Source organism: Diceros bicornis, unplaced genomic scaffold (assembly GCF_020826845.1).
Source record: "Diceros bicornis minor isolate mBicDic1 unplaced genomic scaffold, mDicBic1.mat.cur scaffold_117_ctg1, whole genome shotgun sequence".
NCBI classification, from domain to species: domain Eukaryota; kingdom Metazoa; phylum Chordata; class Mammalia; order Perissodactyla; family Rhinocerotidae; genus Diceros; species Diceros bicornis.
Genome location: NW_026691040.1, coordinates 1,146,349 through 1,284,764, shown reverse-complemented (window position 1 = coordinate 1,284,764; position 138,416 = coordinate 1,146,349). Strand labels below are relative to the sequence as shown.

Sequence of the window (138,416 nt, the reverse complement as noted above, 5' to 3'; positions counted from 1 at the left end):
ACATAAGCATTATAAAATTGGAACTATTTCCTCAAAGGAAGATCTTATACCATTATAAAAATAATACATAAGTATTACACACAACAACTATTTTTAATTATATTTAGAGAAAAACAACTTTTTACCATTATATCTTTGTGTTCTCATTGCTTATGACATCATAGGTTTCAATCACTATTTGATAATGATAATGATCATACCAATGGTATAAACCAAATAACCCATATTACTTTGATCACACAGTTATTTCTCTGTCATTATCTTGCTATTATAGTAATTACTATTCATTGAGCACTTAACATGGGATATACTCTGTTCTAAATGTCAATCCTGTGTTATCTCAACTAATAGTTTCAACCATTGTACTCTTGAGGTAACTGTGGTTAAATATTCAGTTAAAGGGGGTACAAGCAAGTGGTACAGCTGGTTTTAAACTGAAGTCTTTTTAAACTTGTGGTCTTAATCACTATGCTAAAATGAGCTAATTCAGAATATACTTAACCAATCCATCTATTTGTTAAAAAAAAGTCATACTTTCACATCCAATCTAAGATGGAAGGCTGGAAACATGTATTTGCCTTTTATCCACCCCTACAACTACTCTTGGAAGATTTTGAAATACAAAATAAATAATTTCCTACCAAAGAAAAGAATGAGAGGTGCATCAGAGAATACAAGAGATTAGAACAAACTTTTCAAAGATGAAGGTATATGTGAGCAGATTGACAGATGAAACAGAGGTGAAAAAACTACAGGCCAGAATATACCATAAAAATACTGCTGAGTAGTTGTGAAAATATTCACTTGAAAGCAACCTGGGGAGGATTTGGGCTCAAAGTCAACTGATGCAACAAAGAACCAAAGTGAGAAATAACACTGAAAACAGGAAAATTCATTAAAAATATTATATAAAATAAATTTACCAGTCAGCAACCTAATTTCTCTTCCAGAGCCTCTGCATAGACAGCCAGGCTTTCCCCCAGGCATGACACTTGATAACATACTCTAAAAAAAATTGAAATCATCTGTTTAGAGAAAGTCGAAGTATGACTCTGAAGTAAGTACCCTCCAAAAATTCTTATTCTTACATTTTGGCCCACAGTTGATCAGATAGCTCTCTACCTGTGCTCCTCAAGGTCTATCAGTAAAATGCCCCATCTAGTCCCATACCTTGCCCCAAGTTGAAATTCTCAACCACCTAAAGAAACAGACCTATTTAAAAAGAGTCAAAGGAAACCCACTACACTCTCTCAATAACACTGTCCTCAATATGAACATATAACGAAGAATCACTATATATAATTCCAGAAACATAAAAGCTAAAATTCAAAATAAACATAGTAAAAGTGACCACCAGAGAAAACAGGTAATTCAGAACACAGAAACCAACTTTTAAAAATCTTTAATTATGTAATAGTGAGTTCAAGAATATATTACACCATAAAACAATATCAGAATACCATTGCTTAAAAAATAAACAAGAAAAACCTCTTAGAAAAAAAAATTAAATTTCTCCAAAAGAGAATGAAATTGAAAAGAAAACAAAATCTCCTAAAATATAGAAGAAAAAGACAAAAAGATGGGAAATATGAAAGAAAACATAAACAGTACGGAAGAGCATTCTACAAAATCCAACATGCGACAGTGGAAGGGAACAGAGAAAAATGAAGGGAGAGTGGACATGGTAACCCCAGAATTCCAAATTTGACCCCGAAAATGGTAAATACGACAAGATATAATGAGATGTCACACCTGTGACTATGTTACGTTCCATGGCAAAAGGGATTTTACAGACGTAAGTAAGGTTGTCAATCAGGAGAGTTTAAGTTAATCTGGGTGGGCGTAATCTAACCATATGAGCCTTTTAAAAGCATAGGATTTTCTCTGGCTGGTAGCAGAAGAAAAAGTCGAGATTTGAAGCATAAAGGGAATTCAACATGTCATTGCTGGCTTTTAAGATGGAGTGGGGCCATGTGCCGAGGAATACGGGCTACTTTTAGGAGCTGAGAGTGGTCCCCGGATGAGAGTCAGCAAGGTAACAGGAGACTCAGTTCTACAGTCACACGACAATGAATTCTGCCGTCAACCAGAATGAGCAAGGAAACAGATTCTCCCCTCCAGCCTAAAAGGAACATAGCCCTACTAACGCCTTGATTTCAGCTGTGTGAGACCCTAATCCAAGAACCCAGCTGAACCCACCTGAACTTCTGACGTAAAGAACTGAGAAATTGTAAATAGGCATTAGTCTGTCGTAATTTGTTACATAGCAACAGAAAACTAATGAGGAGGGAATGATGATAATGATGAGTGCTGATGATGACTATGAAAGGGAATTCCACAGATTTGAACCGGCCATGGTTTTTAGATTGAAATGGCCTTTCTGGTGTTCAACAAAAAAGAACCACAACTGGATAAAATAGTGCAAAACTTCAGAATGCCAATTACAAAGAGAAGATACTAAAGTCTTCCAGTGGGAGAAGTAAACGCTACTTAACAGAAATATTAAAAATGAACTGGTATCAGAGGCAGTCGACCAATGTCTCTGGTTTTTAATCTAGACATTCGAATTTGAATCCTGACATGGCCACTTACTAGCTTGTGATCTTGAGAATGTCACTTGTCAGTCCCCAAGTTTGCTACCTGTAGAATGGGTATAATAATATTATCTCACAGGGCTGCTGTAAGGATTCAATGAATATATCCGTATAGATATGATATATAGCTATAGACAGACATAGACACAGACAGAGCTAGGGTGCTAAGAATAGTTTCTGCACAAATAAAACACTTTTTCCATCTTTCCTGGATCATTTCCGTTGACTTACAAACATGTAAGCTCTCTAGTCCCAATGAAACAAATGAAAACAAAAACCTTTCGTGACTGCACATCTCTCTCCAACTATAGACCCATTTTCCAATCCCCTTTAGAGCAAAACTCCACAGAATTGACAATTTTTGTTGTCTCTGACTCCTTTATGCCCGTTCTGTCTCAACCGATCTAATTTTTGCCCCAATCTCAAATTTATACTCTCAAAATAATGTCTGAAAAATGACAGGTAAAATGAAAACGACTCTTTATAGTAAACAATCAATAGATATTTTATTAAGTTGGTAAAGCAGAAAATAGAGGCATGATCACATTATCTAGTTAAGAATATCATAAACAGAACAACAATTTTAAAAGACTTCCTCTGGGCCGTGGGTCAGGGGGTAGGAGAGAAGAGGGTAGTGATTTTTACTTTGCATCACAAGCCCTTCTGATCTGCTTGATTGGTTACTACGTATATATATGATTTGAGAAAATAATTTAAATTTGTAACAGCATAAGTCACTCATTTTCTGCTATTTATTAGCTACAGAACTTTCCACACGGGAACCTATGAGCTATCTTTTAAAAAACAATCATTGGTCTTTTTAATTTCTAAAAGTATAGACTTCTGTTATAGTTGAATACTTTTATTCAGGAAAACACTATTTCTGAATATTTGGGGATCTGATTTTTGCCATAGAGGCCCTACACAAAATGACAACCACGGCATTCTAAATGTAAGCAATTCTCAGTGACATAATCAGAACATTTCACTATCCTAATAATACAAAAACACATGATAACTTTGTAATAACAATAACAACCAATATTAGCCAATGAATGTCATATGGTAGGACCTGGATCAGAAAATGGCCTGAATGAGATATTGCACAGGCTCTCTGCTGGGGGTGGAGAGCAAGTGAGGCCCCACACCCCCAGATATATCAGCTGAAGCACAAGGAAGGATCGCTTAACTCACACACATGACCTAGGAACAGAGACAGTCCCTTTAGCCTGAATCAAATGCACGCTTGTGTGCTCACACACACACACACACACACCCCTCCTATAGACTTCTGACCTGGGAAGATCTCATGTCTTTTCAAGATGAATCATAATGAAAAAGGATCCAGCATAGGACCTATGTCAAAAACCACTAGTACATAGAAGGAAAGGAACAGAAATAAAAAAGCAAATGACAAAAGTTTTGCTATAGAGCAGGTGAAAATGGAGACAAAGGATTTTCCCAATCACTCAAAAAAAATAAATTTGTAAGTGTCTTTATTTAAAAAGAGCTCTAAGCAGAAGGGGCCCAGCAAGGAATATGATGACAAAAAAAATAGACGAAATATGAGCTGGAGGAAAGAGTGAGCCTGGACACTACAGTTAAAATTGAGCATGTATAGAATTTTTTTTTTCTACCCTCATCCTGGACATTGAGGACTCTACGGAGCAAGGCTCCTGCCCCATGGAACAGAGTCCACAAAATGGCTTTCACTCCCTCATTTTCCTTGCTGTAAAATATATAAGAAATAAAATCAGAGTTCTCCTTTTGTAATCATATCCCAGAAGGGTTGAGCCAGCAATTTATGCAAACCTGTGTTTTTCCTGTCTGCAAAACTGCGCATGAGAACATTTCACCGTGTCTAGACAGCATTAGATGATATGACGATCAGCACCGGGTTATTTTAACCTTGACTCCAATTTGGGAGACAGGAATCCATGGGGAGGGAGATAAGTTTCCAATGCTCTTTCCAACGAATTATGTTACTTTTGAGTTGTGTGTGCTCTGAGAGCAAGCGGGACGATAAACAAATAAAAATGAAAATAAAAATAATTTTCAAAAAAGAAATAACTCACGATGTGACATAACTTTCACCTACTGGTTTTCTCTTGTCTGTCTGCTGGAGCGCTCACTTTGAGAAGGGGGGAGCCCCAAGTTGTCGTCCACACCAAGAGAAAAAGCAGAAGACCCTGCTTCTAGATTTTGTGGTCTAGAAAGAGAGAAGGAAATAAGCATTCATCCATTACTTTCACCCCGCTGCCTCAGCCTCCTCACTCGGACAGTGCTCAAGTGGATCCGTAATATTTTGAGATTTAAGTTTCTGGCGTACCGTATTTCTGAATCCTAAGGGAAATTGAAAATGGACGGCAGCAATTTCCTTCTGCTTTTTACGCGGAAAAGGTGCTAAAACCAAAACATGAATATTGAAAAGGAAAGAACTCTTAAATGTAGACACATTAACCTAAATATGTAAAGGAAAAGACTCCTAAGTAAAACACTAGTTTTAAGCAACTTTAAAGGTAGAAATTATCTTCTCTCCATAGCAGTGTTTCTATATCCTCCCAAAATTCTAGAAATTCACATGGAAATGTGACTCGTCAATGGCTGATGTAATAGCGGTGGCCCTAACCCGGAATTCCACTACACTCATAATGCCCCATCATCATCTGTCCCTGTGCTGCTCCGGTCAGCAACAAATAGGAAAAAAGACATATAAAATTAAGTGCAAAGTATAGAAAATTGTTTAGATATTTAGTAATAGCAAAAACAACAAGATGTACATCAAGATACATGAATTCCACTGGAGATAAGCACATACTGACGCCAATAAAAACATTAGGCTTTTGGGGTCCGCCTGGTGGCACAAGCTGTTAAGTGCGCGCGCTCTGCTGCGGCGGCCTGGGGTTCGCAGGTTCGGATCCCCGGCGTGCACCGACGTATTGCTCGTTAAGCCATGCTGTGGCGGAGTCCCATATAAAGTGGAGGAAGATGGCCACGGTTGTTAGCTCAGGACCCATCTTCCTCAAGAAAAAAGGGGAGGATTGGCATCAGATGTTAGCTCAGGGTTAGTCCTCCTCACAAAAAAAAATAAAATAAAATACTAGGCTTTTTTTCTTTTATGTTCTTTCTTATTTGTGTTAAACAGTGAAATAATAATTATGGTACATTTTAATGAAGATGAGAAATAAATAAAAATATTTTCAAAATATAATACAGATAGTGATATCTTAAGGAAGTTTAAATTTTAAAGGATCAAGATGGATATGATAGATATTTGTCCAATGTCCAAATCATTATGTTACTTTTTCCAAATGAATACCCATTTTTTGGTCATCTCTACATAAGGAATAAAAATTAACTAAACGAGTAATCAGAGATATCATGGTATAGCGCAAAGAGCATGGCCTTTGGAATGAGACAGTGTAAGTTTCCGCCCCTTACTTAGCCATGTAAACTTAGGCAAGGTATTTAACTCCTCTGAACCATAATTTCCTAGTATGTACCAGAGATTATGATCCCATTTTTTTAGGATCAAAGGAAAGATTCAGATTAGGAAAAAAGCTCCTAGCACAGAGCCTAGCACACAGTGAGTGACGGCTGCCTAGCTATTTATAAATGTGTATGTGTGCATATATGTAACAAGCAATAAAAAGATTCTCTCTACCTTCCTTTCTCTTTCTCCTCCTCACTTCATCTCTTCCTCACTTCCTTTTTTTCTGCAACAAGTGAAACTATCTGACGCATAAAGAGAAAGTATCGTGGGAAAGTACCTCCTTTTTCTCTTAAACTATACACGAGCTGTGGTTTGAAAAGCAACAGCCTCCCCAACTCTCTTTTTATCCTCTAGGAATGTAAACATATTTTTTGTTGCTAACATCTGGTCTTTCTCAATGTCTCACTAAGTCCTGTTGTGGAAAAAATAGGAGAAATTGAGCTTTGGCTCAGATGGGGTTAAGAAAGGGAAGTTAAAAGGATACCAGGATTCAAACCCCTGGAGTGTCACTCCCAAAACAGTTTCCAGAGTATAATCTTTGGAAAATTTCGCGGTGAAAGATTCTGGAGGAAGACTTTTTTAAGAGACACATTCAAATGCCTCGGACCCATAGGGGTGCCAGGGAACTGACGCAGCTGGTCATTTCATGAACCATTTAAGTGAGAACACTTGGTAGCTACATACAGATATTTCTGCCAACTCAATTCACCAACAGAAATATTTTCCTGACTTTATGCAGAAGCCTCTTCTGCCCATTAACCATAGGACGGATATGAGACTTCCCCTTCTATATCATTCAGCTGCTCAGTGCGACATCTCCCAGCAACACTCGAGACTTTTTAACACCAACAGAGATCACAAGACTGCCAACTGAATTCAGAGGAGAAACTCCTGAATCTGTATTTTGGGATAGGATTGGGGACACTAGGCTACTCTAGAGTGGACAACCATTTTTAATATATATTTTATATAATAGCTAACATCTATTTAGCACCATGTGCCAGGCACTGAGCTAAGTACTTTACAGGTACTGATTTTTCACAGTAACTCCATGGGGTAGGCACTACAATCTTCTCCATTTAACAGATGGCAAAATAGAAGCCTAAGAAGTTCAGTAAACTGCAAGAACCTCTCATGTATCAGTAAGCAATAGAGTCAAAATTCTACTCCAGGTGTGTCCAACCCCAACATCCATTCTGTTAACCATTAGAAATGGATTAAGAGAGACCGTTACTCCAGAAAGCCAAGAGTGAAGAAAGGATTGAGGTGGCGCGGTAGAGAGGTGGGGTAGTGATGCTTCCTTATCCTGAACTCAAACCAGTTATATAGTTGCTAATTGGGAAGCTAAATCTTTTATATTAAATGTATATGGTACAGATGAATGTAACCCCATCTTGTTGAAAGAGTACGACTGGACATATACACCTTTGACAGTAACTGGTGTGAGTGTACTTACTTCCGAAATGCATCCTTCTTTTTATTTAGTTGTTTGGTAGGCAGCTCCTGCCTCAGCTTCTGTATTATCCAAATCACAGATACACATAGATGGGTCTCCATGAGGTTTTCATGCAGTGCCTCTAAATAGATTTGAGATGAGAAGAAAACAATCCACCACCCCAACACACGCACACACTTCTCTACCTTGGGGAGGGAGAAGAACACTGAGCATACCAATTCTGAAGAAATCTTCAATCTCATACTGCTTAGCCTCTCTGACTGTAATCACTTTATTGCTTTGGATGGGTGAGGGAATAAGTTTCGAGCACCAGATTCAGGCCATCTCCTTTGTAAGTCATGTCTCAGTTGTCTTTCCTACCTTGTTGTGTGTGTGGGAGTAAATAGGATCTGTCTTCTTGGAGATTTGGCCAAACCTGAGATCACAAGAGTTCTATGTGAACATCAGTTGCTCCCCAAAAAAGAAAAGAAAACTTGAACTCTTTTATTCAACAATAAATCCATCTTCTTATCTCTACCATTTCATAAACTTCACTTTTTCCTTGCTGGTTATACAACAGTAGATCTGTGATGGGAGTAATGACTTCCATTGTAAACCTATGCAAATGAATTCCAAGTGTGCTGTCAGATGATGAAAGGAAAAATGATGACAATTTTATTCTACTTGTTCTAGAGTAAACAGTGGTAAACTAATTACACGATACACCTCAACTGAATATCTATGAATGGAGGAAAAGTCTCTGATTACTGGTTTTGTCTTTATTTCTATTTGATAAATTACATTTAATTATGGTGTAATTAGACAACACCTTTAGCATTAAAAATATAAGCCATGTAATAAGGTATAATTTCTGAGAACAGCATAAATTCTAATGACTGTAAATAAAGAGACCACATGATAACTCCGTGAATTCATCAGAACAGTTCGGTTTATATATTTTTTAAAAAGATTGCTTTGCATAATATGGAACTTTATTCAAAGTGTCAATTCTAGAATTCTTTATGAAAAAGCAATTGAAGAAATCAGTCTTACATGCAAATGCATTTTATAATAGATAGAATCTACCCACTAAATGAAGCCTTGGAAATTAAAAAAATTACCCACCAAATTCTCCTCTAATTGAAGCAACTAGTAATTAAATCAAGTGCTTAACTAGTTAATTACAATTAAACAGTAAATTTCAAAGCCTCTCGAAGTTGACATTGAGCCAGGAATTGCCTATGTCTCTTCAGTCCCCTCACAACCCCCCACTGCTTTCCTGCATTTCACGTCCAAGTCAGCAGGGTGAGATATCTGGAAACCACTTCCAGCAAGGTCCATTAGTCCAAGGATATTTCTATAAATCTTTTTGATCAAAATACAAGAAAATGACACTGACTGCTATTCATAACTCACTTTCATATTCTGTTATGTAAATATGTGCAGACTTGGCTGTTGGCAGTAACAATGGTGACTCCAAATCTTGCTACCTTACCAGATTAGAGGCAAAGGGGCAGAGGAGAGAAGGGCACCTTGGTACCTTTCATCCAACTGCTCATCTATACTTTTCCTACCTCTTATCTATTTGGAAGTGAAGAAAACATTTACTCCATGCCATGTAACATTTGGGGACCAAAGACAAAACTTCCAGAATACATCAGAAATTATATCTTCTTTTGCAAGTCTTGGCATGAAAGTTCTAACATTGCTCTCTTTGGTCACTTTATAGTTATAAATTTCCTGTTGAATGCTAGCTCTAAAAAGCCTCTATACTATACTCTCTCCTTTCAATTTATTATTCTACGGTGATCAGAAAGTCTCTACTGAAAATGATATTTAAAATTCATGCCACTGCCATCTGGAATGCATGCCTCATTAACTGAAGATTCTGGATCATGGTCTCAATCTCCATTCCAACTCTTACGTTTGTCTTAGATGATTCTAAGGCAATGTTGCTGACCCAAATTACACAGCAGTCTTGCATCACCACCTTGTTGTCTCCAAGATCTCCACTTTACCTCATCTGTTGACTCCTCTGGGCGCCCTCTGGACACTGTCATCTACAAAACTTTCCCAGCTTTGCAATACTAAATTCAAATATCATCCTCCCTGAACACATCTGCCTCTCCTTCTGTCTTGTTTCCTGAACCATTTCTGCTACATCTGTTCTCCTAACACACTGGGACTATTAATCCACCAACCCCTCTCTTTCTTCCTGTATATCAGTTCCCTGTTTCATAATATTGTTCCTGAATAAAGAAGGTAATGTGATATGGCAATAGTTCCTATTCAGACAAGACACTGAGGTAAGCATCTCCAGCTATTGAGAGAAGTAACCAAGGAGAGAGAGAGAATGAGAAGAATAAAGACAAAAGGTGGATTTAACTGTCCTTTTCCCCCAACCAATTGGTATTGAACTCCTCTATCAACAAGCCATCTGAGAAAGATGAAGACAAGACTCCTTGAGATGAAGAGAAACATTCACAAAAAGAATTTTGAACTTTGAATTCATGGGATATGTGTTCCCAAAGAGACTATTTTAAAATACAAGATTCAGTTATCTTTAATCAGCAAATTTACTTTACTATCCTTAGTGGAAATGGGAGGTCCAGCTCAAGATGAGTTCAGGACTGAAAAATTCAGATACACTTTTTTACTTTGAAGTCATTGTGTGTAATTCCAGCCTACCAATTACAGTCTGTTGTTATTAGTTTAGTCATTCTTTTACTAATACTCTGAACACAATTTTCCCGTTGTCCTTTAGTTACACCTCTCCCAACACCCTAATCCAGGACGTAGCCAACCATCTGTCTCTCCTGTGCAAGCTGTGAGGCTGATGGGAAAGTTCACACATCTGAGATTAAAACCATTGCAAACTGACTGGGACTTCAATCCTGCCCAGGAATCCTGCTAGGTTTCTCTTGTCGACTCTCTCTCACCTCCTGTCATTTCTCTCTCTCCCAAGAGATTATCTCACTGCCTACATTTATCTATATATTTCACAGAGACTATAGAAGCCTTCAGAAGATAACCCAACTTTGCACCACCATACCCATAAGCCTACCTGAAATTGCTCTCTTCTTTTCCACTTTCTCTCCCATTACAAGAGATGAGGTATCGTGGGAGGAGGTCATCAAGCGGATGTGAACAACTGGTTGACCCATCAGCTGGACCAGCAATCGGAGGCTCCTTACCCCCTCCTCTGCCCTTGGGATGTGTGTTCTGCCCACCGTTCCCACACTAGGAGTCATTTCAAGGACACAGCCTTGAGAGAGTAATATGTTGCTGAGACCATCTGGACGGTATACATGACTGAACCCTGTGAAGGCCTCTATATAAACTTTTAAGATTCTGGTGGGCAGTTGCAGGTATCTACTTGTCTTGGGGCCTCCCAAGACAAGCCTCACATGTAAGATTCCTTGCTTATTAAAACTGCCACCTACCAATCTGGAGTAGTCTGCCTCTTTCTTCAGGCTCTCCCTGCCCTCTGCATATGGGGGCCAGTTTTGAGTTGCATCTGGGGATCTCCTGAGGTTGTGGACCAACAGGTATCTCCATTCTCCAAGAAAAGAAATATTTCGATTTCAAAGAAAACTCCCGAATACTAACCTAGCTTCTCCTTCTCTTCGTAGGCAATCCCCTTTAAGGAGTTTTTTATTCTTAATAGTCTTCAGTGCTCTCCTTTCCTTTCTCTCCTATCTTCTCTAATCTGAAAATCTGTCCCATCACACAACTGACAACCTCCCTGTGCTCTAGAACTTCAGGGACCAGGTATAAGGCAACTGAGAAAAGTATCAACTTCTGTTTTGTTCTCATACAGCTGCCATAACCATCCACGGGAAACCTTACAAGTTGAAGAGCACAGCAAGAATGCCGAGTGTACACACATCTTGTACAATGACAGCTGCTTCTCTCCCCACACCTCCCCTCTCCATGCCTCCAACTTCTCCTCATTCCCCAACTCCTGCAAAATTTCCTTTGTGCTGATACAAGAACTTTCTTACTTGACTGTTGTCTTCATTGTGTTGTGGTTCTTCTCATCCACATATCCTTACCGTGATGGAAGAATACGTCTTCACACTTGGCAGAGTTCCAACATCAGACTTTGTGGGCCAAGCTATAATTTTGACTAGGTCTTTAACTATCCAAAAATGGGAATATTACCTGAAAAACATGTTAACTTGTGAATTTTACCTAGTCATAGATTAAATACAATTCGTTTAAGTCACACGTTTACAACGCTTACACATTGCACCACAGAGATCACCTCTCACTAGGGTCACCACCAACAAGCGTGTTCTAAATCCAGAAGGAACTTTTATTATTATTACTTGACTTGACTTTACAGAGGTATTTGACACAGTCCATTACGCGTTCTTATGTACTCGTCATTTTACAAGCAAACAAAACACCTCAATTCTGTGACCATGTGACCACACCCTCCCCTGACATTCTCCTCTGTCCTAAGCCACTCTTTTCAGGCTCCTTTCTCAGCTCTTCCTCCTCAATTTGACTATTAATATTTGATTTGTACACGGCTCTAAAGTAAACCTCGTTTTCTTCTCACTCTGTGTTCTGTGCCCAGATTGTCTCACTCCGTCCACAGGCTTTAATTTTTATCTATGCATTGATTATTCCCAAATGTTTTATCTATAGCCCAAATTATTTTTCTGAGCTCAGATCCACACACAGACATCTAAAATTCACGATATGCAAAATCAAACTCATCATTCCCCCCTTCCCCCTCCAAAAACAGACTTCTCCATTATTCTTTATTTCAGTTATAGCACTAGCCTTTACCTAACTGTTAAGCCAGAAATCTGAGGTACTGTTTTATGAATACATGTGTGTATCTGAGAACATAAAATAGATTTCTTAACTTGAGTTGCATTCAGAAAAATGTTTGAAGGCCAAATTTACCATATAAAGTGCTTAGGAAAGTGTCTGACACACAGTAACTATTGTAAAATGTTAGTAATTATTTTAACTATTGTCATTAAACCCTCATTCTTCTTCACTGTCCCTTCACAGCCAATGCATCACCAAATCTTCTTGTTTTATTTCATAAACATACCTTTATCTCATCTACTTTCCTCCAAGGCTTCTGCACTGGCCTACTCTAAACTGCTATGTCTCTCACCCAGCCCACTATAACAGCCCCCTAACTGCTCTTCTGATGACCACTCTTGCCCCTCCTCAGATTCTTCCCCATCCGGCCTCCAGGTTGACCTGTTCGTGAAACCAATGTGATCCAGTCCACACCTCTCCCTCCTCCATTAGCATCTTTCAAAAAATTCATTATTAATATGGTCTATATAGCTTTGGTTTATATGCATATCGATTCACTCATCACTCTCCCACTCTGCCAATATATTCCAGCTATACCGTCCCTTCTCTCGGTTTCCTGATCTCACCAAATTCCTTTCCAATTCTGGGCTTCTGCACCTCTGTTTTCTCTGCCTAGAATACAACCGTACACTGCCACCCATCCCCTACTTTTTGCCTAACTACGTTCTACTTATTTTCTTAGTCTAAGTTTATAGTTTAAAGTTTACATTCTCCAGGAAGCTTTACCTGATATCTTTCAATTAGTAAATTCCAAACCATACATCATGGCCCACAGTGTGTTATGGAATCAACTCAGTGTATCTATAACCAGTATTTTTCAAAAAGTGTTATGTTATGGTGTGAATTGGGAGGGGTGGGATGGATAGGATGGATACATAACGCATTACATGCAGTTAAGGTAAAGTACTATTTTAGAAATTTGTGTGTGTGTGTTGGTGATGAAAGAGAGTACATTTTTCTCACTGATTCACATTCAAAAATAAGTTTAAAAGCACAAGTTTGAAAACCACTCTTCTAAGTGATATTCATCATTTATTTCTTTTTATAACACCAGCGTTTGCCTTTTAGTAAAATGAACACACTCAGGCTGTTATCTGTACATATCTGCAGCAGAAGTGTTTGTCTTACATAAAATTTAGGAAGTAAAGTATGCTAAGACTTAACCTCCATTAAATAATGTGTCAAAACATAACCTCCATTAAATAATAGATTATTTTCTAAAGTTGGGCCCTCATCACTGAGGGTTTCTTTTTTCAGCACCTATCATAAAGCCATAAAATGAGGAACATAAGGATGGATCTTTTGCTACAGGTGCTGCTACCCCTGCTAATTTCAGGTTCAGCAACCACATAAACCCGGGCCGGCAGGCAGACATGCCAGAGTTCCAATGCCTTCTCTGTTGGCTGCCAGTTTAAAACTTTTTGCAAGTTACATAACTCTTTGAAGTTTTTTGTTTCCTCATCTATTTTTTGGAGATGACACTCTGCCTTATTGAGTTATAAATGTTAAATGGGACAACATGCGCTTAGAATAGTGTCTTTCAAGTGTCAGGCCTTTAATAAATGTTGGTTCCATTCCTCTTCTCTATTTCTTTTCCTTCTCCAATCCCTAGATGTTGTTCCTTTTCTAAGTACAGTCAGCATCCTGAGACGACTGGCTTGGTCTCCTGACAATGGCTTTTCTAACATATAATATGTGATCCTATTTCACACTTATTTGCTAATGTAATTGTAATGTAATCAAATTAATTTCAATTACAATATAAGCCAAACTAATGACATCATGAAGTTTTTAATTTTTTTCGTCTTATTCATATTCTCTTCTATTCTCCTATTTATAGCTGAGCAGGCCACCCGTTTGGACAATCTCTCTCAGTGATTCTACGATTCACATTCAAATATTCCAAGTCAGGTGTGGAAATGTGGAATCTCTTCTGTATAAATCGGACTGTTTGCTATACAATGTAGGTGTGCTGTCACTTTCTAGCAGATTATGCCCATGGGTTGAGGGAAAATAAAGTATGTCTCAAAAGGAAGATCTTATTATGGCTCCACCAAAATGTGCTGTATGAAATAACTGAAATGGACATCATGATTTGATTGACCTAACAAAAGTTACTATTTTACTCATCCTCAGTTCAGGACTAAAGAATCTATCATCATTTCTTAGAGTGTCCATGAAATTCTATACAGATAACCTATTAAAGAAATAAGATGAGGAAAAAAAGATAGATATTTAACAACTCAATGGAAGTTGTAAGACAAGAAGCATTTCAAATACTAATAAAAGTCTCATTAAAATAACGATAACTGTAGTTAGTAATTTAAGGAAAGTGGGATTGAAAAAGCTTGATTCTCTTCTGTACACCTGGTTGCATTGATTTCACATGTCCCTCAACGTGGAAGACATACAGAAGAAATGAACAAAAGTGAATTAACCACAACTAATTCCCAAAATATCCCCAGAAATTCATATTAAAGCCTCAAGCATCAATACTAATTCTTTAAAGTTTGTTTCTTGCCTTTTAAATAAAACTCTTTTCATCCAGACATGCCTCTGTGTCTGGATGTCAAAAAGAAAAAGAAAATTGAACATAATAGTTTTAAGAGACATAACTTTGAAAGCAGCATCATCTTTTGAGCAATCTACTCCTCAATTTGTAACAACTCGGATTTTCTAAATGTGCTTATTTCATAAGATGTTGAAACATTTCTAAAGCCTGGTAACAATATTTATTCAAGTCTACATAGTCTTTATTTTAGAAAGTGTTAGGCAGTTTGCTCTTGAACAAGGTCATGCATTTTAAAAGCTGCTGTATAGAGAATAGGTAATAAGCATAACCACAATTTCTCTTTATGTTAGACATATTCATAAATAAAATAATGCTTCATAATTTAAAGTATCTCCATTTTATTATTATTATTTGTTATATGTTATCAGCAACAAATTCATGTGGGGTCCGGAATCCTCACTTTTTATAAGAAAAATATAAAGAGATATTCCTTGAGTGATTTTCCTAAGAGAGAAAACAAATCCTGGTCTCAATTTTTTAAGTCTGTAGTAACTAAGTAGGTGTCTGCTCTGTGAACTGAATACAGAATTCAGGTTTCTATAAACAAAAAGTTCTGTTAGAATTAGAAAAAAAAATTATGGTATTATTTCTAAGTTGACTTGCTAAATCGTTGTCATTATACACCTCCATCTGACTCATCTATCTTACGTACTTTATTTCAGTTTTCTCCTAGGTTCTGTTATCTAACTCCAGAAATCAGAAAGAGGCACCAGAATCATAATTCTAGATAGAAATTTGACAAAATTCTCTTTTGTAAAAATATTGAATTTGAATATATATATATATTCTATGTCTTTTATCTAATCCCAGGAACTGGAAAATCTCTTAATTTGTGAAAGACTGCATCCAGTTACACAAAACGAAAACATTGGTTTTGCTAAGTTTTGAATTAAATTTTCCCAGTGAAAAACTAAACAAATCAAGAGTGAATTTTTTAAATGATTTTTGCCACAATTCCTCATTTGGGGAATAAAAATCAGGTCTCTGAAATTTATACTTTAAAAACTATAATATGTCTGGGGCCAGCCCGGTGGCGCAAGCAGTTAAGTGCATGCACTCCGCTGTGGCGACCCGGGGTTCGCTGGTTTGGATCATGGGCGCTCACCAACGCACAGCTTGGCAGGCCATGCTGTGGTGGCGTCCCATATAAAGTGGAGGAAGATGGGCATAGATGTTAGCCCAGGGTCAGTCTTCCTCAGCAGGAAAAAAAAGGGGAGGATTGGCAGATGTTAGCATAGGGCTGATCTGCCTCACACACACACACACACACAAAAATATATATATATAATGTTTGAAAATTAATGATCAAACAATGTTTTTGTTTCCCAGATGGCTAACAGATAATTTTGGTTATTTTCTCTTGGGTCTGAACTGAACCATCTTTAACCACTATCAAAATTCTCACCTACTCCTTATACATCAATTATTAATATGGAAAGTAAAAAGGGGGAGAGAAAAACTAACATCATTGAAGTTTATAACTAGGAAGTTGTCATTATGCTGAACATTTTATATTTCTTATTATATTTATTATATATTACAGAAAATAAAAATTAATCAAGTAATATGTAATAATAGTAGTTTTAAGTCATTTGCAAAGAATTAGAGTTTCACCTTAGATTTCTAAAACGTGATCTCTCTCTCAACATCACTTCCATCACCAGTGAAATATTTTGACGTTGTACTAGAATCATGTAACATAAGTCATTTTCACTTCTTGTTCTCAGTAGCATTGAAATATGTATATTTTAAATTAATTATATTTCAATTAATTTTGACTTGCAGCTTCTTTTCTATCATAATGAATTCAGAAAGTTAATTAACTTGATGACAAGATATAAAAACAGCATTAGGCAAAAGGCCCTTATCTAAAACCATAAAAGAAATAAAATGTCATCCGTCATTTCAATTCATTGTACCTTATCACTTAACTATCAAATGATATAGTTCTGACATTTAGAAGAAAGATGATGTGCATAATAAATGTCAGGGCTTTTTTCCCCTCCAAATACAACTTTATTTTCAAAAAGCATAACAACAAAATGCAGGTGTCATGTAATTTGTTCTTCTTTTCACATGGTAAGCTTTGCCTAGAAACAAGCATCAGCCAAACCTGATATCTGTTGCCTAGCAACCATCTGACAATTGTATGACTTAGATGACCTGGATATATTTCTGACTGTTAACGCTTACACAACTGAGTTACTTAAACACTTAAAAACTCTTAGGGTTCCCTGGTCAAGAATATTGAAATGAAATTTAATTTTAACCTGCAATTATTTAATTAGGTTGATTTTTCTTATTGAAGGAATTAAAGAATTAGAATAAACACGGTAAAGAGTTCTAAAAACAGCAATAAATTATTTAAAAAAACATTGAATAATGGCTTGAATTTTCTCATCTAGTAGGCTTAAGAATAAAAAGTACACTGAGTATCTCTTGTAATTAAAGCCTCGGTTTCTACCTTTATCATCTAATTTATATGCATATATGTTTTCCCAAAATTTAAATGTCACAAAAAATTCTGAAAAATAAGATCATTGACATTAGTTCAGCTTTGTCAATAACAAACTTCTCCAGTGCTTAAAGCAAAAATTATAAAGCTAAACAAAGAGAAGTTAATCTGCCTGGCATTCAGGCAAACATATTAATCTCTAATATAAATATGAAGCAATAAAATTAAGGATTGCATCTGTTAAAAATAGTTAGACTTCCAAAAAATACATTTACTGCATATATTGTGTAAGCACTAGCAAATGAGGGATAAAGAGACAAAGAAGAAAAAGACTCAAAGTTTTTGCAAAACAGTGACATTTAAATAAGTACAATTTTCCCACTTCTTGAGGCTAAAAAGTACTCAAATGCTTTGCTGAACTCTCTGACAACACTGTGTCTTTAAAATGTTAATTTCCACTTGTAGGAACCAAGTGTTTAAAGTTCTTCCAACAAATTGAAGTAATTATAAACAAAATAATTTTTATCACATTAGTCAAACTACTATTAAATTTTATATGGATTGCAGTAGGCAAAAAAAAGTGTGTGTCTGTCTATATACAGTAATTAAGAACAAAACTAACTGGGTACTTGTATATTTAAATTTTAAAATTATTAATGCATAGGATATCTTCCTATTATAATTGAATAAATTCACTATAAAAATCAATTTATTAAACCCTGAAATAAAAAGCAGACTCATTTGTAAATGGGCCAAATGTTTGCAATATTGGAAGATGGCCCCTACTCATTGCAGAGAAACACTGATTCTCCAGGGATAATTTATAATACAGTTGATTGGAAATGCTTCTATGAATATATGAAGTATCACTTTAAAAACAATGAAATCAATTTGTATCATTCAGGCAATTTATAAAGTCGTAAATGTAATTCAATTGATGGTTTTTAACTCAATGATATATTTAACTCAATGAAATAGCTTAAATTGTAGAACTTGGAAGGTAATGGGAGAAAAATTAAGATAACCATATGTCCCAAGAGTTTTGCATCAAATGGAAAAAGAAAGGATGGTAATTAAAAGAAAAATCAGAATCAAATCAGGATATTTGTTGTTATTTTTATAGAGAGAAAAAAGAATATTCTCAAAGATAGAGATGAAGAATAAGGGCAATAATAACAATGAAGAAAAAGGCACCATTTATAGAATGAGAGGATGATTTTTGTGGAAGTAAATCTGAGAAAAGTAAGGAAAGGAAAGGTTCCCTAGAGACGGAAGAACATCACCTGGTGTTGGGATTAAGGAGTGAAAGTTAGGGACTCCATTTATATACCGAGGTGAACATTGGGAAGGGAGGAGTATAGAGATGTAAGGTAAGTTTCATCTTTGCATTTCTCTTTACCCGGACATAGCGAGCTGGGTCTTTTCTGACCTTCTTAAAGATGAAGGAAAGACAAACAACCCTCCCATTACAAATGCTCCAGTGCCGTCTGACCAGTCTGTCCAGGAAAGACCTCTTCTGCAGCAGTCATGGCCGTGTTCCAGCTCTGCCCTGGGTATGAAAGCCCACCTGTGGGAGGGCAAGGAGGCCAATGCAACTGGGAAGGAGCCAAGAGCAGTTGGAGTGTCTTCACACAATCTGGTGGAAATGCCATTAAATTGTCCCTGCCTTGTTGCCGCAAACATCATACACTCTGTGCTTGTGCAAATCCAAAGGACATAGAACAGGAGGACGCTGATCCTGTAGGACAAGAAGGGAAAAGAAATTAACTTTAATGGATATAGACTTTATTCCAGCTGTTTGAAAATTGAACAGTTATGACCATTGAATTTTGGTATCAGATAAACCCAGATGCCAGTGTAGGCTTTGCAACCTGTGTGAACTTGGGCAAGTTATGGAATCTTTATGAGACAAGATATTCATTGCCAATTAAAAAGACCAATACCTTATTAAAATAAAATGAAATGATGTATGTAAAGCACTCAGGATACTGCCTGGCACATATTAAGTGCTTGAAAATAAAGGGGAAAAAATGTGTAATTGGGGGCTACAGGATCGAACAGATATTTTGCACTTATAAACACGTTCACAGATATTCCCATGATATGTAAATAAGAAATACAAGACTTTCATTTCACATCCACTCTGTACTCAATTTGAGTATATTAACTCATTTATAGTCTCAAAACTCTTTGTGAAGTAAACACAATTACTGTCACTTACTAAATGAGAAGCCTGTGATTAAAATATTTTTTGTAACTTATCAAAGTTGGCTCATCTAGCAATTTTTAGAATCTGTTTTGTGCCAAGTACTTCTCTAGATGTTCAGTATACAGAAGTCAATAACTAAGGCAAAATGAAGGCTGCCAGCACTAGTCTTCTAACCTGGGTCTTGTTATTCCAAATCCTCTGTTCCTTTCATATGCTGCTTTCTAATTTGAAACAGCTAAATTGAATGCCCTTTTCCCTGGTGGTGAGCAACCAAGAGAATTCTAAGGTAGCCACAGTTTTAATCAGCATGAAATATCTAAACCACAGATCAAGTGGGTTTAGTGTATAAATCCCAGAGGAAAGTTAATGAAACCAGAATGTTGAATATTGTTACACATATATAGTCAGCCATAATTGGCCAACAGTAAATGTTGGTTTTATATAAGCAATCAAGCTAAAATAAGTATATAGTTTTAATGTTAGTAAGGATTCAGCTTAAAGGTTAATAGAATAGCTCATGCATTCAACGAATATTTATTGAACCAAAGTGTAATTCCTAACTCCTAAATTAGGAATTACAGAGGTAAAGATGAGCAAGACTTAGAGTCCTGTATGGGATGTAAGCAAGCAGGGAATGACCATGTAGTGTGGTATGGGCTACGATGGAGGAAAGCAGGGTGTTATGGAAGCAGATAAGAGAGTAAGAATGCAATCTCATCAGGACTTGGGGGCCACGGAAATTTTTCTTGAGAAAAGAGTATCCAGAATGAGACTAGAAGGGTGTGACAGCTAATTTTGTTTGTCGACTTGACTGTGCCACAGCGTGCCCAGATTTTTGGTTAGACATTATTCTGGGTGTGTCTATGAGGGTATTTGTGGATGAGATTAATGTTTGAATTGGTCGACTGAATAAAGCAGCTTGCTCTTCCCAGTGTCAGTGGGCCTCATCCAGTCCATTGAAGGCCTGAATAGAACAAAAGGGCAGAGTACAGGAGAATTCACTCTCTCTGTCTGTCTTTGGTCTAGGACATTGGACTTCTGCCTTTGGACCCTGACTCCAGCTAGAACTTACATCATCAGCTCTCCTGGGTCTCCAGCTTACTGACTACAGATCTTGGAACTTCTCAGCATCCAAAATCATGTGAGCAAATTCCTTATAACAAATCGTGTGTGTGTGTGCGTGTGTGTGTGTGCGCGCGCGCACGTCTGTGTGTGTCTGTGTGTGTATCCTATTCGTTCTCTTTCTCTGGAGAACCCTAACTAAGATAAAAAGTGAATCATAAAGATGGAGTAGAGAGAGAAGTGTCTCAGGGAGAGAAAACGGTAGGGCAGAATCGCTGAAGCAGGATAGTGAATGAGCTACTCCAGGAACCCGAAGAGGTTCAGTGGAGCTGTAGCAGGGAATGCTGGGAGGAAGAACACAGAGATGAGGCTGGAGAAGACAGCTGGAACAGGATCATAAAGGAAACTGTAACCCACGTTAAGGAGTTTTAACCTTAATTTTAGGGCAGGGAAATCCATCCACGTGTTTTAGGCATGGGAGTGAGGTGATATAAATAATTCTGTGCCTGCATTTTTATCTACACAAGAAACAGGCTAACCAAATAGCATGCTGTTGCAGTAAAATGGGTAAATGATGCTGATGGCCCAAAAAGTGGCAGGACTGTGGGGATGGAGAGAAGGAAATAGATTAAGGAGGCAGAATTCAGAAAATGCAGTGATTGACTGGACATGGAGGTTGTTTATGGAGAAGGAGGCATTTGGATGACACTGTTTTCTCAAAAAATAAGCAACTATATGAGTGGTGGTAACTTTCTTTAAGATTTGTGAAGGAAACAGTGAGTTCAGCTCTTCATAACTGTAGTTTAAATGCCTGTAGCAATGAACAGTAGGCAGTTGAGAATGCAGGCATGGAGTTCAGGAGAAAGTCTTGGGTTGACTGCATAGACCCAGAAGTCTTTGGGACATTGCAATTGAAGCCCTTGGGGGAATGAGATCCTCCCAGAGAAAGCACCCCCATAGCATTCTTGTGTTGTAAATTGACTGACTATTAAAAATATGTAGAAGAGTCAATAACTTCATATATGTGCTTTCCATTATTAATACAGCATTGCTAGTAAGGAGAGGATTTTACAGTAGACTGGAATCAAATGCTAAAAGTCATTGTGTGACAACAGCTCATATAGAAAGAAACAATTAGAGAAGGGAAGAGCCAGCATTGATAAGAAGATATAAGAAATTATTATAACTAGTGTTACTTAGAGCAGGAGAATGTTGATATCAAATAAGATATATTTTCAAAGAAAGCGCCAACCTGTTAACCTCATATAATTTAATGAACACACAAGCGGCCATGGTTTGTTTCATTTTCTTCATAATGCGTTTGAACAAGGTATCTAGCCACCTGTATCGAAACATGACTACAAATTTTATCTCAAGGTGAAATCTGAAATTCCCATTTCAAAAAACTTCATATCATTCATGAAACAAAATTGCATCTTGATGGTAATCACACAGCAGATTTCATGCATCATGTTACATTCAATTACTGTTAAATTGGTCAAACACCAGTATGCACTATTAATACAATGAATCACTCAAAGGCCAAGTAGTGAATCTAAAAATATCAATATCATAACAATTCATTTCTGAATGCACTTTGCTCTTCAAAAATTTTCTTTCTTAAATACTATCCAAATAAGACAAATATAGTTTCTTTTTTTTTTTCCTTTCCAACTTTTCCTTATTATTTAATGATGTAGTTTTTCTTCCACTTTACCCTTTTTTCACTTTTTACCTTTAGGAACTCATCCTCCTGAGAAGGACATCAAAAAAAGCCAGTTCCTAGATAAGAGCATTCTCAGCATACATTTAGAGGAGAACAATATATATATGAGCAATTGGAAGCATAAAGAACTTTATTGGAGGGGCCGGCCCGGTGGTGCAAGAGGTTAAGTGCGTGCGCTCTGCTGCGGTGGCCCGGGGTTCGCCAGTTCGGATCCCGGGCGTGCACCCACGCACTGCTTGGCAAGCCATGCTGTGGCGGCGTCCCATATAAAGTGGAGGAAGATGTGCACGGATGTTAACCCAGGGCCAGTCTTCCTCGGCGAAAAAAGAGGAGGATTGGCAGATGTTAGCTCAGGGCTGATCTCCTCACAAAAAAAAAAAAAGAACTTTATTGGAAATGGAGGCAGGAAATGTTGGGGTGGAAATATAAGGGTAATAACTTTAATAATGAATAATATTTGTTGAGTGATGTTATATGACAGACACTCTGCCAAATACTTTAAAATGCTACAAATGCTAATTAAAACCAAAAATGTAAATAATAAAGCACGTGGTACAAAAGAAATGGTGGCCAGAAATAAAGAGAAAGGATATAATGTTTGTTGAACACCAACACTGTGCCAGAATCTTTGCACATATTACTAAATTTACTCTTCTCAGCAACCTTATTGGATGAAACTGAGATTCAAGATGGATCTGTTTGGCCACCGAATCCTCATGCTTTCCTCTGACTACGCTGCCTCTATCTGTGTCCTGTAGCCTCATGGAGGAGGGAGAGACCCCGGTCCTAGGGTCGCTCAAATTCATGCTGCTGGGGAAATTATCAAGAGAAAAAAAAAAGGCTATGGAATTAAAAAGGAAGTTTGACTTTAAAAAATACAACAAACATGTCAGAACTGATGGTGTTTCTAAATAAAGGAAAACAAAAGAGGGCCTTGTCAATGGTACAGTCATTGGACACGCAAACTAAGAGCCAATGAGGCGTTTTCAGTAGTGAGAAATGAGGGGCTGCTGTTTTGAACAGAAAAGTAAATCTATTCACATAACTTGGGACATGGAAGTTCATCTTTTTTGACAAACAAGGGTCTTCAGAAGGAAAGCACCTAGAAGACACATTCTTAGTTAGCTACTTTCTAAAAGAGTAAAATTGTTAATGTTATGAAATACTGGACCTTTCAACACAATCTTTTTAAATGATATATTTTTTAAATGATCTGGGGGTAGTTTGAAATATGATATGTAACCATGGTTATTTTTAGTTGCATTTAAAGAGTAAATTATTGGAGAACTTGTCCTAAAATAAGAAAAAAATATCAGAGAAAGGCCAGATTTTACCTTGCATACATGCAGAAATAAACCACATAGCTATAATTCCAGGATTCCAGGGAAACAGGCCAAATCAGAGGGTCACAAACAGCCAATTTCTATTCCACAGATCAAGAAAAACTCAATCCTGAGATCTACTAAGTTGTGGAAGAATCTTTTAAGAGAAGACATGATTCTAACTCTATTTATTGTCACTGGATTTTTTAAAGATGCCCCATGGAATAAAAGTAGAGGCCAAGAACTCTCCTACAATAGATGTATACAGAAAAATGGCATTGAACATCGGGGCTAGGAAAAGAGATAATCAGTATTTCCTGTTAACGTCAGATATACAAGTCTGGAATTTTTGTCCGGGTATATTATTGAAAGGATATCTGGGAAAATACAGGCACTTTAATGAGTCATTATTCTTTCATTTGGGGGGGAAATAAAATTGTAACCCTAAACAGCATGTCTCTCATTCTAGTTAAAACAAGGTTGCCACTGGGACTTCATTTTAAACGACTATAAATTGACAAGTCAGAGGAGGAGATGAGAAACTGCTTGACTCTGATAGTGCAATGAGCTGGAGCACAATGTGACAGAAGCCCCGAAAGACAGGAGCGTTTGGAGTTGGTTCTCTCCGTTGACTTGTTAGCAAACATAAAAATCACGTCTGCACCACTGTCTGCTACCCCAGATACATCTGGTTGAAGAGAAGGAGGTCATTAATGGAGATACCATTAAATTGCAACATACTCTTTCATTATTCTATTAATTTCCCTTAAATTTGCAGGAATGTAATTCAGCTATCTTTAAACTTACAATCTCAATAAATATTAAAGACTTTTCAAAATGCAAACATAAAACTTGCCGTTTTTGTCAAAGTTGCCCTAGTTTGTTTTTCTTTAAATAAACACAAAGGAGAAAGTTACTTAAAATAGAGAACAGAATTTAAATAGCCATACCTCTCTACATCTGCAAATATCTAGACCTGCATATATTTTATATAATGAATTGATATTCACCCTAGCTTTTCCTTGTTTGAATATATTCCATGTTCCTTCCCCAGCAGTTAATTCAAATGTCTAGAGTTTTACCGTTTTTGTAGAAAAGATCTCTTGACATTGTGCCTCTGACAGAATAACATGCAGAGCACACGTCCACGCACTCACACACAATGGATGTCAAAGAACAGGACGTGACAAAACCAAACAAAGCTTAATATCCTTCCGATAATTGCAAAATTTCAAACTCCATGGAATTTGCTGTGCTTCTGAGAGTTTAACCTTGTGAACTACAGCATGTTCTTTTTCTAATTATGTAAATTTTCAAATATATACAAATGTGAGAAAATAGTATAATGAATACACATTTTATCTACTATTTATCTTAACAAGTATTAACATTTACCAATCTCAGCATCTTTTAAAGTTATATGCTCTTATAAAAGAAAATAAACTTTGAACGACAAAGCAATAAAACTACTACTATATTTTACATTATTCATTATAATTTGGGTTTAACTGGATCCCATAAACCCAAGAGTTTAATATACTTCCCTTTCATTAAACTATTGGGTTTATAAGATCCAGTTTAAATCTAAATTTTATATGTATATAAAATTTATATATATATATATATCTCCTCTACCCTCTTTCTTAAGAAAGAAACACCTAGTGGATGCTAACTTCAACTGGAAAACATAATATCAGAATTCTAGTTCTGGGTCTGTCGCAACAGATAAGATAAACATGTGCAGTCAGTTAGGTATTACATTTTCTGGTATCAGTTTCCTCCTTTTCAGACATAAGAGGTTAAAATCACTTCTAGCTCTAAGATCTTGTGATTTCAAGAGAGTACACTTCAGTTGCATGCATACTGAAATTATCATTATCATTTCAGGTCTTGCTCTAATTTACATGGCTTTACTACAAAATGTTGATTTTTCTTTTGTTAAAAGATGCCGATTTAAATCATTCAAGTGTGCAGGATGTATGTTCGACTAAAGGCAAACTTAAGTGATAAGCAGGAAATATGTTGTATACCCCATTAGAAATTAAATATTTTTTATTATTCTTATTTTTTCAGTATGTTATAAGGAGAATTTCACAAATGTCATAATTTTTGCAAATTCTTCCATCAGTAGTATGAGACTGCAAAAGAATATGTAAAAGAGTAAGATTGAAATTCATGACATGAAACAAACATGGAGTAAATGTTCACAAATCTAAGGACAGTAAAGAGCATTCTCCCCAGATTAAAAGGAAAGACTTTAACTCTGAAGACCCCATTGCAGCTCAGAACTGGATAGGAGTTTGTAGTAGTTTTCTATATTGCGGTAACCACAAATTTAGTGGCTTAAAACAACATGTATTTATTATCTTATAGTTCTCTAAGTCAAAAGACTGACATGGATCTCACAGTGCTAAAATCAAGGTGTCCACAGGCCTGCCTTCCTTTCTGTAGGCTCTAGGGGAGAATCCATTTCCTGCTCATTTTGGTGTTGGCAGAATTCAGTTCCATGCGGTTGTAGGACTGAAGACTTCAAGTCCTTCTGGCTGTCGACATCTGGGGCCATCATTAGCCCCTGGAGGCCTCTCTCCAGTATTTGCATATAAGCCACTACATCTCAGAACCAGCAATGGGGTGTCAAGTCCTTCTCACACAGCCATCTCGTTCTTAATCAACCACAGAAGGTTCTCTGATTTTTAAGAACTCATATGCTAAGATTGGGCACACCTGGATAATCTCGCTATCTCAAGGTCCATAACCTTGATCTGCAATGTAGAATAATACATTCAGAGTTTACGGGGATTACGGCATGGACATGTCTGAGGAGCCATTATTCCACATACCACAGAATTACATCTTCAAAAACAACAGTAATTGGCCTGCTCTGCAAATTCCAAACTCAGGAAGAGCACCCTGCATTGCACACAAAACTTAAAATAGCCTCCCATAATGCTGAGCCTCCAAAGATTATAAAGAACAAATTAGGAAAAATTCTCTTTTCATGGAGAGATTTCCATTCATTCATTTGTCTGTTTATTTGTTCATTTATTCATCCATCTAGTAAATGTTTATTATGTGCCAGGCACTATACCAGGTGGTAAGGAAATACCTATAAATGAAACAGACATCATTCATCTGCCTTGGAACTTAAGTCTAGTGGTTGGTACACGCATGAGACAAATAACCATATAAATTCAAGTCCTGCGAGTAGGTGCTGTGAAGAAAACCACACTGTGGTTTCATTAGGGCCTGCTGCAGAGAGCTGACATAGCACGTGCTGGCGAGGAGAGCATCCCTGGGGAGGCAACCTTACGCTAAGAAATGAAAGATAAGTAGGAGTTTGCATGAAAGGTTGCTGGCCAGAGGAGTAGAGAAGCCGAGGATAAGAAGGCATGCAAGACAGAGAGAACAGCGTGTGAACAGGCTCTGAGGGGTGAAGAAGCATTGCCTATTTCAGGAATAAGTAAAGGACAAGAGAGAGAATACAAAGACCAGGCCTCCCTTAATATCTGCAGAGTCCAGGGAAGAGCAGCAGTGCAGGCTCCTGACTATCACCTCCCTCCACCCCGGACCCATCATGCCCTTTGCAGGCTTCACACACATATATATGGACAGCCCAGGCTACATGTCCAAATTTTTTCCACTGTCCTCCAAACAGCTACCTCTTGACCGATTATTGGGCAGAGGGGTGCACACACTGGTGACTTGACCAGTCATTGAAAAAACATACTTGGGAAAGAAGCCCCTAAAGACCTTAGAAGTGAGCTGGGTCCATTAGCTCAGAGAATTCTGGGGTCCTGGGAGGAGTGCAGCGTTCGACGTGGGAGCGTCTCTTGACCCTGCAGATTCCTCGCCCCATGAGGAGGGGAAAGGCTGAAGCAAAGCCATCATATATAATGAACATCAAAACTCTTGCAAATGCCAAGGTTAAATTTGGAACGCTATTAGCATTTTTCTGTTTTCATAAAGGGTAACTTCAATAAGGAAAACTTTCACTGTCAATACTGAACGTGAAATGCTAATTTGCTAAATCGAAGTTTTACTTTATCAGTTAATGATAAGGATTTTTTCTTTTCTGGAGTAGATGCTTATTAAATGGCTATTGATTGATTTGTTGATTAATGAAAATAAAAGAGACATGTGAGGCTGCATGAAGATAGTAGACTAAGCACTATGCACTGCTAAGGGGTATGTATCATGACCCGGTAACCTCTGTATTGCCATAGTAGCTATTCGAGTCCCCAGCAGGTAATACACAAGTAATAAATGTATGTCAAATACAATTGACTTAAACTATCCAACCAAAGGCAATTTTTCCCATTTCAATGCACTGTATTCAGAGGAAATTGCCTAGATACTAAGTATAGAATCATATAATCTTAAGTTTAGAGTCATCTACTTTCAGCATAGGAATCTCTTCTGCAGCTTCCTCTGGTTCTAAGGTCTTGCCTGTATCATCCCTTCACTTTGTCCCCCAAAGCTTCATTGTCTCCAGCTGATTTTAGCCTCCAAATCCCATAACTTTTTCTGTTTAAATGAATTCACACTAATTTCATATTGATAATTCTAAAAATTATTTAACCTTATAGAAAACAGAAAGATATATGTGAACACTGTCAAATTAGAGATCCTGATTTAATTACTCACACAATTCTCTACTATCATTCACCTTGTGTGCTCTCTCCCATAGTTTGAATATATACCCCAGAGTCGTCTTCATACCATTGTCAGGACAGTTAAGAATTATAAAAATCTTAATGTATTAACGAGGATTCTACACTTCTTTAATCATGTTAAGTGTCGTTTTTCTTATTTCAATCATTTCTCATGGAAATCAATCTATGATACATATCTTTATACTTCAATTATAAAGAATAATATATGCTTTTTGAAAAAAATTGTAAAATGGATAATTGCAAATAGTGAATACTTCTCATAATCACATCATCAAAGGAAAAATAAAACAACCTTTGTTTAAACTTTTATTAAATATTCTTTCAGAACTTTTCTATGTGTTTAGAAATAAAGGGTTTTATTTTGTTTGAATCAAAATAAGATTACATTAAACATATTCTCGAGGAAGAAGTCAAGATGGCAGCGTAGGCGGACTCTGAACCCACCTCCTCCCCCTGACACGGCCAATTTACAACTACTGGTGGAAAAATTACCCCTGAGACGGAACTGCAAACTGGATAAGAGGAACTCCTGCAACAAATGACAATCCTAATTGAGGTGGAAGAGGCAGAAACTCCCTTCTGGAGAGAGAAAACGCCGCCTTCACAAGCCGCAGCACCTCACGGCTGCGGGGAGCAGCCCACAGGTACACAGGCTCCCTGGAGGCGTGGGGCCCCCAGCCGGGGAGCGCCCCTGCCATGGGCATTTTGTCGACCCAGCACAATCAAGACGAGTGGCAGAATATCTGACTTTGCCTGCTACTAAAACATTGCGGAGAACCCCCAGAAAAGCTGGTTCACAAAGATATTAAAACCGGCTCTTAAAGGGCCCACACACAAACTCACCCATTTCAAAGAGCAACCTAAAATCACTAGAAAGAAAGGTGCACAACCCTTTGGGGAAAAGAGACTCATATGATAGGTCCTGAGCGCATCTGGGTGAGAGGTGAGACCTCTCCAGGGACTGGGACATTGGTGGCAGTCATTATTGTGATCTGGTGGGGGCATGCTGACATAGACACCAGCATATGCCATTGGAGTTCTCCCTGGGGCCTGTTAGCCCAGGGTCTGCCCCACTCACTAGAGCACCGATTTAATCCAGCTCAACCAGGGCAGGCAGCCCACCCTAGAGACTGGCCCCACCCAACAACAAGCCCTCAGGGAACTTGTGGGCCTGCATAGATTAGTGACTGGATTCTTTGCAGCCTGGTGACTGGGTCCACCTCTGTAGGGCAGGGTGTGTGCAAGGAGGGGGTGGAGAGTGTGGGGCAGTGGTAGAGAGTGTGGGGCTCCTGTCTTGGAGAGACAAGGTCCACCTCAAGAGGTCAGGGTGCACGCACGGGGCAGGACTGTGTTGACTGTATGTGTGGGCCTGTGGGCGGCAGGGCTTGTCAGCTGCAGAAGACTTGTGCTTCTCAAAGACCCACGTAGGAGGTTGGCCCCACCTTCCAAAGCCTGAAACAATTGGGAGCTCCCATGCCTGAGGCCAGCCCCACCCAGCTGCAATCCTCAGAGAGCTGACAAGAGACCTGAAGGATAGAGGCTTATAGCAATTGTAAGCTGCTGAGCCTAACAACCTGCCATGCTGGGGGCCTACTCACTTAATAGAAATACAGCAACAGGATTGTGCTATTAGACCTTGCAGCCAACTCTGCTGGGACACCCCACACTCGATAAAGAGACTGAAGGGCCCACAACAACTACACGCAGCTGAGTATTACAACAGCTGGCCAGGGGCATAGCTCAGCCTCCCTGGGCACCTATGGGAAGAACAACCCTGCCACAACAGAAGGACACACGTAGCCCACACAGGGGTCACTCCTGGAACATTTGCAACTGGAGAGGAGAGGGAAGCACACTGCCACTCCTCCTAAGGCATCACTTATATAGGGTCACCTCTTCGAGAGCAGGAGATGTGGCCAACCTACCTAATACATAGACACAAGCACAGGAAAAGAGGCAAAATGAGGAGGGAAAGTAATACATTCCAAGCAAGGGAACAGGACAAAACCCCAGAAAAGGAACTAAGCACAACAGAAATGAGCAAGCTACCCGACAGAAAGTTCAAACAAAGAGTGTTAAGGATGCTCACTGATCTGGGGAGAAGAATAGATGAACTCAGTGAGAATGTCAACAAAGAAAGGGAAGATATAAAAAAGAACCAACCAGAAATGAAGAATACAATACTGGAAATGAAAAATTCACTAGAAGAACTCAAAAGCAGAGTAGAGGATACAGAAGAATGGATCTGCAAGCTGGATGAAAGACTAGAAGAAATCACCCAAACTGAGCAGATAAAAGAAAAAAGAATTAAAAAGACTGAAGACAGTCTGAGACCTCCGGGACAACATCAAGTGCACTAACATCCATGTTATAGGTGTCCCAGAAAGAGAAGAGCGAGACAAAGGGGCAGAAAATATGTTTGAAGAAATAATAACTCAAAACTTCCCTAACCTAAGGAAGGAAACAGCCATCCAGGTACCGGAAGCACAGAGAGCACCAAACAAGATAAACCCAAAGAGGCCCACACCAAGACACATCATAATTAAAATGTCCATAATTAAAGATAAAGAGAGAACCTTAAAAGCCACAAGAGAAAGACAAGTTACATACAAAGGAAACTCCATAAGGCTATCAGCTGACTTCTCAGCAGAAACCTTACAGGCTAGAAGAGAGTTGCATGATATATTTAAAGTGCTAAAAGGAAAAAACCTACAGCCAAGAATACTCTACCTAGCAAGATTATCAGTCAAAATGGAAAGAGAGATAAAAAATTTCCCAGACAAGCAAAAATTAAAGGAGTTTGTCACCGAGAAACCAGTACTACAAGAAATGCTAAGGGGACTTATTTAAGGAGAAAAGAGAAGACCACAAATAGAAAAAATTATCTATTTCCATGATGAGGGGGTAATGGATACAAATGCACAAAAATTAGGTTAGATATTATATCAAAAACATAAAATGTGGGAGGAGGGAAGTTAAAGAGTAGACCTTTCAGCAGAAGTCAAATTAAAGAGACTATCAAGTTAATATAGATTGCTATATACGTATGTTACTATATATGACCCCCATGGTAATCACAAACGAGAAGGCTATAATAAATACACAAAAAACTAAGAGGAAGGAACCCAAACATAATACTAAAGAAAGCCATCAAACCACAAGGGAAGAGAGCAAGAGAAGAAGAAAGAAAGGAACAGAGAGAACTACTAAAACACCAAGAAAAAAAGTTTAAAAATGGCAGTAAGTACATACTTATCAATAGCTACTTTAAATGTTAATGGACTAAATGTTCCAATAAAAAGGCATAGGGTGGCTGACTGGATAAAAAAAAAAGACCCATATATATGCTGCACACAAGAGACACACTTCAGACCTAAAGACACTCACAAACTGAAAGTGAAGGGATGGGAAAAGATACTCCATGCTAATGGCAATAAAAAGAAAGCTGGGATAGCAATATTCATATCAGACAAAATAGACTTTAAAACAAAAACTGTAAAAAGAGACAAAGAAGCGCACTACATAATGATCAAGGAAACAAACCAACAAGAGGACATAACACTTGTAAATATCTATGCACCCAACACAGGAGCACCTAAATATATAAAGCAATTATTAACAGACATAAAAAGAGAAATAGACAGTAACACAATAATAGTCGGGGACTTCAACACTCCACTTACACCAACGGATAGATCATCCAAACAGAAGATCAATAAGGAAACATTGGCCTTAAATGACACTAGAAGAGATGGACCTAGTAGATATATACAGAACATTCCATCCAAAAACTGAAGAATACACATTCTTTTCAAATGCACATGAAACATTCTCCAGGACTGATCACATATTAGGCCACAAAAAAGTCTCCATAAATTTAAGAAGATTGAAATAACACCAAGCATCTTTTCTGACCGCAACGGTATGAAACTAGAATCAACTATAGGAAGAAAATCAGGAAAGCCACAAATATGTGGAGATTAAACAAAATGCTACTGAGAAATGATTGGGTCAATGAAGAAATCAATGGATAAATCAAAAAATACTTGGAGACAAACGAAAATGAAAATACGACATGCCAGAATTTATGGGATACAGCAAAAGCGGTTCTAAGAGGGAAGTTTATAGCAATACAGGCCTATCTCAACAAACAAGAAAAATCTCAAATAAACAATTTAACAATGCACCTAAAGGAACTGGAAAAAGAAGAACAAACAAAGCCAAAATCAGTAGAAGAAGGGAAATAATAAAAATCAGAGCAGAAATAAATGAAATAGAGACAAAAAAAAATAGAAAAAATTAATAAGACCAAGAGCTGGTTCTTTGAAAAGATCAAAAAAATTGACAAACCTTTAGCTAGATTCAGCAAGAAAAAAAGAGAGAAGGCACAAATGAGTAAAATCAGACATGAAAGAAGATAAATTACAATGGACACCTCAGAAATACAAAAGAATATAACAGAATACTATGAAAAGCTATACGCCAACAGATTTGACAATGTGGAAGAAATGGATAAATTCTTAGAATCATACAATCTTCCAAAACTGGATCAAGAAGAAATAGAGAATTTGAATAGACCAATCACCAGTAAGGAGATCGAGAGTGTAATCAAAAACCTCCCCAAAAATAAAAGTCCAGGACCAGATGGCTTCCCAGTGAATTCTACCAAACATACAAAGAAGACTTAATACCTATCCTTCTCAAACTCTTCCAAAAAATTGAGGAGGCAGGGAAGATCCCTAACTCATTCTACGAAGCTGACATTACCCTGATACCAAAACCAGACAAGGACAACACAAAAAAAAAAAGAAAATTACAGGCCAATATCACTGATGAACATCGATGCAAAAATCCTCAACAAAATACTAGCAAATCACATACAACAATATTTTTAAAAGATTATACACCATGATCAGGTGGGATTTATTCCAGGGATGCGGGGAAGCTTCAACATTTGCAAATCAATCAACGTGATACACCACATTAATAAAATGAAGAATAAAAATCACATGATCATCTCAATAGATGCAGAGAAAGCATTTGACAAGATACAGCATCCATTTATGATAAAAACTCTGAATAAAATGGGTATAGAAGGAAAGTACTTCAACATAATAAAGGCCATATATGACAAACCCACAGCTAATATTATCCTCAATGGTGAAAAACTGAAAGCAATCCCTCTAAGCACAGGAATAACCAAAGAGGTGAAAGATCTGTACACTGAAATCTATAAAACATTGCTGAAAGAAATTGAAGAAGACACAAAGAAATGGAAAGATATTCCGTGCTCTTGGATTGGAAGAATTAACATAATTAAGATGTCCATACTTCCTAAAGCCATCTATAGATTCAATGCAATCCCTATCAAAGTTCCAACAACATTTTTCACAGAAATGGAACAAAGAATCCTAAAATTTATATGAACAACAAAAGACCCCGAATAGCTAAAAGAATCCTGAGAAAAAAGAACAAAGCTGGAGGTATCACACTCCCTGATTTCAAAACATACTACAAAGCTATAGTAACCAAAACAGCATGGTACTGGCACAAAAACAGACACACAGATCAATGGAATAGAATTGAAAGCCCAGAAATAAACCCACACATCTATGGACAGCTAATCTTCGACAAAGGAGCCAGGAACGTACAATGGAGAAAGGAAAGTCTCTTCAACAAATGGTGTTGGAAAAACTGGACAGCCACATGTAAAAATATGAAAATAGACCATTACCTTATACCATACACAAAAATTAACTCAAAATGGATTAAAGACTTGAATGTAAGACCTAAAACAATGAAACTTCTAGAAGAAAACATAGGCAATACGCTCTTCGACATTGGTCTTAGCAACATATTTTCAAGCACCATGTCTGACTGGGCAAGAGAAATGATAGAAAAAATAAACAAATGGGACTACATCAAACTAAAAAGCTTCTGCACAGCAAAGGAAACCATCAACAAAATGAAAAGACAACATAACAATTGGGAGAAGATATTTGCAAACCATTCATCTGATAAGGGATTAATCTCCAAAATATATAAAGAACTCATGCATCTCAACAACAACAAAACTAACAGCCCAATTAAAAAATGGGCAAAATACCTGAACAGACATTTCTCCAAAGAAGATATACAGATGGCCATCAAGCACATGAAAAGATGTTCAGCATCATTAATTATCAGGGAAATGCAAATCAAAACTACAATGAGATATCACCTCACGCCCGTCAGAATGGCTATAATTAACAAGAGAGGAAACAACAACAAGTGTTGGAGAGGATGTGGAGAGAAGGGAACTCTCATACACTGCTGGTGGGAGTGCAAACTGGTGCACCCACAATGGAAAACAGTACGGATATTCCTCAAAAAATTAAGGATAGAACTGCCATATGATCCAGCTATTCCACTGCTGAGTATTTATCCAAAGAACTTGAAAACACCAATGCGTAAAAATACATGCACCTCTCTGTTCATTGCAGCGTTATTCACAATAGCCGACATGTGGAAGCAACCTAAGCGCCCATCAAGGGAAGAATGGATAAAGAAGATGTGGTATATATACACACTGGAATACTACTCAGCCATAAGAAACGATGAAATCCAGCCATTTGTGACAACATGGATGGACATTGAGGGTATTATGCAAAGTGAAATAAGTCAGAGGGAGAAGATCAAATACCGTATGATCTCACTCAGTAAGTAGTAGATAATAACAACAAACAAACACATAGAGACAGAGCTTGGATTGGTGGTTACCAGAGGGGAAGGAGGGAGGGAGGAGGATGAAAGGGATGATTAGGTACATGTGTGTGGTGATGGATTGTAATTAGTATTTGGGTGGTGAACATGGGAACATGATGTAATACATGCAGAAATAGAAGTACAATGATGTACACCTGAAATTTATACAATGTTATAAAGCAATGTTACCACAATAAGCCAAAAAAAATTTTTTTAAACAAAAATAAATTAAAAAAAAACATATTCTCTAGTAAGTTGCTTTGTTTCCCTCATCACTTGTATTAACATATATAACACGCAATTTTGCAGGTGCCTGTGCATTTGTGCATGCATAGAGGTAATGTATTTCCGTGTCTATATACGTAATGTTATCAGACTCAATTTAATAGCTATGATTCACTATTACAAACAGTGCTGTTACAAATCATTTTGTACAGTATAGTAAATGGTTGAGAGCATGAACTCTAAGGTCAAACTGCTTGGATTTAAACCCTGGTCTGGTCAAGTACTGGCTGTGTGTCCTTGGGCGTATTACTCAACATCTCTCTTCTTCAATTTCCTCTTATGTAAAAGGTAGATTATTATAGTACTTATATCAAAGGGCTGAAGAGAGGGTTATTTATATAAAAAGTATATAAACGGTGCATGGCATATGGTAACAATTTGCTACAATAGAGAATGAAAAAACAGAGGATGTCAATGAAGCCAAAACTTTGTTCTTTGAAAAGATTAACAAAAGGGACAAAACTTTAGGTAAACTGACCAAGAGAAAAAGATAGAAGGCTCAAATTACAAATCAGTAATGAAAGAGGGAGCGACCCTAACGACCTCACATGACTAAAAAAGAGTCTAAATGAATACTATTAACAACTGTATGCCAACAAACTAGATACCTTGCACGAAACGGACAAATTGTGGGGCCAGCCCAGTGGCATAGTGATTAGGTTTGTGTGCTCCACTTTGGCAGCCAGGGTTTGTGGGTTTGAATCTCAGGAGCGGACCAACACACTGATCAACAAGCCATGCTGTGGTGGCATCTCACATACAAGGTAGAGGAAGATGGACACAGAGGTTAGCTCAGAGCCAATCTTCATCAGCAAAAAGAGGAAGACTGGCAACAGATGTTAACTCAGGGACCAATCTTCCTCACAAAAATTAAAATAAAAAAATAAAGAAAAGGAAAAATTGCTAGAAAAACATACTACCAAACCTGACTCAAGAAAAACTAGAAAATCAGAATATACTATAACAAGTAAAGAAATAAAATAATCAAAAACATCTGAAAAAGTAAAGCTCATGCCCCACTGGCTTTACTGGTGAATTCTGCCAAATATTCAAAGAAGAATTAACTGCAATTCTTCATAAACTTTTCTAAAAAAAATAGAATAGGAGGTAACAGTTCCCAATTCATTGTATGAAGCCAGTATTATTCTGATACCAAAAAACAGACAAAGATATTACAAGAAAAGAAAACTATACAACAATATTTCTCATGAATACACACACAAACATCTCCAAGTTACTAGCAAACTGAATCCAGTTTATGAAAACTGTATATGAAAAAGATTATACATCATTACTAAGTGAGATTTCTCCCAGAAATCCAAAATTTATTCAACATCTGAAAATCAGTTAGTGTCACACATCATATCAATGGAAAACATGACAAAACCACACGATCTCAATAGACAGAAAAAAGCATTTCACAAAATCCAACACTCATTCATGATAAAAAACATTCAACAAACTAAGAAGAGAAGGAAATCTCCGCAACCTGATAAAGGATATCTACAAAAATCCCTACAGTTAACATTATATTTAATGGGCAAAGACTGAATGCCTTCCTCCTATGACTGGAGACAAGACAAAGATCTGCTTTCACCAATTCTGTTTAACACTGTACTGGAGGTTCTAACCAAGGCAATTGGGGAAGAAAAAGAAATTTGAAAATATCCAGATTGGAAAGGAAGAGGTAAAACTATCTCTATTCTCAGATGGCATAATCTTATGTATAGAAAATCCTAAGGAATCCACTAAAAAATTATTAGAACTAACAAATGGATTCATCAAGGTTACAGGACACAGATCAAAGTAAAAAAACCAATGGTATTTATATACAGTTGCAATGTACGATTAGAAAATAAAATTACGAAAACATTTTCATTAATAACATCCAAAGAATAAATGACAGGGATAAATTTAAGAAAAGATGCAAAACATACTCTAAAAACTATGAAACATTGTAGAAAGTAAATGCAATCTAAACAAATGGAAAGACATTCATGTGTAAGGATCAGAAGACTTAACATTGTCGAATGGCAATGCTCCCTAAATTGATTTTCAGATTCAACACAATTACCATCAAAATGCCAGCTAGTGGTTTTTGCAGAAATTGACAAGTTGATCTTAAAGTTCATATGGAAACACAAGGGACCCAGAGTAGCCAAAAAACTTAGAAAAAATAACAGAGTTAGAGGACTCACACTAGCAGATTTCACAATTTCCTACAAAACTACAGTTGTTAAGACACTGTGGTATTGCCATAAGTAGACATATAGCTCAATGGAAAAGATTTTAGGTCCAGAAATAAACCCTCGCATTTATGGCCAGATGATTTCGAGTACCAAGACAAATCAATGGGGAAAGAATCATCTTTTTAACAAATGATGCTGAGACAACTAGATATCCACACACAAAAAAATGAATTTGGACACCTTTCTCACATCATACACAAAAGTTAACTCAAAATGGATCAGAGAGCTAAATGTGAGAGCTAAAATGCTAAAACTTTTAGAAGAAAATATAGGAATAAATCTTCATGACTTTGGATTAGGTAATGGATTCTTAGATATGACACAAAAACACAAGCAACGAAAGAAAAAGTAGATAAATAGGACTTTATCAAAATTAAAAACTTTTGTTCTTTAAGGAACACAATTAAGAAAGTGAAAATACAACCCACAGGATAAGACAATATTTGCAAATCATATATCTGATAAGGGACTTGCATTCAGAACATACAAAGAGCTCTCACAAGTCAACAATAAAAAGATAAATAACCCAATTAAAGATAGGCAAAGGATTTGAATAGACATTTCTCATAAATAATATACAAATAGCTAACAACCACATGAAAACATGTGCCATCACCACTAGCCATCAGAGACACACAAACCAAAACCACGAGACACGCTTCACACCCAGCAGATTGGCAATAATCAGAAAGACAGATAAAAACAAGCGTTTGGTGAGCATGTAAAGAAACTGAAAACCTCATATACTGCTGGTGGGTAGAGAAAACAGTCTGTCAGTTCCTCAAACGGTTAGACGTAGAGTTGTCATATGACCCAGCAATCCCTCCTAGCCAAGAGAAATAGAACACACATCCACACAAAAACTTGTACGTGAATGTTTACAGCAGCATAATTTATAACAGCCACAATGTGGAAGCAACCCAAATGTCTATTAAATGATGAATGGATTTATCTATTTATCAATAGATAATAATATTTGACTTATCTATATAGTGGAATATTATTTGGCAATAAAGAATAAAACGTAATTAAGTGTTGATCTATACTACAACATGGATGAAGCTCCAAAACATCATCCTTAATGAAAGAAGTCAGTCACAACAGACCACATGTTGTAAGATTCCATTCATATGAAACGTCTGGAATAGACAAATTTTGTGTGGGACGAGGGTATGGGGTTTCTTTTTTTATTAACGGTACAGGGTTTCTTTTTTGATTGATGAAAATGTTCTAAAATTACATTATGATGATAGCTGTACAACTGTGAGTATACTAAAATTAATATAAAAATTCAATTGTATACTTTAAATAAAGGGTGAATTGCATAGTATGTGAATTATATCTCATTAAAGCTTTTTCAGAAAGCATCTGCTATAGATTTGTGCCCAGCAACTTGGCTGTTTTGTATATTGCTTTCAAATTCTCATTCTTTCATTGCTTTTTGTTATCTTAATATGTTTACTAGGATCACTAGCCTAATGTTAAATAGAAACAATCATCAATGGTCTTTCTTCAGTCCTCATTTTAAAGGAAAATTTCTAACCCTTCACTGTTAACTACTATGTTTGCCGTAGATTTTAGGAGATACCCAACTCATATCTTACATCCTCCATAAAGAATTTTCAGCGCATTCCAGCCTTGAATCATGTCTTCCTCTTTGTGTGCCTTTGGTATTTATTGTCTGCCTCATGGATGTAAAGATAAAAATCTTTTGTGTTCTAATATTGCTTAACATGAAACAACCTTCGAAGAGTAAACCAAATGCTTGTAAAACTTCTCAGATCATAACAGCATAGAATGAGCTACTTCCCTTTAAATGCCCACACCAGTCACTTAGGATATAGCACTGCACAGATTTAAAACAGCTTTTGCATGATTATCAATTATATTTTATGTATCTTTTATGACTGGATCTTATTTCTCTGATCAAGCTCCTAGTGGGCATGGACTATATTTGTTTGTATTTCCATGAAGTTTTACAATAAGTCCTCAATAAATATTGGTCAAGTTGATGTAATATAGTCCTTTGAAGGCTGGTATTACCATTACCACCCCAGTGTTTTCTATCATATCCAGCACTTCCTCCATGTCTCTACAGGACACACATTATTTTCGAAGGTGAGGGAATATGGATTGAAAGCATTGGATGAATCAGTGTGAGCCTGGGAAGGGAGACTCTGCTGTACTTAACAATTCGTACAACTTCAAAGTCAGCAGCAAAACAGTCTTGGAGACAAGGGCCTGTAGAACGCCCATTTGGAAATGGGACACATCTTTGTTTTCCTTTTGTGGTTCTTTTTTAAATTTGACCGTTCTGTTTTAATGGTCAACAGCTTCAGCTCCAATTTTGTGCAGCAACAGAATCAAAGCAATGTTAAGAAGCTATTCTTGAGGTGATTCAGGCCTATACTTCTCATTTTGAAGGTGAACAAAGGAAAGAATAAATCATCCACCGAGCTCTTGTAGTGAACTACTGCAGCTAAACCACCCCAATTGTGCTCTACTGAATGAGCGACAAAACTACTACCCACCCGCTTTACTTTCCCTCTCCCACTCAAGACGTTTCACTTAATGAACTGGTTGAGGAGATTTGAATTGTTGCCATTCCCTGGGCTGCTGAGTTAAAAATACCCAGGCTTTATGAATAAGAATTATACAGCTAGATTTTCTCAAGTCTGCCAGTATCACCATAAAAATGTGAATAACATCTTCAGATCAAATAGTACATAAAGGAAACTTTAGCAATAAAAATTAATAGTGTATCCACTCACTGCTTTATGGTCTGCTGCTTACTGAATTAGTCCAGTTGCCGAGGATAAAATCATAAAGCTTACTAAAGAAAAATAACATAAAAACGTATTTGTTTATGATCTTTCAATACCAAGAGAGGAATCAAATCTGTGATTTGAAAACCATTTTTCAGAAATATAGTGGAATATGGAATAAAAGGCAATTTACCCTTCCTCAGTAGGGTATAAGGTATTAAGACTGCAGGAATAAGGCCAAGAAACTCTCCACCATGTGCAGTTTTTCAAGGTGAAAGAAAATCCTTGTCAAACTCCAGCAGTGAAAAGAAATGAGGAAGGATGATTAATAACACTGTTGGCAGGGCAAAATAAACCTTGAAATCTAAACAATCTTCCATCATACCGAAAGAGCATGCATCTATTGTCTCTCTGCATTTTAATTGTTGGTTTGTTATTCCTAAAGTACTGTGGCATCCTGTTTAAATGTGTGCAAATATTTCTCAGCGTGAAAGCAGAAACATGGAAATTGTTAGTGAGCCATATAAATATCCGATAGTTCATATTGCTCTCAAGTACATATAAATCCTTTAGCTTCTCCAGCGTCATTTAGCAATTCCTAAAATCTACATTGCTCACCCACTGTCTCACATAGTTATAGGTGTGAGTAAAGTTTCTAGCTACATAAACTAAATATCATGGCTGTGTGGAATGCTCTCCTCTGCAGCATTACTTGGATTACTATGCCTATCCTTAAACAAACAAACACAATCACAAACATCCTCCCCTGAAATAGTTCACTGATTAACAAACTCTTAAAAATTATTTTTCTTTTTTATTTTTGATTTATAGATTTTGAGGGATGATAAATTGTGTCTTCTCTGAAATAGGATACTTCTGTTCCATTTGAGATTGCTCAAATTTGAACATTTATTTTTCCTAGTAAGAAAATTATAAATAGCCAAAACTTGGAAGCAACCCAAGTGCTCATCAACAGATGAATGGATAAAGAAGATGTTTTATATATATGCAGTGGAATACTACTCAGCCATAAAAAAGATGAAATTGTGACATTTGTGACAACATGGATGGACCTTGAGGGTATTTTGCTAAGCAAAATAATTCAGATGGAGAAAGCCAAATACCATATGATTTCACTCATATGTGGAAGATAAAAAACGATCAAACACACACACACATAGATAAGGAGAGTAGATGGGTGGTTACCAGAGGGGAAGTGGATGGGGGGAGGGCAAAAGGGGTAAAGGGGCACATATGTATAGTGATGGATGGAAACTAGACATTTGGTGGTGAACACAATGCAGTCTATACAGAAGTTGAAATATAATAACATACATCTGAAATTTATACAATGTTATAAACCAGTGTAACCTCAATAAAATAATTTTAAAAAAAGAAAATTATAGTAATAGTAGGAGAGAACCCTCACCCTCTCTAATTGTACAAGTTAGGGTAACACTAGCTGTTGTTAACAAGTGTATCCCCAAATGATCTAAACGCATTAGATTATTGTGTTTTTCACACCACATTACCGGACAGGGGAATGTGTTGGCGGGGCAACTTTCATCCACACAATAATTCAGGGACTCATGTTCTCAGCAGCTCAGCAGTCTTCAAGGTCACCATTGATTGTCTCCAACCCAGCCAGCCTGAAGAGGAACAAAACAAGGAGGACTGCATGGAAGAGGCCTTTAGGAACCAGCACTAGAAGAGGCATGCAATTCTCCTCTCGCATTGTACTGGCTAGAATTCAGTCACATAGCCACAAATACCTCCAAGGAAGGCTGAGAAATAGCCTTCCTATGTACCCAGAGAGCAAAGGGAATGCATATTTTGATGAACAACTAACTAGTTTCTTCTTTCACAGTTAAATAACTTAAACCCTTGATACTTTTTAACTTGATGAAAAATGAATGTTTATATTCCATTAAAACCCAACCAATTAGGTCATTTATAAATTAGGCATAAATTCAGAATACTTTATCTGATGTAACACATTTTATGATGCATTATATCTATTTTTTAGGTAAGAAAACTTGGGCTCAAATGAGTCTCATGACTAAATCTAAGGTTACAAGTTGCCTCATCTTTAGGTCTAGCTCTTTGGCTGGAAGATTTCAGCATCTTCAGTGAAAAATCAAGAATACTAACAAAGTAGTGTCTACTTTGCATCAAACCTACTTATTCATTTTTCTTTCCATCGATACCTTGTGCTAACTTAAGCCAAAACTCACTGTAGAGGTAATAAATGTATTATAGAAATTGAGAATATATGTGAGAAAGTGACCAATATTTCAGATACATAATATGCGCTCAATTACATGTTTTAAACATTATTCTGACATTTTAACAAGGGAAAATCCAGACTCAGATTATTTCAATGGTGAATTCTTCAAAACACTTAAGGAAGAAACAATATCAATTACACATAATATCTTTCCAAAAATATAAGAGGATAGAACACTTTCCTCTTATACTTTTGTGGGGCCAGCATAACGTCAATATCAAAAGCAGACAAAGATATCACAAGAAAAGAAAACTACAGACTACTATCCCTCTTGAACACAGACACAAAAATTATTAACAAACTATAACAAATTAAATACAGTAATGTATATAAAAAGGATAATATGTCATAATCGAGTGGGTGTATGGGTATATCTTGGAAATGCAAGGCTGATTCAACATATAATCACTCAATATAGTTCATCACATAAACACACTAGAGAATAAAAACCATAAGATCTTTTCAAATAATGCAGAAAAAGCATTTTATAAAATTCCACATCCATTCATAGTAAAAACAAACAAACAAAACCCTCTCAGCAAACTAGAAATGTACAGGAACTTCCATTAACCTAAGTAGCATTTAAAAAAATTTACAGCAAACATCATATATAATGGTAAAAGACTGAATGTTTCCCCCCAAACTTGGGGAAGGCAAAGATCTTCACCTACTCCTATTCAACATCAAACCACTAAGACAAGGAAAAGAAATAGGCATACACAATAGAAGGGAAGAAATAAAACTATCACTATTCATAAACTACCTGATTATCTACTTAGAAAATCCTTATAGAATCTACAAAAAAAAAAAAAAAAAAGAGAGAGGGGACTCTTGAAACTCTCAGTGAGTTTACAAAGTCAAAATTATAGAGTCAATACACAAAGTTCAATTTTTTTATATACTAGCAATAAACAATTGGAAATTAAAATTTAAAAAGTAACAAAATGAAATACATAGTTATAAATTTAACAAAATATGTGCAGCACTTGTATGCTGAAAACACAAAATATTGATCAAAAAAATCAAAGGGAACCTAAATAAGAGAAATAATGTGTTCATGGATTAAGAGATTTTATATAATAAAGATGAAGATTCACCTCAAATAGATAGACAGATTCAATACAATCTCAGTCAAAATCCCAGCAGGATTTTTTGTTTTTTTGTCAGCAAGCTAACTCTAAAATTTATATGGAAAGACAAAGTAATTAGAATTTCCAAAACAATTTTGAAAAAAAGAACAAAGTTGGAGGACTCACGATACCTAATCTCAAGGCTTAATATAAAGCTACACTAATCAGTGTGGTATTAGAGAAAAGAATGACACACAGATCAATGAAACAGAATCAAGTCCATAAGTAGATCCACACCTATATGGTTAATTTATATTTTACAAAGATGCAAGAGCAATTCAATGAAGAAATGATAGTCTTTCAACAAATGATTCTGAAACAACTGGACATTTTATTTATTTATCTGTACTTCAATTTATATCTCACACCTTGTACAAAAACTAATTCAAAATGCATCATGGACCTAAATGTAAAATATAAAACTATAAAATTTCTAGAAAAAAAGTAAGAGAAAATCTGTATTACTTGATGTTATACAAAAAGATTTTAGATCTAACACTAAAAGCATGACTCATAAAAGAAAAAATTAATAAATTAGACTTTGTCAAAATTTAAAATATTTGCTATGCCAAAGATATTCTTAAGAGAATGAAGAGACAAGCCATACCCTAGGAGGAAACATTTGCAAATCACATATCTGACAAAGGATTTACATCCAGAATACTATAGAAAGAACTCTTGAAACACAGCCATAAGAAGTCAAACAACACAATTTTTAATAAATGAGCAAAATATTTGAACAGAAATATCTTCACCAAAGAAGATATAAGGATGAAATATAAGTAGACGAAAAGATGTTCAGTGTAATTAGCCATTAAGGAAATGTTAATTATAACCACAATGAGATTCCACTACATATCTATCAGAATAGCTAAAATCAGAAAAGCTGACAATACTAATTACTGTGAGGGAGTGGGCAGCTGGAACTCTCACTCATTGCTGGTGAGAATGCAAAATGGTACAGTGACTCTGGAAAACAGTTTGGCATTTTCTTATAAAGCTAAACATACACTCACCGTATGGTACAATAATACAATCAATTCTCCTTATTCACAGATTCCACATTTGTGAATTTGCCCACTTGCTGAAATTCATTTGTAACTCCCAAATCGATACTTATGAGGCTTTTGTGGTCATTCCTTGGCGTGTACAGAGCAGTAAAAAATTTGAGTCACTCAACATGCACATTCCCAGGTGAGATTGAACAAGGCAATGCTCTGGCTTCTTGTTTTAACTCTCATATTGTAAATGTGTCCTTTTCTCAGTCTATTTAGTTTTCTATGGTTTTTTTTTTTTTGCATTTTTGTTCTTTTTGTTGGTGACTTTGCTGTTTAAAATGGCCCCTAGGTGTGTAGTGCTGAAGTGCTGTCTAGTGTTTTTAAACTCAAGAAGGCTGTAAAGTGCCTTATGGAAAAAATGTGTGTTAGATGAGTTTTGTTGAGCCACAAGTTACAGTGCTGTTAGCCATGAGTTCAGTGTTAATGAAGCAACAATGTGTATTAAATACGGTGTCATTAAACAGAAAACACATGTAAAACAAAGTTACGTATTGATCAGTTGACAAAAACATTGCGGCTAGAGGCTCACAGAAACTTAACCCTGCATTTCTCCTAGGAACAATGTCTCATTACTCGCTAACTCAGTGTTCAAGGTGACTTTATAGAACATAACTACCACAAATAACAAGAATTGATTGTGACACCCCGAGATATTTACCCAAAATAAATGAAAATTTGTGTTTAAAAAAATCTATATTTAAGTTTTATAACAGTTTTTTTCATAATTGTCCCAAACTAGAAACTATCTATATTAATTTTCTGTTACTATCATAACAAATTACCACAAATGTAGCCACTTTCAACAACGCAAATTTTTATTTCACAGTTTCCATAGATCAGAAGTCCAGTCGACTCAGCTTAGAATCTCACAAGGCTGAAATCAAGGTGTTGATAAAGCTAAGTTCCTTTCTGAAAGTTCTCGGTGGCAGTCCATTTCCTTGCTCGTTTTTCCATTTTCTTTCCTGGCTGTTGACCTGAAATTTATCATTACCATTACATCTGGTTAAAGATTAGGGAGATTAGGGCAGTTTAGTCTTTGCATTGGCTAAAGACCCATGGGATCTGATGAATGCAGGATGATCACTACCAAAATGAGGATGGGGCTCTATATGCTGAGTCTGGATGAGATGGTGACCAACGCGAACAGAGTTGAGATGGCACTGAGCTGAGAATTCAATGAAGAGATATGAATGATGCAGATCTCCTTCTGACTCCAGGTATTTCATAGCTGCAGCTCCCAGGTCTGTAGAAAACTACTCGGAGCGCTGAGGTCTCACCTCTCTATTCTTGGGTATGTTCCCCTCCCACTATGGAGAAATTAATGTAAAAATACTCATTTCCCTATCTCTTCCCCTCCAGGTCCTCCCAATCTCTCTAAGAACTTAGTCTCTACCTAGACAATTCCATTTGCTTCACTCGCAAGAAAAGTAAAAGAAGCATTATGGAGCTGCGTTTTTTCTTCTGTTGTGGATCCATTTTTATTAGGCAAGCTTGAGGAGCTCAGAAAGGGGAAGTGCTCAGTCTAAACTCTGGGATGGGCATAAACTTTGCCTCCTAGGTAAGATAAACCTTCGCCTCATACCTGCAATTATATCACTCTTGTCCAGGGATATAAGTAGGTACCAAAATAAATCATAGAAAACTAAGACGAAAGGTTCATCATTGAATCTATGTGGTTATTTGTATATGTACATTTATGTATGTATGAACTACTAAACCTTGATCACCTCACTAAATTCCCAGACATTTACCACAATGTAATAGTAGTTATCACAAAGTAGTTCTTGAATATAGGATATTTAACTCAAAACTCACTTATTTATATCAATCTCAACAACAGGAACTTGAGAGAGAAACTTCAATTTTCCTGCCCTATATCTTTCTCCATCCAACTAGATGATCCCCTGGCCACTACATTAATCTACCCATTCCTCTGCATAGCCCCAAATGCCAATGAACCCCTGCAACTGGAAGTCTCTACCATAACCTTCATATTTTTTAGAATCAAAGCCTTGGTCTTTCTCTACTTATCATCTGCCCCTTTGGATTTATTATTTCTAGCAGTTTCACTGTTTTTCATTTAATGACACAAACTAAAATTCTTGAATCTTATTTCATTTATCTCTTTCTCTTGCCTATACCACCTATATACACTCAGTCAACTTTTTAAAATATTTCTCAATTCATTCCTTTATTTTTATTCCCATTGCCACTGCCTTGGTCTAGCTCCTTTGCAGTCCATTCTTTGGCTATTGAATTACCTCTAAATCAGTCTCCCTGGCTTCAGTTTTATTTCATTCACCCATCAATCATCCCAGGTACCACAGGCAGATTGACCTACCTAATAAATGGAAGAGATTTAGTTTTTAGCTTATTGAAAGCTACCAGTGATTCACAGTATAAAAAACTCAATATATATTTGTGAAATGAAAGAATAAATATTACTCAGATTGTCTATCATGGAACTTTGCATATGAGAGGCACTCAAGAATTGGAATAAATTTCCAATTGATATTAATTTTTAATAGATCTTGAAAGAGAAAGTCTGAATGCATAGAAATCTAAATATTTTCCTCATAAAGAAGATAATCAGAATTGTCTCCTAAAATATGTCTCAACAATATTCCAGCAACACTCCCAGATCTTTAAAATGATCCTTTTAGCAACTTTAGTGCTAACTTCATCGTCTTAGTGAGCTCCTGGTATGCTTAGTTTCACGTAAGGGTCTTCACAAAGTGAAATTTCCCATAGATTCAAACATTTCTCCCAAACTTCTGATTTTTTTCTGTAATATTTCAGGTATGTCACTATCATAGCCTTTGTTAAATACAAACACACACACTTATGCACACACACATGCATTTAATAAATGAATTAATTTTTGAAACATAAAAGTAAAGCTTTATGCCAATTGCAATATTTCATTTCTTAAGTATTCCTTCAAGTTCAAAATTAGAGTAGTTTTATTTATTTTCAGTGTAAATAGAACAACTGAAATCCCTCATTAGAATTCTAAATACCTAAAAGTCAAAACATATATCAATTATACTAAACCATTTAGTCTATCAGGCAGTTTAATAATTCCCAAAGGAAATGAGAAAGCTAATTACTTGGGTAATATAAATCCCCAAAAAGCTAGTCTCAAGCATAAAAATAGAGGAAACAATAACACTATACAGCAAGGATAGAAAGTAATTTTTTCTAGAAAATCCCTTTTCTTCAATTTTCATGGTTCAGGTTATGCCAGTCGTATTCAATAGCTATGTAATTTTCTCTCTCTAACCAGTGACGACTATTTTTACAGTGGAGAATGAGTTCTGTACAAGGTCAAAAACAGTGTGAATGATTCTATAAGGAAAGTTCTTTGAACAAAGTTCATTTAAGACCATTTACTAGCAGAGGCAGAAAACTGTTTCCATTATCCACATGAACCAGCATTACTGCTGTAAGTCGGAAGCACGGTTGCCAAGAGTGATGTGAGTCATTAAGCTTCAAGCAGACGCCAAGACTCAAAGGTCCAGGGTGTTGCACGCTGTTCCAGTATAGTGCAGCCCTTATCATCTAGGCAATCAGAGGTCAAATGAAGAAAGCATGAGTCTACTATTACAGAAGATTATTTGGCATACACTCTCAATTTTTTACTGTCTTCCCTGGTGGTCAATAGCGTTAACCTGAAATGCCAGAAATTTTATACAGAACTTGCCATAAGAAGCATCATTCCTTTAGATAAAACTTGAAAGTGAATTGCCTACATCATGAATAACTTGCTACTGCATGCCAATTTACTGCTTTGGGATGACCACTGATGCTCTATTTTTAGTGAAAAGAAACCTAATAATTTCACTAGTCCCAATCTTCTCATCACCACACTCTGATCTCTGCCCAGTCAGCATTAACACAGAGAATGTTCAGTCGGGAGGAAGCACCTGGTATTGCCTCCTTATGCATACAGCCGGAGGGATGGGATATGGAAGGAAGAACCACAGACTTCTCTTTGTAAGCTGCATCCTAAATATGAGCCAGAAGAATGAATATTTATTACACTGACTTTCAAAAGGAAATATTTAAAATTGAAGACATAATGAGACAGAAACAGAACACCAAACATACTAAAATTCATCAGATAATTTAATGGTTTTCCAGTATTCTCAGTCTCTCCCTCTATGACTTCTCCTTTTCTGCCTTCAAACATGTTCATTACTACTTTATTAAAAATCGATTTTTAACTCATGCTACCCATCGTGCCAACTAATGTTCTTTCTGTTTCTAACACTCAAATTCCCCTTGTTTTATGCCTTCATCCCTCTCTGTTCTCTCTTAGAACTCCATGCTCCAGCCGTACCAGACTAGGGACAATTTCCCAATGGGACCCGATCTTTCGTTCCTGGCCTTTGCCAATGCTGCTCTCCACTTCAAAAGTTTTCCATGCTTACCTTCCTTTCTTAACAAATTCATACTCTAATCACCTCCTCTTCCAGACCTGTTATGACAGTCCAATAGGTTCAACTTCCCTATGCTCCATTTGTATCCAATTTTTATTTCTATTTCATCACTTTTCATGCTGTGTTTTACTTGTCATATTATTTGACTCAAGAGTATATTCTCCTTGAATATAGGAACTGTGTCTTTTATCTCTCTAGTCCCGGCCTAAGCACAGTCCCCAGCACTCAACAAGTACTGAATATTTATTGAATAAATAAATACAAATAAACAAAATGTATTCAAAACAATGATTTCACTGTGCTTTTGATCCACAAATTCAGTCTCTAGGAATTTATCTGAAGTAGTCTATTAGACAACTGTGTAAAGATGTCAACACATACAGGGGACACAACTCTATGGTATTGTCTTAAGTCTTGAGCTTAGTGGTGAGTATATGTACGTCCATTTTATTTTCCTTTATATATTTTTGTTATGTCTGAACTATATCCTAATGAACTTTAAAAATATAAAGATACATATAAAAGCCACACAAGAAAATATTATTTATAATAGTGAATAACTCGGAAAAACTAAAGTATATTTCAATAGGATACTGGTAAAATTAATTATAGTACACGGATATAAGTTGAAGTCTACATAAGCATCGAAAATCTTAGATCATCTTTTTCATGGAAAAATGACCATGATATATTATTCAGTGGGAAAAACAAGCAGATTGCAAAACACAAATTATATTATGACCCTATTTATTTTAAACTGTGTATTAATACAAAAGGTACCTTAAAGGTAAAAGGTTCATTGTGGTTAATTCTGGGTGGTAAGATTTTAGGATATATACATATTCTGCTTTAAGTATGATTTAAATGTTTCTAAAACAATTGATTAATATTCAGAAAAAAATGTTGTTTTCATTTGAAAAACAATTTCCTCAAAATATTAGGTAATTTGTTTTTTATATTTCTTTCAAAATCAAAAGGAATCCAGAGGGTGTTTTGTTGCTGTTTTTGTTTTTATTTTGATTTTTTATTTGTTTGCTTCAAAACAGGTAATGATCTATAGTTAAATAATAAACCAAGGAACACACAACAAAACAAATTTATTTTTTAAGATAATATATAAAACATCTCATTCTTTCCTCTTTATGTTATAATTAGAAAGCACAGTTTTCCTATGTTCCTATTTTCTACCCATATTGTGGAAGGAGAAACAGGGGAGGGACAGGAAAGGGGAAAATGAAGACTTGATGAGACAAAATAAGGCTGACATATAAAGATAGAATAAGAATTCTCAAATTTATTCAGTCCCATTCCTCTTTGAAAATCTCATGAAAAATGTGTATCCTCACCGAAAAAAATGTCTATTCACGCAGCCTTTGCATATAACTTGAGTGGATTCATAGATTCTGTGAAGCAGATGCACACCTCAGGACACAAGACGTGATCTAGAGAGACAGAAAAAGCAGAACACCACACAGAGCTAGACGCAAAAAACTGGAGAAGCAAAGTCTAGATGCAGATTATCTGTACGGCAAACCTTTCTCATCTCCGTTAGTTATAGTTGCTACAAACGCATTTTAAAACCAGAGAGTCTTTATCACTTCAGACAGGAGTAGGCAGTAACATTTCTTATCACTTGTCTTAAAAAGAAGATTTTCTTTTGAAAAGGGTGGATTCCAGCTCTAGATGCAGAAATGCGGAAGTGAACATCTGCACCCATGCTTTAACAACTAGAAAAGATATGAGCATAGTAGGTTCATAACAGGTGACACTCTGAATGGAATTTCATCAAGCCAAGCTTTGTGATCTTGAAAGTCTGGTTTCCCATAATCCAAATCTAGAAACCTTGGAAGGAGAAGATGCATGAGGTAGGGGTTGGGGATTGAGTGTGGGGAAAACATGGAAGAACAAAGGAGGCTTAATCAGAATTTAATTTAAAAAAACAGTTGAATGGGAAATTAGACAATTTTGCAGAATGATATCTGTGGGCTAATTTCAATAATTTACATCTGAGGAGCAGTTGCCAATTTTTATTCATACTGTAACCTAAGGAACTAAAAGTTTGTTATATAACAAACTTTTTAATATAGGATAGAGTTTGTTATTTTGTCTACAACTAATCTATTCTTCCTACTGTGCCCCCCGTTGTTTGTGAAGTAAATACCCAATCTAATCTAAAGTTTAGTCTGATAGCAAAAAAGAGCCCCTCAGGACAAGTTCAGTCTCTTAGATAAAAACGCTCAGTCTTGCAGACAACATCCCTCCAGCCGCTTCTCTCCCTAAGATGAGACAGCTGTACTGCTCACATGCTCTAGACTAGAGGCAGAGGGGAGCAATTTACGATTCTTGAATACAGGTTGCTTCCCAGCCTGTTGTCAGGCTCCTCTAGTCTCCAGCACAGAAGTTGGCCCTGGTAAACTTTTGGTCCATTCTTCTTTGGTTGGACCCATGTTTCTGCTCAGGGTTCAGGGACAGAAGGTCTCGTCGTATCTCCTGCTGGCACTAAAGATAGTTCTAAGGCCTGACTTTGATCCTACCACTTCCTGGCACAGATGATCCATCCTATGGCCATGGCTAAAGGGCCATGCTGCTAGTCCAGTGCTTTCTGTCAAGTTCTCCCAGCATGTGGTGTGGGTCAGTCTGCAAAGTGCACATCTACCTTCCTCCCAGAGTTGCAAAGAAGGGCTTGAAGAAGTCCCACCTCTCTTTACTATGTGATATACATATATATATATATATATATATATATTTTTTTTTTTTTTTTTTGCTGAGGAAGATTCACCCTGAGCTAACGTCTGTGCCAGTCTTCCTCTATTTTGTATGTGGATTGTCATCACAGCACGACTGATGAGAGGTGTAGGTCCGCCCCTGGGATCTGAACCCATGAACCTGGGCTGCCGAAGCAGAGCGCGAGAACTTAACCACTAGGCCACGGGCTGGCCCTTACTTTGTGATATTTTTATCTATCTGACACATTACCTGCTCTAGATTGAAGTCTGGAGAATAGAAATTGAGACCCCTGTGGGGTTTTTTTTTTTTCTTTTGGTGAGGAAGCTTGGCCCTGAGCTAATATCTGTTGCCAATCTTTCTCTTTTTGCCTGAGGAAGATGGTCACTGAACTAACATCTGTGCCTATCTTCTTCTATTTTTTGCATGTGGGACCCCGCAACAGCATGGCTTGATGAGCAAGTGTGAGTCTGTGCCTCAGATCCGAACCCAAGAACCTGGGCCACGGAAGTGGAGCACGAGAACTTAACCACTACACCACCGGGCCAGCCCTAGAGACCCCTGCTTTTGACCACTTCACACGATACTTTGTCTCTTTCATCTTTCTCCTTCCCACAATCCCTCAAGACTGGAAAAGTGAACTTTCCCCTTTTCCTCTTCCTCTTCTACCTATCAAAATTTCTTCTATTGAAAACCCAGTGTTCTAACCTGCTGAACAAGATTTCTCCCATGTTTAAAGAGAAATAAACTTTAAACAGTTCATCAACCACCAGCCTGGTTTGCAAAGCAAAGGATAGAAGCGAAAACTCTCCTTTTGAATTTCAGAACCTAAGATCTCTTCCTGGATTCATGGATGCTCAAGTGAACAAGAGTGAAGGAAGGCTCAGGAGGTCTTCAAAAAGGGAATCACGTTAAAAATTTAAGCTATTAACGTTGCTCTATATCCCACGTCATCCCTCTGTTGCCCCTGTGCACACTCAGATAAATTAAGCATCCCTTAACAGCAAAAGTTAATTTACAGGAAGCATTGACAGAAAAGTAATAGATAGAAATACCAGCGCCTGCCCCCTCCTCTACTTTCCCACTTCTGGCCCCAAGGCATGCTGGGATGGCTGTGGTGCACAGCTAAAGCAAAGATCATTGTTCCTCCTAAACCATGGTTCGGCTTCCAGCACTCAGTTCCGGGAGGAGATTCAGTGGAATTGCACTGAGTCTCAGGGCATCACCTTGACTGAAAGCAGGGAAGCACTTAACACTATGTGAATTAGCCTCCGCCAATGAACAAAACTATATAGTTCCTTTCCCAATGTCCGTCCATCAGAGTGGAACCTGTTTTATAATTCTCTCTCTCCCAAGGCTCTCATAGCAGAATTATTTCCTCCTGAGACTCCGAAAGAAGAGACTCGAATTGTCTATTAGCTCAACTACTTTATCTTACTTAAAAAGACAAGTTTAATAAATCAGAACATGCTTATGGCTGAATCCTGTCTGCCAGTATCATGCTATCTTTAATTCATGAGTGTACGGACGACACGAAATTTCAACAGTAGTATGGCCTTGAGTCTTTTTTTAATCTCTGGGGGAAAATTCCCAGGTACAAATTAAAATCTTATTTCACATTTTTCATCCCTACTTCCAAGTTGATATATTCACATCCAGAATCTTTAGAAATAAAAGAAGGTAAAAGCGATTCATGGTGAGAAGCAGAGGAAAAGAGGGCAAAGTTCAAGTCTACTTTTCTAACCACCCTAGAAAAACCAGATGTTCTCTGAAAAACCACATTTGAGAACATGGTGAGAAGGACATAACAATTTGCAGATGTTGGGGATTGGGGCTGGGACATGGTCCCATACAGAGTTAATAGTTAATGGGGAGAGGAAAAATTTGTTCCTTGTCAGGGTAAGCTGGAAAACACTTCCAGGGGATATGCCTTAGTCCATTTGAGCTGCTATAACAAAATGCCATAGACTGGGTGGCCTATAAACAATGCAAAGTTATTTCTCACAGCCCTGGAGACTGGGAATCCAAGATCAAGTCCACTGGAAGATTTGGTGTCAGGTGAGAATCTGCTTCCCCCCAGAGGGCTGTCTTGTTTGCTGTAACCTCACATGGGGAAAGGAGCAAGGGAGCTCTCTGGGGTCTCTTTTATAAAGGAACTAATCCCATTCACGAGGTCTCTGCTCTCATGACCTAATCCCCTCCCAAAGGCCCCACCTCCCAATACCATTACACTGGGGATTTTTTTTCAACATATGAATTTTGGGGAAACACAAACATTCAGTCCATAGCAGGAAATTGGAAAAAAGAATTCAAATTTGTTAGGCTAGAGTTTTCAAATTCATCATCATTCCAAGAGGTTTTGCTCTGTATTAACAGGGTTGTCACATTGTGAGGCAAGTTGCCCGGCTTCTGTTGAAGTATTCTGTCAAAACATTTAAGCTTCTCACCATCTTTCTCACTAAATCCTTGTGAGAATTATTCAATTTAACCCTTGCAAAGTATTGATTTCATAAAATTTTTGAAAACACAAAACATTTTTAAAGGAAAAATTCTACTTTAATTACCACATATCTCCCCAAGTAACTGAGCTCATTGAAGGCAAGTAAAGAGGTTTGATCATCGCTGGTCAACACTATGTTACACCTGGCATATGGCAGGCACTTGAGAGAAGAAGAAGGGAGAGAGAGAGAGAGAAAAACAAAAGAAAGAACAAAAGAATGGAGAGAAGGAAGCAAGGAGAAAGGAAATAAAGAACAAAGGAACACAGAGGGAAGATGAATAAGTAAATATTAGACAGACATAGCAATGTTTCCTGACTTATACAAAATAGTAAATCTTGTATCAGTTGCTGACAGAGAATACCTCAGGGAGTAACTGAAGGAAAACTGAAAAAAAATAAATATCTTTTAGGCCAGTAGTATTCTGAATATTTGAGAACGGTCAGGTCTGGGCCTGAGGAAAAGTCCTCAGATAGCAGATTTGGCCACGGCAGATCAAATCTCTATACCACGCAGTCACAGGGGTCTTCAACGCCTCGTGTAACTGGGGAACACACGCTGAGAATGTCCAAATAGTCCGCCTGTGCCACAGACACTACAGCTCTGGAAGCTTTATTAATTCACAGCTGCTCTCAGAGCTGATGCTGTAAAACAAAGAGATCTGTACTCTGGGAGGGGTGTGTGTGTAAATATGTGCTCACATAAGTGTATGCAAGCAGAAGGATCAGTCTTGTTTCATTACCTTTTGTGTATAATATTCAGTAACTTTGGATAGCTTTCTTCTGGTTACAAAACTAAAATAATGATTAAGAAATTTTGGAAAATCACACCAAAAAAGAAATAAAAATTATTTATAATGTCTCAAATAAGCACTATTAATATTTTGGTATATATCTCCCAGGATATTTTCTACTAGGATTATACTATGCATAACATTTTATAAAATATTCACATAATATTAATCATCCTGAATATTATTGCCTGCCATGAAGTATATATTCTTCTGCCATGCATTATTAATGCCTATAAGTATTCCCATCATATAGATTCGAGGTCCTTCAATAATACTCTATGGTTGTAAATGTGAGTAGTTTAGATTTTATTTTATGTTTGCTGTTAAATATTAGTGCTCTAATTCACATCCATGATTATTTCCTTAGGGTAAATTTTAGGAGAAAAAATTACTTGATCAAAAGATATTATCACTTAAAATATTCTGATACATATTACCAAATTGTTCCACACAAATGTGTCACTTATTCCCTTCTATAACATGTAAGTCACATTTACCTGAACTATTGCCAACACTGGCTATCATTTTTCCTCAATTTTTCATATTTTAAAATGAAAAAGGTATAGATTTTTATTTTCTTCAATTAATTGTGAGGTTAAATAAATCCTGTTCTTTTTTCATTTTGTATTGCTTTGTTAGCTCATGTCCTAATCACTTTTTTGTTATTTGTGTTTTCATTACTCATTCTTTCATTATTTTTTGTAAAGGCTCTTTATTTCATGAGAATATTCACTTTTTGTTTTTTTTTTTAATACTTTATCAAGTTGTTTTTTATTGTGGTAAGAACATTTCACATGAGCTCTACCCTTTTAACAAAATTTTAAGTGTACAATACAGTATTGTTAACGATAGGCATAATGTTGTGTAGTAGGTCTCTAGAACTTACTTATTTTGCATAACTGAAACTTACTTTTTTTAATTTTTATTCATAATACGTTGACATTCAAGAATTTTGAGTTTTTTGTAGACAAATGTACCAATTACCATTGTTTTTACTTTTAACGGATCATGATTTGAGGTAGAGATCTTATTTTCTTATATTTGATAATGCTTTCAGCTTCACTGTTTAAATAAACTGTTATTTTCCTACTGATTTGAAATTTTACTTTGCCATATATCAAATTCTGATTACAATTAAAGCCTGTGGCTGACATTTTTATTCAGTTCCATTAATCTGATTGTTGGGATTTGGTGGTAATCACATGCTGTTTTGATTACCATGGTCCAGTTTTGATATCAACTACTTGGTAGTGCTATTACACCTTACCCTTCATTTTAAAAAAAGAAATGTATACCCTTCTCCCCTTTTTTGTTCTTCCATTAAACTTTTGTATGACTTTAAGTTCCAAAAAATTCTTTGGAAGTACATAATGGAATTGAATTAAGCCTTTAAATTAATAGGATAAAATTAACATCTTTACAATATTCATACTTCCCATCCTGGAACATGATATACATTTATCTAATCAAGGCTTTTATTGTGTCTCAAGTAAAGTGTATTAGCTCTATTTATATAGGTTCTACACTCTTCTTGTTCATTTTATTAGTCCTTGATCATCCAGAAAATATTTTGGGGGGAGCCTTTCATGAACCAGGCAATGTGTTAACTTATTCCTGAAATTCTGCTACTAATGTGAATGAAAACTGTTCTCCACAACGTTTCGTGATCATTGATGATAAATAATATAGCTCTTTATTTTTCTACGTGTATTTTATAAATATCTAATTTCTTGTTAACCTCAATAATTTTGAGTTATCTGGATAGCAAGTCACATTATCTACAAATAATGATAATTTTGCACCATCTTTTTGAATATTTTTACTTCAAATTTGTGTTTCTTTATAGTATTTGGTAATGGATTCCAGAATAGTATAAAGAAGGACATATTAGTAAGCCTAGAATTAATCATAATAATCTTTGTCCCTATGATCAATTTTCATTCTTCATTTTGTGTATGTTTTCTCTGTTTTACTTCATTTTTAATTATGAGAGCTTTGTCAATTTTGTTAGACTTTTTAAGGAAGCAATTTTTGATATTAATCTATAACATGTGAAGATTTTTCAAATTATTAAAGTCTCCCTTTTGCCCTATTATTCATGCCTATGTTCTCCTTAATTTTTATTTTCGGGATTAAAAAACATATTTTTAATAGAACACAATTATTTCATTTTCTTTCTTCCTACTTTAATAAGGAAGGTTTCAAGGTATAAGTTTTTCTATTATTATATGTATGGATGCATTTTCTAAACGGGACAAAATTTTAATTTAAATTTAATTTAATTTTAATTATTTAATTTTTTCATTTAATTAATTAAAAATTAATTTTTTTAATTTAAAGTAGATTTAATTTCTGACCATGAGCTACCAGCCTGTTTGGTGCAAAGAACTTTCTCAAGTCTTTTCTGTGTTAGACTTTACACCGGTGGTTCACAAGGAGTCCACTCCCGGTACTGGGGCCTGTGGAGTTCTCTCCCATATTAATTTTGAGCTCGGACATGAGACTGGCTTTGGCCCCGCGTCAGCAGCCATGATGCGAGCCGAGGGTTGATAAGCATTTGTACACTGGGATTGTCTTCCTGGAACCCAGTCTCCATGCTATGAGGAATTCCAGGCTATTCTCCTAGGAGAGAAGACACACGAAAATCTTATGGAGGATAAGACACCACGTGGAGAACCGAGGTGATCTGGCCAAGCTCCCAGCTTCAAGCAGCTGACACTACATGGAGTAATACACCACCCGGTCAACCAAAAGGATCGTGAGAAAAAAATAAATGCTGTTATTTTAAGCCACTAAGTGTTGAGAATGTTTGCTATGCAACAAGAGAAAACTGACAGTTTTTCTGTTTAAACTTGATCTGACTCACTGATTTTTCTCTTTAGCCAAGTTTCAGAGAAAGCTGCCGAGCAGGAAGATATCTCAGTCTCCACATGTCAAGTACGCCACCACACCAAGAAGGCAGGAATGTCCACAACTAAATGTGGATTGAAGAACCATTTTTTTCTCTTCTGTTTTCTGGTGCTGATGAATCCTTGCATCATTTCTGTATCATTTTGTTAGGGATCCAACAGAAACACAGGGGATGACTTCCTAAATATCGATACTTTCAAAATCCTTGAATGTAATTCTAAATCATATCTCCTTTTGAAAATGTAAGATGTCATGCATAACATTTGACCAAAGATGATTTGCTGTGAGTTATAGATCTCTCTAAATAAATGAGAAATTTGTGTGCCCTCTCCTCAGAAAAATATGTCTGTATGAAGAAAGGAATTATTACAAACAGTTTCAGCAGGTTCATGGATCACCTGATGCAAAATCATGGACTCATTAAGGAAAATATGCGGTGATTTTCAAATATATTTTAGCCAACTAATCTGCCCTCACATAAAAGCTTACTGGGAAGAAAAACAAATAAAACAGAAAAAAACAGAGCTATCATAGTTGAAACCAAGGTGGTGTCTGACAACCCTCCTGTTGCCTCTATCCCTCCATCTACTAACCACCACCACACGTCCCTCACAGAGGGACCACTGTTTTAAAATGACACGATAGAATTTAATACATGCAAGAAAGAGGTAAATACGTGATGGGATGAGAGCCAGGGAAGTTCTGACCCAAGCTAAGGGCAAGTATAGAACAAGAAGAGATTGAATTCATTCAAGTAAACGTAAAAGAAAATACTGTATGAATCACTGTGGACAGAGGTTCAACATGGAATTAAATCATCTGCTGCTTTCAAATAAGTTGGATGACCATTGCACTTACAAATTTTATGTGTCAACTTGACTGGGCCATGGGGTGCCCACATATTTGGTCATACATTATTCTGGGTGTATCCGTGAGGGTGATTTTGAATGAGATTAAAATTTAGGGCCCGGCCCGGTGGCTTAGCGGTTAAGTGAGCGCGATCCACTGCTGGCAGCCCGGGTTCGGATCCTGGGTGTGCACCGACGCACTGCTTCTCCAGCCATGCTGAGGCCGCATCCCACATACAGCAACTGGAAGGATGTGCAACTATGACTTACAACTGTCTACTGGGGCTTTGGGGAAGGAAAAAAAAAAATGAGGAGGATTGGCAATAGATGTTAGCTCAGAACCGGTCTTCCTCAGCAAGGAGAGGAGGATTAGCATGGATGTTAGCTCAGGGCTGATCTCCCTCACAAACAAACAAACAAAAAAATTTAAATTGGTGGACTAAGTAAAGCAGATTGCCCTCCATAATGTGAGTGGGCCTCATCCAATCAGTTGAAGTTCTAAATAGAACAAAAGGCTGGCCCACCCGGAGTAAGAGAATTCTCTTGCCGAACGACCTTCAAACCAGGACATCAGCTCTTCTTGGTTCTACAGCACTTCCAGCCTTCAGACTAGAACTGGGATATGAGCTCTATAGATTTTGGATTTTCCAGCTTTCATAAGCTCATGAGACAATTCCTTATAATAAATCTCTTTATATGTATAATACATATAAAGAACCCTGGAGAACCCTGACTAATACAACCACATGTCCCAGTGTGTCCAGGACAGACTAGGTTTATGCCTGTGGTCCAACTGTGAACATGAATAGCTCCCCTTTTCACTCACATATGCATCCAGTGTTTTGTTTTTGTTTTTGCAAAGCAGGGAGAGGTTGTGTTTGCCTGAAACGCATCACAGGCAAGACTGGTGGTGGCCCCAGCTCAGTTTAGAGGGCAGGAGTTGCACCGAGTAAGGCAACCAGCGGACCTTCTGGGGCCCTGGGGATGAAAGCCCCCACGGGTGGCAGTGTGGGCAGGTGACAGGGTTGGCTGGCTGGGAAGAGGCGGCTGTTGGCCCTACCCAGGCTGTTTTTTCCAGGGCCAGTGGAGGCTAGTGGCAGTGTGGCCTGATTTAATGCTCCCTCCCAGCCCTGCCCTGCCCCTCGGGCATCTACAGAAGACCCTGGTTCTTACCACGTTGTTCTAGTGGACGCAGCGGTATCGAGGTGTCTTTGCTCCTCCTCAGGGCAGTATGTTACAGCTTAAGCAAACCCTGCAGCACCAGCAACCCAAGAGGAGAGACACCAGTGAGACGGGACACGCTACTTAAATAACCAAAAAAGAAAAAGATAAGAGTTCTCGTGAACAAAATTCTCAAAATTTTTTTTTTCTCAAAGTTTACAACAATGGCTTAATGGAAATGCTATACCTTAGGTAGAAGGAAACACAAATAGGTTTCACATTCACCTTTTCCTCCACACAAGTGAATCGAAAGTTCTAAAGCCTTAAAATATATCACCATTTTAAGTTCCATCCTATAGGATTATATCTTCACACTTTGGTTCTTTTTCCAATTAATGGTCCATTTGCGGAATGCATATGTAGTTATTTCAGTTCTGTACAACTCATTAGAGAGCCCTCTCAGTAACGGGCTTCACTCCCCTCGGTCTGATGTGAATGTATTCATTAAGGACATACCATAAAATAACTAATAAAGTAAATTTGGAACATTTAAAAAGAATAAAGCACAACTTACTTTCCTTAAAGAAATAATTTAATCTGTTGTGACTGTTTTAAATATTTGAAATAGGGAAGAAATTCTTTACAGGTGGTTTTTATTGTAACTTGGAACTGACTCCTCATTCAAATGTGCATATTAATGTCTAATGCATATCAGAGCAACTCCTGTGGGAAGAATAAATGTGTTAGACTGTGCAAGTATAAAGAATAAACATGAAACCTGGCAGAAGGTCAGATGGGTGGAACTTCCATTCTGTTTCTCTTGCCCTGAGTAATTGCCCAGTTTGCAAGAAACCGTTGTCCCATTTAAATAGCAGGGTTGATCATGATGTAGTCTGACTTGTAGATGAAACCCTATGTAACTGTGTTGCTCATGCAATTCTACTCAATCATTTTTTACTTTTACTTTTCTATTGTTTCAAGGAGGGGCCAGTTTGCACCTTCTTGATTAAAGAATGATTTCTTCAGCAAAACTCTCCTACCTCAGACACGTTGACAGTTATATATTGAGAATAAAAACCCTAGATTTTTCACTGGCAACCAAAAATTAGATGTTTTTTCCTTCTCTACTGACAACAGGAAGTTAACAATAATTAAAAGGAAAATATTGAATAAAACAGTAACTATCCTAGATGCATCCTATAATATGAATTGTATATGACATATTAAAAGCAAGACTAAGTTGTTAATTGACAAATTGTGAGACTGTTCATTTGACCACAAGTACTGTCACTTACAAATAAATAATTCAACTGTGAACCAAGATCTAGAGATACCCTTCACTGCTTTAGACATAACATGGTTACCAAGAAGGTGTCATTTGTAAGGCAAGTTCCCTCAAATTCACACGTGTGCTGTTCCATTAAACTCCCTGTCAATCTAGTCTTATACCCACATTTAACATTCAAATTCAAACCATACAGACAACAGTAAACAAAACCAGTGTACTATCCTTAACGTGCAATGCTAACAAACTTTTGAAGAAACAACCATTTTCAACTTATCTCTTTCTGGTGTATTGCTCCTGAGCTAAGATAGGTATTTTTTAAATGAGTATTTCAGTATCAGTGATAGGTGATACCACAGCTCTCTTGTTTTCAATATTGCCCAACTCATATATAATTGAAAGAGAGACAGGACATGGAGTTGAAAAAATGATGATGTTATTCTTAGCTACACATTATGATGGTCATAGATAACTGTAATAGTAAAATACCAAAATATATTAAGAATTCTATTAGTTTTATGAAATACACATCGAAACTCAGACTTCAAAAGGTCTGAAGTAGACTATAAATAAATGACATGAAGTAGTTTTCATAGGGAACATATAAATTTGTTTAGGTGAAATTAGGTCTTTAATTGACAGGATGGCAAGTTATAAATAGTCAATTCAAGAGGGTGGAAAGTAATAGGCCATTTAAGACCATTCTCAGACTTTTGAATCTCTAAATTTCTGTTTTCTCTGTCTTACCTCTCCCATCTCCTGCTTCAGCCATTTATAGCAAGGCATCTAGCCTCAAATAGGCTGGCTGGTCATGAATAAACCATCCATCTAGCAATGCATTACACAACCCTCGTATGGAAGCATATTCGTTAAATATTTAAGATATTTATATTGTTCTGGCAAGAAGGCTGATTCCTGGATGCAAGATTCAGGGTCACTGGATAAAGGGGAGCCACTCCTGTTATTAGCCAACCGAGGCAAGACAGAATGCAATGGAGAGGCCTTTGTTTAAAAGTAAAAATGATGCATACTAACTTGATAGACTCCTTCCAACCTGTGCTTTAATTCAGTGCATTTGCATCTCAGCCCAAACCAAGTAAGACAACTTATCAAAGCCCTTGCCTCATCAAACGGCAAATTTTAAAAAATTTTTGTACCTCCTTGGTACTGTTTCTCTAAATTTCTAAAACCATTTGTATGTCTCCCATGGGGAAGACAGGTCACTTACTTGATCCCTACTTTCTGTGCTTCTTAGACACCCAAGCCTTCTCTATTTTCTTTGACCCTCAGAGTCCTGAAGTTCTAATAGTCCAATGGCCCTGTGCAGCTTCTGAAGCCAATTTACTAGCACATTCCACCCCCCCCCCATCATCTTAGGTGAATTTTCCTAAATTTAAAGCTCCTTCATCTCACAAAGCCGTACCATTCCCCTGTCCCACCTACTGCTTTCCCCTTGAGTCTCAACATCCACTAGAAAAAGATTGGATTTCTAAAACCCCTGACTGAAGTTGGTCTATGAAAATTTTGGCCCACTGAAAGAGCCAAATTCACTTCACCTCATCTCTCCTGTACACTTTTTATTGCTTTCCCTTAACTTTCCTTCCTTACTTGGTCCACATTTGTTTACAGCATATGAGCTAGCAGTGATATAAATGTGTTACCAACAAAGAACACATTTCTTTTCATTATTAACATTATCTGCCCCATAGGATTAGGCTCAGATAACTATAAAGTAGAATTATGATATATTCAAGTTTTCAAAAATTATCACCACACTTCTCCTCTTTTGACAAGGGATTGAGTAGAGAGTTTGGCAATTTAAGACTTATATCCAATTAGAGTAGAAACACAGGTATTGCCATACATCAGTGCTGCAAAATACCATTTTTGCAGCCCTATGAGTAATATTATTTTCTAGTAAGCAATCATTTCTTCACTTAATCCCATATTAGATCGTACCTCTGTCAATGTTTGTAATGAAGGTGAGCAGTTTGTTTTTGGCCCCAGGACATGCTGTTAGAAATAAAATGTGCAACTTCCACTGTGCCTTTGGGAAGCATTTAGACATCTGTACACTTTACATCGTCTTTCCTATGTTGCCATAGAGAGTATCATCTTGTCTTCTTCTTTGGCAGCTCTGAGATAACATACAAAGCTGGTGTTGAGTTATGGAATGCCATTTGGAGACCCCTCAAAGCGTTCTCAAATATAATTCACTTCCTTTGGAAATATGTATTATCCGTTCTTCCAAAATACAATTTAATTATGCACTTTCATAAAATGTCATCATCCTAGTACACTTGACATTTTTAACACATATTCTATTCCTGTCATCTCTATCAATGACAAATGACAGAATAAAGGCCTCGTTAAAAAATTATATCATCCAAGGCATTTTATATAATTAGGGGCAATTAGAATTTATAAAACATTTAAATGAATTTAGCTTTTCTTTTAAAGCCGATGAAGCTCATAAGAAAGTCAAAGCAAGCACTGGACACTCAATCTATCAATCAAAAGGCGCGATTTGAAGCAGGTGCCAGATGGCATCCTGGCAGCATCACTACCTCACCTTTGACCTTAGACGAGCACCTCATCCTTCCCAAGATTGTTTCTTCATTTGCAAGACTAGAGAACTAAATTACAAGCTTTCTAAGATTCGTTCAGGCAACGAATTCATAACCTCTTAATATTTACTGGGTATCTATATGTCCAGAACTTACTAGATGCTATAAGAGATCTAGACATAGCTCTTATCTTGAGTTGCTAATAGTCTATTTTTGTAAGAAATAGGGAAAACATTAGAGCACAATAAAAGACAATTAATAAACAATTACCGGAGTATTTACTAGAGATTGTGTGGTAGCTAACCTGTGTTATAGAAACTAAGAAAAGGGAGAGATAAGTAACGGAAATCTCTGCATTTAAGTTTAATAAGAGCATCCAGATTCTCTTCAGGTGAACTATAGCCCGCTTTTCTTAGAAAATCTACACCAGATGAAATTATATCCAATTCAACTTGTATCTATTGAATACTTTCTACATAACTAGTTAACTTATTTCAACACAAAATTTTCCTTTCCTATTTTGTTTCATCACTGTTAGTTCTTCTACTAAACTTTGAATCCTCAAAAGCTCTTTGGAAGTGTTTTTAGTCCTTTCTCCCTTAATCTAGGAAGTCACTCAGTGTCACCCAGCAACAAAGTAGTGTAGACAGAGTTAGGATTCAGGTTTTCTACTATTTAATTCTCCCCTATGCCCAGTGCCTCTATTACCACACTCTTCTGGGCGAGCTCCCTCTTAACAGTGCTTCCTGCACACTGCCACAACAAGCATCCTCAAATCACCCCTTTCCTGCAAATCCCATCAGACTATACCAGGCAACTCAGGCAGTGAGAAACCTTAGAAATCATCTAGTCTTCTTTCTCTCCACCACCCACAGGCACATCCTGTAGCAACTACAGAATGGCAGCGTCCAGTGCTATTAAGTGATTACTTAGTGCACTGACACTGTCAGGATTTCATCCCAAATTGGGACTTTTCCCACAATCAACCAACATAAATTTTCTCATTTATGAAAATCAAAACCTAATTCCTACCTTAAGAGTTACCATGAGAAATAAATGAGATAGTTTGTGCCTAGTATACAGTAAGTGCTTCATGCTGTATTAACCATGAATTTTTATTCTCTATATGCTGATGCTTTGACATCTGGGGCCCTAATGACCTGGGAGGGACTGCCCTTCTCAGGGTTAGCTAATTCCTAGTGATATCGAACAACTTGCCCATGAGCACAACTTTCACATGCAAATCAGTCAATGCAGAGCCCACACACCCAACCCTCTCTTCATCAGCCTCTCACATTGCAGGCCACTATCCATCTGCCCTAATCACCCTAGGGCCAGGTACCAAACTATTGGGGAAGCTCCTATACCCCATAGCCCACTGAAATCATTCAAACTAGCCAAAGCTAGTCTGCTTACCCTGCCTTGCCTATTCCTTCTCATGGAAACCACAACAAAGGATCTTGCCCATATTTTCCCCTCAGCGTGAGCAACTGACCCTTCTGACTGACACTGGTGCTTCCCTGTGAGGCCCTGTGTTGCGTGCCATGCCTCCTGATTCTAGGGGTCTGGGAATACAATAAACTTCTTCCTTTATGACAATCACTCCCATGTCTCAGCTTCCCATAAAACAAATACATATTAATTTTCCCCTTTCTGACCCTCCCCAAATAATGGATATCCCATCCTTAAACTTCAGCATCCCCAACTGTGACTCCTAGAATTCTCTCCTGCCTAGTAAACTCATAACCAAGACATATTATGTTCTATTTACCTATGGCCTGGCTATCTCCCCTGTCCCTCTTTCAATAGACACATCCAGTCGTGGGTAGAGTTCTACATTTTTCAAATGGTTTTCCCATGTCTCAGGTCGTTTTCCTCCTAGATCTGATGTTCTAACCTACCTTCTAGATTTTTTCCTATGTAGTTTTTCTTTTCTTAGAATAAACAAAACTTGGTTTTAGTCTCAAGTCTAGAAACTTTGTCTGTGTAGGTACTCCAGAACCCTCGTCTTACCTCTCAACACACTCAAAAATGAAAAGGCAGGATTGTGTCAAGAGTGAGAACAATGGATTAAGAAAGACTTGATTTTAAAAACTGAATCCACTGTCTGCAGTTCTTGGACAAACTGCCTCTCCGAGGCTCAATTTTTCACATGTAAAGTGCAGACAATCATACCACCTATATCATAGAGTGCTTATAAACATTAAATGAGATTAACGTATGTAAAGTATCTGATATACAGTATGCTCTAAAAATGGTAGCTCGTATTGCTGGGATTTTAATTGTGGTTGGTATGATGGTAATGTCAGTAGTAGTGATTATTACAAAAATAAGGTCATCACTGAAAATAAACTTTGTAAGCGCCTTTAAAATGTTTATATCTGTCACCTTGGAAAAGTATGGTTCAATATTTGGTTTTAAAATAATGGGCTTTTTTGCATACCTCCATGTAAATTTCTTTTTTAATTTTTTGTTTATTGCAGTAACATTGGTTTATAACATTGTAAAAATTTCAGGTGTACATCATTGTACTTCTATTTCTGCATAGATTACATCATGTTCACCACCAAAATACTAATTACAACCCATCACCACACACATGTACCGAATTATCCCTTTCACCCTCCTCCCTCCCCACTTCCCCTCTGGTAACCACCAATCCAATCTCTGTCCCTATGTGTTTGTTTACTGTTGTTATTATCTACTACTTAATGAAGGAAATCATATGGTATTTGACCTTCTCCCTCTGACTTATTTCACTTTGCATTATACCCTCAATGTTCATCCATGTTGTCACAAATGCCTGGATTTCATCGTTTCTTATGGCTGAGTAGTATTCCATTGTGTATATATACCACATCTTCTGTAAATTTAAAAACAAGTCCAACCATTTAAACATCTATCGTGTGGAGGCAATTCTTTTTGGATCAAACTTATTTTTTAAAGGAAGAGCATCAATTCGTTGGATGTATGCGTTCAGTGTTCATTTGCTTAAAACATGTCTACCTCCAAATATACAACAGAAAAATAAAGATTAAGTTTACATTTGTGTAACTCTGCATAGGTTGACTTTTCTCATGCGTTGTCATTGGATCCTTACAAAAATCTAGTGATATGAGCATAAAAAGAGTGTCATGAGCATAAAAGCATCATTATCACCATTTCACACATGAAGAAGCTGAAGGAGGGAAAAGTAATTAAAATTAGTAGAATGTCTAACTTCATATATAAATGATTTTCATAATAACCGTGACTACTCCACTAAAATGGCTCTTGTCAAGGCCACTTAATACCTCCAAATTAACCAATCCATCAGTTACTTCTACGTCTTTATTTTATTAAAGCATTTGACAAAGTTGACCCCTTCTCTTTTCTTGAAATATTTTCTTCACTTAGCTTATTTGACACTGAATTACATGATTTCTGTTCCCACTTTCTCTTGCTCCTTCTTGGTCTCTTTTTGCTGGATGCATCCCTTAGTCCTGACTTTAAATTATGGAGTAGCTCCGATTTTTCTCTTCTTTTTCTATAATTTCCATTTAGATGACCTCCTGCAGTCCTACTGCCTTAAATATCATCTAAATGTTGGTGACACCCAGACTCATGCTGTAGCCCCAGACCCGAACCCCATGAACTGCAGGCCTGAATATTTACTAACTTACAGTACATCTCCATGGAGGTCTTACAGACACCTCAAAACCTAACTTAGCCAAAACAAGTATATTTATTTCTGACCCCAACTCTAATACCATCTCCTCTCCCAATCTTCTCATGTCTAAAATGATTCCTATCATCCACCCAAAGTCAGAAACAGAGTCCTCATTTTTCCTAACTTCACAGAGCCAATCCTTCAGAAAATCTTGCCTGCTCCAACTGCACAGTATATCCCCAATCTACAACTTCTTCTTTCCACAGCTATCTCTCAGGTTCAAGTTTAATTATTTCTTACTTGGACTACTGAAATACCTTTTCACTAAGGTCTCAGCTTTTATTTTTGCTCTCCTACATTCCATTCCCTATGAAAGAGCTACAGTAACCTTTATAAAACATACATAGATTGTATCACTTATCTGTTTAAACCCTCTAAAGACTTCCCATTATTGGCAGAATAAAGCTGAGCTCATTATTGTGGCTCCAAAGCTCCTACATAATCAGTTCCTTGCCTACCTTTCTGATCACTTCTGGTACAATACTCCTCATTTATCACATTCCAACCATACGAGACACCTTTCTCCGTTCCTTGATCTTGTCAAAATTCTTCCCACCTCAGGGCTTTTTTACAAAAATTCCTCTGCCTGAAATGCTTTCCCCCTATATTTTCAAATGGTTGGGGGCCTCTCATCATTCAGGTCTTTGTTCAAATATATACCCAGGACCTAGTAAGAGCTCAATCAATGTGGGCTGAATCAGTGGCATGAATGAATGAAGTGGCACCCCCTCAGAGAGACTCTGCCTGAGTATCTGAAGTACACCCATCTAGGTATCTGTCTCAGTCATTCTTTAACATTACTATGTTTTATTTTTCTCACAGAACTTATCACTCTCTAGAATTATTTATTTTCAGATTACCTGTTGATTAGCTGCATATGCCACAAAAATGAAATGTCATGAGTGCAGGGATCTTCCCTGTCCTATGCTCGACTGCATCTCCAGTGCCTGGAACAGTGCCCAGTTAAAGGAATATCACAATGATAGCCACTTTGTTGAATGAATAACGAGTGAATAAATAAATGAACCCATTTTGCAGGTGAAGAAAATGTGACTCAGAGAGGTTAAATAAATTTCCTAAGATCATATAGGGCATATAGATTTGTGGCTAAACAAGGATTCCACGCCGAAACTGTTGGACATCAAATTCCTTTCCATTTCCAATATGCCATGGTAGGTGGAACTTGAGATCTGGACAAGATGTGTAGACTCATTTCTCCCTGTTTCTCCTACTAACTATAACTATAAATTCCAGAAATAACACAAGAGGCAATCAAAAGAAAACTCTGAAAGGCGACAAAAGGAAGAAGAACTGGTTTCGGATCCCAGGACTAGAAAAAATAATACAAGGGCAATTTACATGCACACTCTTCTCAACCTAGCAACAGCAGACAGGCTCATTCTTTCCCTCGGTCGTTTGGAAGTCTCTCCGACAGCACCAGGTGAGCTCAGCAACACCCATAAGGGGACGGATAGGGAACCACACTAACAGTAAGCTGCCAGAGGAAGTGCTCTCCTCTGCACAGGGCCCGACATGCCCCTCCTTCACCAAGAGATATGGGTAGCTGGAAAGAGGGATCCCGCCACAACCCCACTTGGACCTGGAAGACTCATAGTCCCTGTGGGCTGAGGCTCCTCCCCTCCACCCAGAGACGCCAGCTCCCCAGCCCCAGAAAACCCCTTGAGTCCTCTTGGGCAGCACCAGCAGGGCCCAATAGCAACCACATCAGTAACCGATTAACCAAGTAGACTAGAATAACACTGCAAATGCTCTGCAAGTTAAACTGAACCATAGACCAAAACTGTAGCTAAGGCCTGTGTACTAATCAACAGGGTAACTGCCTGATAAATATGAGATTTAAATAGGATCCAGAGTGTCCTATCAAAATAGATGAGATGTTCAGGATACAATCAAACATCACTCATCATGTCAAGAATCTAGAAATCACAACTTGAAAGAGGAAAGACAATCAAGTGACGCTAACAGCAAGATGAAGCAGATATTGGAATTATCTGACAAGGATTTGAAAGCAGCCATCATAAAAATGCTTTAACGATCAATTACAAATTCTCTTAAAAAACAGATGGCAAAAATAGAAAATCCCAGCAAAGAAAGGTAAATAATAAATATTAACTAAATGAAAATCACAGAACTAAAAATACGATAATAGGAATAATAAACTTGCTGGATGGTCTCAGTAATAGTGGAGACGACAGAGGGTTGAATCAGTGAACTTGAGGAAAGATCAATAGAATTTAGTCAGTATGAAAAAGAGAGAAAAAAAAACAGGAAAAAAAAATGAACAGAGACTAGAAGACTTGTGGGAATATAACAAAAAGTTTCAACATTCATATCATTGGAGCCTCGGAAATCAAGGAGAAAGACAGTAGGGTTGAAAGGGTATTCAAATAAATAGTAGCTGAAAGCTTCCCAAATTTGGCAAAAGACACAAACCTACAGATTCAAGAAGCTACATAAACCTTAAACAGGATAAACCCAAAGGCATTCTTGGCAAAATCCATCATAATTAAACTTCTGAAGTCTAAGACAAAAAGAAAATTTTGAAAGCACTCAGAGAGAAATGATGAGTTACTTATAGGAGAACGCTCATTCTAATGACAGCAGATTCCTCCTATGAAACCATAGAGGCCAGAAGGAAGTAGCTAAATTTCAATATTATGTTTTTTTCCTAAACAAATAGGAAGAATCATTAACTATCACAAACATGTAGATAAATCTCTAGTGCTACTTACCTGGAAGCAATCTAGATCAAGTTGCAGTGTGAGAAGCAGCTCTGTGCAAATCAATGCCTGGAGTTCCACTGGAGGCATCTCTTTGAGGGTCTCCTGGGTCTTCTCTACATGAATTTCTTATTTAATGCATAGCCTACGTGTTATGTCCTTAGCAGGATTTCTAAATTTGAGAAAATCTATCCAACCACTTTCGCTATATGCAGTAACCATCAGAGAGAAACTTAATTTTATTTACATAGATTAGCCAGGAGAGCAAACTCTAGCTTGGTACTTCATGCATTTTATAGATGCACACTCAATTTTCAACATTGTACTAAAAGCTTAAGTTTAGTCTGACCGTGCCTTGCCTCTAAAAATGGACAGGCACTCTAGAAATGGACACGGTATTTATTTTTGTGGATATATATCAAATACAGTTTTCAAATTTCCTTATAAGATTAGAAACCCCATTGAAAGATTGCAAAGGCTCAGTATTTAAATGGTAGGGAACTACTAGGAAAGATAGAGGGGAAAATAAGATTGCTGATTATAGCTTCTTTAAAAGTTACTTCATTGTTTGACCTTAGCATACCATTTTATTTAAAATATGCTTGTTTTATATATACAAAACTTCTTTTGAAATGATTATTAGACAGTTAATAAGTCTTTTGAAGACTAAAGGCAGTCTGTTAAGTATTTAAGGTATTTCAGCTTTGCCTCTGATAGTATATATCCTCAATGAAATGTAACTTGAAAATGGATTTTCTTATCATCCATGAAAAAGTATAAACTTAATCTAGTTTCAATTTCTTTATCTCAATACCCTTTTAATTGACACTTTGCCTCACCTAATGAAAAAGCACTCTCTCCACAATCACAACTATTAGAATCTTATTTTGCCCTTGTCAAGACTAACAGACAGCAAGTTGAAGCTTAAACACTGATAGCTGAAAATCTTCTCATCCAAAAGCCTGTAAAAATCTTCAGTATCTTGACTGAATATATATCTATTATTCTTTATACCTAACTTCAAGAGGATTTAGAATGACAGATAACAAGATTCAAGAAAGTCTTAATGTACTTTAATTCCAGCTTTAGAAGTATTAGGTACTGCGATTTTTTTTCCTTTAAAACATATTTAAATATACAAGAGGAGCTAAAGGTAAGTTATACAGACTTCTTAAAATATACCATTTACTGTCTGTCTTTTTAAAAATAATTCAATTTGTTCACCATCCACGAAAAAAAGTATATCCGCTGGGATATAGCTGAGTGTAACTCTACATTAGCAGCCAAAAGTAATGCAAATCCACAAACAGAGTCCATAAGTTTCTGAAATTCTCAATCTTCCTTTGTTAAATAGCATAAATTATGATACTGGTAGTGAAATCAGAGTTCTACGTGTGATTAGAGAACTTATTAAATAATACGTAACTCATCTATATGATGCAATACCATGCATATATTAAAAATCAGGTCCTCACAGTATACACAAAAGTGGGAAAATGCTTACTCTTTATTGTTAAGGAAAAACAGAATATGAATTGTATTTCTGGAGCATCCAGATTTTTTATATATTTCTTACTCTTGTTTATTGTTTTGTATTCACATAAATTTCAAATATATGCATGTAAACTCTGATAGTAAGTCACAGCTGAGTTTGTATCAGTTTACCCAACTCACCAGCTGCTTTATTTTCATTGAATCTATCTGACACTACTCTCGCCTCTAGGAGCGATGATTTGCTTTTAGTCAATTAAGAAGACACACAGAGTTTATTCGTGATGTCACCAAGATGGACAAGTAGGAGATCCCACAAACAGCAACAATTAGACAGCTATCCACAAACAAAAAGAGCTTTGAGAGAGCTCTGTGGTCCACTTAAGAAATTTCAGCAGCACAGTGGAACAAAGGGCTTGAGAATAACTGCCCAGAAAGGGAAGGAAGACAGCTTCGTTTTGCCTGTATCATCCCATCTCCCAAGCTGCATGGCTCAGCAGCAAGACGGAACTTCCCAGCTAGAAAGAGTTCCCTTTGCAGGGGAAGGAAGAGCAGGGTGAGCGACCAGCTTCCTCAGCCTTTCAGGGCACTGCATGAAGGTCCCGCCTTGTTTCCACCCCACCCGGAGACCTGCAAAGCTGAGACATACAGAGATGGCTCAGAACAAGGAAGAAAAGCAGGGGCTACCAGTAGCAGCCACACAGCGGAGCAATCCGGGTTCCCGGTAACCTACTCTGCACACAAACCCAGCTGCTTTTGCCACGGAAGAAAACAAACCCAGCACAGCTGTCATCACCGGCCTCCTCTGCCACGAGCCTGCAATGAACCAGCAGCCAGGGTTGTGCACACTGACAGCCAGGGGCACTGGCTGGTTGGTGGGAATGTAAATTTGTACAGCCACTATGGAAAACAGCATGGAAGTTCCTTAAAAAATTCAAAATAGAACTACCTATGATCCAGCAATCCTACTTATAGGTATATATCCAAAGATGATGAAATCACTATCTCAAAGAGATATCTGGACTCCCACATTCATTGCAGCATTATTCACAATAGCCAAGACATGGAAACAACCTAAGTGTCTTTGAATGGATGAATGGATTTCAAAATGTGATATATATATATATATATATATATATATATATATAAACACAATGGAATATTGTTCAGCCATAAAAAAGAAGGAAATCCTGCCATTTGAGACAACATAAATGGACTTCGAGGGAATTATGCTAAATGAAATAAATCAGACAGAGAAAGAGAAATACTGTACGATCTCACTTGTATGCGGAATCTAAAAACATCGAACTCATAGAAACAGTAGAATAGTGGTTGTGAGGGGCTGAGGAGTGTGGGAAATGGGGAGAAGTTGGTCAAAGGATACAAACTTTCAGTTATAAGATGAATAAGTTCCAGGGATCTAATGTACAGCATGATGACTATAATTAACAGTACCTGTATTGTATACTTGAAAGTTGCTTTGAGAGTAGAGCTTTAATGTTCTCACCATAATGACAACAATTATGGTAATTATGTGATGGGAAGGATGTATTAACTAACCTTATTGTGGTAAATATTTCACAATACATACATGTATCTAATCATTGCATTATACACCTTAAACTTACACAATGTTACATGTCAACTACGTCTCAATAAAGCTGGAAAAAAATAAAAGAAGACATACAACTTTGCAAGGTCAGAAGAACAAATAGTTTTCCAATATGGTCATGTTGTGAGTCGATAAATATAGAAACACTTGTTCTTAAGAAGTAAATTCAAATGGTAGCTACAGTTTCAGATATACTTATCTTCAAACAGATGCAACAAAAATCTTCAGAATCCTCCACCATTTCAGATAAAAACTACTAAAATGAGCATGAGTGACAACCTTGACTAGCGGCATCTAAATCATAAGAATCATGTTCTGTAGTAAGAGAATAGAATACAGCTGGGGAAAGTTTGAATTTATGTAAAGAATGGTGCCCTTTTTATGTACAGGTCCTCTGTTACGCACATTCATGATCTTGAAGCTGGGTACCTGAGTGTTACTGTAAATATTCCATACGAGCATGGTTACCCTCCAACTTTGCTCCCAACACAGACACAGATGAAAAGAATAAACTAACTTAGTTCCCATTAGATGTATATGTTGTGTCCAAATGCTTGCTTCACAGAACATGCATAATTATAGCTTATTAACTTGTTGTTTACTTGTCTAACCAAAGGGGTCACTCAAGGTTCACAAGGATTTATGAGCTTGTTTTGCAGGAGAAAAAGAATGCCTTTAAGGAAGTTACAACTACCAGATAACCAGCCCCCCTCCCCCCCTGCACCCCCCACCCCCACCACTGCCACTGCCGCCAAGAAGTCTGGTTGCCCAAGGTCTTATCTAAAGTGAAAGAAACACAGATTTCCCCTTTGTTTCCCCAAAACTCCACCTCCCAAACCCCTTAGCCCTATGAAGACCCCCTGCTTTCTTCCTTTGTTAAGGCAGCTCTGAGAAAGCCTATTCTCCCGCCTTCTCATTTTGGCCAATTCAAATAAACCTTTCTCTACCTCCAAGCACCAAGTGTCTCAGTGACTCGCTTACTGTGCACATTGATCTGAGCTTAAGAGGTTCAGTATAAATCTCATCTAAAGTTTTGATCACAAATGAGAAATTTGTGTTCACAAAATCTAAGTAAATTTCTCACTGCCCAAAGCTGGCAAAAGGCAGAGCTTAGATGTCTCAATATCAATTCTTTTTACTACATAAGACATATTGTGGGATCCAAAATGCCTGAGAGAGTTATAAAGGAAGAATGGGTAGGTGATAGGCTACTCCAGTCATCTACGTATTAGATGAGTAAATAGCACCACCATTCCCCCAGTTGCTCAAGACATAAGTTTTTTATGCTTCTCTTTCCCTCAATACCTTTATCAATCTATGAGCAAGTCTTGTCTACTCTACCTTGAAATCGTATTTCAAATCCTTGCACTTTGCTCTGTCCTTACTACCATCACTCTAGTCCAAGGCATAACCATATCTTTGCTTGGCCAATGCAAGAGACCTGTGACTGGGCTTCCTGAGTTTACTTATGGCCCCTTCTAGTACATTCTTCACATGACAGTCAAAAAATATAAATTAAATAAAATATTGCCACTTCCTACTTACAACTTCTTATTTTGGCTCATACGTAATTCTTATTACTACAAGATTTATCCCCACTTGTGTCACTTCTCAATTTTCTCACCTATTATCTACTTCTCTCCTGACACGCTGACCTTTTTTGGCTCCTCACATGCAACAAGCTCATCTGTAGATTTAGGGTGTTTGCAATAAACTGCCCCCTCCTCTCAGCATGTTCTTCTACCTGATCTTTGTATAGTTGCCTTCTGATCAATCAATTCCATGCTTCAATGTTACTTTTTCAAAGAGGCCTTTCCTAGCCTCCCAATTCAAAGTGACCACACAAACACTTTTTATCACATCATCCCATTAAATTTTTCTTTGTAACACTTACCACCATCTATTTTAATATTAGTATGTACTTATTACTGACTGAGTCTTGATTGTCTCTCTGTTTCCCCATCAGCATGAGTCTAATCCAGATGAGCAAGGACCTGGCCTCTTTTGTTCACCCCTGTGTCATCAGAACAGCCTGATGTAGAATGAGTGCCCCATAAATAATTGTTGACTGAATCAATGACCTCAATTACCTTTCAGCAACAGAGCCTTCTTTTCTTTTCATCCTATAGTCCCCTTAAAACATGTAAAACTCAGAGGTAGTTCTGATATCTAATGTTTTATCTATCACAATACTTCCTATCATCAGAGTTAGCCAAACTACAATAGTTTTATTCTTGTTATCATTTTAGTATTTTCTTTTCTATGTCTGTTCAGGAAATCCATTTAATCCTCATTAAGGAAAAGTCATCCACAGTCAATGAATAATAATAACTGAGATCAAAGTAGATATATTCAATAACTTAAGCTCATAAATTAATAGATAGTAACTCAATATAGCAATGGCATTTTGAATGTGGGAAGCCGAAATATGGTAAAACAGCTTTAGACACAACACACGCCATCAGCACAATAACACTGCATTCACGGCTCAAAATAAATTAGCAAACAGAATGAATAGCAAGCCAAATGCAAAATAATGAGGAGGAGGGGAGAGGAAAAGGAAGAGAGGAAGAAGGGGAAAGATATTACCAAAAAAATTCAACTATAAATGAAAAAGAAAAAATCGTCATGGGCAGTTGGAATGTGTCCAAGTATCATAATCCCTGTTCCAATGGTTTCCAAATCAGAAACACCAGGGAAGCATTTTAGAAATACAGTCTCAAGTCCGAGTCACCGATATTCATATTTCAAAGGCTTGGAGTGGAGACCTAGAATCTATATTTTTAACAACTATCCCATGCTATTCTGAGTTTGAAAACCACTGATTTAGTCCTACAACCTGCATTTTGCAGATGAAGAAGCAAAGATCCACAAAAATTCTTGATACCTATCCCACTAACCAGCGAAGATTAAGTTCCCATACATTTTTTTGGATACTAAAAGATCACTCTATAAGAGTTTTAAATACTCCAGAAAAATAGATGAAGGAACTGGGCCGGTGGTGTGATTAATAAGCACACCTGAATGTATCCTATGGACATACTCCCCAAGGAGTGCTTCACTGTTTAAAAGCACCTCACATGAAGCAAGTGCCATTCTATAACTTAAATTTTCGTTTTGATTACTTGGGCTCAAAGTAGAAAATCAAGTAGAGAGAAATCATAGAGGCTAGTTGTAGAGCTATTGTAGAAATTAAGAAAGAAGTGGCCGTATCTTGGATTCATGGGAGCGCTGTGTGAGGTCACAGAGGTGAGTCCAGCATAACTCCAGTGGGATCCAGTCACATAGACTGCAGCATGAATGGTGCACCTGAAATGGTAAGGTGAAACAAACCTGTGGGCTAAGGTGATGGAGGGAGGAAGGGAGAAAGAGAAAGAGGTAAAGAGTTGAAATTAAGATATATTTAGACATAAAATGCATCTAACAGAAATATAAGTAAATCATGAGTTTATGTGAATTTTTAGTTACATAGTTGACATTTCTAATATTACATATTCTTAGGATTATATTCTCTAAATTTCTGTTATCCTTTACACACATCATATCTTGCATACTTGATTTGCAGACCATGAAATAAAGAAAGAAGAGAACGTCTACTTATTAAAAGGATTTATGCTCCTTTTTGAATAAATGTCCTACACATTTTCCAGTGATTCCTATAAAAATAAAGATACTCTACCATCTTAATTTCTAAAATAGCTCAAAAAGAAAGAAGTTCTTAGTCATGAACAAATACACTGATGAGTAAACAGTATAAAATGATCAAATATTTCAGAAAAATATCTTTCTTAAAGACTTTTTTTATCAGAAAAGTACTATTTGCCATTTATCTCTTTGCTTAATTCCAAATCACCATTAAGTGTTTTTTTTTCTACTTAACTTGATTTGACAAAGAAAAGAAACTAATAATATGAATAACAGTCTCCTTAAAAAAATAAAATCTTAAGAATCTGGTATCAGTGTTCAGAAAGTCAGAAAAGCAAGAAAAAAAGTTGTTACATTGAAACCAACACCTAAGTTAATTTTGTTTATGGTCTCTCTGCTAATTAGACTAGCTAAAAGAGAAGCTCCAAATTTAGTATACACAATGCAGCATTTGCAGTGTCTAATTTAGTATCTGTAGGAAAAACAACAATCAAGTTTGCATGCATTGATTTTTTTTCCACTAAAATCTCATGTAGTTTATTGTTCATGACTTAATTTTCCATAGTTCTATAACTTTAATAAAACCTAACTCAATTAAGGAAGTTTAAATTTATTCCAAATCAGCTTGCAACACTTGCAAAAAAAAACTTTAGCAGAAAAAAGCTAACAAGGGCAAAAGTTACCTTGTAAGAAGACCTTTTGGTTGTTAATTTAAACTTTTTAATAGGCAAATTAAAGGTCATTTGTAAAATAAAGGACCAAGTAAAATTTTTGATGCTTGTGAGAATGAGCAAGTGTTATAAACAACTAGTTAATGAAACATTCTTATGGAAAGAATGGATTAAGTTCACACTTTATGCTAACAACTACAGGTTCAAAGAGGGGCCCTACTAGTTATACATTTGACAGTATTATTATCCACCCAGTCGGCCAACCACAAACCCAGGTCAGAGTTCACTCAAAAGAACACTAACTGGACTCTGGACCAAGATTGCAACATAAGAACATCCTGAATGTCCCTCTTCCCATGCACGCAGGAAATGTACAATTCCCTCTGAGAGAAACCAGAAATTAGCTGAGGGACTCCTACTCACCAGGCAAAAAAGAAAATATGTATATCAAAATGGTTAGGAAAGGCTGAGATCATCTCTAGCCATCACCCCACCCCTGGGGACAACCCCATACAATCTGGATGGAACCCTCAACTCCCAGCTTCTCCCAGAGGAGAGAGTTTGGACCACACATCTAGTGCCTCGGTGTCAACTGCCCCACCTGAGGGATGGACCCCTAAGCACCTAGCTCGGAAAGCCAGTGAGACTTGTGCTCACAAGTCCCACAGGACTACAGCAAACAAAGATGCAGTCCTTAATGGGCCTGCAAGCAGGGCTGCAGCTATCCCTACAGGGCTCAGCGCAGAGGGAGCAGGCAAAAGTCCACATCTTCCCGTTTCTCCCTGGAAGAGGTTTGACTGCATACTTTACAAGCTGCTGCCTGAAGGTCTGACTTCTAATTAGCATGCATCAGGGCTGACTACAATCTCCCCTGAGCCTGGAGGAGCCAGTGGGGACTTCCCCTGCCTTCTTCCCTCAGCTGATGCCAACAATAAAACCAAGTCACCAGCATCCCCCTGGAAGTAGCTTGTTCAAACATCTAGGGCCCTAACTATTAAAGCTGCTGCCTGAGGAACAAGCCCCCAGATCACTTAGCTCTAATAGCTAAGAGGGCTCAGCATTCAGGAGTCTCACGAGACAATAGCAAACGAAGAAATACTTGCTAATGAGCAAGCAAGCAAGCTCTTGGCCGCAGTGGCTATTCCTCCAGGGCTCAGCACAGAGGGAGCAGGCAAAAACTCTTCTCTGACTTTCCCCCCTGTAAGGGACTTAACTACATTCCTGTAGACGGCCGTCTTCTTCCGGTGTCTTCACAGTCTTCCCTCTGTGTCTGTCTGTGTCCTAATCTCTTCTTATAAAGACATGGGTCATGGTCATAATGGATTAGGGCCCATCCTACCAACCTCATTTAATTTTAGTTACCTCTTTAAACACCCTATCTCCAAATACAGTCACATTCTGAGACACTAGGGTTTAGGACTTCAACATGTGAATTTGAGAAGGGACGCATTTCAGCCTATAACACCATCTGAAGCTCTCTTCCATGCTCCTACTCCCACCGTCCTAGTTGAGACTGTTGGATTCCCAAGGGGAAGGGGAGGGAAATTCCAACTCACCAGGTCTCGGGATGACGCGGGCCCACAGACACAGAAGACCGAACTTGATGCAAACGCAAGAGGTTTATTGAGCGGAGCTCCGGGTCGACTCGTGTCCCTCGCAGGAGACAGAGGGGTCGACCCCGAGCCTTAGGGGGCAAGTTCTTTTATAGGATTTGGGAGCATAAAGCGGGAAAAGGTTGGCGCGGTTTTACATGATTGGTTAATTCAAAACATTCAGACAGTTACATTTTATGGCGCGAATTGCTACGGCGCGAAACAGCTATCAAGGTGCACACACATGTCCCCATCTGGCCCCCCTCCACCCCGACCCTCCCAAACTTATCCCTCTGTAGCACTCCCTTGTTCTCAATTTTCTCTGAACAGTTTAGGGTGAGTCTTCCGCGAACAGAGTCAGTTGGGATCGATAGACTCTATTCATAGAAGACTCGCCCCAACTGCCCCTTAAGGTGTTAACGTATTAAATTTTTTAACATAATTTACATTCTTCAAGACCTGTCTCCTGAGGTCTATCCTGGAATCTCAACCCCAGTCTGCCTGCACTCTATCTCCTACACTGCCCTCATTCTTGCTTTAGCTCTACCAAGATTTTAAAATAGGATAAAATTAGACCCCTTCGAATATGTTGCCCAAGGGTCAGCTCTTGTCTGGAAAACAAATATGTTGATAAAGTATGCTCTAAAAGCTTTTAAAAGTCTGCAAGCCAAAACAAAACAAAATCATTAGTCCTAGGGGTTAGTGCAGGAAAATATAATAAATGTACTTTTATTAAACGCTAGTTGAGACATTAGAAAAATTTCATATATACCAAACACCACACCTATGCTTATGTTGATGCTTTGTACTCAGTAGACATTTCATTTCTTACCTATGAAATTTGTAAAAATGTAAACAAATTATATTACCCGCTACAGATAAGGATGAGCTCGTCTATTTTGCTTACTGCTATATCCCAGGGCCCAGAATCTACATAAAATTATCAAACACTACATTCCTGATAGGAGTGATAATGATATAGCACTTTGGAAAGTAATTTCTTCACATAAATTCAAAGCTTTAAAAATATTTATTGAGCCAGTAATTCCAATAAGATTCTAACTTAAGGACATTATTCTAAATATGGAAATCTTCTGCAGGAAGATATTTCTTTCTGCACAAAAGTGTAACCCTGAGAAGATCATTTACATGTGTTTATAAGCGGGTCAAATCTTGAATAAAATAACAATAAAAATAATGGCTTAATAATGGGCCACTTACTATGTGTCACACATTAAGCTGAGTGTTTTACAAATATTACCCAATTTAATCACCACAACACCATAAATTAAATATTATTATTCCTATTTTTATAGATGGAGAAACTGAGACTTAAGATTAAGTAGCTTGTCCAAATTTAAGCCACTATTCAGTGATAGAGCCAATGTACAAACTGCAAAATGTAATTGATATTAGGATTCATTGCCCCCATTTCTGATATTTTTCAAGTCTGTATTCCCTTCAAGTCTACATTATTCTCATTCTTTCCCTCTCTCTCACTCAGAACTTAAGAATTTAAGTGTAGTATCCTTTCCAAGAGTCTTTCAATTTAAAAGAAGACAGCTGAAAGAAACAACGATTAACCAATATCAGTGGCTCTCAAAGTGTCAGCTAGGAACCCATGAGAGTCCCTGAGATCTTTTCAGGAGACCTATGAGGTCAAAACTTATTTCATAACAAATCCAAGATATTCATTGCTTGTTTCACTCTCATTATTTTACAATTGTATAATAGAGTTTTCCAGAAGCTACCTGATAGGTGTTATCTCAACAGACTGAATGCAGAAACAGATAAGAGAATCTAGCTGTCTTCTATGAAGCCAGACATTAATCAGATTTACAAAAATGGGGGTGGGGTGGGGATGCCACTGTTCTCATTATTATTATTATTATTATTATTTTAGTCTTGGAAAATGTAGTTCTTTTCATGATAGCATTATGTTAACATGTAATGGTCTTATTATAATATTTAAAATTTTTTTCTTTTAAATTTTAATACAGCAATATCAATAGATATAACTCACATAAACCAGAGCTCTCTGGGGTCCCCAGTCATTTTTAAAAGTGTGAAAGTGTCCTGAGACCAAAAAGTTTGAAAATCATTGACATAAATTAGTAATAATGAAATCCCTGTTAGTGGCTCCAGGTCAGCCAAGAAAACATTTTGGAGGATGTGACATTTCTAGCAGGTTCGATCTGTTCCACAGACGTGGAAAGCTACTCGACCCAAGTTTGCTTTTTAAAATTATATCCACCTCCAATATACAGCGACTAACAACTCATTTGTCTTTAAACCTAATAAACATTTTTTGGGCACCTACATGAATCAAGTATTTAACACAATCAATATTTGGCAGTGCTGAGACATCAACCTAAGTTTTCTTATTCCAGGTCAATTGCTCTTTCCCCTAGGTTGCCACTAAATAATGTTTTAAAGCAATCGATATAAACACACCCAAGAAGGAACATCACCACCCACTGTGCCAGTATGCTCTCTGTCTCTCTCTGTCTCTCTCACACACAAACACACAAACAACAGTCACACACAAACACACACACACCCTTCCTTAATAGGAACTGACAGAGTTAGATTCACATTTTCTGAGATAAAAAGAGAAATCACTGTTCAACTTTTGTTCTCCTGTGGCAAAACAGTCCCTTGATTATAACAATGACAGAAAAGGCTCTTGCTTCATTTCCATTGATAATAGCATTATTGAGCTATTAAGCTCTCCCCTGCATCACTTACTATTCTTGATGTTTTCCATTCAGTATCTCAATCCTTGCAATAACCTGTGAGCTAAGTATTACTATCTCCATTTTACAAATGAGGAGACTAATGCTCAGAAAGAGTAAATAACTTGTCCAGGTCACACAGCTATTACATTACAGATATGGGATTCATACCGAAATTTCTCTATGTGTAATGCCTCAGATTCTTAACCAGCTCTTTACTCTCCTTTGTAATCTTTATTCTTATTAATTCTCTATGTGATGTGTGAAAAGGGATTACTTGCTTGGCTGTCACATGGTTTGATAGCCCAGAGTAAAGGTAGTGGCTGGATATGGTGATATGGTGCACAAAGGCATGGGGAAAACCAAGTTTTATTCCTATTATCTACTTGCTGACTTTTCGGATAGTTTTAGTTCCTACTGTGTTATGGTTCCTCAAAGGTTTAAACAACAGGTCATGAAGCAAACGAAATGATTCATAGCAGTACTTATTCACCCAGCTATTCTGAGTTCAGTAAAAAATAATAAACTGACTCTCTTTTTTTAATGTTAACTTAGACACTAGAGAGAGCTTGTGCAATGTAGAGAGTATGGAAAGAAACATGGACACTGGCAAGTACAGTTAATTGAACATTTTATAGAACATTGAGAGAGTTCAGGGAAAGTGCATTTCCCATTTTTTATCTTCCCATGTTTAATGAAAATCCACCTATTATGACTGCATAGAAAAAGAGGAAATAGAAGAGAATTATCATTTTTATTTCTACTTAGTAGCTCATCCAAGCATTTGAATCTACTGGATCTAGAGGCAATACATGCAGAGAGTCCACTGAAAGAGACAGGAGAAAGCATATACATCTGCCTTCAACCTTCCTCTCCCAGACTAAAACCTTCCCTTCCCTGACCACACAGTCTAGCCTTAAAGTAAATTTTGAAATAGACAAAAATTTCCTTCAACTCCAGGGACTCCTGTTTTGTGCTTTATCCCTCTTACCTTTCCAGTGGGGCGCCCCACCCCATTCTCCCTTGGGTACCTGGTGCCCAAATGAACTAAAAAATGTACTTGATCAGCTTTGGTGGAATATGGTACCAGTGTCTGATACCATTTATATTTCATTGATGACAAAAATCCATAAGTTAGAAGAATAAAGCCTTAGGATGAAATTTCAGGAAACGTGATTATTGATTAGCAGCTGCATTTTTGAAAAGCAAGTCCAGCCATATTGCTACCTTTTAAACCTAATCATTACATTTTTAAACCAAATTTTCAGTAGCAAAGTGTTTATAAATCCTGATGTTACTTTCTGCATATTCACTTTCTGATAATTATATGTCTTCCATGAAACGTTTTAAAGGACATTTTGTTTAAATTTTTTATAGCTTATACATATAGGAAAAAGGGAAAGAAAACGGAAGGAACAGGAGTCGTCCAAGGGAAGGAAGAGAGAAAAACTGAGTTTTTATAAAGAAATGATGCTTTCAAGGGATTTCACTATTAGAACATCGAAGGCTACCACTCTTCCTCCATGGGGCCCCATGTCCTAAAAGAAAAACAAGGGTAAAAACCCAATAGGCAGAGCTCCTATTGGGTAGAATAATATTCTGGATGTCAGACCATAATGCAAGAGCACACGTATAAAATTATGGAAAAGGCATATTATACTGACAGGACTCTGGCAACCAACATGCATGAAATGTTACACATAAAAGGAATCTCAGAGAGTATTATAAGGGAGGAAGAAATTTTCCTCTACCCTTTTAGATTTTTCTGGCTGGTCTAAGAATTAAATTGACATGAGACCGAATAACAGGAGAAAAATCAAACAAAGTTTATCCTAATAGCAACTGAAACCAAAAGACACAAGATCCAGAAAATTCACTCACAAAAATAGTCTAAGGAAGCAAAGACCTTCATTGCACAGGCGGTAAGGATGGTTTTGTGCTCCAGTCTCCCACAGGGTTTTTTCCAGCACTAACAAGCAACAAGGGTTGAGACAGCAAAGGTCCCTTATGGAATGGGACCCTTTATGACAAACTTCACTGACAGCTGACACAGCAGGACAAAGACAGTGCATCTCGGAACCCCAGTCAATTCAACTGGTCACCAAGATGCATGCCGGTGTGTGCATCCTCTGGATGGCGGAGATCAGAAAGGATATTCTCACAAAGCCAAGCTCTCAAGACCTATAATAAGACAAAAGAAAACCTCATCCTTTTTTTTTTTTTTCTTATTTGCACATAACAGCTTTAGCTAAGCTTTGGGTCTCTTGGTGCCAAATTAATACCTAAGAGGGATGTGCTGTGGAGTGGGAGATTGTGTATGGGTTTTACAGTGTACCTCATTCCACAGATGTTTCCTTGAGGTTAGTGGGTGACCTAGTGTCCATCTAACCTATTCCATGACCAACTTATCCTATCATGGGAGTCTTCTCAAGGTGGTGAGCACCCTAATGGCTCTTAAATGCTCCACCCATGCCCACCAACTTTGCAGCCTTGGCTTTCAAGATGTCCCTCAGCAATATCTTTTACCTCGTGTGCATATTAACCCACAACAAAGTTTCTGACCGCAGGGCTGGCCCAAACCACAGGTTTATAGGGCCTATGCCTGTGTCCTGCCCTATGGTTTTTCCTTTCTATGACAAATGACACAAAAGACAGAGACAAGGAAAAACGGTGACCATCTCTGGGAGGAGAAGGATCAATAAAAACCAAAAAGTACTCTACCAAATTTCCCAGTCACTAAGTCCAAAAAATTGTCTTCACAAATATTTTCTCCTGCTAATCCAAATTTAGAAAAGGAAAAAACCCACCACTCTCACTTCCATTGGACCCTGCAGGCAGAGATCTGGGAGACTGACATGGTAAGAACTTTTACCTCTTACCAGTTCTTGTCAGAGGTCCAGCATCTCTCAGCTGCAGCAGTTCCAGAGCAAGCTGTGTCCAGCCAGTTAAGTTGTCTCCCATCCTCATCGCAACTGTAGGAGAGGAAGAAATTTTCCTCTACACTTCTAGGTTCTTCTGGCTAGTCTAAGAATTAAATCGACATGAGACAGAATAACAGGAGAAAATAAAACAAGTTTAGTAACATGTATACTTGGGAGAAACTCAGGAAAACTGAGTAGCTCACCAAAATGGCCAAAGCCACCACCTTAAATACCCTCTTTAGTTAAAGACAAAAGAGGATGCTGGGGGTAGTGATTTGGGACTTCAAAAGGGAGTAAGGCAATTCACATGGAGATAGAAAAGCAAATGATTGGTAAACAGATGGTTGCCCTGCCTTGTAAAGACAATGGGACATGGAGAGGACTTTGATCAAATGGGCCTTGCTAGGTTCCTCCCTGTTGACTATACCTAGTTCATATTGTACTATAGATATCTATGGTGATAGCTCCTACGTGGAACAGGCCTTCTATCTTAAATTCTTTTAAGTAGTTAAGGGGAAGGCCAAACTTTCTTCCTGAGTCTTTTGTTCTTAAAAATAAGCCAAAGAGACACATTTTGGGGTAGCAAATTCTGCTCTCCTACAGTATTCTTATCCCATCCTCAAAATTACCATTGAAAGGAGGAAGAAAGGAAGGAATGGAAGGTGAGAGAGAGGAGGGAGTAGAAAGGAAGGAAGGGAGGGAGGGAGGGAGGGAGGGAAAGACAGAAAGAAAGACAAGAAAGAAAGACAGAAAGAGAAAGAAAGAAGTCAAAGGCAGGAAGGCAGAAAGAAAGAAAGAGAAAGAAAGAAAGGGAGGGAGGGAGGGAGGGAAGAAAAGAAAAAAGAAAGAAAGAAAGAAAAGAAGGAAGGAAGGAAAGAGAGAGAGAGGGAGAGAGGGAGGGAGGGAGGGAGAGAGGGAGGGAGGGAGGGAGGGAGGGAGAGAAAGAGGGAGGAAGGAGGGAGGGAGGGGGAGAGAGAGAGAGAAAGAGAGAAAGAAAGAAAGGAAGAAAGGAAAGAACGAAAAAGAAAGAAAAGAGTAAACTAACTAAAGCTGAAAATGCTAAAGATTTGTTCAAGAACAAAGAGCTAGAGAGTTGCTGAGTCAATTCTAGAATCTCCATTTCATTCCCAGTTCAGAAATTTTTTTCCACAGCTCCACTAGGATTCACTCTGTTTCAGTGACTTGGATTTAAACCCACTCATTTCTAGATGCATTCTCTGGAGACGTTTAGTAGGCACCATGTCCCCATATGTTCTCTTACTACCTTTTTTTTTTTCGTAACCAAATAAGGCATCTGCATCTCTGTGATGTTTGATTTCCAAGTAGAAATTAAACATTCAATACTACATGATCTGGTCATTCTTTTGCTTACTCTCAGATCCATTTTCTGCCCTTCTGTTTCTCTGTTCTGCGTATTGGGGGAATTAACCCCATAAACAACACAGACACCCTTCCCAACTGATTTCCACCTAAAGTTGACTAACGGAAGGCAAATGCAGGAGAATGGAGAGTGAGAGGAAGGGAGAAACAACCTTGTTTCCACTGGTGCCCTCCTTCCCACAGCCTAGAGTGGCATCTATAACTACATCTCCCTATGGCTCCAGCCCACTCAGAACAGCTCATTCCTTCACAGACCCAGCTCCCACGGGACAGCCCTCACCACAGCTCTAGCTTTCACCTAGATCCCCAGGTTTGGGAGCTCTTGTAACAACATCTCCTCCTGTTGTCCCCTAGGCATCGTTGGTAATGATTTCTTCCTGTTGCTAATATTAACTGACTTGCCATCTCTTGTTTGGCTTCTCAGATCATCATCGTCTGTGTGACTATTTTCTTGTATCAAACTCTCTGAAATGCCTAGAGAGTTTGCTGCTTCTTGACTGGACCCTCATGCATCTCAGTTGCAGAGCTAAAGTCTTCTCCCTTTAAAAGATACTTCTTTCTTAGCCACTGATGTCCTCTCATTCTTGCATACTCTTTCCTAGCCCATCAGTCCCCAAAGCCAAGAACTCACATAAGAGGAGGTTTGTGGACAAAGAAGGAAGATGGATACTTGATTTGAGCAGCATGGTGCTCCTCTATTTCTTTTATGGGCTACTTTATAAATGACTACAGCCCAAGAAGAGCTCGATGTAATCAGAATAATTGATGAAAGTTAATATTTAGTCTACTAGTGTCTCCAATGCTCCCCTCGACACACACATACACATTCCCATATCCATTTAGAATAATCACTATTTCACAAAGTTGGAAAAAACTCTGACTTTGCATTCATATCTTATTTTATTTGAAACTAGCACCATATACCTGGTGTTTGACAAACTACAAGCCAGAAAATCGTATACATATGCCAACTTTAAGATGATATACGTAAACTAAGACTATACAGTAAGATTGATTACGCATTGATTATTTGTCTTACAAAATGATTCATCATGTTACTCCTTCAAGTATCAAACATCTCTAGCGTATTTAAAATGTGATTTGATTACCAAAACTTATATTATGCTAGCAAACATTTCTTACCATGAGAAAAAAAAATCAACATACGAAATTTCACTATATTTCAATTTATTAGGGCCCAGTTTCCTTCAGCTCAGAGTGCTGAAGTCTACAATGGAGACTGTTCTGCTGAAAATATTACGCAAGTTAATATAGACTAAATAGTTGAGTATTTGGATTTTGTTCTACTTTGGAGCATTTGCTTTATGGGGTTTCCTTTAAAATAATGGAGATTTACACCATGGAAGTTTAAAGGAGGAGGTGCTTTAGAATATTTGGGGTGCCATGAAATCTGGAGAGCAAAGATAGGACCTAAAGATCAGATTCAGGGAACCCCATTAGAAAAGTGTTTTCCTTTGCACCAAGAAGGCAGTCATAGGAAGCTACAGCTGAAAATATTTGCCTTCTCATTATAATAAGCTTCCAGAAACCCTCCACTCCTGCATGCCAGAGTGGCACAGCTTGGGGTTACTTATTCTGAACCCCTACAGCATCAGTATTTGAGGTGCATTCAAAAGTGAAAGAGCTATGGCTTGGAGAATAATTTATTCTAATTCCGTTGGTTCACCAGAGAAAGATGCGCTTACTGAATGATGACTCAGCAAGTCTGTGGACACACGTAGAGACCTATGTTCTTTTTGTTTGTTTGTTTGTCACTTTATAAGTTACAGAGTTTTTAAAGGTTTGAATTCACAAACACACATATACAGACATACACAATTATTCTATAAGTCAGTTCAACTTTCTGATGAAATTTACCTAGGTCAAAATTTGGTTTACAAAATACAAGATATAATTTTATTTTTTATTGCTTTTACTACCCTGTCAATATTTAAGCGCTAAAAACTCTGTGATTTTGGTTATTTCTGCATCATTTTCCACTTACTTTTCAAAGGTTAATAACTTTGTTAATTATTTTCAAATAGAAAGATGCAACACTAGAAATAGTAACATTAGAGAGCAGGCTTGGCACTCGGAGATATTCATGATAGTAAGAGAGATCTAATCATTCTCTAGTTTTAACCCTACAGCTCTATCAATGAATTTAACAGCAAAAGAGGTGATAGTCCTAACCCAACCACAATTTGTAAGTTGATAGTAAGTAAATTTAAACCCAGCAAGATTTCTTTACAAGCTTATTTATAGCATTGATTTTATTGACTTCAGGGGAAGTCAAATGAGCCTAAATCTTGTGTCTTTTACGTGAAAGCCCTGCACCATAACTACAGAGGGCCAACTTACAACAATATTTACAATCCAAAAGAAGGAAATTTTAAAATCAAATCACCAGAGTGCTTTTGCCAACAGCTAAGGGGAGGAGGTGCGACCAGGGAACCAGGCAAAGAAAGGGTCACTGAGGGTCTGGTCAACAACTAACATGGTCTGTCAAATGTTTTTCAGACAAGAAGAAACTATGTGTTCTCTTTTGCAGAGGTTGCTGCCTCCATTTTGCAGATGTTGCTATCTTGCAGAGAAACTTACATGTTTGCACCAAGACCCTTGCAAAACGTTCCAGGCCCAAGTGTCCTAAAGTTAGTTTAAATTCATTAGCATCTAAAATTCGCCTCCTCTGGGAGGGTCCAAACAGCCATTTTTAGATCATGCAATGTATGTAATAGCATGTTTACCTGCTACACCTGTGCCCTAAATGAATACAGTTGTTACACAGTTGTTACAAATAAACCTTGTATCTTCTGCTCTGTTGTGTATAAAGTCTCCATCAGCCCTGAGCTCAGAGAGACACTGCATTGGGAGCTATCACAGGTGTTCTCCTTGCTTGTGCAAGCAATAAAACTTTTCTTCACCTACCTCTGCTTTGGCTGAGATTTTCGGCTCCATGCTCACCAACAGACAAACCCACTGAGTTCAGTTACAGAGGAGTTTGGAGTAATACAATGAAAATTACAATCAAGTAAATAAAGTAAAATTGCTTAAAGTTTCCTTCGAAGTCAACTTCAAAATTATCTTGGAAAGTAGAATTCACGTAGTAGGAGGAAATGGTTAAAGATCTCAGATGAGGAATAGCCAATCTGATGACTTATCAGATGTCCCAGGCATGTTAATATTCTTACTATATATATTAAAACAATTTGTTAGGCAAGAATACAGAATGATGAAACAATTATGTAGATCATGGTACACTATTTCTAGTGATGATGTCTATAAAAACGTAGAATTTTAAGGTAATCAACAGTAAAATAAGTGTTAAACAACTTTTCAACAATCCATCTGATGGTTTTTCCGAGAAGGAACACTATTGACTGGGAAAAAATAATAGGCGAATTTGAATGGAGTCAAATTTATGACAGTCACAACCACAGGAAAGTTAGCTTGGATCAAATTCATGAGACACCCAGCAGCTACAATGTCATATACTGAGAACTATGAACAATTTAACTCAAATAATTTGCTTCTAGATCATCTCACTGTGTTCAATAACGTGGTAGAGATGGTAAATATGAGAGCAAAGAACTGATTTAAATACTCTATGAATGTTCATCTATATATAAAACATAAGAGGTGAATACTAAGGATTGTTCTACTACACAGATTTTTCCTAGGATTCACAAAGGCAGTGTTCAGAGGCTTCTAATTTATTGCTAAAGTGTACTATTTTTTCTGTTGGAGGAAACAAAAAATGTAATGACAAAGTTATTAACTCATTTATATCCTTAATAATAGAGTAATTCTTAAAGCCAGTGTAGCAATCAAATATTCTCCCAAGACTGAATGCTTAAACATTGCCATGCAAAACTATGAATATTTTTACTGCAAAACACATGATTACTAGAGCAAAAATGAAGTTAAAGAATTTGACAAAGTTGATTGCAGGCACTGTAAGTTGTTTGACCCAGTATTAATGATAAAATTAAGAATCTTATTTTCATTAAAAAATCTCCTTGACATTATTTTTCCTAGAACAAAAAAAAAGCTAGAGCTCAAATAATTTTTCAGTTCACCATATAAAAAGTTGGTCTAATGTCTCAATCAGATGATAAGTATATAGAAATTTCCACTAAGAATAGTTTTAAAACTTTGCACCACACCACCTTTTTAGGAGCATTCTGGGTGTGTCCTCTTCAGTGACCTAAGGGTGAACCAGTTGTTATTTGTATCTGTACTTTTATGGAAGTCTAGATTAATGTAAAAAAAATTGCATCAATGGTGAATTTAAAATGTGGCTTCGTCTCTTTATAATTCAGCCTAACAATCATAATGTGATAGATCAGCATAGAATTGGATCTACAATGAAGTATCAAAACTAGGTAAAGGATGATTATTTATCCTAATGGAGAATAATAAAATATTGCTTTATATTGAAACATATATGAATATATTTTAGAGTAGAACTAAACTAATGATGCTTAATATGAAAGAAAGCACTTCAAATAAGTATGTCCTTGTGTTGAGCTATTTCAGGCTATGCCCTCAGATGCTGCCTTCCACCCTTACATTTCTTTGACCGTGAGGAGATATTTTTGTCAAAGCTTGTGAAACATTAGTGCAGTAGATACAAATTTGGATTAATTAATATCCTACATTATTGACTAGTTCTGTGACTTTGGAAATATGATTTAACTTCTCAGATTCTCAATTTATTCATCTTCAAAAATAGATAACAACATTTAATTCATAGAAGTACTTTAACAACTAAATGTAACAGTAATATAAAAATCAAGATGACTTGTTCTGTGTGTTTATCAACATTCAACTGTGGGAGACAAGCATGGAGGGAAATCATGCCTGCAGAATATGGTGAGTGCTATATCAGAATGGCTTCTAAACTCTCTGAGAGCACCCAGGAGAAACGGCTGAATTTGACCGAGGATAAAGGAGAAGTTATACAGAAGATGCTACACACAACAAAGGATATGACCAGAGAAGTTGAGGAAAAGCATAAGTAACCAAATAAAGGGAGTCACACAATATAAATGGTGAGAGGATTTTCAGGAGGTGTTGGGGACAAAATGGCAGATGAGAATTACAGGTGAAGGTTGGGGCTAAATTAAAGAGGTCCTAATAAGGATGTTGACTTTACAGCATATAAAGTAGAGAGCGGAGAAAAGAGTGTATTGCTTTTGTTTTTTTTAGTGATATATAATTGACATATAACACTGTGTCAATTTAAGGTGTACAATGTGTTAATTTGATATATTTATGTATCACAACATAATTACCACCATCGTGTTAGCTAACGTCTGACACCTAACACCTAATCCTGTCACATAATTATCATTTCTTTTTTGTAGTGAGAACAATTATGATCTAGTCTCTTACCAACTTTGAATTTTATAATGCAGATTGTTGACTATAATGACTATGCTGTGCATCCTATTTCCAGGATTTATTTATCTACTACTTGGAAGTTTGTACCCTTAAACAACATTTATTGGGAAGAATATATTGCTTTTAGAAAGATACTCCTAGCAGCAGTCTGGAGCGTGGTGTGACAAGAAGACACAGATGAAGGAAACTGCCACAGTGGTTCAAAAGCCAAGAGAAGAAACGATGAGAAAATTATAACAGCACAATTTACATAATATTAGAGTCAAAAAGACACTTTTCTAAAATTTAGGAACATACAAAACATGAGGAAAAAAAGAAAAATGTATGAAAAAATGCACTAAATGCAAGCAAAGCTATATTCAGAGACAAATTTATAATAAGTATATTGTCTAACTTTTTAAAAATAAGCTAATCATTGACCTGGAGAAATTACAAAAATAATTAAGTTTTAAAAAATAAGAGTAAAAGTAAATTTGAAACAAAAGGAAAACAATAAATGAATCAAAGGGCTTATATTTTCTGTAAAAAAATATTGTTAATAAATCTCTAGAAAATCTGCTCAAGAATAAAAGATTGAAGTAAATAACTTAAACATGGAAAAAGGGATCTGCTAATAAATAAAAGGGCTGTTATTTTAAATTACCAGTGAATTAAATGCAAAATTATATGTTAAGATATTTGAAAAGAAATTTGTGAAATAGATAATTTTCTGCAAAAAAAAATATTAAATTACAAAATTTACTCAAAGAAAAACAGCAACCTAAATAGAATAATATTCAGGTAAGAAAAGAAAAAAATCTATCAAAATATAAATTTTTGAAAAAGCTTGGAAACAATTTTACTGAGATACCCCTTATGTATTAAAGTAATATGTAGTTTCAATTATTACTAAAAGTATAGCAAATTTTCAGTGGATAGATATCTAAAGATCAACAACTGGCAAACAAATAACAAGCATATTGAAAAGTGCAATGGAGAAGAAAGATTTCACTTATAATAGCTATCAAAAACAATATAAAATATCTGAGAATAATCCTAACAATAAATATGTGGTCCCATAGGAAGGAAGCTCCCAAACTTTCCTGAGAATAATCAAAGACCTAAATAAATCTTTCTAGAAGCATCTGATCTAGTACGACTAAAGATAACAAAGAATGAGTTAATTTTGCCAAATCTAACCAAGTAAAAATATTATTAGATTATTTGAAATGCATAGATTATTGAAAATGGAAAATAATTAGAAATAATAACGGTTAATACTTATGTAGTGTTTACTATGCGCCACGGCACTTTTACATAGATAACCCATATAATCTTCATATCTATCCCTGAGATGCATAATATGCTTTTCTGCACTTTATGCAGGAGGGAAAAAAGAGCTCAGAAAAGGAAATTGCCTGAGATCACATAGCTCGTAGATTTTGGAACCAAGAATTGAATCCAGACAGCATGACTCCAAAATTCAAGCTCTAACCTGCTATGGTATTCAGCCTTTCAATCCCAAATGTCCAAAAATTGGAAACTGGTCAAATAAATTAGGATAGACATATACGTCTTTTAAAAATGGGAAATGCTTAGATACAATATTAAGTGAAAAAAAGGAATAAATAGAACATTATAATAATATAATCCCAGTTATATTATTTTCGCCTCTGTGTGTAGGCCTGTATGTAGAAAGAATGCATTAAACGAAAAAAACTGGACAAAAATATACCAAATATGTTAACTGTGATTTGAGGTAAAATTATGTATTATTTTTATTTTTAATACATTCCAATTTTTCTGTAAGCAGCAAGTGCTACCTGTATAAGAAAATAAACAACAAAACTGAATTTTAAAAATAGGCATAAATAGTGACCATAGATTTAAAAAGATAAAAATTTGAATTAAAATAATATTTTACTTAACTGAGACATTGAGACATAGAAAGTTTCCCTCCTTTAACCTTTCCAAATTACATGAAATCAACTAAGAGCCAATGATGAAGCAAAGCTAAAATACCCCTCCTGCCTGATCCAACTCCCAACCATACCCCTCCCTCCTGCCCCCAAGCATATATGATACTACAGGCTAACAGGAATTAAAGTTTGATATATAAACAAGAAAATTGGAGGAAGTCACACATTTCAAATAGTATAAAAAGTTTGAGTCTTTTATTATTCAATTAGTATATAAGGATCAGCAAATTATGCTCCAATCTGTCCGATTAGACACTGTGTAATCCTAGACTCCATTGCAGGCTTTTTCTAGTACATTTCTCTAATGCAAGACATGAAAGAAAATAAAGCAAGCCAAAATCTTTTAGATTATTTTATACCTAAATGAAAATAACAAATAAGCTAAAATATTTTACCTTTTTATTCGAATACTAGAATCTCTTACTTTTTTTTGTTAAAAGTGCAATATTACTGAAATTCTTATCGAATGAACCGTCCAGGATGATGATTGATTTCAGCTCCCTTTCAGTATCCTTTCTGCCTCAGAAAACAACACCCCTCAAAAAAACATGGATGTTTAACCAAATAATGATCTGTTTGAGTAACTCTCTCAAAGTCCACATCTCCTAACTCAACAGGTCTCAAGTTGCACCTGGAAACACAAATTGTATTGCAGTAATGAAAATGTCAGCACAGGCCTCTATCTGCAGCCACAGCCACTTTCAGCTTTCAATTTTTATTTAAAAGGCTTAATTGGAAGTTTTATTACTCCCAATTAGGCTTTTTAATTAAAAAGAAAGGTTGAAAGAGGCTGCAGGCAAATACTGCTGAAACCCATATCAGCATAAAATCAAAGGAAATAAAAACAAAATTACGCCGTTGTAAAACAGCAGTTAGAGGCACAGTTTTCAATAATGTTTACCTCTGGTCATATTTAATGTTGACGATGAAGCGGACGTGACTGATTGGAAAAACCAGACTGTGTCTAATGTAACAATAAAATTCATCAAAATGATACTTAAAAGACCACATTAGCATTCAAGGCAAAAATCTACCAAAATGCACAGTTGGCAATTCAAGTAGTTAGCAACTCTAATTCACCAACACTGCACTAACTCTACACACTAATGTAGACTCTTAAAATCTCTTTAACAAGCAGAATACTATGTATAAACAATGTGGGTAAGTGTTTATTGTTGTAAGATGATTAGCTTTTTAATTTCCTAAAGAATTTTTTTTCTTCTGTATAAAGACTTAGCTTGTCATTATTGTCGAGTTTGGCACTAGTGATGGTTTTTTAACTCAAAAACGAAATTAGAACTTGCATTCGCTTATATTTTTGGCATCTTTTGAATTTCATGTAATATCTTCAGAGCAAAATAGAGCTTCTTATATAGAGGTGAGTTCATCATCTGAGGTAACAGGAATATGTAGAAACATTAGATCTGTAGCAGACACAATTTCATACCTAATAAACTTGGCTATTTATCCCGAATTTTATAATAAGAGTCAGAAGAAGATATTTAAAACAGCTCTCATATAAGCTGTGATACTGAAGAAGTTATTTCTCCATATGGTAGCTTTCCAACTCACAGATTAGATTAATACTTGCCCCCAAATCACACAACCAAATTTTGGGAAAAAATATGCAAATGTCTATGCAGAGAAGGTAAATTTTAGTATGATATCAAGGCTGACAGAAATCTTTGTTGTTTATGTCCAGTCATTTAAGGAGTTCATATTTTGGCAGTTGGAATCTTGACTAAAAGATAATGCAGGTGGGGGCCACCCCGTGGCTTAGCGGTTAAGTCCCACGCTCTGCTACTGACGGCCCGGGTTCGGATCCCGGGCGCGCACCGACCCACCGCTTGTCCAGCCATGCTGAGGCAGCATCCCACATACGGCAACTAGCAGGATGTGCAACTATAACATACAACTATCTACTGGGGCTTTGGGGAGAAAAAGGGAAAGAAAAAAAAAAAAGGAGGATCGGCAATACATGTTAGCTCAGGGCCGGTCTTCCTTAGCAAATAGAGGAGGATTGGCATGGATGTTAGCTCAGGGCTGATCTTCCTCACAAAAAAAAAAAAAAAAAAGATAATGCAGGTGTAATGCAGCCCCTCTGCATTTTTCTAGAGAAAATGATCGTGCATAATCTCTTTCAGGAGGAGACATTCACTAAACTTGAGCAGACCAGGAAGGAGGAGTGGGTATCTGTTGTGTCATGGATTACAGTCGTCTTCATCTCCCGGCTTCAACTCATGTCCTCTCCAATCCATTCTCTGCATATCAAATTTTCGTAAGGCATAAGTCAATTCAAATCATTCCTTGCTTTACAAACTCTTTTATGGCTTCTTCTAGTGGCTACGTGGCTACAATAAAATCCACACTCCTATGCGTGGCCTGCAAAGCTCCGCCTGATCTGGCTCATGACTTCAACCTCATCTTGCGTCTTCTTTCCAGCTCACTCTCCTCCAGTTACTAGGGCCTTTTCCCAGTTCTATGAGCACACTAACCAGCTGTCTCCTTCCTTGGGATATTAGCACAGGCCCCACTCTATGCCTAACACTCTTTCCAGTTTCCTAAGGGCTGGCTTTTTCTGTGCTTCTCAGTTTAAACACAGTCTCCATATAAACATTACGTCTTCAGAGAAGACTTCCCGAACCATTTAAAGGAAGTTCATCACAGTTACTATCTTATTCTTTCATAATTCATACATTTATATGCCCCATAACTTATCACAATTGTAATGATGATATTTAGTGGTCCACTTCCTTGTTTTCATATTTTTTTAATGTCTTCAACAAAAGAATATTTCAAAAAGGCAAGAACCATGACTGTTTTGTATGTCAATGTATCATACCACCTACCCAGCACCAAGCCCCATGCCTGGCATACAGCAGGCACTCATTAAACGTTTTTATCCCCCTTGTAACAATGTCTTTTATTTATTTATTTATTTGATTGTTTATTCAACAAATCTTTTTTCCAGCTTTATTGAAATATAATTGACATATAACATTGTATTCATTTAAGGTGTTCCATGTGATGATTTGATACACGTATAATTTGCAAAATGATTACCACAATAGGGTTAGTTAACGTCTCTATGACCTCACGTAATTATCCTTTTATTTTAGAGGTAAGAACATTTAAGATCTACTCTCACAGAAACTTTCAAGTATATAATATAAAATTGTTAATTATAGTCACTATGATGTACATCATATCCCCAGAACCATTCATCTTATAACTGGAAGTTTGTACACTTGGACCAACATCTCCCCATTTTCCCCATCCCCCAGCCCCTGGCAGCCACCATTCTACTCTCTGCTCTGAGTTTGTTTTTTTTATATTTCACATACAGGTGAGATCATGCAGAATTTGTCTTCCTTCGTCTGATATTTCACTTACCATAAAGCCCTCAAGTTCCATCCATGTTTTCACAAATGGCAGAAATCTTTCTTTCTCATGGCTGAATAATATCCCATTACATATAAATATATCTATATTTATATATATTATATTATATATTATTTATATATTATATATAAAATATCTCATTACATATATATATATATGCCACATCTTCTTTACCCATTCATTGGTAGATGGACACTTAGGTTGGTATCATGTCTTGGCTATTGGGAATAATACTGCAAGGAACATAAGAATACAGATATCTCTTCAAGATCCTGATTTCATTAGCTTTGGCCATAAATCAAGAGAAGCGGGATTGTTGGAACATATAGTACTTCTATTTAGGATTTTTTGAGGAACCTACATACTGTTTTCCACAGTGGCTGTGCCAGCTGACATCCCCACCAAGAGTGCCAGAGGGTTCCCTTTTCTCCACATCCTCACTAACACTTATCTCTTATCTTTTTCATTATAGTCATTCTAACAGATGTGAGGTGATATCTCACTGTGGTTTGACATGCATTTCTCTGATGATTAGTGATGTTGAGCATCTTTTTGTGTCCCTGTTAGCTATTTGTATGTCTTCTTTGGAAAAATGTCTATTCAAGTCCCCTGCTTACTTTTTAATCAGATTGTTGTTTTTTTGCTATTGAGTTTAGGAGTTTCTTACATATTTTGGATATTAACCCCATATTACATAGAGGGTTTGTAAATATTTTCTCCCAATCAATAGGTTGTATTTTCATTTTGTTAATTATTTCATTTGCTGTGCAGAAGCTTTTTAGTTTAAGGTAGTCCCACTTACTAATTTCTGCTTTTGTTGTTTGTGCTTTTGTTGTCATAACCAAAAATTTTTGCCAAGACCAACATAAAGGAACTTTTTCCCTGTTTTATTCTAGGAGATTTAGGTTTCAGGTCTCATGTTTAAGTCTTTCTTTTGAGTTAATTTTTTTTGAGTGATGTAAGATAGGGGTCCAGTATCAGTCTTCTGCATGTGATTATCCAGTTTTCACAACACTGATTAATGAAGAGACTATTCTTTCCCTATCGAGTATTCTTGGCTCCCTTGTCAAATATGGTTGATCACATATGAGATAGTTTGTTTCTGGGCTCTCTGTTCTGTTCCGTTGGTCTATGTGTCTATTTTTATACCAGTTTCATACTGTTTTGTTTTTGTTTTGCAGAGGAAGACTCGCCCTGAGCTAACATCTGTTGCCAATCTTCCCCTTTTTGCTTGAGAAAGATTCACCCTGAGCTAACATCTGTACCAATCTTCCTCTATTTTGCATGGGGGATGCCTCCACATCATGGCCACCAATGAGCTGTGCAGGTCTGCACCTGGGAACCGAATCCGGGCCACCAAAGCAGAGCACGCTGAACTTAACCACTAGCCATGGGGCCAGCCCCTGTTTCATACTGTTTTGATTACCATAGTTTTGGAATACAGTTTGAAATTAGGAAATGGGATGCCTCCAGCTTTGTTCTTCTTAGGATTGCTTTGGCTATTCAGGGTCTTTTGTGATTCCATATGAATTTTAGAATTGTTTGTTCTATTTCTGTGAAAACTGCTATTAGAATTTTGATAGGGATTGCATTGAATCTGTATATTGCTTTGAGTAGTATGGACATTTTAACATATTAATTCTACCGATCCATGAACATGGGGTAAATTCACATTTATTTGTGTCTTTTGAAATTTCTTTCATCAAAGTCTTACAGTTTTCAGTGGGCAGATCTTTCACTTCCTTGGTTAAATTTATTGCTAAGTGTTTTATTGTTTATGATGCAACTGTAAATCGGATTTTTTAAAATTTATTTTTCAGATAGTTCATTGTTAGTGTATAGAAATGCATTTTTTGTGTGTTGATTTTCTATCCTGCAACCTTACTGAATTTATTTATTAGTTCTAACAGCTATTTGGTGGAGTCTTTAGAGTTTTCTATATATCAGATCATGTCATCTGCCAGCAGAAACAATTTTACTTCTTCTTTTCTGACTTGGATGCCTTTTATTTCTTTATCTGCTGATTGCTCTGGCTAGGACTTCCAGTACTAGTTGAATAGCAATGGTGAGAGGGGGCACTCGTCTTGTTTCTGATCTTAGAGGAAAAGCTTTTGGCCTTTCACTGTCGAGTATGATGTTAGTTATGGGTTTGTCATATATGGCCTTTATTATGTTGAGGTATGTTCCTTCTATTCCCAATTTGTTGATAGTTTTTATCATGAAAGATGTTGAATTCTTTCAAATGCTTTTTCTGCATCTATTGAGATGATCATATGATTTTTGGCTTTCATTCTATTAATGTGGTGTATCAAATTTATTAATTTGCATATGTCGAACCATCCTTGTATCTTAGGGATAAAGCCTACTTGATCATTGTGTATGATCCTTTTAATATGCTGTTGAATTCAGTTTGCTAGTATTTTGATAAAAAATTTTGCATTTATATTCATCAGGAATATAGTTTTCTTTTTTTGAAGTGTCCTCATCTGGCTTTGGTATCAGGGTAATGGTAGCCTCGTAAAATGAGTTTGAGAGGGTTCCCTCCTCTTCGATTTTTGGGAAGAGTTTGAGAAGGATTGCATTAATTCTTCTGTAAATGTTTAGTAGAACTCACCAGTGAAACCATCTGGCTCAAGAATTTTCTTTGTTGGGAGGATTTTTGGTTACTGATTCAATCTCTTTACTTATTACTGGTCTGTTCAGATTTTCTATTTCTTTATGATTCAGTCCAGGTAGGTTGCATGTTTGGGGAATTTGTCCATTTCTCCTACATTATCCAATTTCTTAGCATATAATTGTTCCAAGTAGTCTCTTATGATCCTTTGTATTTCTGTGGTATCATATTTTATATCTCCTTGTTTGTTTCTAGTTTTATTTAGTGAGTCTTCTCTTTTTTTGATGAGTCTAGCTACAGGTTTATCAATTTTGTTCATCTTTTTAAAAAACTAGTTCTTAGTTTTGTTGATCTTTTCTATTGTTTTTCTGCTCTCTATTTCATTTATTACTGCCCTAATCTTTGTTATTTCCTTCCTTCTGCTAACTGTTGGCTTAGTTTGTTGTTGTTTTTCTAGTTCCTTGAGGTGTGATGTTAGGTTGTTTATTTGAGATATTTATTTTTTCTTAACATAGTCATTCATCACTATGAATTTCCATCTTAGAATTGCTTTTGCTGCAATTTTTTTTTTAAATTTTTGCTGCAAAATTTATGGGAATAAATTTTGATATATTGTTATTCCATTTTTGTTTGTTTCAATATATTTTTTTATTTCATCTTTGACCCATTGGTTGTTCAGGAGTGTATTGTTTAACCTCCACATATTTGTGAATTTTACAGTTTTCCTACTGGTATTGATTTCTAGTTTCAAACCTTTGTGGTCAGGAAAAATACTTGGTATGATTTTGATCTTTTTAAATGATAAGACTTGTTTTGTGATCTAACATGTGACCTACCCTGGAGATGTTCCATGTGTGCTTTAGAAGAATGTGTATTCTGCTGCTGTGGGAAGGAATGTCCTGTATATGTCTGTTAAGTCCATTTGATCTAAAAGATAGTTCAAGTCCAACATTTCGTCGTCAATTTTCTCTCTGGATAATCTACCCATTGTTGAAAGCAGGGTATTGAAATCCCTTAGTATTACCGTCTTGTTGTCCATTTCTCCCTTCAGATCTGTTAGTATTTGCTTAATATGTTTAGGTGCTCCAATGGTGGATGTATATATACATATTCATAATTGTTATATCCTGTTGATAATCTGACCCATTTGTCATTATATAATGACCTTCTTTGTCTCTTATTACAATCTTTGTCTTAAAGTCTATTTTGTTGGATATAAATATAGTTACCTCTGCTCCCTTTTGGTTTCCACTTGCATGGAATATCTTTCCATCTCTTCACTTTGAGCCTATGTGTGTCCTTAATTCTGAAGTTAGTCTCTTGTAGGCAGCATATAGTAGGATCTTGTTTTTTTACCCATTCAGCAATTCTATGCCTTTTTTTTTTTTTCCCAAGGAAGATCAGCCCTGAGCTAACATTCATGCCAGTCCTCCTCTTTTTTGCCGAGGAAGACTGGCTCTGAGCTAACATCTATTGCCAGTCCTCCTCCTTTTTTTCCCCAAAGCCCCAGTAGATAGTTGTATGTCATAGTTGCACATCCTTCTAGTTGCTGTATGTGGGACGCCGCTGCCTCAGTATGGCCGGAGAAGCGGTGCGTGGGTGCCCGCCCGGGATCCGAACCTGGGCCACCACTAGCAGAGCGCGTGCACTTAACCGCTAAGCCACGGAACCGGCCCCAACTCTATGCCTTTTGATTGGATAATTTAATCCCTTACATTTAGAATAATTACTGATAGATAAGGACATACTAATGTCATCTTATTAATTGTTTTTTGGCTGTTTTGTATTTCCCTTGTTCCTTTCTTTCTCTCTTGCTGTATTCCTTTGTGAATTGATGATTTTCCATAGTGGTATACATTGATTCTCTTCACCTTTTGTGAATCCATTGTAGGTTTTGCTTTGTGGTTACCATGAGGCTTACATAAAATACCTTATAGACCTAAAAGTCTATTTTATGCTGATAACAATTTAACTTTGATCACATACAAAAACTCTACTCTGTTACTCTTCCCTCTTTTTATGTTTTTGAAGTCACAATTTTCCTCTTATATTAAGTATTCATTAGGTTCATAGGACCACTTTGTGAGATAAAGTATTCTTTGTTGGCAGTTTTTTTCTTTCAGTACTTTCAATATATCATCCTACTCTCTCCTGGCCTATAAGGTTTCTGCTGAGAAATCTACTGATAGTCTTATGGGGATTCTCATGTAAGTGACAAGCTTCTTTTCTCCTGTTGCCTCTAAGATTTTCTCTGTCTTTTATTTTTGACAGTTTTATTATAATGTATCTTGGAGAAGATCTCTTAACGTTTAGTTTTTTTGAGGACCAATAAGCTTCATGAACTTGGATATCCAAATCTATCCCCAAATTTAGGATGTTCTCAGCCATTATTTCTTTAAATAAGCTTTCCATGCCCTGCTCCCTCTCCTCTCCTTCTAAGAGTCCCATAATTTGCAGATTGCTTGTCTTGATGGTACCCAATGTTTCCACAGGCCTTCTGCACTCTTTTTCATCCTTTTTCTTTGTTCTCCTGTGACTGGATAATTTCAAAGCTTCTGTCTTTTATTTTGCAGACTCTTTCTTATGCTTGATCCATTCTGTTATTAATGTTTCGTAATGTATTTTTCATTTCATTCATTATATTCTTCAGCTCCAGAATTTCTGTTTGGTTCTTCTTTATTCTTTTTATCTTTGTTAAACTTCTCATTTTGTTCCCCTATTGTTTTCCTAATTTTGTCAAATTGTCTTTCTGTGTTTTGTGTTTCTGGGTTTTTTTGGGGTTCACGGAGCTTTCTTAACCCAGCTATTTTTATTTTTTTGTCAGATAAATTGCAGATACTCATGTCTTTGGGATTGGTTACTGGAAAATTATTGGGATCCTTTTGTGGTGTCATGTTTCCTTGATTTTTCATTGTTTCTTCAAGTATTGAGTTGCTCTCTTCACATCTGTAGTAGCAGTCACCTCCTCTAGTCTTTACTGACTGGCTTCAGAAGAGAAATGCATTCTGTCAGCCCTGCTAAGGATTCTGAGGCTTTCTCAGGCCTTCTATAAATACAAATAACCTTACTGTCTTAATTTTCTACTGTTGTTATAACAAATTACTATAAATATAGTGGCTTAAAACAACACTAATTTATTATCTTACAGTTCTTGGGGTTATAAGTCTGACATGGGTCTCATTGTACTAAAATCAAGATATTTGCAATGCTCTGTTCCTTTCTGCTAAGGTCTGAACGTTTGTGTCCTCCCAAAATTCATATATGGAAATTCTAATGCCCAATGTGATGCAATCAATGAGGCAGAGCTTTTGGGAGGTGCTTAGATCATGTGAGTGAAGCCCTTATAAATAGGACTAGTGCTGTTATAAAAGAAACCCCACAGAGCTCTCTAGACTCTTCTGCCATATGAGGATACAACAAGAAGTCTGGAACCTGGAACAGGCCCCTCACTTGACCATGCTGGCACCCTGATCTTGGACTTCCAGCCTTCAGAAGAATAAGAAATACATTTCTGTCATTTATAAGCCACCCAGCCTGTGGTATTTTGTTATAGCAGCCTAAATGAACTAAGACACTGTCTGAAGTCTCTAGGGGAGAATGTGTTTCCTTGCATTCTCCAATTTCTATAGGGTGCCTGAATTCCTTGGCTTATGGCCTCCTTCTTCCATCTTCAAAGCCATAATTTCTCATCTCTCTGACCCCTCTTCTATCATCACATCTGCATCTTTGACCACAGCCAGGAAAAGTGCTCCCCCTTTTAAGGATTCATGTGATGAGGATGGACCCATCCAGATAAGCCAGGATGATCCCAAGGCCCTCAACCTTAATCACATCTGAAAAGCCTCATTTTCCTGGGAAAACAACATATTCATGAGTTCCAGGGATTAGGATGTGGGGAAACCACATATTTGGGGGAACCATCACTCTGTCTTCTACAATTATCTTTCTGAGTCTCAATTCTCTCACTAGTGTAACAAAAGAAATAATAGCTTCTACCTTACGTAGTTAAAAGGATAAAATGTGATTATACACACGAAGCATCTGAGCCAGCGTCTGGCATATAATTGTGAACCTAAAACTGTTAGCTACTCTTACAAATAACAACCTGCCCCTGCTGTGCCCAATCACTTCTAACAAAGCCCACTTTCTACTGCCACAAAATGGTTAGGGTCATTGGTTTTGAACCCTTGCCTATCACAGATTCTTTTCTATTTCTCAGAGGACAGATTTTTCTGTTTCTACAGGTTAATCTTAAATCTTTCATAAGCATTTGTCTCCCCTTCAAATAAGCAGGAGAGGTGGTACCAGGGGTTACCTGTACAAGTGAAATTTTCGAAACTGCCACTCACTAATGGGTCCTAAACCCCAAACTTCTCTTATGACCATTCATGGTTACTTTCCGATCTAAATAAACCTCACACTAAAATTCATCATAAACGTTCACATGTCTCTTTCCCCCAGGCCCAGAGCTGGACATGGTGAGGCAGCTAGCCAATCACCTGCTGTTTTCAGAGGGCCTGGCGTCACAGTGTAACCAGATTGCCAAGGTTCACCTAGAGGATTACCTGCTAAATCATAAGTTTAAAGAAAACAATTTAGAGTTACCCAAGAGGAAACAACACACTTACTTATCTCCAGACTCTCCACACAGACTGTATTAAATTTTCCGTAACCAAATTTACTGCAGGACTGAGAACAAGGATGTGATATTTCTGCTGAAAGTTTTTGATATTTGAAACTGCCTTGTGTAAAGAAGATGAAAATGTAGGTGCAATTCCCTATCTCTTTGGCAAAACATTTTTTCTATTTGGGAAAACTGCTTGGTCATCTAATTATTCCTGAGTACAAAGTAAAAATAAGTTCAAAGCACAGGACCTAAATTAAACTAGATAATGCTTTCCAAGGTCAAGATTTTTTAAACATGGTATCTGATATCATCAGACTGTTCGACAGTTCTTTTAGCACCAATTTCTGTGACGTTTTTAAATCAATAAAACAAATACTCAACTATTGGAGAGAAAAAGAAAGGAAAGATGGCATAAAATTCCTTTCTTAACAATTTCTAAACTAAATATATATTTGAATATTGCAATTGTTGAGCCAAGCTGGTAAGGAACACTTAGAGAACTATCTAGCATTTTTCTAACACTTGGCAGTCACTTCATTAGGTGTACAGCATAGGAATTTAGAAAACAAGTAGAATTCAGCCAAATAGATTTGCTGTAGTCAACACTCACAGATGCTAAAAACGAAAGCTTGTTTTGTTTGAAAAGGGCACCCCTATTCCCATCCCTGCCCATCAAGTGAAAGGGAAAATATATGAGGATGTCAACCGTGAAATGTCAGCATACTAAGTAGGGTATATAGCTCAAGTTTCTTGATATGAGAGGGAAAGATTTTGGTGAATACTATTTGAAAGTCCATCTGCCACAGAGTTCTCCTGTACTTTCCCGTGTTTTATAAGGCTGCTCGGGGGGATGTGCAGAGCGTGGAATTACTATCTCCACACATCGCCCATCACCACCCACAGCTGTTCCTGGGAGTACTGGAGAGAATTGGATGTACCAAAGAAAATGAATTTAGAAATAGAAGAGCTTCAGAATTTGAACAAGAAAAGGAAGAGAACTGAAGCAAATGATACGGTTACCTTACCCCATGAGACAAGCATGCGTGAATTAATGAATATTATAAGATTTTTTACTAAGCCTGAACATAACTACAAAATATAAAACGGGTCTAGATCTTTTGTTGTCACTATCAAAGGGCGAAAAATGAGCCAGTCCAATGTGACAGTGCTAACGGCATATAATGAAAGCTTGAAATTGAAATGGTGATAAGCTCCGTGTGCAAGTCCTGTAGATCAGATGAATATTTATTACAGTTACATTTCAGATTCTACTAAAGAGCACATAACATCTTAAAGAATAACTTTAAAAGCCCTCATCTTTTCATTTCAAAGGAAAAGAAAAAAGGGATATAACCTACATAATGAATGGCAATAGTCACAATATCGTAACGTTTCTCAAACCAGAAAAACCCCTAATCACGTCCCAGATTTAACAAGATGACATCCAACTATAAACAGGATCATTTCACACACAACGATATCACAGCCAGCTCTGTGGAGACAGCGGAGCGACATTACACAGTTTAAAAGCGCATTTGAAAAGGGAAAGTGCAACCAAACTACCTGGAGTATATGAGTGAACATCATAAGATTAATAATCTGTGAAATTTAGCCAAAATCTTGCCGTCCATATCAGGTATTTCAGTTTTTCTTAGACAGTTAAGATGGCTGGAAACTTTTAAAGATAGGAGACTCGTTTGAAATGGATTTTGCTTTAAAAAAGATGGTTTTGATGTATCTCTACACAGCGTCAAAAGTAAACGGGCACCCAAGTGCAACAAGGGCTCTCAGGAAGACACATTTTCAATACTGACCTGGCCAAGGGTGAGACTGTGGAAAATATACTGAGGTTTGATTTGATGGTTGTCTCAAGCTAAAAAAAAAGAAAAAAGAAATAAAATAAATCTTCTCTCACTGTATCAACAACAAGATGGTGGCATTTCTTTTTGAATCATCAATAGAGTGATTACTCGTCCTATAGCATACAGCTCATTAATCTCTCTTATTAGACCAATGATAATTTGGACTAAAATTTACAGTCCACAAAGTATATTGGTTTGAGACAGTATAAAAAATATACCTAGCTAATGAAACTTACAATTTTTCTTTGTTTTCCCTTAATCATCTGGATAATTTGTCTAAAACATTGCCCCCATCTACCGCATCTTTCTAAATAAATATGGCTAAATACATATGACTCATTTTGCAATTGTGCCTCCCCCACCATTTCATATGAATCTGCCATCCTATTTTTCAAAACAGAGAAATCAAAAACACCCTCCGTATTTTAAGACTATAAAATCGTGGCAGAAAAGTACCAGAAGGTAAATATTCTTTTTTTTAATTTCCTTCCTCTTAACCAGTTTAGGGAAAAAAAACCTGTCTTGCTTGAGCTTTTAATTAGTTAATCTCCCAAACAGGTAAGTCGGTGCTGTTAAGTGCTGTTCTGGTTTCAAATAATTACCTGAAAATGAATGCCTGGGGTTAGATTAACTATTGCGTCATCAGCATTCATCACTACCGCTATAGCATGAAGTGAAAGGAAAATAACGTCAAATGAAGAGAGGAGATAAAACTATAAAAACACAATGGACACAATTTTTTTTTAAATCTTGGCATTGACCTTCTCCTCCCCAGACGCTATTTCATTGCACACATTGTGATGGTCACGTAAGAGCCACATTCTTGAAGCATATTTATCTGGCACAAATTTTGTATGTGTTTCTGCTTTTCACGCACAGACTCTCACACCTTAGCGGGCACCAGAACCACCTGGGGGAGCTTATTAAAAGTTAAGATTCCCAATCTTTTCGGATGACATGCCTACCCAGACTAGGGAAACTAAAGAAAAAATAAACAAGTGGGACTTTATCAGATTAAAGAGCTTTTATAAGACAAATGAAACCAGAATCAAGATGAACAGACAAATGAAACCAGAATCAAGATGAACAGACAACCAACCAGCTGGGAGAGAATATTTGCAAAACATACATCAGACAAGGGGTTGATCTCCATAATATATAAAGAACTCACACAATTGAACAACAAAAAAACAAACAACCCGATCAAAAAATGGGCAGAGGAAATGAACAGACACTTCTCCAAGGAAGATATACAGATGGCCAACAGGCACATGAAAAGATGCTCAACATCACTAATCATCAGGGAAATGCAAATCAAAACAACACTAAGATACCACCTCACGCCCGTTAGAATGGCCATAATCACCAAGACAAAAAAACAACAAATGTTGGAGAGGATGTGGAGAAACAGGAACCCTCGTACACAGCTGGTGGGAATGCAAATTGGTGCAGCCTCTATGGAAAACGGTATGCAGATTCCTCAAAGAATTAAAAATAGAGATGCCCTATGATCCAGCCATCCCACTACTGGGAATCTATCCAACGCACCTGAAATCAACAATCCAAAGAGGCTTATGCACCCCTATGTGCATTGCAGCATTATTCACCATAGCCAAGAAGTGGAAGCAACCTAAGTGTCCCTCGACTGACGATTGGATTAAGAAAATGTGGTATATATATACAATGGAATACTACTCGGCCATAAAAAAAGACAAAATCGTCCCATTTGCAACAACATGGATGGGCCTGGAGCGTATTATGTTAAGCGAAATAAGCCAGAAAGAGAAAGACAAACACTGTATGATCTCACTCATATGTGGAATATAAACCAACACATGGACAGAGAAAATTGGACCGTGGTTACCAGGGGCGGTGGGGGTGGGGGTGGGGGTGGGGGGTGGGGGGTGGGCACAAGGGGTGAAGGGAGTCATATATATGGTGATGGACAAACAAAAATGTACAACCCCAAATTTCACAATGTTAGAAACCATTAAAACATTAAAAAAAAAAAAAAAAAAGTTAAGATTCCCAGGACTCAAAAGGCTCTGAGGAATGTACATGTACATTTGGGGGCCCAGAAACTTCCAAACATTCCACATTGATTCTCATTTAGGGGGTCTATGGATGATACATGGAGAAACACTACCCTAGAGGCTCTTCACTACATCCTCTTCTACATATTGAAAGAAAAAAAGAGAAGATTCCCTGCATGTGCCTTGTACCTGGATAAGGCAGAAATTCAGCCACAATTTTATCTCACTTTCCACTGTATGAATGATGGTAATGCCACTGACCCTAAGCCGAACCTTCCAGTGACAGGTCTTCAGCCCCTCTCGAAGTAATTTATCCCATCTTTGAACAACTCTGATTGTTCTCTTCTTCTTACATTTGCATGAAGATCTTTGTTCTAACCTTTGGAATCACATTCTATAACAGCTATTTTATTCCAATAAGCCCTCAAACTGCCAGTGTAGGCACAGTGTAGACGGTCCCACCCAGACGACTGGCATGGGCACAAAACCCAGTGAAAATGCTCTGAAGGTCATACAAGATGGCTCATTCTTATCGAAAGATGGAAGGATTTAAGCGATTTGAGATTTGGGTAAAGCTTCATGTGAATATAAAACGTATAGACCATGAGAATGGGGAATGGAAACACAAAGGAGAGTTTGTTTTCTAAAGATACAAGATACACATGAAAAAATAAATTCAAACAATACGAAAGTTAAGAGTGAAAAGGTAAGGTCTTTTTTCTCAAATCTGACCTTCTAGCCCCATACTCCTAAAAACAGGTATTTCAACAGTTTTTATTTTCAGTTATTTTACTGGTTACCTTCTTCATAATATGTTTATTTGTCTCTCTTTACTTATAAAGGCCTGAAAGTTCCCCTCGTTTCCTCACCATGAGAGATGAGGAGAGGGCACCTACCTTACTTCATCTATCTGTCTCCCCTTCACCTTATACTACTTATTTGAGTTAGCCCAGTGGTTGCCTCTATGGCTTTAAATTACATAGTTAAATTTCCAGCCCTGAATTAATCATCTTGGGCAGCATCTAAAGATGATATGAAAAATGAGGAAATTAGCACAGATCCTTCCTAAAGGTAAGATGTTAAAAATGTTTTCTTAATCACCAACTTCTGTGTTAGGTGGCTGACCTGAGGCAAAGCTATTGAATTCATTCTCTCTTCTATCCATAGGCAGTAGTGTTGCTGACATGTATACTGTGGAGAATTGTTACAAAGTTTCTAAAACCTTATATTTCACACAAACATGAGTTTGTGGAATATACACACACTAGACTGATTGTCCTCAAACATTTCATTCAAACAGACACACTTATCTTCTTGTAACTTTCATATAACACATGATTTTAACTCACACAACGTGATTCTAATCTGTTCCGAAAGAGTTTATGCTTTATCTTAAGCTTCCTGGGTAACACACTCTATTTTCAGCCCCACAGAAAGCCTTCTTTATTTGACAGGGTCCTTGACTTTTAATCAAACTTCAACAACATCACTCAAGAGTAATAAAACATTTATTGCAAAAATGTCACCAACTAATGTCTTAGAACAAAGCCAAGCTATCAGTTCTGAAAGAATGGTTGCTTCCAAACTACCTCACTGGGTTAGTCTTGGCTGTAGAATAAATGACAGAAATTTACTCAAAAGCTAACATATAATGAAAGAAATGACAGAGCTATAAACAGGTACTTGATGAATCACAACAGTAAAAGATACGGCATTGTTGTAACATGTTCATAAACTACAATGGCAGACTTAATTATGCCCAATGGGAATGTGGTTGGTTTCATTGCTGTTATTTTGAGCAATGATATTGACAGTGAATCAAAAAGACAGAGAAACAACACTACAATTACAAACCAAAGAACAACTTTACAAGAATTCTATGTCGTACACAGCTAGGATGCAATTGTCATTTTTTCAATCACACTTGCACTACACAGAGAAATCACTTTCAGTATTGTCATGAAAGCTAATTTATGTAGACCAAAATTCGACTTTCCTGAAATTGATTCCTTAATTTTCCCAGTATGAAGTTAGTGTCTTGTAGAAAATATACAGGATTAACTAATCATACAATGTCCTTAAAGAATTTATAGTAAGGCTTTAAACATCAATGGACTAAATGCTCCAATTAAAAGGCATAGGGTGGCTGATTGGATAAAACAACAAGACCCATATACATGCTGCATACAAGAGACACACTTCAGACCTAAAGACACTCACAAACTGAAAGTGAAGGGATGGTAAAAGATACTCCACGCAAATGGCAATGAAAAGAAAGTTGGGGTAGCAATACTCATATCAGACAAAATAGACTTTAAAACAAAAACTGTAAAAGAGACAAAGAAGGGCATTACATAATGATCAAGGGAGCAATCCAACAAGAGGATGTAACACTTCTAAATATCTATGCACCCACCTAAATATATAAAGCAATTATTAACAGACATAAAAAGAGAAATAGACAGTAACACAATAATAGTAGGGGACTTTAACAGTCCACTTACACCAATGGATAGATCATCCAAACAGAAGATCAATAGGGAAACATTGGCCTTAAATGACACACTAGAACAGAGGGACCTAGTAGATATATACAGAGCATTCCATCCAAAAACCGAAGAATACACGTTCTTTTCAAATGCACATGGAACATTCTCCAGGACTGATCACATATTAGGCCACAAAACAAGTCTCCATAATTTAAGAAGATTGAAATAATACCAAGTATCTTTTCTGACCACAACAGGATGAAACTAGAAATCAACTATAGGAAGAAAATCAGAAAAGCCACACATACGTGGAGATTAAACAAAATGCTACTGAACAACAATTGAGTCAATGACGAAATCAAAGAAGAAATCAAAAAATACCTGGAGAGAAATGAAAATGAAAATACGACATGCCAGAACTTATGGGATACAGCAAAAGCAGTTCTAAGAGGGAAGTTTATAGCAAAACAGGCTAATCTCAGCAAACAAGAAAAATCTCAAATAAACAATCTAACAATGCACCTAAAGAAACTGGAAAAAGAAGAACAAAGTCCAAAATCAGTGGAAGAAGGGAAATAATAAAAATCAGAGCAGAAATAAATGAAATAGAGACTAAAAAAAAAATATAAAAAATTAATAAAACCAAGAGCTCGTTCTTTAAAAAGATAAACAAAATTGACAAACCTTTAGCTAGACTCACCAAGAAAAAAAGAGAGAAGGCACAAATAAGTAAAATCAGAAATGAAAGAGGAGAAATTACAACAGACACCTCAGAAATACAAAAGATTATAAGAGAATACTATGAAAAGCTATATGCCAACCAATTCAACAATCTGGAAGAAATGGATAAATTCTTAGAATCATACAACCTTCCAAAACTGGATCAAGAAGAAATAGAGAATTTGAACAGACCAATCACCAGTAAGGAGATGGAAACAGTAATTAAAAACCTCCCCCAAAATAAAAGTCCAGGACCAGACGGCTTCCCTGGTGAATTCTACCAAACATTCAAAGAAGACTTAATACCTATCCTTCTCAAACTGTTCCAAAAAATGGAGGGGGGGGGGAGCTCCCTAACTCATTCTACAAAGCCGACATTACCCTAATACCAAAACCAGACAAGGACAACACAAAAAAAGAAAATTACAGGCCAATATCACTGATGAACATCGATGCAAAAATCCTCAACAAAATACTAGCAAATCTCATACAATACGTTCAAAAGATTATACACCGTGATCAAGTGGGATTGATTCCAGGTATGCAGGGATGGTTCAACATTCGCAAATCAATCAACATAATACACATTTATAAAATGAAGAATAAAAATCACATGATCATCTCAATAGATGCAGAGAAAGCATTTAACAAGATACAGCATCCATTTACGATAAAAACTCTGAATAAAATGGGTATAGAAGGAAAGTACCTCAACATAATAAAGGAGAGACAGAAATAGCCAATAAGCACATGAAAAAAAGGTTCAACATCACTAATCATTAGGAAAATGGAAAGCAAAAACACAGTGATCACCACTGCACACCCATTAGGATGGCTACTATCAAAAATCAGAAAATAACAAATCTCGGCAAGGACGTGGAGACACTGTAACTGTTGTGCACGCCTTCCTTTTCCTCTGGATGATTCACACCACACTGACACACTCAGCAAGTCAGCTGCACGCTTATACATTTACTCATTTATTTAAAAAATCTAGGCGAGGATTTATTTAACAAACACTTACATAAATATATTTACTTATTTATGTATTTATACTATTACTTTACTGCCTCCCATTCTCCTATGTCTCTTCTCCTTCCAGTTTAATCAAAACATCCTCCACAAAACACGTTCAAAAACAACCTAAGGCCCCAATCCACTGATATATAACAAAATATGACCACAAACCACAACACTTACACAACCCCGATCAATAGGCTGCGATTCTCATTATCATTCCATTAAAGTAATATGAAATTTCTGTTACTACATAACCAAAAGTCAACCCTAAAATCTCAAAAAATAATGATTTTCAATTTATAAATTATTATTTACCCCCCTTTGCGCCACAATTCTCTTTGAGTCATTTTACTGGTCATCTGCATCACAGGGAATAATAAAAGAAAAAGAGTGCAAACATGATTTTACCAAACTGCTTATTATCCTAGAAAAATATATGGTGGAAGAAAAGGTTAAAATAATTTGCTGAAAGGGGCTTAGGTGTGAAATAATCGTTGGCTCACTGTGTGAGAGACTTCTCCACTGTGTTTTACATTCAGTCATCATCACACATTTGGTGAGTGATCAACAGTACCTTAAATTTAGTACTAATTTTATATTGTCATTCTTACAAAAACTGTGAACAGAAGGAATGAGAAAATAGATATGTAAATAATAAATAAACTTTAAGTAATGATTAATGCCAAGTATTTAAACTAAATTTCTAATACTTGTTTCAAAAGTTTCCACGGAGTATAAGTGAATCTCCACATGGACACTTCATGTTTCTACAACTCTCAGCAACCTCACAAGGTGTCAATGAGCTACTGATGGAAGGAGCATGTCCCACATCCCATTAATTAATCACAAAGGAGACAAAAGATATAATCATTAATCTATTTCAACTCAATTTACTGTTTATCAAAATGCTACTATTAAAATTACTGTTAATCATTGCTACTCCCAGGTTAGATGAACAAATATCAAAATTTCACATATAATCTTTAAAATACTTATCTTTTACAGAAATTCTTTCATCCCATAAATCATGTCTGCTTACAGTTTACCAAAAGAAGAAAATTATTTTAACAAAAAGGAATAATGTCTAAATTTTACCTTGCCGGGCATATTTCTTCCCATTTAAATCAATAGCAAAATCTTCAGGGTAGAAGTCAATTATACTAGAATCCTGTATCAGGGAGAAAAGCAAAGATTCAAAACAAAAGTCACATATTTCTGTTATAAAGAATTTGATACAACTTTCATTCAAGTTATCAGGCCTGATAAGAAAATGAAGTTTCATTCCTTTTAAAAAATGTTATTAAGATATCAGGTCACTAATCCCGGGCCTAGTAAAAACAAAATTCACAATTTTATTTTAAAAGATGAAAATAAAAAGGCCTTATTATAAAAGAATTTTAGAACTGACGACTGTGGGCCCAAGACAGTGAAGAGTTTATTAACTCTAATAATTCCTACTTCTCAGCTGGGTGTCACTCTTTCTAGCTAGGACACAAAACACACGCAGCGGTGACTGCAGGTAAACCAGCCTTCATGCTCTGGTACCCACCACACATGGCTGGAACCAATAAAAATAAGGACTTACAGGTATGCTGAGAACAAAATGACTGTTATAAGAATTTCTCCCAAACACACATCAATTTTATTTACTGGGTAGGGTACTGATGGCCAAGGAAAGCAGGGAAAAAAAAGTAGCAAAAAATATACAGAAGAATCCAAATACTTTTACTTTGTTTCTGGACTTCACTATTGTAACTATAAGATGCAAAAGCAATTGTGACTAGTGCTAGCAAAATGTACGACAAAAATCCAGTTATCAACACACTCAAAAACTAAGACACTCACAGGATCACGCGTGAGCTTCCGCCACGATGGAGGTAGGAAGTTACCACTTGCAGCTGGAAAAACTCCCATAAGTTGTTCCAGTCGTTTAAACTGCAAGAAAGAAAAAAAGTTTAAGATAAGACACAATTTTTATCTAAGCCAAAATTCTACAAATGTTATGGCTCTAAATACTCAAGCTTACCAGTTTAGTACCCTTCTCAAAATCAGAAGGCATGTCTGCAACACCTTCAAAGTCTGAAGCAAATGGTGCATAATGAAATGGATAATACCACTTCCAGGAAGCACAGCCCTAAAATCAGTAAAAACAAACAGAAAACAACAACAAAAACAAATCTATGTTAATGATGGACACGGTAAAGACAAAAAAAATTAAACTATCAACCTATAATATTCTACTGATAAAACATATGACTTCTGGTACATATTCCATGTATTAATTTTTTTCCATGAGTCCTCAAAGATGTTTGGATTAAATCTAAACTTTTACTGCGTATCAACGGCTCCTTGATTTAAAAAATACTGCAAAGCATCTTTAATAATCAGTACTTAATACCAAACTTTATACTAACAAACACAATTTGGTGAAGATTTTTATCCTTAAAATGTGTTTGGTGACATTTCTTTCCAACTCGAGAGCTGCTATCATCACATAAAATGAAGAACAACTGCAGCTGACACTCACTGAGTGTACAGGTGGGTAAGGGACATCACTAGAAGAGTGACTGAGAGTAACAGAGCCAAAAGTTTCATTTTACAATTCCCTATTATATTTTCATGTGACAACTTTCTCTTTACTTTAAAAATATTTAAGTAAACCAATCAAAAAGAAAAAACAGTAAGTTATACTCAAAGAAAAGAGAAGCCTTCCTGAAATGAGTTTTGACTCTGCGCCTAGTGAATTAAAATCCTGAGGGTCAGAGCCGACCCAGTGGCACAGCAGTCAAGTTCACACGTTCCACTTCAGCGGCCCAGGGTTCGCCGGTTTGAATCCTGGGCTCGGACCTACTCATCGCTCATCAAGCCATGCTGAGGCGGTGTCCCACATACAAGAACCAGAAGGATTTACAACTAGGATATACAACTAGGTACTGGGAGCTTTGGGGAGAAAAATGTTGAGGGTCAGAGTAAAACACGAAATGAGAATATTTTACAATTGATACTTAGTGTATTAAATTACTTTCTACTTTCCAACAAACTTCACCTATTCCCAAGTCACATCAAATCTGCTTCACTCCCCAAGCACGAAACCAGGTATTATCAGTGCTACAATCCCCTATATGTCCGCCTAATCGCTCACCAATCTGACATCTCATTTATCAAAAGCTTTAAGTCAGATACAGATTACTCCAATGAGAATGCACTTCATGTAACATCACTACACTATATGGAGGAAATGGGATCATTCAAATTCCTTTCAAATTCTTACCAGTTATTTTCCAGGCTTTTGTCCTTTGTTCAGTCATTTAGCGACTGTGTATTAGTTACTCTGTTATTTTTTATTCCAACTAAACAAAACAATAAACTTTAATAATTTTAAAGACCAAGTACTCTCAACCACAGTATTTAATGCTGAAATTCTTTAGCATAACAAAAATTAGCTTCGTTTATATATTAACACCTAAGGAGCTTCAAAGGCTTTACAAACAAATCTTATTTAAAGTAATGAATTTCTTTATAGGAAGCTTGAAAATATGAGTCTGGGTTCAATTTCAGAATATAGCTCAACAACACACACTATTATAGAAATAACTATTTTCTTAAAGTGATTAACTAGAGATTTAGAGGAAAATATTCATTTTGTACCTGGTAATAATATCGAAGAACCCAGCAGAGCCCTTCAACGTACGACTGTACAACTTTACGACGGAATTTGTCATCAGCTGCATCAACGTCAAATTTGTTCTTGTAGTACCGCTGCTTCCAACCAGCTTCCCAAAGCCTAAAAATCAGGCAAAGCCAGTTCATGTTGAATTCATACACTTTCAGTAACTAGCTACCAATTTATCATCCAAATCAATTTATACTTAATATCCAGGTAAAATGTAAATGAGTTAAACAGTAATATTAACATAGCTTCATTTAATTATTTCTAAAAAGTCCACTCACAGGATTTATTATCAACTTAAAGATAGTTAAACGTTAAAAACTCAAACACTGATTCTAGAAAGATCATTACAAAACTACAGTAAAAAAAAAAAGAGAATAACCATTTATTAAAGTAGATACACAACACTTGTTTGCTCAGATTTTCATACTGTTTTACATGTTTTTTTGATTGTAGAACAATTCTAAAACTACATTTTAAGATGCAAATACTGAAGATATTTTATATAGTTCAAGTTCCTCAGTTTGTTAAAGTATATCTAAATTACACAAAGAAAGTCAACTAAATTACTTTTTTAAAAAAGAATAATCTAGAAGCCAGGCAGAAATTAAGTATATACCTACTCTCCCTATCCTTGGGCCTTCTCCCTCATTCAGCAAAGCGTTGTTGGCATAAGTGAAGGACACGGACACACACACACACGTTCTGGTAAAACTTAGAAGGAGGTCATCAATTCACTAAATTTTCATTAATCACTGAAAATACAATGTGAAAAACCACATTTTCACTCAAAGTATATTTTTTTATTTTTTTAAGTACTCATTTCTCAATCTCTGAAAGATTTAAAGATGCCAAAGAATACTAAAAAAAAATCAAGAACGATCAAGAACGTCAGGATGATTCTCCATTAAGGGCTCTTTTCTACCATGTGCCAGATCTTACTAATTAATTGCAGTCATGTTTCAGAATACACCATATCAATTTTTTTTATTTACTTTTTTTTTGAGGACGATCAGCCCTGAGATAACATCCAATGCCAATCCTCCCCCTTTTTGCTGTGGAAGATTGGCCCTAGGCTAACATCCATGCCCATCTTCCTTTACTTTACAGGGGATGCCGCCACAGCATGGGTTGACAAGAGGTTGAACCTGCGAACCCCAGGCCGCCGAAGCGGAGTGCGCACACTTAACTGCTGTGCCACCGTGCCGGCCCCTACACCATACCAATTTTAACTTTGCCCCCACGCAAAAGATTTACAGAACATCAATTAGGAGAAATATCTTCTATCCATAATGTTGAATATCACTATTTTACAGAAACTACTAATGAAATAAATGCTAAGAACTCCAAGCATTTCTTGATAGAAGCAATTCTACTTTGATTATCTTCAGCACCAAAATTAAACAATAAAGTACTAAAAAAATCAAGTTAACTATTAAGCTGATATTGATCATGATGGCTACATGGTAAAACAAAAAATATACTCCAAGAGTTGCAGAAGCAGAGGATAAAAACTCAGATCAGGTAGATGCTCAATCACAAGTCACCACAGATCTCTGAATCTGACATCAAAAGATGTTGGGAAAATACAGAACCACACATCACACTTCTGAAGTTTCTAATCATAAATACAAACACATCATCCACGTCCTATAAAAGAAGCATGAGCTGTGAACCACTACTGTTTAACTTTGAAATAAATCATTTTGCAAAATTCTAAATGAGTTACAATTATTGAGGTTGTTGGCCCTTTGCACTCGAGCCCAGGGTTCAAATCCAGATTTAATCACACAAGAAGCTGTTAATCTTATTATATAATGATCTCAAACTTCTGTATAAATTAAAGAATCCAATTTTCCTATTATAAATTTTAAGTATATAGCTAATGGGAATCTTCTCTGTCATGAACTATAGTTGTGCATATGCAAGTTCGTGGTTTTTAAAAATATATTTATCTCTTAACCGAAAGCCTTTTGCATATTTCATTTTAAAGAAGAAACTTTTCAATTGAGATGATTAAAACAAACTATATCAAGTAACCAAATGTAACTGAACTTTCTGGGTTAAGCAGCTTGAAAATTTAATCTCATAACAGTAACATTCAGATCACACAGAGCTAAACACCTCATGTCTAGCCGATCTAGTGCCTGGTCTCAGAGGGAAAAGTGGCTCGGAGGACGAAAACCAGCATGCATACTAATCTAGATGCTTAGGTTTAACAGCTATAGCTTACACATCTCACTGGAATTTACTGACTATCCTAACCCTCCACATTAATTACTGGTGGATAAAAAGATCACAGGCAAGCATCTGAAGGCACTGCTGCTCTAAGCTAAATAGCATTCATTAGACGGCATCTATTTCAGCAATTTGCTAACAAAGTGCTACCAAAAAATGGCTTCACCTGACGTTATCCTCTGGTTCAGGTTCACTGTCACTGTCTTCTGCTTTTCGCTTAATTCCTCCTATCGGAGACGGGGAGCCATCAGAAGTGAAACTCGTATTAGGAGATACTGAAGGACTCTGTAGACAATTATGACATTACAGAGGAAGGATTTAATTATTCATTTCACATAAGAAGTTACATCCAATTACTGTTACCACCATGCTCCACAGTAATACATTTTTTTTAAGCTATTACATAGATATGGTAAATATATTTAGAAAGTATAAAGACTGATCTTGGCATACTCTACCTCTCCAAAAAAGAATAATATAGTACCAAGCCTCCTACGCTTAAACTCAAAAGAATTTGAACATTAAGGTAAAAACTGCTTCAGAAGAAATAAGAAAAACTTAATTTCATAGATTTTTTTTTTTTAATTATAGGACTTGAACATTTTTTTTCTTTGGTGGTTCCCTCGTGTTATGAATTTGTGATCACTTTCCACCAATTAACTAACAAAGCTGTAAGGGGAAAAATATATATATATGTATATAAATTAATACATAAAATACTCAATGCTGGTGAGAATAAAGTTAGATGTAAGTGGTTCAACCTAGTACAACCATTCTAGAAAGCAACCGTTTAATGAGACTCCACCAGATATCTGTTAAACTATTTTATACATGTTGTTTTAAAATTCATTGTACAAATAAAATCTATTAGTCATCTTAGAAAAATGCAGCTTTTATTATTATTTCAAAGACTTGGATACTACTTTAAATTTACCATGATCTTCCCTTTGTACCTAACTCAATGAACATAGTAGCACCCTAAAGTATTTTAATATTTAACTAAAAAATTATGGGCAGCTTGGTGGCATAGTGGTTAAGTTCACACACTCCGCTTCAGCGGCCCGGGGTTCACAGGTTCAGATCCCGGGCGCACACCTACACATCACTCAGCAAGTCATGCTGTGGTGGCATCCTACATACAAAATAGAGGAGGATGGGCATGGATGTTAGCTTAGGGCCAAACTTCCTCAGCAAAAAGACAAAGATTGACAACAGACGTTAGCTCAGAGCCAATCTTTCTCACACACACACACACACACACACAAAAATTAAAATGTTCTGCAACTTTAATGTTAAATGACCAAAAACCTAAGTGGCAGAAAATGTTTTCATGGTAAAGTTTTTCTTCTGTTATTCACAGTATATTATATATTTCAAGTAAATTATTTTTAAATCGAGAACTCAGGAGCCTATTTTAATGATACTGTAACTAAAACCTCAGCATGAAGGTAGTTCACACCAAAGGCCAAGAAAAGTTACAACAAAGCAAAACTATATTTCACATAGAGCTCACAACACTTTCCTTTAATAGATGTATAATATCAATTTTACTCATGATACTGTATGGCTAATACTATCAAAAAAAAGAAAAGAAAAGAAAAAAGAAAACAGGGGCCAGCCCTGTGGCCTAGTGGTTAAGTTTGGGGCCCTCTGCTTCAGCGGCCCGGGTTCAGTTCCCAGGCACAGACCTAAAACATTCGTTGGCAGCCACCTATATACAAAATAGAGGAAGATGGGCACAGATGTTAGCTTAGGGCAAATCTTCCTCAAGCAAAAGGAGGAAGATTGGCAACAGATGATAGCTTAGGGCCAATCTTCCTCACCAAAAAACAAAAAACAAAAAAAAAAAAACACAAACAATAAAAATAAATCCAGGAAGGCACTGTTGTACTTGGAAAATGAGATGGGTACTTTCAGTCAGACACATCTGAGTCTGAAATACCAACTCCAACCTTGACCAGCTGTATGGCCTTGGGCAATTTATTTAACCTCTGTCAGCCTCAACTTCAAACAGGGACGATACTGTTCTATCTCTTTACAGGTTATAGCAAGGAGTAAATGAAACAATATCTGTAAACCATCCAAGCTGCCTGCCTGGCGCATGGCGGTTAACCATTCAGGAAGTCATCCCTATTAGTTTTTAAACAACACTAATCCATTTGGATTAAATTAGGAGACTGATATTCCTGTCAATCATCTAAGTACAGAGAAGGTGTAAACAAAGCAATCTTTCCCAAATTCACAAACAAGATATAAATTATCTTTAGACAACAAAAAGAATATACCTTCAAGGGAAAAAAAGAAGAAAAGAAGTTGTTTGCTCTTTAATGCTAAATATCTGCTGCTCTTTTCTGCTCTATTTCTACTAACAAAAGTATTCAGAAATATTCTTTCCTAAACATACCAGAGTCATACCAATTCATTCAAATTTCTTTTTAAAAAGCTGTTTTTGCAATCAAAGTTGATTAAACTGAGAATGGTCGCAAATATAATGAAACTACACTTCAGAATGCAAAATTTAAAAACATATTTATGAGGAAACAGAAGCTATCTAATAAAACACTAACCATGTTGACCATCAGTAGATACCAGTCAAGTACTGGAGCCCAGCACACCCAAACAGCTCAGAAAAAATAACACAGCAAAAATCCATAACTGTAAAGGCTTCCTTTAAATAAACTGGTCATTTGGCTTCATGATTTCCTTAAATTCAACACATTCTAGATGAAAACTCCTCTATGCAAAGATTCCAGTAGAAATAACTGTGTCAAGGAGAATTAAGACAGGATCAAATAAGCAACCTAATCACCAATCTCCCCATTCCTATTCCCATGGCAGACATTATTAATCAATATAGTCTAATCCTGTGGAGCCTGAATATTGGAATCTTTCTCAAAGCAATCATAGCTGGCAAAGTTTAAACCTACCTGCCTCCCTGAGATTAAGAAAAAAGCATTTTATCATCACGTGGTGTTAGCAATACTAGTCACTCTCAGTTCATTCTGTGAGGACGGTAGTCACTATAATCTTAAATGATGGACATCAGCTTTTTCCATTCTACACAAGCATCTCACTGCAAAACCTTTCACTGACTCTCCATATCCCACTCTGTTAATGGTGTAAGGAATAAGACAAGAAAGGAAAAACAGAACAAAAACACAACAGAAACCCCAGCCGCTTCTCTCAGAAGATGCAAAATCTGTTTCCAAATTCCAAATCTAAGGTCCTAAAACTTCTAAGTGTGAATTTATGGGAATATAAATTCAACCAGTCTCATGATATGGCAAAAATTTCACATATAGGGTTGCCTTGTGATAAAGGATTTGAGCATCAATAGGATAACTATTAGAATAATGAAATTTAAATATCCCAACTTACGTAATACCCTTGGATATATCATAGCAAAAGTTTACATAGGATACTGTACCTTATATAACATCTTTCCTCCCTCTACAACACTCTCTCTTTCTCTCGTGCCTACTAGCCTGAAATAAGCAATAGCTTTGATTACCTTTTGTCTGTGTACATTAGTTCATGGTCTGTTCCCTTACCCCTGCTGCTGCCTGCCGGGTGCTCTGAGCTCATGGTCTGCTGCCATTACAGGAAGCTACTGAACAGAGCATAGCCTTGCTGGCTGAGACGATTTGCTTCTGCAGTCTGGATTACAACGTTCAAATAAGGAGGAATACCATGAGGCAAATCCATTCAGTTCCTCAGTTTATAAATAGGGAGCAACCGAGCCAGCCCTGATGGCCTAGTGGTTAAAGGTCGGCGCGCTCAGGGCTGGCCCCGTGGCTTAGCGGTTAAGTGTGTGCGCTCCACTACTAGCGGCCCGGGTTCGGATCCCAGGCGTGCACTGACGCACCGCTTGTCTGGCCGTGCTGAGGCCGCGTCCCACATATAGCCACTAGAAGGATGTGCAACTATGACATACAACTATCTACCAGGGCTTTGGGGGAAAAAAAGAAGAGGAGGAGGATTGGCAATAGATGTTAGCTCAGAGCCGGTCTTCCTCAGCAAAAAGAGGAGGATTAGCACGGATGTTAGCTCAGGGCTGATCTCCCTCACAAAAAAGTCTAGCGCGCTCCACTTTGGCAGCCCAGGTGCAGTTCCTGGACGCAGAACCACACCACTTGTCTGACAGTAGCCATGCTGAGGTGGCGGCTCACATAGAACTAGAAGGACTTATAACAAGAATATACAACTAGGTACTAGGGCTTTGAGGAGGGGTTAAAAAAGAGGAAGACTGGCAACAGATGTTAGCTCAGGGCAAATCTTTCCCAGCAACAAAAAAAGAGCTCTAAAAAAAATGTGGATAATGAGAGCTACCTTAAAATATGTATTCAGATATATTCCACGTCTGAGTTGGAGAGTGAGAGTTTAGGCAGTGAGGAGTACCTGTATTTGACAAACTGAGGAATACTATTCTGCAAAATGCCCATAACTGATCCCTGGGAGGAAAGGGGAAATACGGCAGCAAAACCACCCTCTTCTCTTGCTCTAGCTATGAGACATTTGGATGTCCTGTCATGCTTCTAGCACCATCACCACCCAGTACCTTTGGGGAAGCAGGAAGCACTGTGGCCCGACTGCATTAGAGAAACACTGCAGCCACTTAGCTATCCACATTTACATGTATGTTCTTTTCTTTCACATCATTTAGATATTTTCATATTAATAAGGATTTAACAGAGTTAAAAATATCTCAAGGCAAAAGAAATTGAGAAAAACTATAAAACAAAACAACTCCAGGCTAAGTGATAAAATTCACACACAACTGTAAGAGGCATCTGAAAGTCACCACTCTTCAATGCTACATAAAAATAAGTTACTTACAGAATTATTCTGCATCCTCATTTCATAGGCTGCTTGTCTCGGATTACTGGCTACTTGAGAACCTGGTGAATTTCTTGAACCCAAGGCATGAGGGGTTAATATTCCACCAGGAGTGAAAGCTGGTTGATCTCTCTAACATAAATGGAAATGAATGTAGAAATTAAAATTAAATCACAACACAGTTAGATGACAGGAAGAAATGAAGGCAATGGAAAAGAGTCCCTGCTGTAAGCTCTTTAAAGACGAAATGGATTTCCATTAACATTACAGGGTTGTCCACAGTTTGATTTGATGGTAACTTATCCTGTAAACAATAGTCTGTAATATTTAATAACTCTGCTATAAAAGTACATACAATACACTTTTCTGATACATAGAAGCTATTCAAATCTCATTAGGTTATTCCCTTATGTTCACTTACAATTTCAAAACGCATTCAAGACACAATTTTAGGCAAATAAAGATAACTATTAAGGTCAAAAAATAAGCCAAGAGTTTGATTTATACTTAGGAAATACAACTTCTATTTATCCTTCACCTTGATGGAATTTAACTCTTTGTTTCCAATTAGTTAGAGCTATGATTATAGCTACAGTAGGTGACAGTCATGGCTGACTGATAAAAGATATTTTTTAAATAGACACTGACTGAAAGAAAATAATAATACATAAAGTAGACATCAAACATGCCCTTCCCTATCTAAGTGGTTTTGAACCCACCTGCAACAATCAATAACTCTACTTTTCTCCCTTATAGGTTCCTGAAATTGCTCGATTCTAATAAAACATAATAATAAAAGGTAGTCCCCAAACTCCATTTGTTTAAAATCCAGTAAGGAAGACAAAAAAAACAAAACTTAAGAAGTTAAGTGACTATAAAGTGTTATGCAATTAACTAAGCAAACAAATATCACAAGCGAGAAGCACTCGAGTTAAAAGGAAGGACTGCTCAACCTGGATTACAAGCGGAAGCAATAGGGAGGCCTCGTGGAAAATGTAAGATGGGAGGGAGCCGTGAAGTCAGAAACCCATTGAGAGGGACCAAACAAAGGCAATGCTCTGAGTCAGGAGGGACTTGCTAGATTTAGAAGACAACTGGGGAAAAGCAGGGTGAGAACTTGACCAGATCATAGTATGCTCTGCACGCCAGACTAAGACAGAACTGGATTCTGCGGGAACTAAGGAGTCACTGGTAATTTCTGAGCAGAGAAACAACAAAGTTTCGAGTGTTGTGTTCTAGGAAGAGTAACCTGACAAGGATATAGACAGAGTGTAGTAACTTTCAAGAAGATACAAAGAGCTAGCTATTTTTATTACAAAAACAATACCCAATTACCGTAAAAAATTCAAATAGCTAAGTGCTACCCGGCCCCTCTGGCCCATCAAGTGTATCCCCTCAGACTCTAGAGCTTAGAAAGGACTTCTTTAAAACTGACACCAGCATTCTTTCTCCAGGTAAGAGGCAGCTGGGTAGACATTATGTCCCTAACAAACTACTGGATAAGGAATAAAAAGCTATCTTCCTCCCAAATTGTAAATGTATGTTATTGCCAATCTGATGAAATGAATTAAAACTCACCTTCATTCTCTTTCTCTTTTCTTTCTGTCGTCTTCTAAAACTGTCCTAAAAGTATAAAATCCACATATTCTGTCAAATAATTACACAAAAATATAAGAGTTAAACATTACCAGGAACGATCTGGGAGACAAAGTTTTAAAGGAAGACCCCAGAAACGTAACTAATTAAACTAGGCAATGGCCTATATGTTCAAAGTGTTGCTTATCAGAACTTTAGATAGACAGAGAGCATTCTAAATTGAGTTTAGATACAATTTAATTATTCCTCTTAATTTTTTTCAGATAGTTTTTGATATCATTTCAGGAAAGAATGCAAGAGTCATAACAAAGACCCTCTGTTTTACCCTGGAGCAAGTAGCCCACCAATACGGAGAAGATACAAATAAGTAACTCCCCACTTACTTTGGGCCACTCAAAGGCCTCCTTTACCCCAGAAAGCATTCCTCCCACGCCCAAGTTTCTGTGAGCATCAAGGCACTGAAACGACAGCTACGGTGGCCAGGGCTGCTGCTGTGGACTGAAACAGGGGCCAGCAGGTCCTGTACTGACTGTCATTCTACCAGCAGCTGCACTTCCATCACTTCCAAGTCAGTACTGCCACCTGCAATATAACACCCTATTGAGAGCTGAAATTTGTGCTTTGTGCCAGGAGAGGGGCTGAATGCTGGATACATGGTGACTGATGACCTTAAAACCTCCTAAGACAGCAAAACCACCAATTTCTTTAATCAAGCTTTTGCCCCATCTTTAAACTCATCTAGGTCACCAATGACCCACAGACTGTGAAATCCATTACTCAGTCTTCAGTCCGTATCTGACCGTGACTCTTCCTTCTTGATCCGTGCTCTTCACTTGGCTTCCAGGACACTACACTCACCTGGTTCTCCTCTTTCACTCTTGCTGAATGCCTTCATTCCTCAACTTCCCAACACCTTAATATTGGCGTTCCTCTTCACCCAGTACTTGGACCTCTCACTCTCATGGGAGTAATCATCTAGTCTCACGGCTTTAAACACCATCTACGTGCTGATGACTCCCCAGTCAGGACCTCTCCCCACTCAACATCTCCACTTGGGTGTACAAACTTCACATGCCCCAAATGGCATCCCCACCCCTAGCTTTGTGCCTCCCAGTCTTCTTTATCACAGTAGCTCAGACCATTTTTCAATTGCTCAGACAAAATGCTTTGGAGTCATTCTTAATAGCTTTCCTTCTCTCACCCCTAGCATTTAATTCACCAGCCAAATCCACTAGTTTTACCTTCAAAACATGTTCAGAATCCAATTACCTCTTATCAATCTCCACTGCCACCATGTTGGCTCCCTTGGATTATCGCAAAAGAGTCTAATTGGGCTCACTGTTTCTATCTTTGCCTCCATACAGTTAGTCTCAACAGGGCAGCTAGAGTGATCCTTTTATAATATGTGTCAGATCTTGTCACTTTTATACTCAAAACCCTCCACTGATGCAGAGTGAAAGCTCAAGTTCTTATAATGACCTATAGGGTCCTACCAGATCTGGCTCTCCACCATCTTTCTGACCTCCTCTCCTACCCCTACTACTTTCCCTCTGCTTCCTCTGTGCCTGCCACACTGGCTCCTTGCTGTTCCCTGAACATCCTTGGTAAGCTCCTGCCCTAGAGCCTTTGCACTGGCTGTTCCTTCTGTCTGAAATGCTCTTCCTGCAAACACCTGCATGATTACTCCCTCATATCCTTCAAAGTCATCTGTCAGTGAGGCCTTCTCTAGTCATCTTTTCTAGAACCGCAATGTCCTCATGTCCACCTTCCCAGATATTTCCTCATCTGCTTTTTTCTTCACAGCACTTATCACTCTCTAACACATTACACACTTTACTTAGTTTTTGTGTTTATTGTCCATCTCCCACGGAAGAATATCAGCTCCATGAGGTCAGGAATTTTTGTCTGCTTTTTTCTTTTGTTTTTTGTTGTATCAGTAACACTCAGAATACTATTTGGCACACGGTAAACACTTAATAAATATATGCTGAATAAATGAAGAAGATTTGCAAGACAAAAGGCAAACATCAAAGCTCATAAAATAAAAAGCATCATATTTCTGACCTAACTGCTCAATTTTAATAATAAATATTGATGTATTCCTCTTTTACCATGTATTCTGCTGGTCAGTTAAATACCTATTTCTAAGGGTGGTAGTTACACATAAGCAAAATAGGTACACCTGGTTGGACTTTACTGATCTTTAATTTTTGTGTGCTATGAACTGCTTTGGAAGTCTGTCAAAAGCCAGAGACACACTTCCTGGGAAAATACACACACCTAGATACTATTATATTGAATTTCTGAGGGTTCATAAATTTCCCCGATGTCCAACTATGCTGACAAACATCATATGATGTCAGGGATACCAAAAACGATCCAAAGCTTTAAAATGCCCTCTCTGCCAGGCCAGCTGGAAACTTTATTACTCAAATCTGAAGCACTCTGGTATCTATCAAATCCCATACATCCCACTCTAATGGCAAATATCACCAATACTTAATAGTACAGAGTAACTTAAAACCACATAAAAGGACTGTTCTAACGTGAGGCTTTTACACCAAGTACTACACCGTCTGTGTAGCTTTTCTTAAGCATAAATGGCAGCAGGTCAGGTGGAGCCACCATAATTGTTGAAGGCTTAGTTAAAAATGGCTGTCCTGATAGACATTTGATATCCTAGACAAAGTCAGTCATGCTATTTAAATTTTACATGTGAAAAATTCTGGCCATCACAGAAGATTACCAAGTACCAAAGGCTTTAAAAAGAACACTTACAGTCTACTCACACTGGTATATAAAACGGTACCCAAGGTTCTAAAAAAGAGATCACTAGCTATAGCATACAAAGCTGAAGAAAATATAAAATCTTGTCAGATGCAATGACATGTTTTAATCTGTTAGGAGATAATGAAGCAATGTAGCAATATTATTATGTTGCTATTTGCTCAAAATAGCCATACGACTTTTTATAAAATCAGTTTCTAAAAGGATTTCCTTCACTCTCTTTCTAAAAAGCTACTATCTGCTCATTTTACCCACTGCTTGCCTCCCTTGCCACTCTTTCACAATCACCTTGCAACCTACTCTGCCTCCAGGCTACTGCCCCTCCACCCCACTAACTCTTCAGGACCTCTGAACCCCTGGCCATGGACTAGGGGCCTATCTCACTCTGACGCCTCCGGCAGCACCAGTGGCTTCTCATCTCTTCAGGGATTTCCTCCCACCTCTCTAGAACTGACTCCCCTTTCTCCTTAACATCCATGCTTCTTAAGGTTTCTGTTGGAGGCACTTGAACTCCATAAAAAGCTCCAGGGATTTCAACTTCACACTCATGACGTGAAGTATTCTGCTAATGTTCTGAAATCTCCTTCCAAAAGACTTCTGCCCTGAGCTTTACACATATCCATCTAACTGCTTCACGGACTTTCCTCCTCTCAGGTGTCCTGTGACCCCTCCAACTCAGTATCTCCAAAATGAACCTCAATTTCTACCTTGTCCTCACCCCAACCTTCTCTACCCCCACTGCTTGCTGTCTCATGAACGGCCCAACCACACTCCCAACTGCCTAAGCCAGACTGGACTTCTCACCTAAGCACTCACTCCATCATATGTCATCAATTTCCAAGTGCTTTATTATTTTATTTCTTTCTTTTATGTTTAATTGCTTATTCAGAGCTGCAACCCTCTGCCTAGACTGATGCTATCTAACCCAGAGGCCCCTACACTCCACTACCAGAGTACAGAGTTCCTAGGTCTTCACCTGACTTCCACAGCATCAACATTTCCTCTAAAACATGGCATCCACTAGCTCATTCCAAGCATCCTTCCAGTCTTGGAACCCTCATTTCACATCCCGTTGATCAGACACGTGTTTGGATTTTTATCTTAATCAGGATTATGAAGAGAGAAAAAAATTACAGTGCAATTCACACAGTGTGCAATACACAGTTCCACACAGCAAGCATCACAGCCTTTATAAAATAATCAAAGCACTGGCCACTCATGATTACATTGGCGTTTGATACACTATAACAACGCACTCAAAGAGGTTAAAAGTACAATCACAGGATCATCACAGCATATTAGAGACAGGAGCAATTTAGCTACTGCAATAGAAACATTTTACCTCATCATCCTTTCTCTTTTTAAAAATGCTATCCTCAACTTCACCAACTGCTAACATGATCATCTGTACTCTTTGCAGACTGACATAACCACTTTCTGTAAGGTAACCCTGTAAGTGATGAAATACATGTAAAATGATCTTCTTATAAAAGCAAATACTTCTGTTTTGAAATTATTCAAGAATGAACTCACCCCAGTTTTGTGAACCACATTTTTGTATATGTTAACCAAACGGTCAATTGCACCTTCCCTGCCACCAGGAAACAAACATTATGTATTAGGACCAGTACGCACTGTAAGCAAGAAGGCTACAACAGTAGTTTAAAAACCCACACAAACACACATACCGAATCTCTAACGACGGCAGGTGAGGAAGGAAGTCATTTCCCACAAAGAAGCACATGAAGACCCAGTCATCAGTGCTCCTCTCGACATCAAATGTGAACGGTAGGCTGGCCATGGTGAGCTCTCTTTCCAAATACTACAACCAAAAAGGAATGCTGCCATTAAAGCTATGAAATGGCACTCTGCTTTAGAGGGCTGATTCAAGTGATTATTGCCACATACCTCACGAAGAACATTAAGACGAAGGAAGATAAACTCTCCTTCTGCACAAGGAAGACTATCTGCAAGTTCATCATGCTGCAACAAAAGGAGTAAAGATTAAACAAGTCTACTCTAAACCCTGTAATTTTTTTCCAGCCAAACGAACATTATAGCTTTTTTTAAAGCAAGATCCATTTTAATATTACAAGTACTAAATAAAAAAAGAACACACCAAACCATTTTAAAAATAAAAATTACCCATAATCCCAATCATACCTAGACCAGGGATCGGCAAATGTTTTTTGCAAAGGGCCAGATAGTAAATATAGATATTTTAGCCTGTGCGGGACACACAGGGTCTCAGTTGCATATTCTTTCATGTTTTATTTTGTTTTTACAACCTTTTAAAAATATAAAAACCAGGGCCGGCCCCCTGCATAGTGCTTAAGTTTGGCATGCTCTGCTTTAGCGGCCAGGGTTCGCAGGTTCGGATCCTAGGCGTAGACCTACACCACTAGTCAGCCGTGCTGTGGCGGCAACCCACATATAACATAGAGGAAGACTGGCACAGATGTTAGCTCACGGCTAATCTTCCTTTAAAAATAAAAAATAAAAAATAAAGTAAAAACCATTCTTAGCTCATAGGCCAAATCTAGAGGGCTGGAGTTTGCCAATCTCTGACGGATAGCCAACCAGTATTTTGATGTGTATGCCTCTAGACCCTTCTCTGTGAGCGTACAGTATATTTCTTACCTGCTTTTTTCACTCACTATGTCTTTTAAAGAGGTACTATATTCTTAAAACAGATAGAAACCTCTTTAGAGACTGGATATAATCAAGTGAACCCAAAATATGCAGAAACTAGGAGTAACTTAAAAGTATCAACAAGTTTAAAGTATCAACAAGTTTAATATATTTGATTTGTAGTTCCTTTTAAGAATAACCATTTGAAACATTACTTGTACAAACAAATCATGTGCCATGGACATTATTACCTATGAGACTTAAGCCTCGTATACTTACAAGCTATGTTAGAAAAAGTGGAGAGTAGAAAGAATGAGTACACGCATGCTTTTGAATGTGTCTTTAAAGAGTTTTCAAAGACACATTTCTATGAGAGGGAACAGAGTAAGTAGGTAAAAAATCTAATCAAAAATAGTCTTCTCTTTATTTTAAAAATGAAGCAACCTGAATATATTTAATGCTGTTCAATTATACACTTAAAAATAGTTAAAATGGTATATTTTGTATTATATATATTTTATCACAAAAAAAATAAAATAAAATTTTTAAAAATGAGGCAACTACCATCTCAAATTTCTTACCTTTCCCTTCTTTTCTCTTGGCAAACCTTCACAGTCCTTAACTTCATGTCCAAACTGATTACAAAGAGCACATGGCTTGGGTTTGTTTGGTTTGAATTCTTCTCTAATAATGGTAAAGTTGGGTTCATATGTAGCAAGGCCGAGCATAATGAGATCAGCTATCAATCAACAATGACAAAACACTGAACAGTGAGCACTTTCAGAAGATCCTTACCATAACCAAAGACATAAGACATTACCATAACACAAGACACCAACACAAAGAAAAGCCCAAAGGAGCACACAAACAGAGGCAGCAAAGTCAAAATGCCTAAAACTTCCTAGTAGTTCTCAGTCAACAAGATGTCCCCCAGATACATGGGCCTAGAGTGTAGACTACCACTCAGGAGTCAACACTCGTCCATTTTAAAGGTATGTGCAGCCATATTAAAAGGTAGAAAAATGTAAGAAAAAAATTAAAGATAGGTAAACATTAATCACAGATTAAATAACTCAGTACTAATTTCCTCTCAAACATAAAATCAGCAAGGCACTTTAGAATTTCCAGGCAATCATGAATAATTCATTACTATACACCAACTCATCAACTTGCTACGGTTTAATCCAAGAGACTCAAATTCCAAAGAAGAAACTTACCATCTGCTCCACATAAGCAATGATGAGTGTTTGGGTCATGGTTAGGCTGAGCTAAAGGAGGAGAAAACATATATTTATTATATTTATACCAGAGGAATATCACATTTTACCATTTTCTATATAATGGCTTGTCAATCAGATATTCATAAGTGATTTTTTCCTCTTTGTCTTCTAATGTAATCTATAATTTTATGTTCTCCTTCACCAGGAGCACTAGCATCAGATAAAATAACCTATAAAAGACAGTTTTTAACACTTTCAGCTCATCTCCAATTTTCTAGGACAAAAATCAACAGAACTGAGTATCTTAAAATAAACTGGGATAATTCTATTAAGATGTTATTAATTGGAAATTTTTCTTAATAAGGTGTGTGTGTATTAAACACCAAAACTATTTACTTACCACATGGAATAGAAAATCAAATGTCTGGGTTAAACTTAGCCATTAGCAAAACCGACCAGTCACAAGTCTCCACCATTCTCACTGCCACCTAAGGACACAGCACTGAAGCACACAAACCCTGGGAGCAATCAATAAAAGACACCCAGTAAACACAATTTCCCACACCTAATAACAGGGAAATAGGCTTATGCCCTAAAATCACACAACAGTTTGTTTAAATTTTACGTAAATACTTAGGAGAACACAGTGATTCTTTCAAGGCAGACCCACGACTTTAATTTTGCTATATTTTGATTTCAAATAGAAATTTTCATTTAAAAATTACTTTCATACATAAATAGATATTTTTTAAACCATGAGTACCATTTTATGGCTTCATAGTGACGGTACGAGGACAAAAAATTGGCATTGAGAGAAAATTCGACTGTCTAAAACTGGATCATGCAAGACATCCCATTTCTAATAACCCTGGCAGCCTCTCCTTTCCTCTGACAGTCAACTAGGATTTCACAGGGGGGAAAAAAGAAAAAAATACTATCAGTCATATCAAAGTATAGACTCAAATATCACCTTCATCTTTTTGAAGTACCAAAATGTGAAACTTACTGTCAAAATTTTCCACCCAGGATCATTATTTAAACGATCAGCTATGTAATAGCGAAGGCATTTAGCAAGATGGTCCATGAACTCGGTTCCCTAAAATGATAGAAGGAAATAAATTAAGCTATCATTTAAGAGTTAGCAATAGCCAGCAAAGTCTGAGACTACTTACTGGTGTAATACAGTTGCTGTCAAATCTTTCTTTTATTTCTTCTGGAGGAAGAAAGCCACCTAGAGAAAAAGGCAATGTTTTGTTATCGCCATAAAAAGTGAGGTAAACTACACAATATTAAGCCCAAACAACAAAAACAGTAAGTTCAAATACAAAAAAATGAGAAGTATTGTCACTTGAGGAACAATGTTCCCCTTTCTGGGAAGAAAATAAGATTCCTCTCCTCAAATTTAAATAAAGCTTTAACAGAAGTGTCAAACAATATATAGTACACAAAAGATACTATATTGTTATATAAAAATATAAAAATTATGATGTTCTTCCTAAGGCCCTCTGCAGCAGAATACACACACGGGTTAGGGGTTCTAATTTGATACCAGTTCTTAAAATAAAGGTGCCTTAGAAAAACAAAATTAGGGCCAGCCTCGTGGCTTAGCCGTTACGTGCGCGCGCTCCGCTACTGGCGGCCTGGGTTCAGATCCTGGGCGCGCACCGAGGCACCGCTTCTCCGGCCATGCTGAGGCTGCGTCCCATGTACAGCAACTAGAAGGATGTGCATCTATGACGTACAACTATACACTGGGGCTTTGGGGGGAAAAATAAATAAATAAAAATTATAAAAAAAAAAAGAAAAACAAATTAAAATGCTGAATTTATCACAGCTTATGATAAGAAATAAATGATAAGAAATAAAAATATCAGCTAGAGGGATACAAAAATCCTATTTTTCCCTCTGTATCACTGATTAGCTTTTTCTCAAGACACAAACATATTTCATAACATGTTCAAGAAAGAAGACATCTTTAAAATCAAAGACAATCTGTTATAGATACAAACAGGTTTTAGAGTATTAGTATAAGCTACAGCTAAAAGTAACTATATACTCGCATACTTCTAGCAAATTAAAATAACATAGAATGTATCATAATTGCAGGCTTGACCTGACTACACTATGGTATCCTTTTTCAACTTCCAAGTGTAATATCCTGAGCCAATAAACTGTGGCTTTCCTGGTCTATCATATTGCCCTATGTAACAAAACACCAAACAAACCACTCTGCTACAACCACACCCCATCTCACACACAGGTGTCTTGGGAAAGAACCAGTCAGAGTGGGCATGAAGACCTCTTGACCTTTCTCCTCTCTGAGCTTTAGCCAACTCCTACCTATGTACCCATCAGGAATTTCAAGGCTTTGAAGAATTGCAAAAATGGCCACATCCCACCCCTCCCCTCCTCAAAATTGAGAGAACCCTGGGTACCTCACTGCCTCGGTTCCTGCTACATCAATCTAGACTGACAGTGTGTGTGACTTGGTGAAAGCCTGGAATATGGATCACATCATCCCAGGCCTCCTCATGTAGACCTCTGAGTTCTAAGAGGAAGCAATAGGCACGCTACCAAGACTGATTTGAGGAAAATGTTTACAGAATGCTAGCTTTCTAATAGCCCCCATTAGAAAAAAAGAAGTAAGAAGCACTTAAAATATTTGTTTTACAGATATAGAAAAGTTAGCAGAAGAGCTGCACTTGTCCTGAGAGGGACTGACAATCTGCTCTCCCTACCAGAATTCCCTCCTTGTATTCCCAAGTTTCTCTTTTACTACAGAGTTTGGAAACAAATAGTGAAGAATTCCATTAACAACTTTTCCTCAACAGTGAACATAAATTTTCCTTGCATATTCTGGGATTCTAAGTAAATTAAAACCTTATCTATTTGAAAGAAAAAGTTGCCGCCCCTCCCCCTTCTGCATACATCTTATAAAAAGTCCACCTTCAAGACTCATTTTCTTTACCTTTTGCCAGTATTTCTTCCCTGACTCGCTGCTTCTCTACTGCTGCTTCCATTCCTTCCTTTGATGCTCTGAACCTCCTCGAACGCTGCTGGTTCATTTTAGCACGTGGTTCCTGAAAAACGTGTATTTCACATTCACATAATATTATTCAAAATATTTGCAACTAAATCTGCACATTATTTTGAATCAGTTGTTTTTATAAAACTAGTACACTAAAATGGAAAAGGTAAGTAATATGTCTAATAATCCTTTCACGACAGACAGGAGATCCTGAGGACTTAAATTTGGACCAAGAACCTAAAAGCTGAGCTCAGTGAGTGACATATCAAATGGACAAACATCCTATGAAGCCACAGCACTTAACAGTGCAGGCCCCATGACCTAATGCCAATTTCACTGGGTTATGGTGCTTCAAAGCACCCAAGAAGAAAGCTCACTTGACTCAAAGACTCAGCCAGCAGACAATGACTACAGAACCAGAATCAGGAAGAGCTTCCTTCTGTCCTTGCCTAAGAGGAAGGACGGTCTCCAAATGAGATCCACAATGCCCTATAAAAGCAAAAGAAAACTACTTGATCTGTAGGACCCCAAGGCACTTCCATTTTGTACTTCCCACAATAAGCTTCATAATCACCACTCTGTCTCTACAAGCACAGCAGGAGACAGGGAACAAGGTTTTTACCAAAAGTACTTTTAAATCATTCTAACCAAGTGAAATTTAAATCACTGGATAAACCTAAATGAAGTGAACTGGACTGTAAGGTTCTGAAGTTACTGAACTGAGTTTTGGGGTTGGAAGGGACTCTAAAGTATCCTGTCTACAAAAAATAAGTTCTTTTATATTCTCTTTTAAACAGTTCCCTTTTCTGTAAAATGAGACCACCTAATCTAATTCTTTCAAGCACCAAGTTCTATGATCTACATTTATATTTTAAGAAAAAAACATGTTACAGACATGAGCACGTACACAACGCACACAAATATGTACATATTTTATACTTGATCTAGCAGTAAGGGCATACTGCAGTAAAGTTAAAAATTTTCTTCAAGAAACTTAGCTAATGTGAATTGGAATATGCTCCAAATAAGACATATTCCTGTTCCCTTTATTCTTTACTCCACTTTAACTACAACTTAACAAGTTATCAGGTAGCTAAGATTTTTCTTTGAGTAAAGAGAACCTCACAGAAAAGTTAATCTTCTTGGACCCAAAGTTTTCTGGATTTTCAAAATCATTCCATTAGCTACTACAATTGCTAAATCTAAAACATAAAGAGAATCTATTTGCATATGGATAAATAAATTTAGGCTTATGATTTACCTTAATTTTCCTTGAACCCTGGTATATAGTTTGCTAACCAATTATAACCTAAACTACTTGATATTATTATCATAGGTCAGTAAGTTATTCCCCTCTTAAGGTCCTGTGATGACTAATCACAGCCTATAGGATAAAATCCAAACTCCTGAGTGTGGCAGGTAAGGCCTTCTTCAAGTCATCACTCTACTTTCCTTTCCAATCTAAAACTCCTACAGTTGCCCAAATATGTTAGTGTGATCATAGGCATGGAGAGTGTGTTTACCTGCCACATTTGAGAAGTCCATAAGGTCCTCCCTCCCCATATCTGTCCCATCCATCCCCTTCCACTGCCCACCAATCTCCAATTATTCTTTATCCTTCAAGAAATGGGACAAAAGTCACCTCCTCTCTATCTTCCAACTCTCTTAGTAGCACTGATACCTTCTTCCCTCAACATGCTGCATGTGTTATCTAGTGCCTATAAAGCCCATAAATAACTAACTTCACTCATTTATCTAAGTCTCTGTCCCTTTACTGGTAAGCCCTTCAAAAGCAAGGGCAGTCACCAACATCCCCAGCATTTCACAGTACTTGGTACAAAACAGGCATAAAAAGTGTTTGAATGCATGACTGAAGGATGAGGTTTGCTTTCTCAAATTTACCACACTCAATATTTTTCTTTATTTAGCTGACTTTCATTCTAGACACTGGGAACACAGCAAAAACAAAAACGGAAGACTCTAAGTTAATTATTTTAGCACTTACCACTCCATCTATTGCCATGTAGAGAAGTCATCTTGGTCTTACTATATTGAAAAGTCTGTCAATGTATTCAAAAATTGCAACCATCATTTCATCTTCGTTTTTTGGTGCCGGTCTATAATGATAAGCAAACAATGTAATATAATATAGTACTCCTCTGTAACTGGTGATGTCAGTCACAAAAACAGGTTACGTACTTGTCTTCAGGATGAGTACAGGGATGGATGATTCCATTCATATCCAAATACAGATTACCAAACTCCACGTCATTTGGATTAGGTTTACTGGCATCAACAGGAATCTTTACACCATTGCATTATTTTGGCTATGAGGAAATGATAATTAATAGTAGTTTGATTGTTCAAGTCTGAAATTGATATAACCTAGGCTCAGTAAATACCTGTGTTTCATTTCTGAATTGGAAATAAAACACTTTAAGCAATCTTTAAATTATAAGTTATCTTATTCCTTAAAGCAAACTGAAGTAGATATTTCATTTGTAGAAAGGAGACAGCTTCCAACACAAGTTAATCTTCTCTATGTGGGGGATAGTTATCAAATTTCCAAATCATTCAGTTGTCCAAGCGAGAGACCAGGGGAGTCACCTTAGAATTCTTTTCCCTTACCACCCATTCCAATAAGTCCTGTCAATTTAACATGAAAAACGCTAACAGCATCAGGGCATCATCTCTCACCTACAAGACTGGAACAGTCTTCGTATGGACTGCCCGCCTCTAGACTCTCCTGTCTCCAGCCTGCCCTCTATGCTGCCAGAGTTTTTTTTTCTAAAATACAAATGTGGCTGCATCTTAATCTTGCCTGATTCTCCCAGTGATTCCCATAGCGGGTGTAAACCAATGAGCCTGGACCCACCCTAGTCTCCTGTCCCACCACGATATTGTTCAGGTCCAGCCCATCTCGTCTAAGTTCCTGGAAAACGCTCTCATCTCTCAATGTCTTTGCACACTGCTTCCTCTCTCTCAACACCCACTTCCTGAAATCTCAGTAATTTTCCAGGGTCAGACTCAGATCAAATGTCGTTCATTTTATAACGCTTTGTACACATCTCCTAAGAAATGAACTGCTCTTCCTTCTGCATTTCCACAGAATTTTGCTTATTCACTTGTAGCACTTCCATGGTTTTATAATTAATTTGTCATTCTAACCCAGCTACACTGTGCATTCTTCAAGAGGTAAGGACTGTGCCTTACTCACTTCTGGAGGCACTCAATTATACTTTTGTGATAAACATTACCTTTGTCTTTTTCTCCCAGAGCTTCAGCAGATAATAAGAATATGAGATAGGCTTTTACTGTTACTAATAGTAAAAGTCACTTAAAAAATAATAGTTCCCCAACACATGCAAAGCATCATTTGTAACAGCAAAAAACTGTGAACAATTTAAAAGCCCACTATGTACATGCTATATCATGGATGAACCTCAAAAACATTCTAAGTGAAAGCCAGTCATGAAAGACCACAAAAGATTCCATTTATATGATCCAGAATAGACAAACCTATAGAGACAGAAATAGATTAGCTTTAATCTGAGGGTAGAGGAAAGGGAAGGGAGATAGGAAGTAACCACAAGTGGGTACAACATTTCTCTTGGGAGTGATGTAAATGTCCTAAAATTAGATAATAG

General features: G+C 37.0%; 1 protein-coding gene and 2 long non-coding RNA genes across 5 annotated transcripts; all 3 read right to left on the bottom strand.

Moving 5' to 3' along the window:
- Positions 1–44,349: 44,349 nt before the first annotated feature.
- Positions 44,350–59,709, bottom strand: LOC131402496 (uncharacterized). Of its 2 annotated transcripts, none has more exons than XR_009218716.1 (4): positions 57,722–59,709; positions 50,696–50,791; positions 48,834–48,915; positions 44,350–47,248 (listed from the first exon to the last, which is right to left on the bottom strand). It is a non-coding gene; the product is annotated as an uncharacterized LOC131402496 (long non-coding RNA). The 2 variants fall into 2 exon arrangements; XR_009218715.1 differs by lacking the exon at positions 44,350–47,248 and adding an exon at positions 47,579–48,468.
- A 653-nt stretch (positions 59,710–60,362) lies between these two features.
- LOC131402498 (uncharacterized) lies at positions 60,363–106,540 on the bottom strand. 2 transcript variants are annotated; one of them, XR_009218719.1, is made up of 3 exons: positions 106,454–106,539; positions 85,211–85,355; positions 60,363–60,374 (listed from the first exon to the last, which is right to left on the bottom strand). It is a non-coding gene; the product is annotated as an uncharacterized LOC131402498 (long non-coding RNA). The 2 variants fall into 2 exon arrangements; XR_009218718.1 differs by having other exon boundaries at positions 60,373–60,426; positions 106,454–106,540.
- A 6,534-nt stretch (positions 106,541–113,074) lies between these two features.
- Positions 113,075–137,613, bottom strand: LOC131402505 (5'-3' exoribonuclease 2-like). Its single transcript, XM_058537225.1, is given in 18 exon segments — positions 113,075–113,122; positions 114,609–114,698; positions 116,385–116,547; positions 118,838–118,956; positions 123,508–123,639; positions 125,086–125,130; positions 129,233–129,340; positions 129,424–129,481; positions 129,579–129,712; positions 129,799–129,873; positions 131,103–131,260; positions 131,739–131,791; positions 131,901–131,971; positions 132,748–132,837; positions 132,914–132,972; positions 134,710–134,821; positions 136,775–136,886; positions 137,591–137,613. Coding segments are annotated over 18 exon segments (1,650 nt in total).
- Positions 137,614–138,416: the final 803 nt, after the last annotated feature.